Here is a 121,896-nt window from a genome sequence, read left to right as displayed (position 1 = left end):
TCCCTTTCACTCTTCTGATTATCTCCCCCATCCCATTGGGAGGGAGGGAGTGGCTGTGTGGGGCTTGGTTGCTGACTGGGGCTAAACCACGACACAGGAGAAACTTTAATTTCACATTTGCACATATGCAACACTTCCAATGCTACACTGGAACAGTCATGTAGGTCTTTTTGTTCCTCAGTTTTCCAATGACTGTATTTTTCTCATACAATGCTATTTCCACAGAACACACTGAATGCAGGAAGCATCAGGACAGACTATGAGAAGTAGAAACAAAAATTGTTTAAGTCAATTTGTTTCTTAAATTACTACATTCAAGTGAAATTACAATAGCATTACATTTTTATTGATCTTTCCTACAAGTGGCATTTTTGCTGTCATGACTCATTAGAATCCTAGCAAAGTTATTTTGAAACACTGAATTATTTAATTTATTTACTAATATTCCTCCTGTGTTTTTAAAACCTGCCATTTTAAAACAATTACATGACTAAGCCAAAGACACAAAAAATGTACCATGTATGTCAGGTTGTAGCTATGTAACAAGTTGCACAGACTGGGGGAAAAGTCAAAATAGTTTTTTTTGTGGCTGAACTTTTAAAATGCTGATTAGCATCAGCATACAATTGCCACTTGAAGGTTTTAATCTCTTCCTGACCAGTTTTCTACCTATAGCACCAGCTGACCTTCCTTCTATTCTTTCGAAGACAGTGGGGTTTAACGTGCCACATTTATGCCAGTGAATCAATCAGGCAAAAAACAGTGGTCTGGTCTGTGCAACTGTGTAAAAGGATAGCTGTTTGCAAGCAACAAGCAAATACAGTCAATCATCTGACACTGTAAAATTCCAGATATGTTTGCCAGTCCCTGTATATAGGAATTGTTAATTAACTCGGACTTGCACTTCTGCTGTCAGCATAACAGAGAATGAGCTGTTCAGAGGACAAGGAATCCTTCATTTCATCGAAAATAAACGGCCTGCAAAATCACCTGTGACTCAGCCAAAATGAAAACTGTGAGTATGGCTTCTATGTCAGAAAAATCTTTCTCCAGAATTGAAATTTTGGCTTGTGTGTGAGGATTTCTTCGGTGGGGTCAGGAAAACAGCAAAGCACGCGTGTCCCAAAACATTCTGTATTTTCACCAGCCTGACATCTCAGTTACTGTCCGAGTACAGCAAATACAGTCAGAAGGGTTCTACATACAGCTGTTTCTACCAGGGGCTGGGCTTTAATTATTTGACTTTCTATCACATTGACTGACTTACACGATTTTACCCACCCTGCTTGGTGCCGTCAAATCGTTCTTCATACACAGAGGGGGCATTTTTATTTTGCAATAGGATGAACGCCGACAAAGACGGCCATGGAATTGCCCCACAGGATTCTGTGCACGCAGAGCTGAGCAGAAGCCGGCTTCCCCAGCGGCACAGGTTGCTGGGGAGGAGCCCAAGGCACGAGAAAAGCACCTTTCCCCTTCCCGCTCCCACCGGCGCTGTGGCCGACCGCGAGCCCTGGGCCCGGCGGGAAGCCAGCCTCCCCGCCAGCTGCTCGCTCGCTTGGCACAAAGGTAGTGGGTCTGTCCCCTAGCCTCGGCCATTCCTTATTTCTCCAAGGCACAACCATGACTTCCCGACCTCGCGGAGGGATGGGGCAGCCTAAGTAATGATTTGCCGGGCGCTCAGACCAGTGCCAGCCCGGCCCGCCGGCCGGCGGTGCGCGCTTGGGCCCTGTTGCCCACCGCTGCGCCGAGGGCCGGCGCTGCCGGGGCAGGCGGCTAGTCGCCCGGCCCGCGGAGCGTCAAGCTCCGCTCAGGACAAGGGGCCGAGGCACACATCGGGGCAGCGCCCGCGGTCTGCTGGCGGCCGCTCGGCGGGGCGGCCCCGCGCCGCGTCCTGAGGAGACGAACGGCGGCGCCCTCCCTCCTCAGCCGCCCCGACCCCACGCCCCGAGCGGCACCGCTGTTTCGGGTCCCGGCGCCGCGCACCTGCCGGGGCCCGCCTCGCCGCCAGGCAGCGGGGCGAAGGGCTCCCCCCCCAGGCCCGGCCCGGCGTGGAGGAGGCCGCCGGCAGGGTACGGCTCGGCCCCCGCCCGCCCCGCGCTGCCTCCCCGTCGCACGGTGGAGCCGGCGGCCGCCCGCCCCCACCGCCGCCCGCGCACGTGTGCCAGGGAAGGCGTTCGGTGCCGCTCGCCGCCCGGGCGGCGCTTCCCCCGCCTCCCCCCTCCTCCGCAGCGGGAGCGGAGAGCAGCCTCCGCCCGAGGCGCCCGGCATCGCCGGGGCCGCTCGCCGAGGCGCTCCGCGCGCGGGCGGCCGCCCAGCCAGGACGTCGCCGCCGCCGATGGCCGCCCCGCTGCCCGATGTGGAGCGCGGCGCGGGGCGGGCGGCGGAGCCCGCGGGAGGCGGCGGCCCCCGCGGCGCGGCGGGCTCCCTCTGCCCGCTTCCCCGGCAACCCGGGGGCGACCCGCCGCCCTCGCCCCCCGACAGGTAAGGCCGGAGCCCGGGCGGGCGCCGCCAGCCCTGCCCGCTCCCTCGAGGGCCCGCCTGCTGCCGTCTAGGGGCCGGCCGGCGCCCTGCGGGCGGGAGCGCGGGGCCTGGGCGGGAGCGCTCTGCCCCGCGGCGGCAGCTCGGGGAGGGGGCGAAGCGGCAGGAGGGGGCGGCCGGGCCCGCCGCCGGGCCCGAGGCCGGCCCGCACCGCCCGGGAACTCCGAAGTTGTTTCCCGGCCGCGCAGACACTTCACTCCGCTGCGGATGCCTCTCTTCCCCCCTCCCTTTTTCTTTAGAGGTTTCCCAGTGTGAGGTGGAAAAGAGCCGCCGTTGCCGAGCCTGCCTTGCCAAAGCGAACCGAGCCACTACTTTCTCGTTGCAGTGCCTCTCTGTTCGTGAGATAAACCGCTGCTTCACCGCTAGCGATGCCGCTGTAATTGCTGTCAGCGATGTGCGCCCTGCATTTGTTACCTCTCGGGCTGTTCTTAAAGGCATTGGTCTCTATTCTTAGTAAAGGAAGCGGTGAGCTAGGTTTTTCTTGAAGCGTCTGAACAGTTTTGGTAGACCGAAGTTTAGAAAATCTGAAAATACTGCATACAGGGTTTTTCTCTCCTTCTTAATGCTAAATATCACTTTAATGCTCGGTGAGGATTTCCATCAAGTAGAGCACCTTTATTCTTCATTGTTACCTTACTATGATGGTTTTTGCCACTTTGTACCAATTAGTATGTGAAATCTGGAACGGTAATAATGAAGGTAATAAAGTTAAATATTAAGCTTGGAGCCATCAGCTCACACGCGTAGAATAATCTAATGATATGTTGGTAGACCCTAATAGTTGGGGTGCTCTGGGTACTGCTCTCCAAATGAAATCAAGCAGACAAACAAAGTGCTGTTCAATATTTTATGTGAGAAATCCATGGGCTGCAATGTCCTCAGCAGTCTAAACAGCCACTTCATTAATGTGATACTTTAAACCAGTGTGTAACTGAGCTCTACTGAGCAAGCACGGTAGTGGTTATCTTCCCTATTACAAATGCTGCTCGGTGATATTTGCGACACAATCAGATTTAAGTAGCCAGAAACGACCGAGACATTTATTTTGTGATGGAGCTATGGAGATTCAAGTACAAAAGTAACTGATAACTGAAATGAGTGTATTGCTTTGCACTATTCAGCCTTGTCAGTCACTTTGACTCCTGATTCTGGGGAAAAAAGTTTCCATTTGTTTAAAATACAGTTGTGGTGTACTCAGGAAGTGTTACTGAGAAGTTACATGCATCCACTGTTGTAATATGTGTACATAGGGAATGGCATGAACACAGGGACAACAAAATATTTACTGATGTCTTTAGGAGCCAATATAAATATATCTGTGTTCTTACTCTGCAAAGACACATATTCAAACAACTTTATATTCAGAGCTGAATACTTGGATTGCTTTCAAGTAGTGTTAAGCACTGTATGTTAATAGATTCAGCCTATCGATTAAAAAAATAACTGCACAAAAAAAGCTAATTGCTGCAACCAGGAAGTATCATGGTCTTAGTGCAGAATTATTTCATGCATTGTGGTTGGATATTGCAATTGTACCAGCATTTGTTACAGTTATTGCTTGATATTATGTATTTTGTTGAAATAGGAGAAAAAAGAAAGATGACAATATTTTGGAGATCCCATCAATTCCAAATCCTTTTCCCGAGCTGTGTTGCTCTCCGTTTACATCAGTTTTGTCAGCCAGTCTGTTGCCCAAGGCAACTTCAAGAAAAAAGCAGGTAAGATTTATAAATTATTATTTGACAAATTCTAAATTGGTTTCTTGAAAGCTTGAGGAAAAGCCCAGTTACCTATTAAGTTATTTTTCTAATAAAGGTGTTCCATATTTCTGTAATTTGGTGAAATTTTCTCTGTAGGTCATCGATGATTGTAGAAAATGAGGTTTCAGAATCTGTGACTTAAGACGTGACTGTTCTTTCACAGAGTCTACATGTGACTGTGCAGATTTTTCGTGTGAAGCAAAACCAGGGGCAGGCAGGCAGTACTTTCTGTCCTTAAATGAGAAGTTAATTTATTTCTTTCTTACCTTCCTTCCCACCTCCAATTACTGTCATCAGTGCTGTAACACGGAGGGTTTTAACAGTCACTGAGCAGCTTCTTTTGTCTGGAGGTCTGATTTTGCTGGGATAATTGAATGAAACTGAAATTGACGGGGAAGGAGCAAATGCTGTGTTCATGGCTATATTTTATAGGATGTTTGTTTATCTGTGTGTGGTTGATGTTACTATCGTAGAATGTTTTGGGTTGGAAGGGACCTTTAGAGGTCATCTAGTCCAACCCCCCTGCAGTGAGCGGGGACATCTTCAACTAGAGCACGTTGCTCAGAGCCCCGTCCAACCTGGCCTTGAATGTTTCTAGGGATGGGGAATCTACCCCCTCTCTGGGCAACTATCTTCCCATAAATACCTTAAACTGTTAAGCCAAGGGAAATTCTGAGTGGGCAGACAGACCTGGCAGTGCTCTGTCTTAGTACTCTATTTGTCATCCTGAGCAGGAGTAGAGGTGAGGTTAGAGAGGAAGAGTCTCCAATTAATGGAGGTCACTGGTGTCTAAGATCTGTTTCACTCTTTGAAAGCTTACCTGTCTCATTTCTCTTTTCATTTCCTGACACTGGAGAGAGCTCTGACAAGGAACACCTGTGGGATTAAGGGTGCTACTTCCTTCACATTCTCTTTTCTGGTGGTCTGTGAGATCCCTGTCTTAATAGTTTTAGGGGTGTTATTGGAGGTGTTAGAACTTACACTGCTGCTGCTTATGCAGTTTTTAACTTTGCACTAAGAAATTGTCTGAAAGTTGAAGTTTCTTGTATTAATTTTCTGAAGCTGGCCAGCCATGGCTGTTTCTGTGCATCTGTCAGAGAACTTCAGTAACGAAGTCTTGGCTGGCACCTTAAGGAGGAATGTTCTTCCCCCTTCTCCAGTGAAAAACACGTATGTGCCTGGGAAACTGCACTGATTCTATCTTGCCGCATTTTGCATGTTCTCTAAAAATAGCTATGGTGTCTTTCTGGACTACTTTTACTGCTTTTAGTTCTTTCCTACAACAGCAATACTAATCTGAGGCATTCTGGTCAGTGTTGATCTAAGTGCTGCTAATGCAGTGGGGTAAAATTGTGCTAGCTTTGTGCTTGGGCAAGGTGGAAGCATTGACTGTTTCTGGAGAGGCAGGAAAAACTCTGAACTGATAACATTACCTTTCAGAAATAAGGACTAGAAGTCACGTTTAGAAAAATTAGTTTAAATTACTCATGTTGCTGACTTAAATTGCACTCATTGTGGTAATCTGTGCTTGCAACTGGAAAGTAGATTTCCCAAGCATGATTTAACACACAAAGGTCAACTATCTGCTTTTGTGGCCTGTCATGTTTAAAATTACCGACTAGCTTGATCAGTTAAGCCAGCTAAGTGTTAGCTTCAGTCTCTCAGAAGCTGAAGTTCATAGCTTCACTGATTTCACTTCTGTTTCTTCTTAAAGGCTCTTCTACCTTTTGTGACACTTTCTGCTCACCAGTCCTTACATTTCTCATGGTTTTCCATTTAAGAATTTAATGCTTTCTCTGGTAAAAGCAGGATCAACAAGAACTGGTTTACTGACAGAAGTGAGCTAAAATAATAATAGTGTGAATGGAGGGCCTGATCCATTTTCCAGTTACCAGAAAAATTGAGAGGAGTCTTACTGTTATTTTCTGGAGGCATTTTAACAAGACCAGGGTTTCTGTCAAAAAGCCTTTCACCTACGTATCTGTTTACAGCCACTACAGGAGAAATGGTATTGGGCTAAGCAGACCTTTTGTCAGACTCAGCATGACTTGTTATGTTCTTCATCTCAGGTTATTAAAGGTTAAGGCCAAATGGCAATGGTTGAGTAAAAGTTTTATCTTTGAAATTCAGGTTGAAGTCTTCTAATATGTTTATAAAATTACTTGGGTTTAAAAAGGAGAGAGAGGGAATGCTGAGCAGGTGTGCAAAGAGAGGTGAACTGGCTGTGACCTGGACTTCCCACAAAGGCTGTGCTTGGAAATGTCATGTTTCCACCCCATGTTCTTATTTTGCCAACTTTGTAGCAGCTCTGTCTGCAAAGACCTAATCCATATACAAAGATCTCATTGAATATAGCCTCCAAGGTCATGAATAGTACTATTACAGTTTGATAGTTTCCTAAGACTTAAGAGAAACCAGCTACACTTAAGCGCTTTTTTTTTTTAGTGTTGACAGCTGCCAGAATTTTTTCTGTTGTTTCTCTGATGATCTACATATGTTTTTAGTGATTCTTCTTTTAGATTGCTTGCTTTCTGATTCAGTTTCTTTTTCTGCTGTGTTTTTAATTTCAGGCATAAAAAAGAAAAATTACAGAGTGACTTTCTACTTATGTCTAGTAGATAACTATTATCAAAATAGGTGTTTCTAAAAGAAAAAGTTATGCCTCTTCTGTCTTGTTTTTCTCTCCAGAAAAGATTTTTCTACTTCCAGGGAAAAAAAGAAGTTGTCACAAATAATCTATTTTCTTATTCATAGCACCTGTGACATTTGAAATCTTTCCTCTTCTGAATAGATTATTAACATTATTTTGAATTCTTGTTTTTCTAAGCTGAAGTTCTTACTGTCTTCTGATGATCTTTTATCATAAGCTTTTCAAAACATTGAACATGGTACTTGAACAGCATGTCTGTTTGTGGGGTTGACTTAGTGGAAATAAGTTTATAAAAGCAAATTGGTAAAAGCCACATAGCTTAACAGTGTGTTGCGTCTGTGCTTGGGAAGTAGGACATCTGTGTGTCTGAACATTTTTTGGTCTGCCTCATCAGCACAGCTGTCCATCTCCTTCCCCCCCCTGCAGTTTGGAAGAGTTTTCTGTTATATCCTCACAGACTCAATCACGACACTTTAACAATAACTAGAACAAACTTTCTTTAAGAGGCAACCTTGACTATTTTTTTCTCATTTAATTTAGAAAATGAAGGGAAGGGGAATGATGGGCATCAAAATACGGAGTAAAAGTATAGAGTCGGTATAGTGACAACTTCTGTTATCCTAGAGGGAGGACTGGGAGCTGGGAGAATGGAAGGAACAGGCCTGCATTGAGCTCCTGAGAACATGCAGCCTTGTGCCTCAGATGACCTGTTGTCGGTGGAGCATTTCATGGAGGTCATCCTGTGCAGCTGATGTTACGGTATCACACCTGTGTTTGGGGAAGGTGGAACTCTGAGATGTTTCACAAGTGGGAATGGGATTATGTATTTAACATCCTCATCCTCAAGGGAATAACATGGAGGTGAAATCAACAGCTGAACGTATGGATGGCAAGATGACTTTGTGGATTGCATAATGCGTTCTGTAAGAAATCATCAAGTTTGGTATCCTTGGAAGAAATGTAGGAGGGATTTGGGTGCTTTTGGCATGAATAGCGTTATATATACGTTTGGATAAGCTGAATTGTATGCTTCAGGGTGGAAGGCTTTTACCTGAAAAGGCAAAGAAACCCAGCTTTCCCCTCATGTCCAACACAGCATGGTCATACAGGTTCATGGTGGGAAATGTTGCCTTCTTCTGAGGAATCGATCATTTGCTGTTATGAGGTGGAGAATGTGAACTTGTGTGGAAAATCAAATCGTGTCTCCGAGTCTGTGTCCTCTAAGAAGTGACAAGGAACTGAATATATAAAACATTTTGTACTTTTGTCTCTAATTATGATCAAAATGGATATTAGTAGGGAAAAATCTTAACTGTAAGAAAACATGTTCTGTTCTTTAGTATGCTCTTGGTTTTCTTTGGTCAAATGAACTGAAAAGAGGTTACTATAGTTTTGTAAAAGCTTAGTTTTCAAGTATTTCTGAAAACAAAACCTGAATCATTTGCACTGAAGTGACAGTTCTTGCCCTGCTCAAGGATAAGCCAAAAAGTGTTTCATCACAAAAGTAGTTCAAGGTAATTAGTGCCTTGTTTCTTTAAATTAAATTAGAAGTGCAAAAATAAAACTCAAGTAAATCTCAAGGTGAAGAACACTCAAACCTTTGGAATTTTATCTTGCCTCTTTTGTCTTTCTTGATGTTCTAAACAAATAGATATTTTTATAATTTAGAATCCAAATATTCTCCCACAATGTTCTTTCCAGGAAATCAATAGTATAGAGGCACCTCAAACACACATTTGATAGTAGCGGAACGTCACTTACCTTTTTGCATTAACAAAGATTTTAATGTAAAGCTCTTTGGCAAAGAAGAATTGAGAGGAAGTTTATGACAGAGCAGATGTTTCTTTAAATGTGTGCTATTCTAAGTTAATGAATAACATTGAGCATTGACTGTTGTGATTGGAGTACTGTTTATTTTTTTTACAGCTATAGGTAAGGGTCTTTTAGTGTACCCACTTGAAACCTCTCTCTTCAAAATTTTGCGTGTAATTCTGTTAGCAGGCATAAATGGCTGAGTATCTGGTACTTTGACTTTTTCATGATGGATTTTTTTGCTGAAATACCTGTTTTCTCTTGACTTTTAAACACTGCAAAAATGAAAGGTTATTTTACTGAAATGTGATAATTCATCAATTTGCAAGCAGTTTCCAAGGGTTGAAATATCTTTTCCAACCAAAAGATAAATTAGTTAAATTTACTCTTTAATTCCGGTCTGTCTTTTCTTGCCAAATTTCTTTCCAGGTTGGAGAGCATTGCACGTAACCTCCTTTACCAGCTCTCAATCTTTTTTCCTTCCAGCTCCTAAACATATACTTGTTTGTCCCATGTCTTCCCCTTAAATTACACAAAAAAAGACTGAGAGTTTGAAAGGCAGAAGGGAAAGGAAAGTCTTTCCAACCGCTTTACAGATTAACAGAAAAAACATCCTATAAGAACCAATGTAGAGAGCTGAAGGTTTTTACATGAAGCCTCTAATATAAGACTTGATTCAGTGGGACTCCTTTTTGTGGTGTCCTATCTGGTGGTGTTCTGCTGCAGCTTCTGTGACCTGTTCTTCATTTAAGTGGCTGTACCCTCTCACCAAGGAAAGATTTTTGCTATTCCATTAGATTAAAATTATTTAGAGCCCTATTAAAACTTGCTGGTTTAATCCATGTAGCTTTGTGCTTTGGCCAGTCACCCTAACACTGTGGCAGAAAGTCACAGGTCTGTATAGGTAAAAATCAGGAGGCGGATTTGAACAATTTCTCATTTTGGCAATAAGGGATATCGCCTGGTTTATATTGAGGTGGCCTAGCACAAGCAGTCTGATACATAAACCTGGGGAGAGTTCAGAATAATCACCTGTTTGTGTCTTTTCTTTTTCTTTTTTATTTTACTTTATAATCTTTACAATGGTTTATTCATCAGTGTATCTTCAATATAGAAAAAAGAAATTGCTTTCTGTCAGCCCTCAATGTTATTATAAATTAACCTTGTACTTTGTTGCTGTCCACAAACAATCCAAGCAAAGACTCTGAACATTCTAACTTCACAAAAATAGCATGCATTTTGTTCTTCCTTTATAATGTGCAGAAGACAAGGTCACTCTAACTTTTCTAGTTACTAAGATATTGGCCCTGCAAGCTCGTTGTTTAATTCACTTACATCGGGCAAATGTTCGGCTTGAATTTTTACTGTTTGTAGTTGTATAAAATATTCATCAGTACTGTCAAAGATGCTGGTAGACATTTTGCCAATATTTGTCAAATTGGAATGATTTTCATTATACTTTTGATTGTTTTGATTTAACCATCAGCCTGAAAGTCAAAACTGATGTTTCTTATCTTTTCTGTTAGGACTGTTTTCTCAATTTAAGGAACTGCCACTTCTGTGCCGTTTGCAAAGTTATATTTGGAACAAGAAACCTCCGGTACATTGCAGTAGATCTAATTCTTTGTGTAGAAAACCTTCTCTGTAAATTAGGAAACGTTCGTTCTCCAAAAAGCAGTTCTTGAATATTCATCTCTTGAATTTTGAGTTGACTACCTGGTATTTTGATCCCATGACACCTCTATAGTGCTATGTAATTACGAGGTGGCTAGAGCAGACAGTTATAAAGACAGTCTCAATTTCTTTGAATATCCAAGAGACTTGACAGTTAAAGCCAGCTGAAACTGCAGGGAACTTCTGCTCTGATGTTGCCAAATCATTTTTGATAACTCAGTTTTGATGAGTTTGGCTTTAAAAGGTTAAATTCTGATGAATGGAGCTTGAATCCTCAAAGTTTTCAGAAGGGAATGAATTGTGATAGACACGAACACTGTCCTTATTCATAATTGTTCCCAGGGAGGGGTGTATTTGTTTAGGGTTAGACCGGAGAACTGAGTTTAGGCCATTTTGTAGCAGCTCCATACCTGATAGATGGATCCATGATTAAATATTTTATTGACAGATCTTTTTCCAGGTGGCTTCTCATTGGTGGCATTGTCAGTAAGTGATACAGTGATAAGTGGGGCATGCAAGACATACATCAGTATTATAACAACAGACAGCGGTCCATAAAGGGAAGATGTCAATAGTATTCTGAACTGTCTTTCGATCAAAACAGATAAACGTTCCCATCTGACTTCCAGGAACACACAGTCTAGCTTAATCAGAATAGTGTTTAGTAACATTCATAATTTGTATCATTTATACTAGATTAATGTAATGATTCATATGGGGGGAATTATGTGGATTGCTGTTTAAAGGCATTATTAAATTAGAAGACCCGAATTCTGTTGTTTTTGAAGCAGTACTCCTCCCAAAGCATTAACAGCTTTTCTATTCCCCAAAGGACAGTTTTTTACTGTCTTAAAAGAGTTAAATGATAGTGGTTTTAAGCATGTACATTTAGAATTAAAGTTCATGTCTGCATGTGTGTGAGAGCTCCATAGATCATTTTCTCTTTTTGTTGTCAGAGCAGTTTTCATTTTAAACCAGGTAAAAATGAGACCGAGCCTTACATATTTTTGTATTTCTTGTGGGTTTTCTCCATTTGGTTTTTCCTCAACTTTCTTTTCTGGTCTTATAAAACCTCAGTGGTCCTGTTCTGGTCTACTTTTGTCATGTCATTGACCAGTATTGTAAACGCCTGCTTTATTTAATGCTCTGCTGTGTTTTGTAATGTAAACAATTTAATAGTTGTGCAGTATTCAATGAGATGACAGTAGTCAATGATGAATGACAAATAATTGCCTGCACTGCTATGGGTTTTGTCAAGCTGGCAACTTAGACATTTCTTATTGAGGGTTTACAACTTTGACCTCCTTTGAATTAAAAGTTGTGCAGCAGATGGAGAAAATACCAAGGTAGTTTACCATACATTTTACAGTACTTAAACTAACATAAGATGATCAGAAATTTTATTATTTTATCATAGTAAAACTTTGTTATCTTAGTGTTGGGACATTAACTAAAGAATGGAGCTCAAACTCGGATCAATTTCTGTTAGGAGTTATGGTGCAGTTCTTAGCATATCCTTGGCTTCTTGCATTTCTGATGTTCTGAGACTTATTATCTATTCATATAGAATCATAGAATCATTAAGGTTGGAAAAGACCTCTAGGATCATCAAGTCCAACCGTCAACCCAACACTACCACGTCTCCTAAACCATGCCCAGAAGTGCCACGTTTACACATCTTTTAAATACCTGCAGGGATGGCGACTGTACCACCTCTCTGGGCAGCCTGTTCCAATGCCTGACCACTCTTTCAGTGAAGAAATTTTTTCTAATATCCAATCTAAACCTCCCCTGCTGCAGCTTGAAGCTGTTTCCTCTCGTTCTATTGCTAGGGTCCTGGGAGAACTTGAGAACTGTAGAAACAAGAAGAGGAATATAGCTGTCATACTTCTGTGTGTAAATGTTGCCACAATAAAAATAGTTTAGATTTTACATAAACAAAACATATTTCCACATAAACATCAACATTAAACTTGGTTAGTTTTCACCAGGTGGAATTAAGTTGATCATACATATAGAATAGTCTTAAATGTTTATGACTGGTAAAACAATTTTATATTCATGATAAATCTTCTTGTAAGTCATTTATAGTACATAGCTGAGGACTGACTTTTCTTTCACATGATAATTCCAGAGCCACTAATACAGGATTAGGTTGTTGGGATTTTTTCCCAATTTTTGCTTCATGATCTTTTTAACTTTTTGCATTAGTAATCTTTATGTTGTGCTAGCTTATTTAAGAGATCTAGCTGGAACTGTAATGGAAATTGGACCAAGCGGATATGGGACTATTAGGATAGAAAAAGGACTCATTTTTTAAGTTGCCTCTTACATCTTTTCCATGCTTTACTTGCCTTTGCTTTCAGGACCAAGTTTGCTTTGTGTAAGACAGAGTATAGAAATGGACAATAAACCTGAGCTGTCTCACCCTTCTCACCACCCTTTTCATACAGTATAGTAGTGGACAACTGATATCCGTGTCTTGACATCTGCAGATTACTTAAATGAGTGTCTTTAGGATAAAAGTAGTCTTCTGCTTGGTACTTGCATAGCAGGAAACATGCTGGCATGGCTGCGGAAGCGCATCAGAATCCTGTCACTGACAATTGGTGTTGATCTCTTTTGGTAGGGGGAGGTGAAGGGGTGGGAGGTGTGTGCAGAGGCAAGAACTGATAGAGCTGCCAGTTCAGGATTTCAGGGCTCAGGGATTCCAAACCTTTCTAGCATCTGATTATTTCTATTAACAAGATGGGATATATCTTTAGCAAGTGATGAGATTCTGCAGTGATAAGTGGGAGATGACAGTTGACCACTGGGCATATTCTTGTTTGTCTTCAACATGTTTAAAGCTGTTACTTTGGTGGAAATTCACACCTTTGTGACTGCCTTTAATTTGGGAATGTAGATAAAGGGAAATCTTCAAGACAGCATACTTAAGTGTGTGTCTCATGTTAAGAGTCCTGATGGGAGTCACCTCAAACGGGAAGATTGAACAAAAAATGCTAATCAGGCCAAAGAAAATTTTCGAAGAAGGGCAGTAGTGGGAGGAGGAATTAAGAGGGAGAAGAAATTAGACCTCTCTGCTCTAGTAACAGCGTGAACTTTCTTTTCTCCTGTTTCAGTCACAGAACATTCATTTGCAGCTAATCAGCTCATATCCTAGCCCAGTAGTGTACATTATATTTAATACTTAAGTCTCGAGAGACAAATATATATCAGTTATCTTAGAGATGTGCTTGTGCTTCTAATTAGGATACTGATGGATTGTTCCTGCCTATTTCTGGTACATATGCATATGCTGCATGCTGGTATGTCTGTCTGTTTGCTTCTTAACTTGGTATTGTATCAGCAGGAAAACAAGATACAGTAGATTGCCTTGTGATCAGAATTGGATTTTTCAATGAGTGCATTCTAGGCTATAAATAGCCTGTTTATATTAGTATTGTTTTGATAACTCCTGTTACTGATTACATTAAGACCTGGAGTTTATGAACAGCTGCAAGCACTTCATAATGGCACAGAAATGGCATCAACTGTTGAGAAACAGGCTGGGAGTTTGCAAGAATTTCTTCTCATAATCACTAGAATTTACTGCTATGTAGGGGGAGGTAAGCCCATGCAATGTGAAGGTTTTCTTATAACTCAATTGACAGAACTTTGGTATCAGTATGCTTTTCAGTCAGGCTTGAATCAGGCAATCAGTAGCAATTGCAAAAATAGGTGGCTGAAAAGCTTTGCTAGGAGCATGTGTAACAAGGCTTTAAGATCCCACAAGTTTGTGAGGAGAATTGACAAGGATGGAAAACTGCATTATGCTTTTTGATACTGTGAGATTTAGAGCTGTGTTCAGCTTTTAACCATTGTTCTTACAATATGAACCCCTCCATAATCATTCAAAGTGAGACAATCTGGTAAGAAAAGATTTTATTTTTTTTTTTTTTTTTACAGGCTGGTGTGATTTTCATTATTAGGCTTTTCTCTAACATCAGTCTCTCTCTGATCAGTGCATTGTAGCATTAGGATACAGGAGTAGTCTCTTCCATTTTGGTAAGCAGACAGGATCTGCCTAGTTTCTGTCTAGTACTCATTATGGCTAAAGGGAAAGTGTCCATATCCTGATTTTCATACTTTAACTTAGTTCCCATATCTGAAATTTTTCTTGTTGCACTTAATATTTATATCTGATTGTTCTCAATAAGTTATATTTTAAAGTTATTTTCTTCTTTGATATTTTCTCCAAGTATTGGGGGATGTGGGGGTGTGTGTGTGCAACTTGTTCAGGAGGTAACAGCTGTCTAATTTCAGATTGTCCTGAAAAGCTGTTTTACTTCTGCTGTAGCGTTGTATTAAGATTTGTGCTAAGATGTTAATTTTCTAGGGTTGATATGAATTGCTCAATTGGGATAGGCCTGGGAGAGAGCAAGGTCATTTAGACTTCTCAAAGAAGGAAAAAGAAGTGATTTAGAGAGTTGAAGATTGAGGGTCCTGCTTGTGATGCTGAAGATGAAGGTTTAAATAATTTCCTCAATTTGAAGTGATCTGGATAGCAAGTCACTGCTCTAAATTGAGCAAAGCTGGTTCTTCCAGCTGGTTGGTTCTTATAACCAATAATTCTGAAAAAAAAAAAAAAAAAAGACATATTTCACAGATAAATGTTTTCATTGGTGGTATTCTGATAGGCTCTAGTCCAAGATTAGTCACTTCTGTAATAGTAAATTATTTTAAGTTTATTGAATACAATAAACTTTGGAACATGGAGCTTTCAAAGGAAGTTTGCATGTTATATCCTCTGGGCAACTCACTGGGTAGTGAGATTCATTTTTACCCATGCCCACATAGCTACTCATTAGTATGATCTTAGGATAATATCCTCCTCATTCATGGAAATGAGGGGCAACCATGAAAAGGATATGCGGTGGGGTTTGGTGGTGTTTTTTTTTTTTTTTCCTTAACATAAGATCAAAGTGAGCTGAAAGAATTTTGCAAAAAGGTTCCTCTTCAGTTACTTCTTAGAAAGTTTTGTACTTTGTCCTTTGTACTTTTGACCATGAGACAAGGACCTTATTAAATAAAATTGAGGGTTAAGCATTAATAAATTTTTGAAGTAAGTTAAGTATCCGGTAGGAGTTTTGTAGCTTTGTTCTTTTTTAGGAAGCATTGGGCAAACAGGTAGAAGACTCATAGGTATGAAAGATAATGTCAGTCTTGTAATGCTCCTGTTAACACTTTGGCCATAGCTGGCAAAAACTTACACATTCCAATTTTCTATGAAGTCTATTCTTTACGTAACTGCTGTGTCAACCAAGCCATATAGAAGACATAAGGTATTCTAAAGTAAGAAGTCTTTGGAACAGCTGCATGATGAACTATCATGGTTGAGTGTTATTTTTCTTCTGGGATAGAGACTTCCCAAATCCTGAATGAGTTTATGAAACAGGAACTACTCGGCTTTTCAGGCCCAAAGGAGAGGTATTTGTAGGATAACTGCGAATAAGCAGTATGTAAGTTAGTGGAGAGGAAAGGACTGAGCAGGTCTAGGCCTTTCCTGTAGAGGAATTGTGGAGAAGTGATGAAAAAATACTCCCAATCTGTGTATTCAGGGCTTATAAATTGGTACAAACCTTAATCTCTTTTAATCTCTTCTAAACAATCCCAGCATTACAGTTTTGAAGTAGGGATTATACTCACCTAAATACAGAAATCATGACCTGGGAAATTATTCATATAAACTCCCCTAAATAAGATCTTAACAGAATATATACTGGTGTGACTCCGAGATAAAACATGTTACTGATTCTGTCCAAGCAGCCTCAATGTACAGTGAGGAAAATACATGGTTTGTGGAGCTTTCATACTTGCTTGACTGACTGCTGTTGGTTGATTTCTGCGTAACAGAAATACTAACATGAGAAAGGTTTCTCTTTCTCAAATGCAACTAGCTCCTTCAGAAGACAAACGTATGGAGAGAGCAAAACCGAAGCCAGTGATTCAGCCGTGGCACCAAGAAACCGCGTATGTGTCTTTGTCCACTCACTCTCTTCCTACAACCTGTGTTTCTCTTTGCTTTGGTTCTTTGTGTATTATTAAACACATTTTCCTGTGGAAGACTAACACTTGATAACAAATTGTTTTCTAATACAACCAGCCTGTAATCTTGACTGTCAGAAAGTACAGTTGCTGAGTATTTTTATCCAAGAATCTTAAATATGTTTAAGGGTCAGTTTGACCCAGCTATATCATAGCTATACCAGGGGGAAGAAGGAAGCTGACACATGGGTAAGTAATTCAAGGATAGCATTAAGAAGAAGGAGTTCAGTGTTCGCATGGTACGTGTTTCTTGGCCAGCAAAAGGACAGCGATCTGCTGAGAACTATGAAGTGACATATTTGAAGATGGCTTTTTAGTGCAGGGTTTGCTGTCTAGGGTTATCTTGCTTTGCCCTTAAACTGCACCAGCATGATGTGTTGTTTGTAATGCCTGGCTCATTCGTGGAAAGGCTGGAAGAGAAAGAGCTGAAACCGTGGATTGTGCTGGTTCTTTCTTGTGGTGCATTAATCTCTTAAAACAGAAGCATTTAGTAGGTGTATAACTGAATGAAGAGACAGAAGAAGAGAGATGATGATGGCTCAAACTTCATTGTAAAGTTCCTAGGTATGTTAAAACATATATGTGGCTTTACAGGTAATATAGGCTGTGCTAGCGCAACTGTTTCTGCATAGGAATTAATAATTATCAACCCTCTAAGAGGGTGTATGTTCTGTTTGAGTAATAAGACCTGTTACATTCCTTTGTATAAGGGACTATAGGAGTAGAAAGACAACTCCTCAGTCACTTTGAAACCTTTCTTTTGTGGGGCGGTTTTAAAGAAAATAGTTATTTGCCAAACATATGCAAATGGCCTTATGCAAAAAATAACCCTGTATATGTTTGCACTGTCAAATTGATCATATTAACTGACTCTTCTTCTAGTAAAGAGACAAAGTGACCATCTGTGCCAAGCGGACAGGAGCACTCTCTCAAGGAAATGCAGATAGTACCACAAATAACTTACCTGACTTTATGCTGGTCTTGTGTAATAATCTTCTGCCTTAGCTTAAAGAAAAAACAAGTACAAAAAATAGCAAAGTTTTTTATAAACGTTAATGAATTTACATTTTCTAGAATTTTTTTTATCTACAGAAGCAAAAGTTGAGTCTGATTTGCTCTTGTTACCTATAAATGCCCACATTCCTGCGTTATGTCTGGCAGAGCCAGGAATAGATCAGCTGTTGTGACTCCATATCCAGTGCCTTAAGTACATCACTGACCTCCCTCTACTAGCAGCATATCTCTGTTCCATATGTTGTTATAAAACCCTTACTTGGAGCTACTAACTCTTACTAAGAGCTTTTCAATTTTTGCCCACTCAATTTAGTCGTGCTTTCTTTAGTGGCAAGAAGTGGAAGTGGTTTATGTTTTGAAGTATCTAAAAAGTATCTGCACAACGTTTTCAGAACTGTATCTGGTAGCTTAGTGACAAAAATAGGAGCGAAAAGCTGCCTGAACATATTCATTTTACAGAGCTCTCAGGCAAGTGAGCTGGATCTGATTTCCTTCCTGTCCACCAGCACCAGCAAAATTCTTTGCAAACCTGCCACAGACAAGTCAAATCTTTTACCTGTAGAAAAAAAAGTAATTACATATGTTTCCCTGAAGGCATAATTGGCTTTCAAAGCCTTTCTATATCTCACACCTATGAATAGAAATCCTCTTGGATTTCAGATGGTAAAGTGATTCTGCAAGGCTTGCACTTAGCAGTTGAGATGTATTTTATTTTATTTTTTTAATGTTATTTTAATTTTATTTTTATTTATATTTTATTTTACCTTATTTTACCGTATTTTATTTTACTTTATTTTACCTTATTTTACTTTACCTTACCTTATTTTATTTTATTTTACTTTACTTTATTAAATTGGTGTTCATGAAATTTAAGAGATGAAGGTATTCTTCAGTGTCATTTTTAGTACTCTTGGGTGCAGCTGATGTGTACTTTCATTAGCATAAGTAAATTACTGCAATATTTTTGTTTAAAATCAAATCAGATCTGAATATTGGACTTTTATTACAAAGTCAAGCACAACACTTAAGTGTTTGCGTACTTTCTAAATAGGTCTGTTTTGTATATTGGACTGGAGAAAATAAAATACAGATAGTCTCCCTGAGGAAAATAATCCTCTGCTTCACCTTGCAGACAAAAAATAGGTCAGTATTATTCATAGGATAAAAAGCTGCACATGCTTGTCAAGAGTCAAGGACCTTCAGTACCCAGGGGTAAGGGAAAATTGCTTGGGTTATTTTTGTTTCTTTCCCAGTGAAGCCACTAATGCAATGCAGTGAGATGTACAGTTACTGTTTCCCAAACATTTTTCTGTAAGATCCAAGGGAAGTAGATTGTAGAGGGAGTTTTTTGTTCTGGTGCTGCAAACATATGTGTGTCTAATACCCCTGGGGGTAAAATGCCTACAGGATCAGGCTGTGGTACCACAAGTTGTTTTTTGAATCTTAAAGCAGAATTTTGAAGCTATATCATAGAATTTTGAGAACATGCTCCCATAGGAAATAAAAACTTTGTGCCTGAAAGGTAAAAACCTAATTGCAAACACTTGACATTTATCATAGCGATGTCTAGTAGAAAAGGATATTCATTCCAAATGTTACAGAATTAACACTTTAAACTTGATCTCTAGAATAGTTTTTTATTCTTCTGATTTCTCAAAACAGTCATAAGGATTTTGGACTGGAGCTTAAGAGAGAAAAAGAAAAGTAAATAAGTACAATACCTTAAACCTAGAAGATATGTTGCTAGGCATCTGTTGCTGCTATAGGCTCAATGTAAAATGAGTCAAAGTTAAAACTGAACCTTTATTATTGAGCCAAGGAAATGGCTAATATCTTCTGTATTTCAACTGGTTTTATGGCTTTATTAAAAGCTCTTGTTTTAAAGCTAACTGAACAAGGAACAAATGTCTGTCTCCAAATTCTCCTTGTGACTTGGCATCAGTTTCTTATCAGGCTTTTTCCACTGTGTATGTCTCAGTCAAGGACAACAGGTTTAGAAAGTTTAGGAAAATACTTGTCTTTACTTCCTATTCCTTGGAAGTGTTTTATTACTATTGGAGAGCTGCAGGTAAAATGTCATTGTGTTGAGCGCGTTAGTTTTTGGGAAGGAGCTGTGTTGCTTTTCTGTTTATGGTGTTCTTGCTCGTCAATTGAATTTACCAAAGCCCTACTGATATTAGTATTCAGGAAAGTAATTTAGCATGAAGATAGATGCTTTGAATCAATGGATTCTGAAGTATCTTACTGGTGGTGGTGACTTGTATGTCATTTTTGCCGCTTACAAAACTCTCAAGACAGAAAATTACATGAAATCACATTGTTTATCTCAGACTTGCCAGTGTATATTTTTTTACATCCTGGAGAGGAGATTCTTTTTCTAGACATTTTGGGATTACTGCAGAGTGTGCTGATCTCCAATTACTGAGGGAAAAACCACTATCAATATGAGCTAGTGAATTTTAGCATGGTTTAGCATGGTTTATTTGCCAAGTCAGTTCTGAATGCTTCTAGGACATATACATCAGATGTGTGCTAAATAATAGACTTCCAGTAACTTTCTATGAAACAAAATACAGTAGTCTGTATATCTGATACATTATTGTTTGAGATGTTAGGCATAAAACAAATAATATTTGCAGAATATCTGCAGTCTTCACCTATGGTGAGCAGTTTCTGATGCAAATTGCTTGTTCAAGAGTTATAAAGGCAATATCCAATATAACAATTTTAACATCTGTTTAATAATTTGGTTTACAATAGGATTATTGATTACTCATGCTGCATGAAAACAGGAAACTGTTTTTCTGCTGTTAAGCATGTTACAAGACCTAAAAAAAAAAAGAGTATAGCTTGCATTGTCATATAGGCAATGTAAATTCTTACCCTTTCTGACAAAGAAGGAAAGAAAAAACCCTGGCTTCCTTAGTAGAACCACATTAATGAAACTAGACTTGTTAGGCAGATATTTGATACATAAAGTGAATATGTGAGTGAGGGTGATCAGCAACTTGAGTTCATAAAACAGTATTAAATTTCACTCATTTGTAACATCATACGTGCCACATTTGCAGGCCGTTGTTGCATTGCAAAGGCAGAAATTGCATTACTTTAGGTAAAAGGGGAGTTTTGCTGCTGCTTTGAATAAAGGTAGTTAAGAATCATAGACTTAAACTCCATGCATTCAGTGCGTCTATTCTTATGCTCAGTTACTTTCCTGAAACCGTAAGATCAGAAGTACTGAAGAATATTTTCTTTTCTGGAAAAAGGCGGGGGGGAAGAAAACAACATCAACACTATAACCATTCAGTGTAAAGTGCTAGAATACAGTCTTTAATGATTTGCTGTTTTGTTTTTTGTTTTGACAGTGAAGACAGGGTTCTGAGTGATAGAAATGCATGTTGTTCTGCTTATTTTTATAGCCAGAGATATCGGTGTGGGCCTTTTCAAGGACAGAAGATGAGCGTTCAAGCTCATTGGTTGGTTTCTAGTTAGTCCTACCCGAGTGTCTGCAGAGTTATGCCCATAACTCTGCAGAAATGGGTATGGCGTTTAAGTCAGTCTTGTAATTCTGACTTTAGTATGGGTTGTTAATATATTTGCTTAATGTAAATAAACAATGTTTAAAATAAACAGGGCTATATTTAATTTTTCATTTATTTTATTTCTCTAGTGTAATAAGAATTTTTCTTTTCTGATAAATGTAGAATTTTTATTTTGTTATGTGAAATATATGTTTACATAATATATATAAGTATGTATATGTACGTAATTCTGTACCTTATGCAAGACATTGATTTTGCTTACAGATTAATGTAGTTTTTAAATATGAAGTGTCATAATTACATTTCCGAATATTAAAATATGCCTCTCTAGAAGGCTATGATACTGTTCCTAATGGAGGATTATTGGAGTCTGCTTCCACAGGCTTTGGATCAGCCGTAAACACGACGTGCTTTTTCCTCACCCTGTCTCTCTTGCTAACACCTTAGTAGTGGATGGTCCATCCTGTATTTTGTGAATCAGGGTAACACTGTACAGTGTTTCTCTGTAACTGCTGTAGCTTGCCTTTTCTGTTATCTCACTAAAAACTGGAAGCAATGCAAAATGATTACACCTATGTACTAGGATTGCCCAGTGTATCTTTATGCATTGGGGGTATCTATCAAGCTAAAAAGACACGTGGAAGTTAAGTATGGAAATATGACTCTCTGCTAAGCCAGATATATTAACTTCTAAGAAGTTAGTTCAAACAAAATGTAATTAATTCATTAGTTTGATTTATTTTGTAAATGTGTAGATATTTTTCAAAAATTCATTGCTGCATAATGTGCCTGAACCACTGTTAATAGACTCTTCTGTTACTCAGAGGCTTTTAATATACCAGGAGTGTGAAAAATGAAATTTCACTGAAATATTGCTACAGTATTAAATGGTTCTCATAAGCAATTTACACAGGACGCAGCATATACTTTTTATGGTATAAGTCCAGTGGGTCTGTAGTATATGAGCACATAGCTCTGACTGATTTGGGATGTATGGTATTCTTTTGGATTACTTCATTGTTTGAGTTGGAGGGGGAGCACAATGTTAGTGCGATTGGTACAGACTATATTATGTTACTCTCTTAATAACATCATATACTATTACTCTGGTATAGTAACTTGCCTTTCAGATTTAGATGTGTGCAATATGTACTCTTACATGGTCTTATCCTACCAATTTGGTATATCTCTGTTACACTCCTCAAAAATACTCTTCTAAAAATTGTGTTTTAAGTTTAACTTCTCAGCTCTCATTCCCTCAATCCTGTGGTTCCCCCCCTTCCTCTCTCCCTCCCCCCCAGTATCCCACCCAGTCTCAAATCGTCAGTTGTCATAGTTATTTTTTGGCTCTTTTTTGGTTATTTGTATGTTAGGAGATGGAGGTCTCTCGTCTTGCAGTGTGTAGTTGTATTGGAGTCCTTTGGTATGCACACAGCAGTACTTCATGCTGTGTGGGAGGGGAGAGATGTGTAACTTTGCTCAATGTAGCATTCAGAGGCTAGGAAACTCAATTTTAACTGTACTGTGTATTTTAATGGATTGCTTATCTTTTTTTGCTATTGAGAGGTGAGCATCATTCTCCAAGGAAACTTAAGGGTTTTTCTCTTTTGATAAATGCATGGTGAATAATTCTATCCTATTTTAAAACACAAATATTTTCACACCACTATTAAATTAGCAGTCAACAGTTACTGGCTTTACTTCTCTTTATCTGTGTACTTTATAAGCCCAAAATAAAAACCATGGAAGTAGAAGTAGAAGGAGGAAGCACAGGATGTTGCCGTAGGTAGGTATTGGGTTACACAGAGTTGCAAAAATCTCCAAAGGCATGTGTCTGCACTGAGGCTCACTGTATGCCAAATTTAATAGTCCTGTTTATGCTTGTGATGTTTGTATCTATGCATGTAGAATTCATCCTAAAAGTATCTCTTCTCTATATTCAGAAGGTGGTTTTGTTATTTCCGTAGCGATACCCTAATTTGTGGAACTGGACTACTGCAGGGAGGGAAGGCAGGAAGGCAAGCAGGAGGGAGCCTTGCTTGCAGGGGGTAACATTTGTGCATGCATATGCGTGTATAAATTTCTTTCTGTTTCTCATGTACATTAGAACGTTAGACATCATGATCTCTGACTTAAAGCAGTACAACTTCCATTTTTTGTAATGCAAGAAGGATCTGGAAATGTAAAAATCTTACGTTAGCACTGCATAGTCAAGAGAAACTTAAGCATTAGCTCATAAAATATTATTTTAGGCTATTGATCATCCCCAATGATTATTTCTTAAATTCATAGAATGGGTAATTGTGTAAGAAGTGAAGTTTAATTATGGTACTGCAAAAATTGCATGGTTTTTTTCTTTCTTTTTTTCCCCTCACAAAAGGTAGAATTTTGCATTATCAATATGCTAATCTGGCTGTCCTGCCACTTTCTTGAATACATGGGTTTTTCTCATTTTCATTCCAGATACCTAATATGCTGCATCCAAAGTTATTTCATACTTCTTTCTGTGTTAAAATCTGATATGAAGTACTTATCACAGTTGACGTGTTTCTATTCCTAAGTAATATATTTTTAACTAAAGCTACAGGGCCTCGTTTAGATTCCAAAGGGTCTTTTAGCGCAGGCAGAAAAAACTCGCTTAATAAGCATGGGGAGTTATGCATATTGAATACTATTAAAACCAGGTTTATAGTGTGTATCTAGACTAGACATATAATTAATCCAACATCATCTTTATCTTTTGTATGAATAACTTTGTTCTTCTCTAAAATGTTTTTAAGAAATTAGATTTTAGAGGTCATAATGCATTCAGAGCATTGTTTCACAGTCAGGTAAAGACCAATCACTTATTCAAGATAAACACCCACAAGTCTACTAGACTTCTTATGCGATAAGTAGTACTACTTCTGCACCTGATGTTGCATGCAAGGTGTAAGACCAGTGAGAGTTGTAGTTTTTTCCACAGCAGCTGGGAGCTTCATAGCATACTAGGTCACACAATGCCCTGTGTACATAGGTGGTATGTATTGCAGCTGAATAATTTCCAGTGATTCTTGAAGAGATTGCATAGTGTCTTTTAAATGGAAGAAATATTGATTAGAAAATGAGGATATGGTTTAGATTGCTCAAATCTAGGACTGGTATAAGCGTGAAAATTTTCAAGATTCTCTTTATTCCATCTATTCTTCTGGCCTGAAATCACATGCTGCTTTAATCAACACTTGCCCCCCCCCCGAAAAATGGTCACTTAAGCCAAGTTGTACTGAGAATTAGTAATGTATGTCTGCAAGGCTAAGAGCATGAAAGTAATTTTTCGGTGTTGCATTTGCGTTCCCTGAGATGAAAGGCCAATGTGCTAATCCAGGAATTTTACATAAGGCACTTTAAGTGACATGATAATGGTGTCATTAAATGGATACCTTTTATAAAATAACTGGAGGCAGACAATACATTCATGTATAAAACATTTCTCTAGAAACAGTTTGAAAAATAGTCATTTAAAGATGCATAAACCACACCCATGCCCTCTTTGTCTCTTCTACAGTAATAAAAATAAATACAATAATAAATAATATAATAATGAATAAAATAAGGTAAAAGAAAGGGTAAAATCCCACAAAGATTTGAAGACAGATGAGAGGTTTAAGTGGGGGATGGACTTGAGAGTGCTTTAAATACTTCAGGAGCAGTGGTCAGAAGACCTGTGGTGGATGAGGTGAGTTATTTGAACCACTGTAAGGTCTTACTCCTAATTGAATGTTTTGTTTCATGACTTATTGAGGGATCTGAGTGAGGATAGTGGGTATAACCACAGGTAAAGCAGTAAGATGGGCTTGACTGGAAATTAGATCTTAGAATAAATTAAGAGGAAAAAGCATCAGGATATGCTGCTACTGGATCTGCAGAGTCTGATGCAAATAGTAAAGGGTTTTGAGCCAGAACAAGAGTTGAGGAAGGTTGAGGAGGAGGAGTATATTTGGGAATGGGCAGAGTTCCACACTGACTTCAGGAGACTGGTAGTGTGTTTTTTGGAAGAAGTTCATGTTTAAAATTGCTAGAAGGCCAAGCTAGTATGTAGGCACAAGGAAAGGTCTTGCCACCTTCATGTATTTAACATGTGCCAAGATGGCTGTGTGTTGTTTGGGGAGATGTGGAACTTTTGCGTCCTCTTGATAATACATAAAAACTTGTGAAACCAGTTTTGTAAGTGTCTCCCTCAGATACTTGTTTGAGGGAGCATACAACTTTCATGTTAGCTATGAAAAGATTAATGAACTGCCTAGAATTCAGTCATCTGTCATACTGTACTTGCAGATACTAAATTACCTACTCATGATAGAAGCTGACACTAGATTCAGTTTGTGAGTGATGGGGAAGGAGGAGGGTGGCAGACTAACATTTTCTGTGATTGTGGAAGAGATCTGGTTAGGTCCAGGGACTTCTTAGGAGAGAGCTACTGACAGGGCCTCCTCAGGGGAAAGTATTGCAGGACTTTTCCTGTCCTTGATGATGTTGGCCAAATAAATCTAGATCTGATCCTATATTTAAGAAACATTCTGGGACCAATTTTTGCTTTGAATATGTACTCTTTATACTCAAGCAGGCACCTAAAAATGGATTCTGAAACAGCAGTCATATACCGGTTGGCCAGTCATGTTTCCTGCTTTGAATAACATGAAACCAGTAAAGCTTTCTACCATTTTTATTGTGTATAAAATTGATCCCATATGTATAAATGAAATCAAAATTGAATTAACTTCAGCAGTCCCTATGGTTCAGCTACTGGGGTGGAGAGGGAGTTTTTTTTCTATCCTGTGATATTCCAGTCTCTACAAGCAATCAAATTTTACACTATATTTTGTACACAAAATCGTCAGTGATACTGGAATTTAAAATGTATAGCACTATGCTTCATAGTTGCCATGAAAGGTAGATAGGGATGTATGTATGTGCGTGTGTGTGTAGGAGACAGTGAGTAATAAGTGCACAGAGCTTTTTAAAAAGTCTTTTAAAATCTCAGTGGTTTAATACACTTGGTCATTACTTGTCTCTTGTATAGTTTGACAAGGTTTAGTGACACAATTAACGTTGCACTCTGTTTCCTTTCTGTCTTCAGTTCTTGAACAAATCTTTGATATGTTTTTCAGTTTCTTCTTGCCTTCTTTGAACATCTAACATTCTTCATACAGTAACCAAGGAAATTGGCAGTGTTTAGTGCCCTACTCTGCTCATAATCCTTTTGTGTTGGCAGAAATCCTTTGGAAAAAAAAAATGGCTTTTTCATCAATTTAGGAAAGTGCTTGGCCATTTTCTAGCTCTAGTCTCTTGAATAAATTAGGCGTCAAGAAGTCAGAACTTGACCTTCAGACTGTGTTATCTAGCCTTGAAGTATATCAAGAGCTATTTCTGAATAGTTATTTCTACTGGTAGTAAACCCTGTACTGATTATGCTGCATTGCTGCAGGGAGGGAGAAACTCAACAAACTGCACACAAGATGTTGGCATCAGTCCTATGCAAAAAATCAAATTTCCCATACTTATATGCCTTCTGTGTGTGTTACTTTCAATGTGCTACAATACATGGCAAGTACCTGAAAAATTAGAATATTTTATTTACTTTTGATAAATTGAAGATACACTAATGTATACAAAGAAAATCCATTACCTTGCGCCAAGGAATTATTCATATTTAAGCTCTCTGTCTTCCTCATTTTCATGCTGTTGCTATGGTACTGGCCATGCCCTGCGCTCTCCCACTCCTTGTTTTTCTGCCCGTGGGTCAGGAACAGAGGCAGGACCAATCCAACAAAACACCAGCGGCCTTAAGGACCTTAAAAAAGAAGTTAGGACTGTATGATCAAAACTTCTGAACCAATATAATTCTATTGTGACACTGGAAATTTTACCCTGGTTCCAGTCCCTCTTAGTCTCTTACGCTTGGTAGTGACTTCCTAAAGTTTCTTTTTTGAAGTTGCCCTTATTCAGTTGCCTTCAACCCTTTTATTTATGATTACATTATGTCAAGGCAACCTGGTTTTCATAATTTAAAGTAGGTATATGAGAACAGATTTATTCTGGCACGGTATAGCACATAATGGGTGCCTAGGGAACAGTACAATACGAGGCAAGTCACTTCCTAAGTCACACTTTCCAAGAATACATGCCCAGTTTCTTGAGCCAGAGTTTATAGGCTCTCATCATATGTCTCGTATTTCATCATATTTCTCATAACATATTTCATCTCCTCTCTCTGGCAGGTCCTAATGGCTTTCTTGGACTGCTGACCTATATCTCTACCAATACACATGCTTGGGCATAAAAAATGTTAACTTTGGTTCATTTCTTTTCCATGCCTTGCACATCCCTGAGGTTACAACTTTCTGCTCTTTGTGTCTTTGCTGATACCTTTTCTGTTTGGCACCACTGAAATTGTTAGGAAGGACTGAGTCCGGGCAGGAAGTGTTCAGTTGACACCCTTAATGCTTTTCCTTTATTTCCTACTAGAGTCCTCTTTTTCCACTGTTCCTCAGCATGCTCTGATTTCTTCATAGTGCTTTTTCATCCCTCTTGTTGCATATTGTATCATTTCCACCTCTGACCTTTGCCCTAACATCATGCTTTTTTTTTCTTAGACCACTTAGGCTGCTTTTCTGAACTAGTTAATTCCCTCTCCCAGAGGTTAGCAATTAAATAGTATCTAGACTGAATAGCAATTGGAGCCTTCTGCCTCTCTTATATTAACTTGACAGCCAATCTTAACTAGCTCATGAAATTATTCACCAGCTGCCTATGCACCCCTCAGTGTTGTCATTTTTCGTTTGGTCCTATTGATTTTAACTTGTTGGATTGGTGTCTGTCACCATCCTTTCAGGTAACCTGTTTGACAAGGCTTTTAGGATGATCATAACACAGATAAAATACATACATTTATGATGATATGACCATGGATTTTGTGTGGGGAAGAGAAGCAGTAGCCAGACAGCCCAGAATACCTCTGAATGTAGGGTAGTACAGCACGTGTAGAGATGAGAAATGTGCTACTGATTTCTCAGTTTCCCTGTATGACTAGAGGATGTTCAGTCTATATACCTCATTTTCATTTTAGAACAAATGATTAGAGGTGAATATTGTCAAAATACACTGAATTTCTGAAATTATTAGTCTCTCCTTACTACTACATCGTCCACTTAACATTATTTTTTTGTTCCACTTTGTTTGCTTATTTTAGTGTCACCTGCATTAGATGACTATTACATTTTCGCCAACAATTACAGGGCCTGATTTCCATGCCCAGGTACCCCAGGTCATCTTTTCTGTTCCTGTAGAGGTTTGGGTTTGTTGGCAGAATTTGATGACAAACCTGTGATAATGCAACAATGTACAGTTGAAGGTTTTACATGGTTTGAGTAGACTTACTAGCTTTATTGCAGAATGTACTCTTTATTTGGATTTTATGCTGTGGCCAGAGGGAGCAATCCTATGTGAATAAAATGAAAGGCAAGTTGAAAAGTGCTGAGGGATAAAATGTTCTGTAAGAATAGCTATTCTACAGCAGTTAAACCTTGCTGTTATATACCACCAGTGACTAGAAACAGATACCCAGAGACAGTGCTGGGCTGGAGGGATGTTGTAGTCTGACCCAGCAAAGCAGGTTTTTTGGTCTCATACCAAATGGGAAAGTTCTTCAGCATTCTAAAACAACTATTTATTATAGTGGGTTAATAACATCCATAACCTTTGCCATATTTGCTCTGGACATTCCTTGTACCACTCCAGAAATTCTGAGGAAATTTCCATACTGTATCTTCTTTAGCTAAAAATGTAAACTTTGCTTAGTGTTACAGAGTCTACATTCTGTTTTCCTTTGGTGACCTCCATGGGAATACATAGGTGATAAAGATGATAACAAAGGCATTCTTTGCTTTGAAGCTGTGTTATAATTCAAGTCAGAACTTCTGTACAGAACTGTAGAAGTGAAAGAACGTTTTAAGAAAAAAGTATTTTTTTCTTTTATTTAATAAATTTATTTTAGGACTGCTGCAAAGGAAATGAGGAACTAACTGGTCTCTTAGTGGTGTTATTCAGAGACTTGGTCTTTCTCAGCTTCAGCATGAGATCTGGTCTACTGAGAAACCAGCACCGTAGCGCGAAAAACCTGGAAGAAACAATAGGTACTTCTTTTTATAGCTGGTATCTCTTCAGAAACATAGAGTGCAGCCAGAATGTGGCAGTAACAGATTTGCTTTCTCTTGTGCTGGAACACAGCATTCTATTTATCTTTGACAAGCGAAGGATATGTTGGACAAACTGCACTATTAAATACAGAAAGCCTCATTTAAATAATGTTAGTGATTTGACATAAATAGGGACAAGCTATTCAAACATGAGGCTGATAACATTCTGCCCTTAACTTTGTTGTACACAGAAAACAAAGCCACTAAAAGACACTGTTTTTCATACTGAACTTGCTTTCTCCCCCGATCTTCATACATGACTTCTTGGGAAAGTAGAGTTGTATGTGGATAATTTCTGCTAAATTTCTAGTTTGGGGGATAAAGAACACCGGTGCACTGGGAACTTCTTTCATTTTCTGTTCTATTTCCCAAACTCATTTTTTAAAAACTGAAACACTGAAGTTCCTCCTTCAAGTCAGATTCTTCCGATCTTCTAGTATGATTTTTCCATCCCATCCCTCTTTTTAAGTCCAGTTAGTCTAACTGGATATTTTTCCATCAGTATATGGTAAGTGCATTCTAAATGTTGCTATTATATATCATAAAATGTAAAGCTGTGTATTACTATTACATATATAAAAGCTATGTAAAGTTAAGACTTAGCAGGCGGTGTGGAAGCAAAGGACTGAAATACTAAATAACATAAGTTTACTAATAGGGCTAATAAGATGTTCACCTCCACTGAATTAACTTTTCATGAAGAAAAGTTCACGTGAAAGTACGCTCTTATTAACATTACTGCAGTAATCAAGTCTGGTCTCAGTATTGATCTCTTCAAATGAAACAATAAGGCTTTTGAACTTTTTTCATAAAAGACTTGGTTTGGGGTCAAAATATGACACTCTTAGCCACTACTGAGATGAATTTTGTACCTTGCTAGTTATTTTAGCAATTTTCTGTGGATTTCTGAATAAATATTAAGGTAGCTCCAAGTGAAGATAATGGGTCATAGAGCATGTACATTTGGCTTAAATAACTTAAGCTTTGTACTGTGAGTTGTATTGGTTGAACATACTAAACTATATGAAAGAGCATGGTGATTCTGAGAATAAGAGGGGGTAGTGCGTGGCTAGAAGGGAGAGAGTAGCTTCTGTACAAAGGTACTTTTTTGGAACTTGGATTATGTTACGTTTTCCACTGAGTTCTACAATTACTTTCCCTTGGTTAAAGAATTTTACCCAGGTTTCACTGTATTGTCATCATTATTGATTTATTTTTAGTGGGTAGGAAGATGTAAAACTCTGTCTTCCTAACTGAGAGCTACCTGTCTGTGTGCTGGGTTTAGATTAACCAGGGAGCAATGGGTGCTGCGTGATGAGGTTGAGAAGTGACCTACATTTGATTAACTGTCTGTAAGTAAGGAGTACATAGAAGACAGAAATAGGGAACCTTTTACCTTTCCCAGGGTCAAGAGTTTTTTCAAATACCTTTGTGTGAGATGTTAATGTACACACTTAGCATTACTCAATAATGTAATGAAAAATAACTAAGACTTATTTTTATCATGGCTTGTAAGACGTGGGTTCTCCACTCTGGTTTGAAGGTTAGTGTGAGTAAGACTCTGAAATTACTTGACTATGGCCAGATGTTCTAAAAATGAACCGTTCATTCCAAGTATATTTTGCAGTCTCTTCCTCCATGACTGTTTAATCTTCAAAATAGCTCTTCTTTTTGAAGGACTTGGGAAAAGTTATTGATACTAATCAGTGAACTGCATAACCCCACAGAGATTTTTCAGAAGGATGATGATTACTCTAAGCCAGTTTAGTAACTGCTATGAACAAGATGGTGAAAAGTTTTCATAAATTTAAGACTGGATTTTCTTCTAGGAAGACACAGATTCATGTGATGTTAGTAGATTCTTACCTATCTGCCTGGCAACAGTGGCTCACAAATTCACAATGCAACACCCCAAAATTAATCTGCCACAATAGCCCTTGCGCTTTTCCCCTTTCTTAGGACTGAGCAGAAGTTTATACCCTGTGCACACCCGATAAAGTAATAGATGGAGCCTAAGCCTCCATTTTTATTGATGTTAAGATAGACTGAGGTTTGCCATTTAAGTTTCTTTAAATTTTAGACTGTATAACCTTGTGTTAACTGTTTGGTTTTTGCCTTTTCATTTCCAGTGTCCCCTCTTTTTAAACTGGCAATCTTATTTCACCTCTAAAGGCTAGATTCTTCCATATCGGTTTTGAATAATTAATGCAAATAAATCATTTAGCTGCTCTGCAGTGTGTTTATTTTGTATAAGTGATCCTTTGACTGCTTAATCATCTAGCAAACATGTTAATTTTCTTTTATTTCTGCTATTCCATGGAATTGTGTTATTTGAAAATTTTGCTAATGATTAAATTTCCTCACAGCTTTCTAGTTATTCATACACATCTTACAAGTTGTACTTGAAATGCCTGTTTAGCTGTTTTTGTTTGGAATCTCCATAGTCTGAAAAAGATCTCTTTTAAGGCAGAATAATTTGGGACACTCTATTTAACTAAATTGTCCCGTCCACCTCCGCCTTTTCTTATAAATAACGTGCATTCTGTTTAAGGACTTTGTTGTGGTTTTTACTTCTATAGATCCCTTTGCATTTCTTACGCCTGGTTTGGTCTTTTGTTGTGGTAGTGGCTGTTGATGGTGATAAATCTTTCACTTTCTATTTTTAATATACATGTTATTTATTACTGCAATTCTTACAGTATGTTGAACTTCACAATGTAGCTGTTGTTATTTCATTCTCCAATTATAGTACCTTTTTGAGCAAAGTATCATACAATTATAGTTATCGTATAGATAACAATAGTCTCACTTTCGACTCTAAAAGTAGTACTACAAGCTAATTGTTCAAAGCGTGGAAATTGTTTTTTCTAGACCTTGCCTTTTGTTCAGTTTTATACTGAGAAATGAAATATTCTATTAATATTTTATTACTATTTATAAATGTTTTGCTTCTGTTGACCAATATTGAAAAAGTGAATATATCACATTCAGGATTAAATAATGATATTTATATTTTAACTTTCCTGTTGTCTTTCAAACCTTGTTCCTCTCCAGTTTTACTGACGTTGTCTTTGAGATGATTGCATGTCAGCATTGTCCTCATTCTGCCATTTTTTCTAACATCATAACGTGATTGTCCTAACCTTCGTTTGAAAGAACTTTGCTGGTATATTTTTGCGCATAGCTTATTATAATTTGGAGACCTGCATAATTTAACCTCCCTTTTTATAATACAACATATTTACACCTCTAAAGCAGTCTTCATATGAGCAAGTCTAAGTGCTTTACAAATCTTAATGAGTTCAATCTGTTACCTTTCTGTACAGAAACAGATTTCAGTTCCCCTGCCCTATTTTATGAAGAGGAAACTGAGGGACTAATACTGACTTGCCCAAAGTCAGATGGCACATATATATTTTAAAACTAAGAATTAGACCTTTTTTGCCTGTAGGTAATCTCAAATATTTTTTGTTACTTCTTCACATTGCTGCTTAGTTCCTTTTTTGTGTGTGTGATTTTTCCATTCATGGGATGGCCAATCTTGTGCTGGATTAGGTAGGACCATACTAAGAGTTGGGGAGAGGAGTGACTGTATGGGCTATACAATATAGACAGTTGCCATAGTGGCATGGTAAACTCTCAGAAGACTACTACAGAAAATAAATAGAAATTGTTTTAGTTGGTAGTGTGTGCACACTGCTACCACGAAATTAAACTAACAGAATATTTATGTCTAAAAAAATTCATTGTGTTTTGAGGCAACAAATTAATGAATTGCCAGAGAAATTGTTCTTGTCAGTGGTCCTATATTTGAATAGAGGCTGGAAATTGACATTAGTTTTGCTCTTTGAGCTGTCTTTTTAAAAATGGTTAGATTTTGGAAACAATATGAGGTTTTTCTAGGTTGTGGTAGGAATGGTAGGCAATTTTCCTAGACTGTGCTCTTCTCTTCTTGGGACTTTGGTTTTGTTGCAAGACAACTACAACTGGTTAGTGGTTTTATATCTTTTAGTGCTTGTGGGACCATACTTGGGCAACTACTTTGTTCTTTGATGTTTGCTGTCCTTGTAATCAGTGACTTGGCTTACCTGCAGTTTCTTTAAATTGATCTCCCAAGTCTTCAATATATGGCTTCACAAGCTATACGAGGTGCTTAACTTTTCCTTAATAGCCTTGATGGTTCTATTGAAGATGATGACGACAGTTTCATTTCGTGTCCAATCTCCCTATTTTGGCTGTTTTTGATAAATTTTCTGGTTTGTACCTTGAGAAGAAAGCAAGGTATTCTAGAACATTGGGATCATAGAATAGAAAATGTTGCTGGCAATAGGATCTTAAAATTTCCCTTCGTGAAGCTGATAGGAATACAGGGACTCTGTGCATGACAGAGATCTTAAGTCTAATGCTTGTGTCACCTAAGCTACTGTGTATATATCCTGTATATTTTTCTGCATGGGAGCAGTGTTCCTTCTGCCTCTTGAAGCTATGCTGTGTTTTAAATAAGAAGTCAGGATTCACTGGGACCTGTATTTTACATAATTTTTTTTTTATTGGATGCTGGAACACAGATTTGCCCTTTTGCCCCGTGGACAGGCTTCCAGGAATTCTACCTAATCACTGGGTGACAGTTCCTACCTGCCCAATTATACACGTTGACAAGTCTGTGCAGAAATCATGTGGTGTCTTGTGAACTGTTCTTCAGAAGAAAGGTTCACAGGCTTAAGGACAACCATTCTGGATTTCGGATTTAATGACACATGTAGATTTCTGCAGACTGTGAGAATCCTTTTGGCCTGGAAATCTTTCCTTTGGAGGAAGTATTGGGAGCTGGCCTTTTAACTGTAGACTGGGATATCTAAAAGGGAAGCCTTGCATTCACACCTAATAATGAAGATAGTAAACTTTCATAACACTTTTTTTTTTTAACTAGTCATGAGTTAACCTGCCCTTAAATATTTTTATGAAAGTACAGTTTTGCTGATTCTCTCTAAAACCAAGACAGACTAGTGCTAGAAGTCATAAAATAGTTCAAAATGCTAGAAATTTCCAAGTCGTTCCATTGTAGTTCAAATACACTCCAAATTTCCCTACCTCTGCCAATATCAATAAGCAAAAAACTTTGTCTAGCAGGGAGCAAGGTTGGAAGTTGGAGAACAAATGCTTCAGGCAAATAGCCTGTTAGTTAACACTAAAGACAAGGGTTAGCACAGTGCCCGGCAGGATCTCAGGGGAAGTATGGCACCCTGGAGTGTAAGACTTTTTAAGGCCTGGTTTTGCATATGATAACTGGGCATTTAACATAAATGTGACTGAAATTGTAATGTAAGTACAAAATATGCGATGTTTTATTCGTGGGGGAAAAATAATTGTAGAAGTGATAAGCTAAAGTTAGGTGCTTGTATCTCTAAAAATAAAAGTGGCCTGTGGTTTTGTGTGTGGTGTTTTGGGTTTTTTTTTAAGGTGCTGATGATCCATTGTCTTAATGACTATGCAGGAGCATTAAGAATAATGTAAATGTCAGATAATTTTGATGTAGGCACCTAAATATGGACTTCATGAGCTGAGTGGTTCTTTTTATGTTGCCTCTACCTGGCTTTTTTCACACGTCAGGACTTAGTTTGAAATTCGAAATTCCTTGGTGCAGGGTATGGTCTTTCCATATGTTTGTGTTGTTTCTGCAGATTGGAACTTCCAAAACAGATGGCTTGAATATTCTGAAGAATCAGACTTGGACACCCTCTCTCAAAAGTCTATGAAACACATTATTTAATTATTGTAGTGGAGATGACGGTTGAGTGTGGAAGAATACTCGGGGGAGTGGAGTCCAGCCTTCTCCTGCTTCTCCTTCCTCCCACACTGATTACCTTATGTGCTCTTTTACTTATTCTTTTACAGTTTCTGATTTTTTTGCTCCTTCTGATTATGTTTTTAGTATAAAAGCTATGTTGTCCTTTTTCCTTTTCTGTGTTAAATACTGGGGTATATTTGTCAACATTGATTTCACATTCTGAGTTCAGATGATTAGTGAAATATGAACAATAATGTATTTTACTTTGAAGCAACATTTCTTATCAAAATAATTTTTGGAGGGATAAAGATGCATTGCACATACTTTTGGGATCTTGGCTGAGTTTTAATATATTGAAAAATGGAGAGAGGACACATAGGAAAGCTGTACCTCCTTGCCTGCTCCCCTAGGCAATGAAAATGATGAATGTTTGTCATGCTCAGCTTGTGCTTTCCTCTTATAAGAAGATACTAAAACTGCTAATTTCTTACTTCCAGTGGCTTAAATGGAAGCTGTTGAGATGTTTATTTTTCTGACCTTGGGAAGAACTAAAATCTCCTTCTATTTATAAACTAGAAAGTAAAGAAGAAGATTCGAGCACTACTGAGGCAACTTTTTCTAACTGTCTACTAATAGGTATAGTCAAGGGAAGTTAAATAGCTTGCTTTAGAGCAAAGCTTGAGTGTGTATGGTAATGAAAAGTGTAATGACAGCTTGTTCTCAACTAGTAGCTCTTTTCTTGTGTGCTACTTCTCAGACAAATTTTCAGGGGTAAAAATGGAAGAGAGTGAGGATGACTGGCCAGCCCAAGGCATGATGAAAACTGCTAATAAAAATAAAGATGTGGTCACTCAAGCTTCCTCATCTCTATAGGAGGTCAGTATAACTGCATCTTTAGCATAATCCTGCCACCCCTTAATTTTTGGAGCATCCTCTACTTCTGGGAAGAGAAGTATTTATTGCAATAAATTTCCAAGGGAAAATGGGATTTTAAATTTATCCTTTTTCATGTGGTCCGTTCCCCTTGGAACAAATACATTCCCAGCAAATCCTACAATAGACTTTGCTTCAAACACAGCAGAAAGTGCACACTGAGCAACTTTTTCTAATTAAAAACCTCCTCAAAAGTCACTCTAACTGATGAGATTTACACCATCACATTCAATTCGTTAAACTAAAACTGTAATGGAAGTTCAGAAGGGTCCCTTAGGTGACTGCCTGCCTGGTGTCTCCTGCTGTATTTGAATCCCTTGCAAGGAAGAGGAAAAGGGCACAGCATTTGTGTTTTATAAGGTAGCATGTCATAGCTGTGAGCTGTGGTGATCCATTGTCCTAGACTTGTGCAGGATTTATTTCCCCGTACTTTGAAAGCCAATTGAGAATACTCACAGAGAGTATAAACTCAGGGTTGGTTTTTTTTTTTTTTTCTGTTGTTTTTTCTTGTTCTGTTGTTTTCTTTTGTTTTAGCTGTGCTCCCGTAGTCCAAGGCCACCTCCAAGGCTTCCCACTCCCTGGGTTGAATGGCCGCAGGCAGCTCATTAGCATGACTTGTGTTGCTTTCTTCAGCATTTTAAAAAGTCTTTTTCTGTTTCTTCAGCAATAAGAGTGTAGTCATCTGCACTGCGACTCTTAACCCTTTTAAAGAGAATTTCTGAAAAAATCATCCGTCAAGGGCCTCAGCATGGGCTGTACGTGCTCTTGCTGCAAAACAAGCACACCACCTAACTTGATGAGTACCTGGAGAAAACTGTAGTTGCTAATATGTGCTGGCAGGGTCCCAAGCCAGGGCGCTGGCATGGATTCTCACCCTGGTTTTACTGTGAGAATATTGAGAAATAGGATAGAATAGAATATTTCAGTTGGAAGGGACCTACAATAATCATCTAGTCCAATACTAGGACAGTCGCTTTAATTCTCCCCCTTCCTTTCACCTTCTGTACTGTCTTCTTTCTGGCACTTCAGCATGTAAAATCTCTTAGATTCAGCCTGACACAGACTTGCTAGAGAGGCTAATAAAGCTGTCCCTGACCTTCAGTGCTGCCCAGAGTCAGATATGTTTGAAGGCAACGGGATGTTGTTTTGTCTACTCACCTATACAGCCCTCCATCCCATTCACAGTGCATCTTGTCAGACGCCCCTTTTAATTTCATCTTCGAATCCCCTAGATTTGTGAGTGTCCAGGTAGAGCGGCAGGTCGTAAACTGCTTCCTTCTGGATTATGGGGGGCAGTTTATTCTGCTCTCCGTCCCTGCCTTCTAGCTCAGGGGGCTGAATACCCTGGGGATAACTGGCCTGACTAAAGACTGAGACAAAGAAGGCATTTAGTACCTCAGCCTTTCCCTCATCCTTGGTGGCAATGTTCCCCTCTGCATCCAATAGAGGATGGAGATTCTCTTTGATTCTCTTTCTGTTGTTAATGTTTTTGTGAAAACATTTCCTGTTATCCCTTACAACAGAGACCAGGTTGAGTTCTAGCTGGACTTTTGCCTTTCTAATTTTCTCTCTGCAAGACCTAACAAGATCTCTGTACTCTTCTTGAGTTGCCTGCCCTTCTTCCAAAAATGTAAGTACTGGGCTGTAGCTTAGGCCTGTGGAAACTTTGGATAGGCTTTCTCCAAGGTTTGACTGTTTTCCCTGGAAGACACTGCTTTTGAGGTGGTTGATTAATGAATAGAGATTTTCACTACTTTCGAAGCGTGATTTTAATGTTTGCAGTATCCTGGAGATTGGTGCTGTGGCAAGGATGGCTGAACCTCATGTGGAGCTCTTGAGCTGTCATCATTTGTTAGCTGAAATATTAAAGCAAATCATCATGGACTTCATGCTGATTTAATATGCTGGGCCAAAGTTTGTAACCAACTGCCGTATACATAGTTCCATAGAGAAAAGCAGTTTTTTGGAGAGGAGTAAGGCTAACAGTGTGCTACAATGTCGATGTGGTTTTCAAATTGAGTAATTTTCCCTTGTTCTGATATTTGGAAAGCATGGATGAGCTGACCTGATTTTTTTTCTTTTATTTTTCGATTTTTGCCATTAGTGGGAGAGAAGCAGGTGGCAAGAGATACAGTTGCAGCTCCTTGCACATTTCCCTGCCAACTTCGGCACAAAGCAGAGAAGGCGCTGCTCTAACAAGTTAGGGCAACAATACATTGCTGATTGTTCATTAGATGCTTGAAATGAGCTTGTGTTTAGTAAGGTAGTAATTAAGGACTGACTGACAATAGCATGCTTGTCTTTAAAGTAAGAACTTGTGTCTTGATGTTTAATGAAGGGTTTACAATGGTATTTAGATTTTGTGCATAAAGTTCAGGTGAGGTGTGTTCTGTATTCTGATGAGAATGGATCAATTGAATAAACTGAGAGGGTGGTTTTGAGATAAATTAAAAATGTCTTGGACGCCCTTTGTCGGTAAGATGTCTGTACTTTGGCCCAGATGGGGTAGGCAGGGTAGTGCAACCTGTGCCGTGTTTCTTGCTGTTGTGGCCAGAGCATCACTAGCAAGTGAGCTGCTTAGTGTTTCCATTGGCACAGTACACAGCAGGCACTGCCCTAGGGATGGGCATTCAGACTCCTACTGTTTTGACAGAGAGGGAGTGATGTTGTCCAGTGTTACTTCACACTACTGGAAAATGTAAATATTGGGGAATAAATCCCATTCTTAAAGATTAATTCATGTATTCACTTCCCAGTCTTTTGACATTGGGTGGCTTTTAGGTGAAAATCCTTGTCTGAAAATAAAAAGATTAAAAAGATGCATTCCAGACTTGATCACTTAGTGTATTTCTGAGTACCTGGAAGACTGTTATGGCGTGTTTAATGTTGCATAAAATCTTCTATACCTACTGCTCATGTTTACCTACTTGCTTGTGTTTATAATAAAAACTCAAACATCTGTTTTATTTTGGGAACTATGTTACTATTCCAACATAACAGTACTGCAGATGAGAGTTGATCGTTGTGTCAGGAGCCTTAGTATCTTTCCCTTTTTGTGCTTTGTCTAACTTTAAAAAATGAGAAATAGAGGAAATCTAACAGAGTACTGAGTTTCTTGACTACTGTGAGGAGTATGAAATTGTTTTCTACTTTTATAAAAAAAAAAAACACCAAACCAACCCTTGTATGTTGACTTTAATAAGCACTGTACAGAGGTTATGAAGACAGGGCACTAGTGATTTGCATCAATTTCATCCAATTCACTGATTCATCTGATTCATTTGACTCATTCTCTTTCAGAGAAAAAAAATACAGAAAAAAGTACCTAAATGGTTATGCCTTCTTTCAAACAGTTGGTATGCAATAAGACTTCCTCAGTGTCTTCATTTGAAACTTAAGTGTAAGCTGATTTAGCTTCACCTCTTCAGGAACTTAATGGACACTTGTACTTCTGGACTCTAAAATGTGTATCAGTGTTGAAAAATAAATACTTTAACTGAAATTTAAAAGTGAAAATGACAAGTATAAGTCACGAGATCTTGTATCGCCTCTTCCCCCCCTCCCCCCCCATACTTAATAGAATAAAGAAACTTGGAAAAACTAGTGAGATAAAACATGATAAAAAATTGTCTACTTTGTGATAAGTTTGTTGCATGTACATCTTCTAGAACATGTTATTTACTTTCCTGGTCCTCATATGATGTATGACGTTTTTGATTCTCTAAATATGTATATGTGCCGTTTTTTACGCATAGTTCCAGTTCTTGCTTGGCAAAATTTGAAGCACCACTGTAGCATCTCCTGTTCTTAATGTCTGTAGAATTGTGACCATCTCAAATCTGATTGCTTTTCTCTGAACTAACTCTAACTTTATCAAATCTTCCTACAGTTCTGCAGCAACAGTTCTTGAGTTTCACTGTTTATCCTCTGTGGTTTCTTCTTTGGCTTATATCAGAATGTACAGGTTCACTGGTTTTATTTACCTCTCCATTACCATTTGTTTTTTAAAGTGAATGCACCAATCTGTCAGTGTCCTGTGGCAAGGGATGTCCAGTAGCCAAATTTAAAAGGGGGATATGCTTTGCTCAGCTGTTTGTTTCTCAGTTATGCCATTGCACTAAAGAGAAATGGCTGTCTTTAGTATTGCATCCTATGTGTATACGTTCTTGTATCAGTCATGAAGCTGGGAGGGGAACATAGTTGGACTAACTGAATCAAAGATTAAACTTATGGATATTTCAGCTTTTTTATTTATTGCAGGTAATTAAAGTGTATAGTGAAGATGACACTAGCAGAGCTTTGGAAGTACCAAGTGATATAACAGCCAGGGATGTATGTCAGCTGTTGATATTGAAGAACCACTATATTGATGACCACAGCTGGACTCTGTTTGAACAACTTACCCACACAGGTTTAGGTAAGACTAATACTATACAATGGTATGGCAGTAAATAAGGTGTTTGGTTTTCATTTTCACATAGAAGTACAATTCTCATAGAAAAAGGCTTGGAGGCAAAATGATGGGGATGGCTTGTGTGAATTTGTTCTTTTGGTGGTTTGTTGCTTCTGTTTCTCTTTTTTTGAAAGCATAGCTATAAAGTACATTTTTTCATAGTGCATTTGCCTCACACGGCTTCATCTGCATCTGTAAGAGTGATTTGGAGGACACTGAACATTAAGGTTATCACTGCAAATTCTTCCCCGCTCTTCCATGTTTTCTTTGGCAGTTCTTCCTCTTTTAGTGGTATTTCCTGCTTATCTCTAGCAAGACTTGGATGCTCTTCATTGCAAATAAAATCTTTGTTGTTCCCAACACACCTGAGTGAAATCTGACATCAAGGACAGAAACCAGTTACACAGTGCTATTCTATCTCAACGATAGGACTCGGTCTTCAGAAACAACATCAGAGCAGGCTGTCAGTGTTTTCTTCAATACAATCAGCTGGGGTAGATTTATTGTGAACTCTGAGACAGGACTACTTAAAAAGCAAACCAAAACCAAACCATTCTTCTAAACTTCCAGTTATGGACCAATGAACTGTGTTGAAGTGACTTCATACTTAGCACTTTAAGTTGCTGGAAATTAAACAGTCTGAACTCCTTCTATATCATCAGTGTTCCTCTGGTGTAGTAAAAAACCTCTTTTTCTATTATACAGTTTAAAAGGTGTAACCTGTGATTTCAGATAAAGTTATAGCTGTAAACTTCTGGTCTCTGTTCCTTTTTTGCAGTGTATAGAGGTAATTTTGCATTATAAAACCACATTAAGACAAATTAAATAAGGGAGAGTTGTGGTTTAGCCCCAGTCGGCAACCAAGCACCACCCAGCTGCTCGATCACCTTCCTCCACAGTGGGACAAGGGAGAGAATTGGAAGAGCAAAAGGAAGAAAACTCATGGGTTGAGAAAAGAACAGTTTAATAATTGAAATAAAATAAAATAAATTCAAATTATAATAATAATAAATTGCAATGAAAAGGAAAACAATGAGAGAGAGAAAGAGAAAAGCCAGGCAAAATAATGTGATGCAACCGTTTACCACCCGTTGACCAATGCCCAGCTACTCCCTGAGCAGCCATCACTTCCTCCTCACCAACTCCCCCCAGTTTATATACTGAGCATAACATCATATGGTATGGAATATCCCTTTGGCCAGTTTGGGTCAGCTGTCCTGGTTGTGCTCCCTCCCAGCTTCTTGTGCACATGGCAGAGCATGGCAAGTTGAAAAAGTCCTTACTAGTTTAAGTACTGAAACATGGGTCTGTTACCAACATCATTCTCATACTAAATCCAAAACACAGCACTATACCAGCTACAAGGAAGAAAATTAACTCTATCCCAGCCAAAACCAGGACAGTATCCACCCCTTATTCTATACTACCTACGTCATGCCCAGGTTCTTCACTTTCTAATAAACTCTGATTAATCACCACCACTTTCCCTGTCTTTTGATATATGCATACAGATATCGTTCCCTTAGTCTGTGGGCCATCCCTCTAAAATGTGCATTGAGTTCATTTAGTCCATGACTTTGCCCTGCATCTGTCATAACATTCAAGGCAGGAGAGATAGTGTGTGGTGTTGGATTGTTGCATGCTGAAGCCAGTTCTGGTTCCAACACCACTGCACTTTGCTTGGTTTCATCAAAGTTCATTCTTCACTGCTCTGGGTGATTCTTACTGTAATATGATTGATATGGCACATAGCAAGCACAGAAGTGATGACATACAGTATTATATAGCAGTTAACGTCATACCATTCAGTTCATTGGCTATTTTCACCCAAAATCAAATCCCCTTGAGATACACTTTGGACTTCCTCATCCTTTTGCATTACCCTCTAAGTGCATCCAGGTCCTTGAGCAAAAGCAATCCCATGAATGGGTTTTCCTTTGTCTGAGGCAGGAGTAACCCAGACTGTCTTCCCCAGCATATTTTTTACATGCACTAGAGGAATTTTATCCCACTCTATATTACATAAAACTTTTGTCTGGCCAGGGCCAGCCTGATTGTTAGTGTTTACTAAGAAGGTGGCATTTGCTAAATGTGTATCCTGATATTTAAGTGTCCCATCCCTCGTTGCTCTCAGTGCAGTCTTTAATAGTCCGTTGTATTGTTTGATTTTCCTGGAGGCTGGTGCATGATAGGGGATGTGATACACCCACTTAATGCCAGGTTTGTTGGCCTGGGTATTTACAAGGTTTTTTTGGAAATGAGTCCAGTTGTCTGACTCAGTTCTTTCTGGGGTGCCATGCGCCATGCCTTGCTTTTCAAGGCCCAGGATAGTGTTCCAGTGGTGGCATGGAGCACGGGAATGCTTCCAGCCATCTGGTGGTTGCTTCCACCATTGTAAGCACATTGTCAGGTTTGTGGGAGTGTGATATAATCAGTCTGCTAGGCCTTATATTTATATTTCAGCCATTATCCTCCCTGCCAGAGAGGCTTTAACTACTTGGCTTGATTGATTGCAGTGCATTTTTCACATTCATGGATAACCTGTGCAACAGTGTCCATGGTCAAGTCCACCCTTCAGTCGTGAGCCCATGTGTATGTTGCATCTCCTCCTTGATGGCCTGAGGTGTCATGGGCCCACCAAGCAATAAATAATTCACCCTTATGCTGCCAGTCCAGACCCACTTCAATCTTAGCAGCCTGACCCATGGGCTGGTTGTTTTGATGTTCCTGAGCCGATTCCTAGGTACGTGAGCATCTATGTGACATACTTTTACAACCAGGTTCTCTACCCAGGCAGCAATGTCTTGTCATAATGCAGCAGCCCAGATGGGCTTGCCTCTGCGCTGCCAGTTGCTCTGTTTCCATTGCTGTAACCACCCCCACAGGGCATTTGCCACCATCCATGAGTCAGTATAGAGACAGAGCACAGGCCACTTTTTTTGGTCAGTAATGTCTAAAGCCAGCTGGATGGCCTTTACTTCTGCAAATTAGCTCGATTAATTTTTTCCACCTATACTTGTCATATAGGACTCCGTACAGCAGCTTTCCATCTCTGATGATTTTCTGCAATACAACAGGCCCCATCAGTGAACAGGAAATATTGCTTCTAATTTTCTGGCAGTTTGTTATAGAGTGGGGCTTCTTCAGCATGTGTCACCTCCTCCTCTAGTGATAGTCAGAAATCTTTGCCTTCTGGCCAGTCCATGATCACTTTCAAGATTCCTCAGTGACTGGGGTTTCCTGTTCAAGCCTGTTGTGTGATCAGTGCAACGCATTTACTCCATGTAGATCAGTTACATGGTGTGTAGAGGGGACCCTCCCTTTGAACCTCCAGCCCAGCACTGGCAGTCGGGGTGCCAAGAAGAGCTGTGCTTCAGTACCAATCACTTCCGAAGCAGCTCAGATCCCCTCATATGCTGTCAATATCTCTTTTTCAGTTGGCGTATAACAGGCCTCAGATTCTCTCTATCCCCAACTCCAAAACCCTAGGGGTCGAACTCAGGTGTCCCCTGGTGCTTTCTGTGAGAGGCTCCAGGTAGGACCATTCTCCCCATCTGCGGTGTAGAGAACATTTTTTTATACCTTGCCCTCCCGGACTAGCCAAAGGGCTACTGCATGAACTATCTCCTGTTTAATTTGTCAAAGTCTTGTCCTGGCTCAGGGCCCCATTTGAAATCATTCTTCTTCTGGGTCACTTGATGGAGAGGGCTTACAATCAGACTGTAATTTGGAATATGCATTCTCCCAAAACCCACAACACCTAAGAAAGATTGTGTTTCCTTTTTGCTAGTTGGTGGGGATATGGCTGTTATTTTGTTCATCACATCCGTTGGGATCTGACTACGTCTATCTTGGCGTTTTATTCCTAAAAACTGGATTTCCTGTGCAGGTCCCTTGACCTTACTTTGCTTTATGGCAAAACCAGCCTTCAAAAGGATTTGGACTATTTTATCTTCTTCTCAAAAACTTCTGCTGTATTGCCTCACTTGATGATGTAATCAGTATATTACAGATGTCTTGGAGCTACACCCTGTTCCAGTGCCATCTGGATCAGTCTGTGGCAAATGGTAGGACTGTGTTTCCACCCCTGGGGCAGTTGATTCCAGGTGTACTGGACACCCCTCCAAGTAAAAGCAAACCATGTCCTGCACTCTGCTGCCAGAGTGGTGGAGAAAAATGCATTGGCAATATCAGTTGTAGAAAACCATTTGTCTGCTTTTTACTCCGGTTTGTATTGAAGTTCTAGCATGTCTGGCACAGCAGCACTCAGCAGCGGAGTGACTTCGTTCAGGCCTTGATAGTCTACTGGTAGTCTCCACTCTTCATTAGACTTCCACACTGGCCATATGGGACTGTTAAAAGGTGAGTGAGTCTTGCTGATCGCTCCTTGGCTCTCCAGTCGGTGAATGAGCTCATGGATGGGAATCAGGGAGTCTTGGTTGGTGCGATATTGCCGCCGGTGCACTGTTGTGGTGGTAACCCCACAACAGAAGGGTCCTTTGAGAGGCCAGGCAAGGTAGAAAGCTACTTAATTTCCTCTTTCCCCAAGGCAGCTACACCAAAAGCCCACCTGTACCATTTTGGGTCTCTGAAATACCCTCTCCTGAGGCAGTCTATGCCAAGGATGCACAGAGCCTCTGGGCCAGTCACGATGGGGTGCTTTTGCCACTCATTCCCAGTTAGGCTCACTTCAGCCTCCAACACAGTTAGCTCTTGGGATCCCCCTGTCACTCCAGCAATGCTGATGGGTTTTGCCCCTATATAGCTTGATGGCATTAGGGTGCACTGTGCACTAGTGTCCACTAAAGCTTTATACTCCTGTGGGTCAGACATGCCAGGCCATCAGATCCACACAGTCCAGTAAGCCTGGTTATCCCTTTCCTCCACTCAGCTGGAGGCAGGGCCCCTCTAGTTCCAGTCAGAGTATTCGTTACTCACTTCTTGTAAATAGGAGTCAGGAGTTCCTTCATTAAAGTCAGGAGTAAGATCAGCGCTTCTACTCTGTCTGGGGACTTGCCTACTGGAAATTAGAGCAGCAATTTTCCTGGAAGAACTCCCTTGAGTGATTATTTTTCTTTGCAACTCATATACCCGTGCCTCTAAGGTTGAGGTAGATTTTTCCATCTCACTTCCCCATATCCTCTCTGAGATCACACAGGTAAAACCATAGGGTTCCCCGTTGTGTGTACCCTCTATATCCTCTCTCTTGAGCAGAAGAATGGAATAGCTGGGATACCGGTCCATACAGGTGGAGGGTAGGACTCTAAGTTGCTGGACTTGCTGGGATATTTTCTCCACAGCTGAGATGGGGGAGGAAGAGACACTTTCTTCATATTCCCAGAGTTGGCTAGCTACTTTATCCACCATTGGTGCCTCTTCATCTTTCCAGGTCAGCATTGCCAACTGAGTTGGCATACAGTGCTAGTGTGCTCTGTATCAATGTCTGCCACATGGGTCATGTGCACTGGACTACTTCTGGATCTTTGGATAACTGCTTATTGTTCAGGTCACCATAATCACCTCCAGCATGGCTAATTACCTCTCCATGGTGGTCCATTTGCCTGGATGATATATAGCATCGTCCTTGAAGGGATATCTTACCTTCATACCTGACAGGAGTCACTTCCAGAAGCTGAGGGCTTGTGCTCCTTTTCCAATTGCTTTGTCAATGCCCCCTTCCCTAGAAAGGGATCCCAGCTGTTTGGCTTCTTTACCCTCTAATTCCAGGCTACCGGCCCTGTTATCCCAGCATTGGAGCAGCCATGTGACAATGTGCTTGCCTGGACAATGGCTGAAATCTTTTAGCATATCTCACAGCTCACTCAAGGATAGGGATTGGATAGTTTCCAGCTTGTTGATGAGATCTTTCTCTTCTTCCTCCTCTCCTTGTGATGGCCCTGCTCTTTCACCATCCCTTTCTAAACAAGCTGACTTTCGCTTCCAAGGTTTCTTCTTGTGTATAGGGGCAACTGATACTGGCATGGGTTGGTTCCCTGGTTCAGCCACAGTGCCTATCGTGGGGGTTGGAGTAGCCACAGGGCCTGTCATTTTGTTGTCAGCTCTAGAGACCTTCCTTTCCCCTTGAAGGTTCTGAATAGTGTTGAACAGAGCTCGGTAGATATGGGCCAGGCCCCAGCACGTTGCAATGATTTGTGTCTCTCTGGAATTGCCAGGCATACTTTTTCCAAATATTCTACTAATTTTTCAGGATTCTGCACTTGTTCACAGGTAAAGTTTGAGGATACTGGAGGTGCCCACCATCCTAGGCATTTGCCCATGCTATCCCACGCACCCTGGCACTCAAAACTATCTAACCTTGGGGCAGATCTCTGGATGATATTCTTAAATTGCTTATTAACCTTAGACAAAACCGAAATGGTATTCCCAAGAAATACCAACAGAAGTACCTTAACTGTCCAAGAACGTTCAAGATACTGAAAAGTTACTGTAATGAAGGAGGAAATGTCATAGAAAAAGGTAGCAAAGATGCTGTTCTCTGTGTCCTCCATAAAAAAACCTCTCAGAGGAAGAAGTATAATTGCTAATTGTCTCCACAAGGTGGTACCCGAAGTACCCTAATGGCTTCAGTACAAAGCTAAAATTCAGATAAAGCTCAAGGCGGATGTTTTAATAACAAACCTCCTGGGCAAAACATCCCTAATCATTGCAGAGTTGCAGCAAACTGCAAAACCCAACACCAATCTTTCATGTACAGCAGAAAAAAAGGCATGGTGCCAATCAGATAAACTAATATCTCATGGTTTGAGAAAAGAACAGTTTAATAATTAAAATAAATTATAATAATAATAATAAATTGCAATGAAAAGGAAAACAACAAGAGAGAAAAACAAGTGATGCAACCGCTCACCACCCATTGACTGACACCCAACCAGTCCCTGAGCCACGATTGCTGCCCCCGGCCAACTCCTCACAGTTAATATACTGAGCACAACATGATAGGGTCTGGAATATCCTTTTGGCCGATTTGGGTCAGCTGTCTTAGCTGTGGCCCCTCCCCTCCCAGCTTCTTGTGCACCTGGCAGAGCATGGCAACTTGAAAAAGTCGTTCACTAGTGTAAGCACTAATTAGCAACAACTAAAACATTGGTCTGTTATCAACATTGTTCTCATACTAAATCCAAAACACAGCACTATACCAGCTACTAGGAAGAAAATTAGCTCTATCCCAGCTGAAACTAGGGCAAGGAGAAAGTGGAAGTCTGCAGAGATGTCAAAAATGTAGACCACAGGAAAGACTTCACGCAGCAAAAGATGAGTTTAGAAGCGTACTGCTAGGATGTAGTATTGAACTGATACTCTAGTCAGACAAACTTACTCCCTTTTACAGCACTACATTTCAGTACTGTATTTTGTCCAATTTTGACAGGGAATTATATCAGAAAAATCTACTAGAAGACAGATGCCATAACAAAATCTTGATTTAATTTCATGTCACTCAAAATTTCCATATTATTCTTGAACTTCAGCAATGTACTAGAGTTAACAAAGGTAGTACTTCTTCTGCAACTTCAAGGGTAGTTCCAGCTGCTAGCGCAAAGTGTGGCTTGAGAAAGAGGATTTTTGGGGGCCTTCTTGCATTCTATAAATACATAGAAAACTCCTTGGAGTCCTTAATTCTCAGAAGAGACTGTACTGGTACCTGGCAACTCCAGTACTGCAGATCTGGAAAAAAAACCAGCAACCCACACACCATCAACAAGAAACCAAACAGCCCCTGTAACACAAATCATGGATATTTATGTATGGCTAGAAGCTGTTGTTAAACTCCCTTTCTCTATGTATGCAGGGAATCTGGACTCATGCATTTGTGTAAAATAGACTTGACTGTGCACCTCTGACTGTATTACGTTTAATAGCCATATTTTAAAGATGAACTACAAAAGCTAAAACTGTTTTCTGCCCTTTTCTGCTCCTTTATCCTATGAAGGCAGCCACAAACGTTTTTCAATTTTTTTCCTTGCTTTGTAACATTTCAAAGATATTTATAACCTTTTGCACTGAATGTATCAGTTGTAAGATGCTTCCAGCTCAGAGTAAGGTCAGAGTTAAATCTGGGTTGAGGCTGTAAATGACTTACTGCTACAGAAAAGGAGGTATAAAAATGGCTTTGGACAACACTACTATATAAATAGTAGAAGTGTTTTCTGTATTTTATAGTGTGGCTGGTGTTTAAGTAGTGTAGTAACTACTGAAGAAGATACTTTTGACAAACCATGCCAGAACTATAGTGGCATTGTTTCTCTAGGTTTATTTATTTGTACAACACACTTTTTGTCAAATAATGCTTCATTCTGAAGGATTTCTTGGAAGATTTCAGTATCAAATAATTAGTGAAGTTGTTTTTCCTAAGATTCTGAAGTTCTCAAAATTGCTGGTGTGCAGGTCTGCAGACCTGTGTTTGCCATACAGTCTTCTGATTGCTCCAGCTGCTTTGGCCAGAATTTTAGAAAAAGGTGAATTGTTCATTTTTAGAACAAAACTATTTTGTAGATGGTGAGGATGGCAATTGAACATTACTAGCCAAGGAAAGGAATAACTTGAGATTATCTTTTTTTTTTTTTTTAATAACACTGAATAACAGTGGGTTTATTTTTATGATAATTAGATCTGGTTTTGTTTGAAAGGTTTGACATACTGATCTTGACTTGCATTAAATATTTTCTTAAGCCCTGGATGAGTAACATGAACAAATATTTTTGAAATTATTTAGTTTTGGACTATTTGCTATTTATTATTCTGTTGTGTGTTTTACCTGTGGAAAATTGTACAGTCTTTTTCTGTTCCCAGGTTAAATGAATGGGTATAGAAAGGACAAGTACTGTGAGTGTGTGCGTGTATGAATTCAGTATGATGGGGATTAATAATTCATTCATCAATTAGCAAAGATTTTCTTTAATACCTAACAGCTGTCTGAATACTCCTGAATTAGATATGATTGCATGAATCTTAGTGAGCTGAGCACATCATTCTGCTTTTAATCAAGACAGACATTAATTACATCACTGGAGTGTGCCTTCATTGCTGTGTGGAGGCATCTCCATGTGAAGGTTAAGAAAGAAAAACACTAAAAATCACACCCAAAAGAAAACATAAAGCCATGGTCTGTATATACCTGTTTTCACAAACGTATATGCCTTTTTGTGTGGAACTATATTGTTGAACATTAAGCATGGTCTTGTCCTCACTGCATTGCTTGGCAGGTGCTGACCAGGTGGTGTTGTCTCGGGGCGAGTGGGCAGGTGAGATGGTTCCTCCACCTGCGCCACTTCCCTGGGGCGCCGGCCAGTGCACCCCATCTGCCTGCTCTGGGGCACCCACACTGCGCACAGCCCACTGCTCTTGCCTCACCACCCAGGATGCTCAGCCTTCCTACTCATCTCTGAAGTTTTGCAGTAGCCTGGGTGGTGTTTCAAATATCTGAAGTACGATGATAATTACAGCACTATAAATCACAATATATTTCAGAACCATGTGCTTCTGGTATGTGTCATTTTTGTCCCAAGCTATTGAATTCAAAGAAATTCTTGGATGTTTTTCAGCTTGTCTAAGACTATTGAAGGCAGCTGAGGTATGCCTGGATTTGGATCATGCCATGTCATCCCTACCACCCGGTACCTTGGTGTTGGGAGTCCCATATTTCCACTGCAGTTCCCCTGTACAGGGCAGGCTGTGAAAAAAGATCAGTTTTACATAGCTGTTCTCCTTTTCAAGGAAAATATTGTCTTCATCCTGAAATTTTTCCTTCCCTAGTGAGAAATTTTTGTGTTGCCTGTAAAGAGTTTTCCATTTGCTTCTGCAGCTCAATAGATGTGTGTTCTAGCATTCCTCTTTGAGTGGGCAATAGTGCCTTGGCCAAGCACATCATTGTTGTGTTTCAGGCTCTCATTCTGATTTAACTTTCTGCATTCTTTTAGGTAGCCTGTGGGAAGGCTCACAGCACTATCTGTGCAATAGTACTGCGCAATGGCTTTTCTGTTTTTTGTTTAGTTTAAATTTTTTACCCTGCTGGGTGGCTAGAGAGGAGGCTATTTGAAATGTGTTCTGTCATGCGTTTCGATATTAAATCTTCTTTCATGTCCTTTAAGTTACTTTCCATAGTTAAGGAGACTTTGTTTTGGACTGTAGCAGGTGCTCCTCATGTTAGAGATAGTAGTGATAAAGAGATGGTAGAGAGAAAGGTAGAAACTCTCCAGTCTAGCTAGAACAGAAAAAACGATCTAACTAAACCAAAGTGCCACTTTTTCATGACAACATTTAGGGATTTGATTACAGGGTTGTGCTTTGGAGGGCACTAACTCAATGTTTCAGTTCCTTCAAGGAAGTTGAATCAATTGTAAAATGCTCTGTGATGTGACACCTTAAGAGGAAAGAATTACCAGCATCCTTACCCATCCATTGGGGTGATGCAGGATGTGTTATCTTTGTACCAAGAAGTAAGTCTTGAGGAAATGGTATTTTCTTAAATGTCACAATGCCAAGCATTTAAGAGTTTTAAATGTCATCCCAGAGGAGCACTTTCTCTCTATAAAACTGAAAGGAGAAAAAACACTGGTTTTGAGCAAGAGCTTGAGTTCTTCAGCGTCTTTTTACTCCTGCATCTGAGGAATGTGTTTTGGAGTAGAGCGGCCTGTACAAGGTTTTAAAATGCTCACTTTTCTTTCAATATTTTTTGGGTATTTTTTGTTTTCTGAATTGCTTTACGTTTTTATTTGATCTGGTTACAAAACATGAGTTTCACATAGCATCCTTAATCTCTTTATTTATAGGCTAAAGAATGAGTTAAATTCAATGAAGAATGAGTTAAATTCAATGGAAGTTTAACTTTTCCCTACTTGATCTGTAGATCATGAGAGTGCTTTGTCTTCTGCTAGTCATGAGCTTAATATTTTCCTACTGAGGTGAGATTTAGCTCTGTGAGTGTATTGTCTCTAAACTTGCTAGCTGGAAACTTCCTGAAAAAGCTTATAGATTTGCAGGCTACAATAAGGCTGTTACTCACCAGACTGGACAATGGAAACATGAAGCAGTGACTGGTGAAAGAGGTCGCAAGAGAAGATCAATAAAAAGATGCGGTCATTCTAAAGAGGCTTTAATAATTTCAAATTTGTGGTTTGATTTTTATCCATTAGAAGGTTGTGCATGTTACACTTTATGAAAGTTAGGCTCTTTGTTTAGCCAGGACCACTTGCAAAGATTTACTGTTTATATTAATTTAATGTTATACCTAATTAAGTTTTTTTAAAAAAATCTATACTATTCTATTATCTGTTATGATTTTTAAAAAAGTTTCTAACAACAGGCTGTTGATGAGAGCATCAACATTCATTTAAAGTATGTCATAAGATCCTTTTTCATAATGCAATGAAGGGTAGAACGTGATAAGAAAATAGTGAGTTATATGGTTTTTATAATATATTTTTAATTGCCTTCCCCTTTGAAACTAGGATCAGAATTGGATGTTAAAACCCCGTAATTGGCAGGGAGACATGAGTTTAGATCTCTAACCTATTCTTAACCTGTAACTCATTGTTGGAGTGTCATTTAAATTTGGAGGTGCCAACGATCGTTTAAATCAAATATACAACTTTTTTCCACTCTGTCTTGTTCTCATTAGTTTGAGCCCACAACAAAGTACAAGTGGCCACAAAAACTGTATACTCCTTTGGAAGCATGTTCATCCCTTTTTTGTAACAAGGTTTCATAAGCTGCTGAAATTTATTTTAAAAAAAGAGGGCAGTATAAATAATATTGTACAGAAATTACCCATAGTCTTTCAGGATTTATGCATAACTTCCTGCACTATAAGTAGTCCCACTGCATTACTCAGAGCATGGAACACGGAAACATACATAACACACCTACAAGAAAGTTCTTAAATTCTGTATCTTTCATGTAAGTGAATTTCATATCGCTGTAAAATCGAAAAATTCACTCAAGAATCTGAGCAGCAGGAACAGTCTAAAGCAGTGAGAATACCGATTCTCAATGCCAGTGCTGTGATACAAATAACTAAATTCTTTGCCTTTTCTTCCCCTTGCCCCACTGCAAAACCAAACTATGCATTAGGATTCACTTTGTAGTTTTTTTGTTTTGTTTTCTTTTTTAGGTTTTTTTTTTCATCGTTTCCTTTTACCGTTTCTTTGGCATAGACTAGTTCTGCGGCTGCTGAAATTCTCATTATCCCTGGAATGTGCAAAAACATTAAAACACTGAAATGCCCTAAGTTCATTTGCAGTTTTAGAAATGCTTCAGGACATAGTAGGGACTTGGGGAGAAGACAAATTAACACTTTTCTGTATTGCAGATAAATTTTAACTTTACAAATAATGCATTAGAGAAAGGAGTGTTAGAAGGACGTTCCTGACACCCCAGACAGGCTGAGTGAAAGGTTGAAGCGGTCTGCTGCCCCATGCGGCACAAAGCCGTTCCTGGCTTCTGCAGAGAGAACGTGGATTTGGCCATGAAATCAAATAAAGCCCTCAGCTGCCCCTGTAAAGGAAACAGCAACAACAGAACACAAACAGAAAACCCCACGTGTGACCTACCTCAGAAGCTGGGCCCTACTGAGGCGGAACGGTAACTTGGTGTAACATGGACCTCATTAATGGACTGTGTTCAGATTGCTTGTTTCATGTTTTGTATTCATTTAAATTAATTATTTTAAATAATATTTTTATTATCTGACCTTTGTGTTTTCACATCCTACTCCTAGGCTCTTAGGTGCAGGTTATATGTTGGTTTTTTTTTAATTTGTTTCTTTTTTTTACAGGAAGAGGTATAGAGGACCATGAATTAGTGATGGAAGTCCAGTCAAATTGGGTAGTGGAAGAGGAAAACAAACTGTATTTTAGAAAAAATTATGCCAAGTATGAGTTTTTTAAAAACCCACTGGTAAGTCCTAACATTATATCTGTGAAGTGGTGCAATTGCTGTTGCTGCAAAATAGTCTTTTCTGTTACACACAGATAGGCAGAGTGTAAAGCTATTAGTGTAACATGAGTCAAAAGGAATAATTAGGAGGGAATATATGGGATATAGGAGTATGTTGTAGTGCGTGTAACTCTTGGCCATTCCCTTTGTGGCAATCGTTAAACATCTGTGTTCATACTTTTTTTTTGGGTGTGTGGGGCAGACACGGTTTTAACTTTATTGAAATTTGCACACGGACCTACAACAAAATAAAAGTTTTGAAACTGAGTGGGATTCCATCAAGTGACAGCAAAACATAAAATGAATCCGTGTGAGAAGGGGCATCTGTAGCAAAGATGATTTTATTATTAAAGTGAAAATTGAATGTTATGGCCCAGCCCTGCCCAATGGCAGCTTCTAACAGCTGCAGCTAAATGGCAACTGACACAAAAGGCCATGAACAGCCATAACCTATTAGGAGTAAGTGACAGTGAAGCCAAAGTTAGTGTATGTAAGGAATGGAAAGAGAACAGGGATGACTCGTAACTCTAGGATGTTGCTAAAGGTTAATGCTGCTGATTCAGACCTTGGCTGATGGCAAAGGCTATGGTTAAGCAGGAGAAACTCACTATCTGCTTGCTCAAATACACAGTGTATTTGGATCACTCCTAATGCTGTCTCTTACAAAGTCAGCTTGTTTCAGATGTCAGAGGGAGAAATAGCAGAAAGGTATGAGGACTTGAAAGGTGAAAAGTGGAAGAGAAATTAAATTATCTACCTGTGAAAAGGATTAAAAGGTAAATATTAAGATACCAAAAGATATAAGAAGTCTGAGGTTTTTTCCCTTGCTTGACTTGTGTTTCTCTGGGCAAATCATGTATTCCCCAACATGGAGATGTCACTGCACTAGTGAAAAATTCTAAGCTTGAGATGGTCTACAGTTAGGGCAAGCTTTCAAAGAGTAAGTATGTTTGTGTATTGGTTAACCAGTGAGTGGAACCAGCTGTGGCATGTGGCACACATGCAGTGATGACTAGCATCAGCAGCTGTGGCTAATAAGAGTCCTTACTGTTCCTGTTGAGTCATTCTTCTGGGTACTCTGGTCCCAGGTGCAGCAAGAATGCTTTATCAGAAATGAGTTGATAGTAATTAACCCTACCAGTAGTTCAGTTTTATTAAAACTGAAAGTCAGTGGACACTGGATGGTCAAGGTAATATTAGCTTTGAACTTGTCCAAGCCTTGAGAAAACTGTATTAGTAATGGTTAAACTCTTGGCTGGTTCATACCTGTGTGACTATATTGAACTCCACAGCTGCAGGTCTGTCCCATAAATTACCCCTTGATCTTTTCTTGATAAAGAAATTGGCACTTGAAAGGTGGACTTTAACCACACTGTATTGATGTAGTCAGATTTTGATGTTCGTTCATATATCATACAAAATGGACAATTAAAAAAAACAAACCTGAGAGGACTCGTTCTCTATCGATGGAAGTTATTCCAAAATATTTGCTGGGTTTCTAATGTAATGAAAATAATAGAAAACAATATGTTTTTCAAGCATGTTGGTGTATATCCTCCCTACTTTGTAGAATATTGAAGCCCCAGGCAAGTCTTACATGTCAACAGGAACAGAAATTACTGCTAGAAAAACAACACTGAGGGCCAAGTACTGCAATATGACTTGCACTGGTGTATAAAGCCCTCTTGCTTCTAGAGACCATTGATGTTTTCTCAAAATTCTAAGTTTTTCAGCAAATAATATATAGGACGTCACAAATTTAGGAATGGTACTAGGGTAAGCTTAAATTATTGGATCAGAGAATCTGCAGTGTTTTGCACTGCATTGAGAACTTCAATTATACATCTAAATGAGATTGGAAGTTTAATACTTATTTTTGCGTAACTTTGATACAAATTATTATTGTTACAGGGCTTTTTTCCAGATCATATGATATCATTTCCAACTGAGGCCAATGCAGCTGTAAGCCACTCTGGGATATTACAGGTATGCAATCTTTGAATGAAGACAAGCCAGTATAGCTCACAATTTCCCATTGTCTGTGTTGTGAGCGCATAGCTCTTTGTTGCTGTTGGATCTGTTACTAGGTTTTGAATAACTCAAATCATGGTTAATAACTTCTCTTCCTTATGAGATATGAAGCGATGTGTTCCTTCCAGACAGTTATTATATGACCACACTTGGAAACGTGCATATTCTTTCAGAGTCAAGGAGTGCTAAAACAGACAAAACGCAGTAAAAATGATTAATACCTTTATTGGGTATTTCAGGTGAAAGACCCTGTTTCCTTAAAAAGGTGGAGTGCTGCAGACTCAGCACATACTTAACAGCAGGCCTTGGTAGAATACTGAGGAACCGGTAACGTGATACAAATGGATATAAAAAAAAGAGTTAAATGGTTAAACTTAATGAGTAGAAAATTTAGACCGACTAGTATGATTTGTTAGCTTCAAGGCTACTGTAGCCTCAAAAAAAAGAGTGGTAGGTCATTCAGTGTTAGTCATCTTTTAAGTGGACACAAGATTTTAATTTACAGTGGGAATAATTTCACAGAATGATCGTATCAGGGATCATCGTCTTACTTCTCAAAGAGGGGAAAAATGAGTAATAAAGGTGGAAACGTATACATCACTCTTGTTTGCTTGTCACTAGAAAAATTAATTAATAGAAGAACTTTCACTGGTCTTAAGACAACAATCCTATGTGTGAGTTTTGGGGATAAAGAATGATTGGAAAGACAACATAACACAAGGTATTTAAGGTAGAACTAAAAGAAATATAGAAATTAAAACTTTTTTTTTTCATCTATATAATAAATTCTACCTTAGCATCCATCAGTAAATGAAAAACATTAAATAACTAATTGTCAAAGCATTCTTCTGTATTAAAGAGTTACAGATGTTAGTCAGGAGGTTAAGATTATTCCAAATATAGTTAAAAATGTTTCAAATTAATTCTAATTGACACATGCTAGATTCTGTAAACCGTTTTTACAAACCTAAATAAAAACTTTATAATTTCAAAAGATGCTGCATATCTAATGAAAATTGGTTCACTTTTGCTACCTAAGTAGCAGATAGATTTTGTAGTCTAACATAAACATTTAGTTTAGAAAATCTTGTCCTCTGCATTAGTAGAACTTAATATTTTTTGCTTGCAGATGTAATTTGGTAGTTTGAAAAAAAAAAAAAAAAGATTTATAATGGAACTGTTTGCCGTATACTCTTGCACAGAACCTCCTTAAGCCCATATTGTCATATGTAGAAGGTGTGCTGAGCTTGTGGGTAAGATTAAGATTCATGCTAAATACAGATCCCATTTTGACAGCTTGAAAAATATCTTACAAACTCTCCTCTGTTGCTATTTTATGTTGTATTATCTGTTTAATTGTATTTTGTCAAATACAACTTGCTAGGCACAAAGTAGAGATTACCTTTGTGGATTGTACAGCTGTTATGCATGTTTTGGCTGAAGCTGATGGGTAAATTGTTTGCAGTGTGTCACTATTTCCTTGGAAACTTTCATTAAGACAAGTTAACGGGCTTGTGTTATTATTTGTGATGTGCTTGGTCAGGTATCAAGAGAGACATTAGTTTTAACAACTCAATGCTTACAAGTGATTAAAAAATCAATTCTCATACTTTTATAGCTTTTTGTGGATTAAGCTGTAAGCAAGAAAAATGTTTTTCAAGTATGTTTTTCTTGACTTTCATTGAAAGTGAATGAGTGAGTGTTTTGGCTGATGACTTGAAATCAGAGCATCATTATAGCCTCAAAAACAACAAAAAAGTTTAGCAGTCTCATATCCATTTAGCATGTGCTAAGTAAAATTACTAGGTCTGACATATACCGAACGCCTGTGTATACGAGAGAGAGTGGTTTAATCTCTGCCATGAAGATCTTTAGCCTAAAAAAAGAAAAGTGTGTCACTATATTGATGAGATTATGGCTTCTCTGAAACACAACATGGTATGTACATGCCTAGCATCGGCAGTATGGATCATTTGGAACTTGTTCTAGGTTATTTTTGCAAATTGGATTCTTTAAAACATGTCACAAATGAATGCAGTATGAAGATTTTAGTCTGAGGCCTCTCCTCATAGTAATGAAATAGTGTGTCATTTTTAGATTTTGGGGTGTGTTCTTTCTTTGTTTTTTGAGAATTTGCAGCTTTCACAGGTGGGTAACATTAATCCACTTGGTCTGATTAGATGTGAAACTGTTGTTGAATATAATTTTAAATGGGGCTTGTGACTTGTTTAAAACATTGTCTGCTTATTGGAGCAACTGTTATTTTAGATAAATTCATGTATGTACTAGATACTTGTATTCTTATTCAAGACAACATTTCCAATGAATAGACTGCACAGCATAGTTTTGATGGAATTGAGTCCTTCTGGGTTAGTACATGAAATCCTAGCCTCACTGAGGGTTTTTTAAAAATTTTTTTAAAGTTACTTTGAAAGGTCAAAATTTTATCCTTTGTTTCTTTAATTTTCTTTTTGTCTGTGAATAACATTTCTCCAATTCTGTAATTCTGGTTTTTTAATCTTTAATTGTATTCATAGGAGATTTTTTTCCCCGCTATGGAGTATGTTAGTCAGTGTTTTAAATTTAACAGTGACATCTTTTTTCTGGTTTTGCTTTAAGAATAGACCTATTGCCCCCACTATTCCTCATTGTTTAATAGATGGAGTTGATACTCAGGTTCTGTAGGTAGACTTGAAGTTCGGTGTTCAAGTCTTACATTGACCAGTTTGGCTGCTTCTTTCTAACAGCTTTTTACGTATAAATTGAATACATTAAAAAAGCTTTTTTAGATAGCACGTGTCCAAGCCACCTTCCAGAGCAATGAAAAAAACCTTGCACTTTTTAGGTAGACTATATTAAAGAAGGGAGCAGATGTCTTTCCTAAATAAACATAAAAAAATTAATGTTATATATGCAAAAATTAAGTTAAAGACAGAGCAGGATTACCAAGACACACACTCATAATTTTGTGAAAGGTAGAATTACTGATAAGTGTCTTTTCCTTTTGCCCTTTCCCCATTGCCATCTCTTGTCCTGTGTTTTTTGTTTTTCCCATTCTCTGCCTTCACAGATTTAAGATTCAAGCTTCATTTCTTTAATCTCTCTGCCACAAAAAGTCCCTCTTTCACTGACCAGTTTCTCATCTGACTCCTTTCCAGTCTTCAGGCTGAAATAGCCATGCACCGAATTTCAGCCTCTTGTCAATCTCCTACATGTGTTCTAGCCTGCCTGTTGCCTTTCCCCATCTTCCTCTCTAGGTTTTGCTGACCTTCCTCTGAGTCTAAACCCCTCAGGTTGACTGAAGTCTATAGGAGACAATGCTGAGAATCAGTTATCAGTTTTTCACTGGAATTACTTGGTGCCCCCAAATTTATTATGTTCAGGGGAAAATCCTGCTTGTTTCCAGGAGCACTAGCCTGGGACAGTCATGGCTGGCTGTCATCACATCTTTCAGGAAATCAGTCATCAATTCAAAGTTGATTCACAGAGTCTTAGGAAAATGATAGCTTCTTTCACTCTCCAAAATAGCATGTAAGTGCTCGAGAAGCATCCACCTTAGCAAATGTTGTTGTCTCTGCTACTGCAGCCGTTCTTTCACTGAAAATGTGGAAGTAAGTTAGGACTGCAGCCCTCAATCTTTATTGCTTTCAGTGACATACAGTAGTTGTGCGTTTTTAATTACTATATTCATCTGAGACAGTGCAATGTTTTTTCACGTGTTGAATTTTTCCTTCCCCCAACAAAAGGCATTTATTTGCTTTGGTTTTTGTTCAGATTGGTTTTAAATTTGTTGGTTTTACAGCCAACCAAATTGTAATCGAGTCCTTGGTGCTGTCATATATTAGTATCTGGAAGACATGGTGACATTTGAAACCATCCTACATATCATGTTATATATTTCACTGCATGGGGGAGAGGGTGCAAACTTATTTCTGCATGTTGTGTGACCAATAATCCCTGTCTGCAGCATATCATCATTTAACTCTCCCCACTTTTTATATTAAGGACTTTTCTCATTTTTCTTATTTTTATCCTATTTTGATTACTTCTTATCTGCACAAACAGGGATCCATTCTCCCCTATAATAAACTTGCATGTACCTCCCTTTAAAAAAAACAACCAAAACCAACCCACAACGAAAACCCATGGAAGTTCTCTTTTCTATTATCTTTAGTTTTAGGTGTTTATTACAGATATTGAGTTCTCACTTTGAAATATTTTTACTGCTTATTCTTCGTGACAGTTAATGGTTTTGACTGCAGCATGTTCATGTTATATTTTCTCACACAGTCCTCAGCTGTCCTAGAAAGAAAAGATGGGTCTAGGATTGCCTTTTTCCTAGCATTATTGCTACTTTATTTTAATTGATAGCACAGGTACAACAGTGACTGTTGACACTGAGCTTTGTATTGCTTCTCCGGTTTGGTCTGCTGAGTAAGAAAAGTGTTTTTCATGGCAATGCTTCTGGTTTGAAGCTCTTATGGGAGAAATCCTGGGGAAAACACTTGTGCAGGCTGGGAGCCAGCCACTCCTTTCATCTTTAGCAGAGATAGTACAGCCTAAAAAGATGCTTTTTTGTTTTTACATACATTGACTCTTTGAGATTTTCCTAAAGCTTCCGTCTGACTTTATTTATGGAGATAAAATACTTTTTCAGTTCAGCCTTTATATTCACCATCAGCAAGCCAGTTAATACGTGGCAAATGGGAAGATTAACAGGCTGGAACACCTACCAGGACCTACCCGTCTGCTTCAATGTGGCTGAAAAAGCTTAAACTGCATTTTCACACAGCTGTGTGCCAGCAGCATATGTAGATAGATGTAGCTAGTCTTACTGTAATTTAACTGTCCAGGTGACTAGCGGTGAAGCTATTCCTAATGCATTCCTAGTACGGTAAGGCACTCTTCTGTCAAATGAAGTCTGCCCATGTTACTGCATTCACACCAGCTGGATTTAATTAGCTCAGGTTGGTCTGCAGATGGTACAGTCATGCATCTGGCTGCAAGGTAGGAAAACAATAAAAGTGAAAGAAACCTTGTGTTTCATGGTTGGACTGCATTATTTAGTGGCCAAAGAATTCTAAAATCATGTTCACTTCATCATTTTGCTGCAGTCTGGTAGTGGCCAGTCTATTTCTTGCCTGGTGATCCGTTGCTTTGTGTCCTCAAATCAGATATTCTGGAAGTGGCAGTGAACAGGAGGAAAATGGAGCAATGAAAGCTGCAGATATCAACCAGAAAATTCTTTGTTCCCTAACGCTGTATAAGCCTAGATAGTATTTATGATTTTGCAGGCCTTTCTGAGGCAAGGTTCCTTGAAGAGCTTAGTAACAACACAGATTCCTTTGAACGTATGGAAATTGAAGAATTCTAGGTTAGTCTGTTCAGATGTGAGTCATAGTTCTGAGTAGTTTTATTGGAAGAAGAGTAATAAAAATGAATGGAATTAGAATAAAGTTAACATGGTTGCCAGCTTTTAATGGGTACTTTTGCAGACTGAATAAAACTCTGTACTTGGTCTTAGCAAGATAACAGCTGTGTTGCACTCTGGAAATGTCTGGTTGAAATGGCTGAAGAGAAGCTATTGAATACCTTGTGTAAAGGCAGTGCATCAGTTAGCTTCTCTCAGTGCATTAGTTAACATCTCTGTCTGTCCATATCATTCTGCCTTTTCTGTGGCTTGTGAGGGTGTGCACCTTTTTCTTGCAGTTCTGAAGGCAAAATGGCTGATCTCTGAGACTTCTAAGCCCTCTTTCCTTCCTCCTGATGCAGCTGTTTTCAATACTCTCTGCCACATGGTCTTGAGCACAGATAGGAGCTGTCTTTGTGACTGGCCCAGCCTCTCCTGTTTTTGGTTCAGCTAAAGTTCCTACTTAAGCACCACTGCAGGTCCTGAGACCTTTGGTTCCTCCTTTTGAAAATGGTAATATCTGCCTGACCTGCATGGTTTTGTGATTCAGATTTTGTGATTTGTTTGCTGAATTAATTTTAACTCAGATTGGTTCCCTTATCTGGTTTGTAACACAGGAGGAGGGGAGGGATGGCTTTTTTTTATTCTTTTGGTAGCATTGATTTGCAGTTTTATATAAATAGGGTGTAAGGCACGGGATCAGAACTTCTTACACTGGTTTTGTTGCCGAAATCAACGTATTGCATAACTAATGCTCTCATTTCAAACCATATGTTCCATATAAATATGTAACTTGCTTAGCATACTTTGGAGTTGTGTAACATTCTACATGCTTTAAATCAGAGGTACTCTTAATGGGATTAGATGCAATCATAACTGAGTGACTGTGGTGTGATAGTGGATTTTAGGGGTTTATTCCCCTTAGTCCTGTCTGAGTATGTTAATGAAACAGAAAGCTCATTTCCGATGAAAAGAAAAATGCACGTCTGATGCTTTCTTTCAGATGTTCCTAAGCTCCAGCACGTATCCTGAGATTCATGGTTATTTGCATGCAAAGGAGCAGGGGAAAAAATCGTGGAAAAAATTGTACTTTCTTTTGAGAAGATCTGGCCTTTATTTTTCCACTAAAGGAACATCTAAGGTAAGGGAAAGCGGGGCAGGAGGGAAGGAGAAAGAACTATGAAGTCAGTGCAACTGTATGTATGTATTTATCATTTGTTGTAATAATAACCAAAATTTGAATTTCAACTTACAGTGGTAGAAAGGGAAAAAATCTATTTATTATGGATAAAATCTAGAGAGATACTGACATATAAAATTGGTACGTATTGTCTTAGAAGCAGTGGTTTCTTTTTGCCTAATAACTTAGTTTCAATCTGGTTAATATTTTTCCAGGCAATTAACAGAGTGCCCTTTAAAAATGAATTGTCAAATAGTAGGTAAAATACTGAAGTGTAAGTAGATGCTCTGAAAGGTGGACATAATACTTCATTATCTAAAATAAACAAGAACCTATGTATAAAAGGATTTTGCAGAAAGATTTTGAGAAAGCTCAAATTTTATCACTGGACAGTTCTTCATTTTACTAGTTCCACTTTTTGATGGCAGTAATTTAAACCTGATTATGTTAAACAGGATACACTGGAGTTGAGACACCTTCTACATAAATGACTTAAACCAGTGTTTTTTCTTGGTCTGAATTTTCTGTGTTAACTGCCAGAGTATTCATTGAGCTGGTTTTATATCCTTCAGCAAATTTCTTTTGTTTTCTTCCTTGACTTAATTAACCTTAGAGGATGGAGATAATAGTTAGAAATAATACTGGACAGAAATAATTAGTGTATGTTGTTTCTCAGATTATGAAATTATATTTTATTTTAAAGATTGAAATGCATACTGCTCTCAAAACTTGACTCCTACTCTAATATTATTATGGCTTGAATTCAGTGGATGTTTTCCCAGAAATGACATCACTTGTTCTTTGGTTTTTTTCCCTCTGTAGAAGAATGAACTCTCTGACTAGTTTGAGGTGTTTTTTCTCTGCATTAAAAAAATTAATGTTCACTCTTTCTAGATTTCATGATGTCACAGTTAAAACTGGAGTATGTAAGACTATTTTGGAACAGGACATACTCTTCTGAGTTTCTTATCTGGAAAGGTTGGCTAAAAATAGTCTAATTGTGTTACATTACTCTTCTTTTTAGGAGCCAAGGCATCTGCAGTTTTTCTGTGAATTCAGCAATAGTGATATGTACATGTCTTTGACAGGCAAAAAGATTTCTGGAGCACCAACAAACTATGGATTCTGCTTTAAGGTACAAGCTTATTATTCTGATACATATTAAAGCAAGCCACAGTTTTTAGGTAAGCTTAAGTTTCTTTAAGGTTTTTGAAAACAATATTCAGCTGTCTGTTATAAAATAGGAGAATTAGTGGCTTTTATTTCAACAGGTATTATCTTCAAGATATGCATTAATGCTAAAAAAAATGTGCTGTGGCCTTCTAGCCTAACAAATCAGGAGGAACCAGAGACCTGAAACAGCTCTGTGCGGATGATGAACAAAGTAGGACCTGTTGGATGACAGCAATTAGGTTGCTTAAGGTAATTTTTCTGCGTGGAATTAACTTCTTGCCTAAGTCTACTATGTGAAATTTTGATACTCTGCGGTAGAGAATAAACATAATTCTAGGTTCCCATGCAATAGCAATATCAATTTTGTACTTTGAAAAGTTATTTTTCCTTCATCCTAAAAAACAGAGAGGGACCAAAGTACAGGAATCATTGTAGGGGATGGGATGATGTTTTGGAGCCTCAGTCTGCAAATACTTAACATTAAGCATATGCTTATATGTAACCATGTTGAATTCAATGAGGTTGTTGAGTAATGTTGAACAAAAATACAAGAATACACAAGAAGGCAACTTATGTTTTTAAAATGTGTCAGTTTGTGGCAAAATAGGAATAGGTGAGTTCGTGTATTAAATGGGTAGTATTTAATGCAGAGTGTGCATTTATAAAGGCAGCAGCAGCAACGATGATGATGTGCATTTCCTTATCCTAACAGAATTTGTCCCTGGTTTTTAATGGTAGAGAAAAGTGCATGTTTTCTTTCACACCTGGACAAAAAATTTACTTAGTTTAGGTTTACTATTTACAATGCTAACCATGTTGTTTTCTGGTTTTAGTATGGGATGCAGCTGTATCAGAATTACATGCAACCATATCAAGGTAGAAGTGGCTGCAGCCCTTTGAATATAACACCTATGGTATGTCCCACAGTAGCTCCCTGAATAAATACATTGTTTCTGCCATCACGCTATTTTTAAGTAACTTGTGTCTGTTATACTACTGACCCGATCCTGCAAATCTTTGCGTGTGTGAATGCTTGCTAAAAACTTTAGGGCTGTCAGGGTTGACTAGAGAGTTAATTAATTCATTTACTTAGTACAAATTGGATCGTTCAGACCAGTTAACGGGCTTTTTGCATTTGTCAAACCTCCAGTATTTGGGAGTTCATTGGCTTATTATCACTGTCAAAAAGAATGGAAAGAGGTTTTTGAAAACAGAGAAGCAAAACTATAAGTGCATTAAAAAAGAAGCAAAGTGTTTAAGGTTGCACATGCTGAAAATGATGAATAAGAAAGCTGTAACAAATCCTTTTTGGTATACAGTAATATTTCCCTTTTATTTTTTTAATATAAAATATTAAGTACTTAAGATCACTTTCAGCTGTTGTAATACTGACTGGACCTCAGAGGAACAACATAATTTGGCAGAACTGGGTTTTGGAGCAACAACAGTCTATACCAGATACTGTGTCCATCTCAGTCTGACAGTTGGGATTGGATCAGGTTGCCCTTTTCTTTAATATCTTAAGTTATCCAAGTTCTTTATGAGTCATATGATTTCAGACTTTTTCATGGATGATTTATACCACTTTTGTGGTTTTTGTTGGCCAAACTGGATAAAAATTACTTGTTGCTGGGACTTGTGACAGTGATTTTATGGTGGATTTTTTCAGCTTTTATTATGGTTCTTGCTGTTAAAATGCCTAAAATATGCATTTGCTATTATAGGTATTCATAAAAGTAGCTTTCAGTGATATTGCTAATAAGCATGGCTTCAAAACTGTGCTTCATACACTGACATGTCTTTACTTTGTGTTATGTGAAGCTGTTAAAATAGCCAGCTGCTGCTTCTATAATGGATCTGGGAGCCATTACTGATTCTCTCTCCTCTTACACTATTGCGTGTGTTTTAGCTCATGTGGTTTCTAACACAGGCAGAATCTATAAGCATCATTAAGTGCAGCACTGTTTTTCTACTTGGGTATAATCAATGAATTAAAGAGCAAATTGGATAAACCTGGGAATTAAGTGCACAAGCTAATGAACATGCTTCATAGGGGAACCACTTCCGTGTTTCATGTTCCTCACAGCCATGGCAGCTACAAGGAGTTCTCTCCACTCTCCAGAGGCAAACATTTTCTCTTATTTTGCCTTTTTTTTACTTTTGCAAAGTTCTTTATAGGTTACGGTTACTCAGGTAGACGTTAGACTACTAGTACACTAGTACTAGTACTAGACTAGTACACTTCTAGTTGTACTCATGCTTGTAAACAAACATGAACAGAACAGAGCTGCTTTGGTTTTGGACTGGGAAGCTTTGCTAACGCTGCAGAAATCTGGGCCTCTTGTGTTACTTTAACTTATAGAATGCTAGAACGTTCTCTTAATTATTTGATATTCCAGTGCCTGCCAACATTTGAGCCATTACGATCTGTACTAAACTTGATTTTGTAAACCTTGGTTTCTGAGAAGTATTTTGGTGAGTTTTAAGACTTTTGTCAAACTTTAGTGATTTTTGTTCTATTGTTACAAGCTTGATCTTCACTGGCAGAAAAAAAAGCAAGCATTTTTTTGTAACAGATCCTACAGTTGTTGTCTGTGGTAAGAGTTAGAAGGGATGTGTTAAAGTAGAAGTTAAACTCCATAGAAATTATTGTTTTCAATGCTTAAATCAGGTAAACTTTGAGTGAAAGTTTATGTAGAAAATATATAAATTTATGGCATATTTATAGCAAAATATTCCAAATATTTGTTAATTTTATGGTTATGTGTAAGAATTATGTATATTATCTTTTTTCTCTTACGTGGACAACTTAGTAACAGTATCTTGACTTGGCTTGATATGCAAAGGGCTAGTTATAGTTAAAAACATAAATGGAGTTTATGGTAAAGCAATATATTTATCATCCATTGCAGTAATGCAAAAAGATGATCTGTCCTGCCAGACTGTAAAACTGAGCTTTGCAGCAGCAAACTGGAATTACAAATGCTCCCTAGGGTAAAATGAGTTTGGCTCTGATGGGAAACACTGCCAATACTTGAAATACCACTTACAAAACATAATGTTTTCTCAGAAGCTTATTTTAAAAAATGAGCAAACCGAATTTATTATTCTTTGTTGCAGAGAAGCATTTCAGAAAATTCTTTAGTAGCAATGGATTTCTCAGGACACAGAAGCAGAATTATAGAAAATCCAACGGAAGCCCTTTCAGTTGCAGTTGAAGAAGGATTAGCATGGCGGGTATAAACATGTTTGCTTTATCAGAATAGTATTTTCTGATTTCTTTTTTAAACAAACAAAGCTTTCAAATCATGTTTTTATTTCTCTCTCATACAGAGGAGAGGGTGTCTACGGCTCAACTCACATGGTAGTCCTGTTGCCATGTCTAACATGGGTATGCGTGAGTTAATTCATTGCCAGAGAAATGCAATTGCTGGTTCTTTCAATAAAGGCAAAATGTTTTTTAAAAATATCTTTATTTCTACAGCTATACACAGATCTCAGTCATGGTTTCATCATAAAATCTCTAGAGAAGAAGCTCAGAGACTTATTTTGCAGCATGGACTTGTAGATGGGTAAGTTAATTCTTTACATAACTCTTCTGAGACACATTTTTTGTCAACAACTGCTATTTTCATGTATTTCTTACTAGGGTAGCGATGGAGGAAGGAAGATTTTGCTCTTAGCTAATAGAAATAAAAATTCTTTTATATGGCGCTATCTGGGGATCAGTTGGTTTCTATTTTATATCTTTTGGAAGCAATAAAGTGGTGATCTAACACTTCGATTCTGTCACTGACAGATTACTTATGTCTGCTCAGAGCCAGGCACTTGAGGTCTGTATTTGCACAATATTCTCTGGGAACTGTCAACTTTGGCACCAGTGTCTTTTGTATCTCTTTTTAGTGATGAAAGAATGAAAGAAAGCCTGAAAACATTGACTAACCTTATTCTAAGATGAACAGTGCAGAGGCAGCTGTTGAAAAAAAAAAAAGTATGCTTTTCCTCATGAAATTATGAAAAATTATATTATCCCGTAATGGTAAACAATAAACATTAGGATAAGACCAATCACTTTTGGTTTTGTCTCATATAAATATTAATTTAAAAAATGGCAAAGCATATAGGTATTTTATGTTCAAATCCTCCCGTTTTTCATTTCTGTATTTTTATCCTTACTTCTGTATTAAATGTAAACTTGAGCCTCCTTCATTCAACAAGTAATTCCATAAAACTCTAAGTTTCTCTGACTCTGTTTCCGGTTAGTTACCTGTAATATCAGATTACTGGTTAAATTCCTTCTGTTTTAGATTATGTTGTATTACTGTTTTCTACATCTGCAGAAAGGGCTGTAGGAAAAAAAAAAAAGAGATGGGAAGGTAAGGGAGACAAAAATAGTCATACTCAGCAAGGTTGGCTAATTGGACTTCCCCTTTTGTATTTTTTCTTTTTTTTTTAATTTCAGGGGTCCTATTTTTAAGCCTGGCTAGTCATCCTGAAACTGCTTCTGTACTCTACATCCATTTTTGCATTTGTTACATGAGAGGGATGGGACATGGGGCTGAATCCAACATGTATTTCTGAGCAGTGTGTCATTCTTGGGCTGATCAGTCTTCCAGTGTATTTCAGTGGGTACACACACATACTGTTAAATGATACCCAGTAGATTTGACGAGTAGGTAGCAATGAGAAAGTTAATACCCTGCTAACATTAGTTTAGTACAGTGTTGTTATATTCTTGGATATATTCATAGGTATGCATTGTGGTTTTGGTGAGGATGATAGTCTTGCGTGGACTGTCTGGAATCAATTCGAACATGGTAGTATGAGCGCTCATATGCTGTCAGATACATACATATTCAGGAGTTACAGTGAAGTCATTGAATACATTACAGCATGTGACAAATGCTGTGCTTTTTGATGGGCTGAAAGAATGAATTATCACCAGAAATACAGAAGTTTTTCATGGGATTGATAGGATTTGTTTCTGGGGTTAGGGAGGTAAGTAGAGAAAATAATGTGTGTTGTGCCTTTTAGGATGATCCCAAGCAGGGAGATCTCCTGCCTATATAAGAGAGGTGGTTGGACCTCTGAAATACCGTATGTACTAACAAATACACTGTTCATGATGGCTTATAGAAGATAAAGGGACTATTATATAAAGGATCTACAGTAGTCTCAGTATTTTAATAAACCAGTAACATAATAGGCACAGCAACAATCTTAAGGTGTGCTATGAAGGAATCAAATTTTTGGATCTACTGTTCTGGTGTAAAACCATCTTTCTTAAAGACATTTATGTAGCAATGCTGTAGATTTCATTCTACACTTCCTAAAGGACATTTGAAGACTTTCCAGTGATAAGTGGTTGGCAGGATTGCAAACTAATCCGTGTCTGATTGATGAATGGGATAATACCAAAAGGCCCATTACAAAATGCAACTGGTCATTCAGAGGATTCATAGAATCATGGAATCATTAAGGTTGGAACAGACCTCTAAGATCATCATGTCCAACAGTCAACCCAAAACCACCATGCCTCCTAAACCATGCCCTGAAGTGCCATGGCTATATGTTTTTTGAACACTTCCAGGGACAGTGACTCCACCACCTCTCTGGGCAGCCCATTCCAATGCCTGACCACTCTTTCAGTAAAGACATTTTTCCTAATATCCAAACTAAACCTCCCCTGGCACAACTTGAGGCCATTTCTGCTTGTCTTATGTCTAGTTACTGGGGAGAAGAGACCAACACCCACCTTGCTACAACCTACTTTCAGGTAGTTGTAGAGGACAATAAGGTCTCCCCTCAGCCTCCTCTTCTCCAGACTAAACAACCCCAGTTCCTTCAGCTGCTCCTCATAAGACTTGTTCTCCAGACCCTTCACCAGCTTTTTTGCCCTTCTCTGGACACACTGCAGCACCTCAATGTCCTCTAAGGGGCCCAAAACTGACCACAGTATTCAAGGTGTGGCCTCATCAGTGCTGAGTACAGGGGCACTATCACCTCCCTGCTCCTGCTGGCCACACTATTGCTGATACAAGCCCGGATGCTGTTGGCCTTCTTGGCCACCTGGCCACACTGCTCATGGTCAGGCGGCTGTCAACCAGCATCCCCAGGTCCTTCTCTGCCAGGCAGCTCTCCAGCCACTCTTCCCCAGGCCTGTAGCGTTGCATGGGGTTGTTGTGACCAAAGTGCAGGACCCGGCACTTGGCCTTGTTAAAGCTCATACAATTGGCCTCGGCCCAACGATCCAGCCTGTCCAGGTCCCTCTGCAGAGCCTTCCAACCCTCAAGCAGATCAACACTCCCCCCCAATTTGGAGTCACCTGCAAACTTACTGAGGGTGCACTTGATCCTTTCATCTAGGTTATTGATAAAGATACTAAACAAGACTGGCCCCAAAACTGAGCCCTGGGGAACCCTGCTTGTGACCGGCCGCCAACTGGATTTAGCTCCGTTCACCACAACTCTCTGGGCTCAGCCAGCCAGCCAGTTTTTTACCCAGGGAAGAGTGCACATTTCTAAACCATGAACCTCCAGCTTCTCTAGGAGCATGTGTGGGAGACAATGTCCTTATAAGTTTATGAAGGAGCAGTTGTTTGGAGTCATCCAGCATGTCTAAAAAGCTCCCTTGTAACTAGCATTTCTAAGATTCTATGAACTACAACCTTTTCTTAATAATAAAGTGATCTTTTTAAAGGTTCTTTGTCAGCTAAAGTAGGTCTGTTGTGATAAGGTTAGAAAAGAGTAAAGATCTTTTTATGTGTCGGAGGACAAATGTTGCTTATCTTTGTTAAAACAAGGAAAAAAATTTAAGAAAATTTACTTTAAACAGACTGATGAATGGCAACAAATCCTAATCAGCCTGTATTTTCTTTCCTACCCAATGTGATTACTTTTTGTATTGTTTAATACAGATCCAAGTATTCGAGTGTAGAGGTCCCATTTTGATTATCTGCAAAGTGGCAAATTCTTATAGTGTCATTTTTCTGAGTAAAATAAAATGGCACTGCTTAATGACAAACGTATAAAAGATTTAAGTTTATGCAAAGGATCTAACTGTGCTCTGAAAAATTTCATTCAAGTCCTGGAGAGGGTGAAAGGCCACTAGGTGGTGAGAGAGAGCTTGTTAGGAGAGCCCGAGTCTACTGAGAACTCTTATTTGTCCTTATACTTACCTTCTGCTCTTACAAGCTGGATGCTGAGCTGGCAATGATCCCTCTTTAATAACTGAATTAGTATCAGACCTCTCAGTTATGATGGGGATGGGGATTTTGATAGAAATATTGATGATTATGGACTCCAAATTTCTTAGTTCGAGGTGTTTTCTTACTTTGTAAAAATAGGACTCTTAAAAACTTTGAGGATTAAATTAGTAGTTTGGATCCATGTCATTAGTGAAAATCCACTGTAAGCCTCAGTCTGCTTTCTTCTCCTGAAATCCTTTCTCTTCATATAGTAGTTGTACTCTAATACCTGGTATGTGGTTGAGCAGAAGTAGGTGGCCACTAGTGCTCACTTGGTTGATACTTGCAGGTTCATTTTACCCGTTTCTTTTGTGTCCTGAAAGAGGAGCATGCCTGCCAATGGCTGTCCCTCCATTTCCCTTCTTTGGTACATTGGTTAGCTATACCTGTTCCAGACCTGCACAGTGCAAACACTTCAGACTCTCTCCACTATAAAGCTGTGAATCAGATACTTCCCTCTGTCCTACCAAACTGTTCTCTGCTGATACCCAGTGATTCAGTGAAAGCTATCTCTTATTGGTAATCATCCTTTGCCTGTTCCAGATTATCCTACCAGGATTATGCCAAAAATATCTCTGTCCAAAACCTGGCTGGAATAATTTATCAGTGAACTAGTTGCAGGGACACTGTTGGCCATTGAGGATGTTGTGATTTGAATAATGATGCCATAAAGTGAGCAGAGTGTAGCTCTGTTTCAGTGTTGCCAATGTGCAGAAGTGAGTGTGCATTTATGAAGACTGGCCAGATGTGAAAATCATTCTGGTATGTCTTGCATTACCTTTTCTGTAAACTTCCTGTTGAACTACCTTTCATATTTTCCCTCTAACACTTGTGATTTAGGGAACTGTCAGAGTCCAAAGAAAATTTTGTTCAAAGCACAAACTTTGAGGGTGCTTTTCTGTCTAAAGAGATGCGTTGTAATTCTATGCAGTGTAAAAACCAATGCCTACAGGTCATTCATTCTGAGAATGCGTATTTTTTCACATAATAGACAAGGTGAAGAAGAATTTAAGAAAAAGTATTTCCAGTGACACATTTGCAAAGAAATACTGATTAAAAGCATAACTTACATAATTAGTGTTATTTTTGCTTTTCACTAATACTTCTGTAATGAATTTACAACAGTCTTAACTGGACGTTTATAAAAGCCTCTCCAGAGTGATCTTACTGTGAAAATTTTCAATCTCTTTTAGGGTATTCCTGGTACGTGATAGCCAAAGTAACCCCAAAACATTTGTATTGTCACTGAGTCACGGATTAAAAATAAAGCATTTTCAAATTGTACCAGTAAGTAAATTTTTCAGTTTATATCTATATAGTTATAAAAACAAAACAGTTGAATAATTGTGACAGAATATTGCTGGATTTTTTTCTTTTAATGTTACATGGAAGATGTAAACCTAATACCTGTATCACTAAAAATAATTAGTGTTCTTATGTAGAGTTGAACATTTTTGAGCTTTGCTGTTTGATTTGTGATGAAGCTCAACTAGTATTATGAAATCCTAAAAAGTGTCTTGAAAAAATAGACAAAACTATTTAAACTGGAATAGAAGCAACCCTGGTGGCATGAAAATAATGTATTAATAAAGGTCATATTGCCTTTTCATTTTTCAGCATGTGCACAATTTCTTTTTAGTCATCTGTTTAGGTGGACTGCCTACGATGTGTGTGTCTTTGTCTCATTGACTCATCTGTTGAGGATAGTTTCTCTCAATATTTAAGGCCAAACATTTTTTGCTGACTTCTCTTCTTGATTCATGTTATTGTGGTATATTCATGTCCAGGTCTTCTTCAAGGGGACAATTTTAGCAAAAAAATCATATCCGTATTTAGTCCAGCTACTTATAGGTAAGCTGAAATTTCCTAAATTGAAATCGTATTTCCATCAGTTTTCACTGAAGATATGATCCAATTCTCCTGCCAGAATGGCCAGCTCTCCCCATCTCTTCCACTCCCACTAGAGGTGGTTTATACCGTTTTCTTTACAGGCTGCTTCTGTTGAGAAGCACTTCAGCATTCTGTGTTTTAGCCACAGGTGCTTGACATAACTGAGCAGACCTATAGCTTGTTCTTATGTCTTCACAAGAATCTTTCTTCCAGAGCACATAATACTCTAGCCTCTGTGTTTCTTCCTGCTGAAGTTTGTAGGAGATTCTGCTGTTTCTCAGTAGAAAGAAGTGTAGTGGCATTTTGTTTTATTTGTTTCTGGTTGATCCCCGATGATTGTTCACCATATTTCCGTATGCCTTACCTAGGGCTCGTAGTTGATATCGTCCCCTAAAAAAGTTCCTGTAGAATGAAACAGAAGCATTATTTGGGAGGAGGAAAGGAGTGAATCAATGCTTGTTAAAAGAATTGCCCAGGATTTTTGTTGTATTAGGTACAAACAATGGGGGAGTCCTTCATCCAAAAGTCATAGCTATGCCCTAGATCCCATGCAAGCATGAGTATATGCTCTGTGACCAGAATCCCAGGGCTAAGATCTCTGTACTTCTATTGACTGTGGTTGCTTCTAGTATTTACTTTGGGATAACTGTTGTGTGGTTTAGAAAACCTTCTGAACTCCGTACAAATACTGTATGATTCTACTTCCTTGGGATGTCATTTAACTCTCAACTCTCACTGTCAGGAAACAGACTGTCTCTTCTCAACGAGGAGATGTAGCAGGAAGCTGCAGTTAACTTCTGTTTCCTCTGAGCTGGATGATTCTCCTCTTCCCTTCAAAAAAATTATCGAGTCAACTCTAATGTTCTTCTGCAGATCTAAGCAGCCCATTTGAGGAATTAATCATATACAGGCATGCTAAAACCTTGCTCTCTTGTTGTAGAATCTTTGGAGGAACCAGGAATTCTTTATTTTGGCATAAATATTCTACAGACCTGGGTCCATTTTTCCATGCTGATGATCTAGAAGTCCTGTACTGCCTCAGTGCAAAACCTGTCTTACTTGAAGGAAATTTTTTGTTGTTTTTGAAATAAAGCAATTTATCCTATGCTAATTATCAGAAATAATAAATCTGTAATGAGAAAAACTTAATCCAGAGAGGGAACATGGAAACTGTTAGTTCCCCAAACACAGGCATGTTTCATTTCCTTTCTGTCATTTAATTTCCAGTCGTATTCAGTACCCCCTCATGCCATTCTCAGTACCCTGACTTACCGCATGCTCTGGTTTTGCTAGAGCAATACACTTTAAAGAGATCAGAAAAGTATTTTTTGAGGGGGAAAGGTTTTACTTCCACTTGCTGCTGGTCTTCTAAGTGAAGTTATTTTCTAATAAACAAGGCATTTTTTGTTACTACAGGAAGTTGGTAGCTTATTAGTTGGAGATCAAGGTTACCTTTTTGAACTTCAAATCCTACTGTTCTTCTAAACTCTTGCCATTTCCAGTCATTGGGAAGAGAAGATAAACTTTCCTAGTAAATAAAGAAATGGCATTTAGAAGGCCTTTTTAGAAGTAAAAGACCATTCAGTCTCTAAATGAATTATTTTTCTCTTATATTTCAGGTTGCTTGAGGTTATACTGTATTTTAAAATGTCTCCTCTCAGGTAGGGCATGCAGTCTGCCAATTCAAGCTTCCCCCACATTAACAGGTGCATCATGTTAACATTGGTAAGGTGCTACAGGTATTGCAGGTGGGTGGCAGGGAATTGATTTTAAAAAGTTAAACAGAAAACGTTTGGGATACATTTAGGATCCCATACTGTGAAATCTGGAGAGCTTGATAGCTTAAATGTATTTTTCAGCCTTACTACTCTGAGCTGATCTAAGTTCACTTCAGTGTAGTCTGTCTTGAAATTAGCTGTTCTGTATTCATTTGAAAGAAGAAGAATTGATATACATTTCTGGGACTGTTTTTCCAATAAATGTTCTCTCATAACAACCTTCTTAGCTTGCAGAAGATGTTAGGTTCCTGGGCAGCATACCTTCAATGTGAGTTTTTCCTTTGCAAAATATGGATTGCTTTGGAATTAGCAATCTGTCTGGTGTTCACTTCAAGGTTTTGGATTAACTTGGAGGGGGGGAAAAAGGCTAAAAATGAAATCCTGGTCAACAGACATATGAATTGTCAACTCTTCCTTGTCTTCAGTGTGTTGGCAGGAAAATTGCGTGCATAAGGAAAGTCCGATGGATGATAATCCATTTTCAGGTTCTTGGCTGGGGCACAGGAATTTACACACATTACAAGTGCACACATTGGTAATTCCATAACTAGCAGTGTTTGACCTGGATTGATCAAAGTCTGAGAATAAAGAAATTACAAATGGCTTCCAGACATGGTAGAAAGGGGTAGAATAACCAGGAGTCATAAGCAGTTCAACAGCTGCTTCAGATGAGAAATCTTAATTACAGGTAAGAGAGCTAATTATGTCTTCTCCCTTCCCCTGTACTCAAGTAGGATAGTTGCATCTTTCCCTAGCACACCATCTGCTACTTTGTTAGCCCTGCTTCAGGATCTTCTGTTCACTACTCTCTCAATCTTGTAAATGATCTTTTTTCCCCTTTTCTTTTTTAAAATAATTTAAATAGTTATTTTTTACCCTCTATTTACATTAATACTAATTAGTCACTGTTGAACTAAAGCTTCTTGATATTAGACATATCAGCCGTAGAAGAAATAAATTGAGGAAGTATATGGTCACCAATGCAATACAAATAATGCAATACAAATTATGCAAGAGCTAATTTCCGTAACCTAGAATAGGGAAATACTGACTGTAAATTTGTAAGGGTCTAAAAGTTAAAAGTAATCTTTCAAGGCATGTGTTGCAGTTTCTTCTCTCTCTCCTGTATCTGTGCTAATACACGTGTTTGGGGCTGCAGCAGTTCTTTGTCTTACAGCAAAGAACACGTTGCTACATCAAGCATGTTACATTTGAAATGGGCAGTTTCATGCAGTGTCATGCAAGTGTCATCCAGTACACCAATACCCTAGTGTGTAGCCTCATTGCACCTTAAGTGATACAAAATGTAGCAGTTACATAGAATATGAATGGAGCAAAGGTTGAAATCTATGAGTAAGTTGAAACTTGGTTGTTGTCACTCTGTAAAAACTCAGTTCATGTTAACTCCAGCTATCGTTCCAACGCAAAGGCATAAAGTAATATTGTTAGTGCAGAAAGAATATTCCTATACTTATTAAGCTTTTCTTTCCGTTTAGGCATGTACCAAACTTAAAGGGGAAGTTAAAGAATGCATTATTTTCTGTTTATTTTTTATCTTGCTGTGAATGATCACTGTATTTTTCTTTCTTTCAGTAGTCATAAGATTATATCTTATATCTTGGTCTACAAGAAGGCTTCTCAAGTATTTCAATCAGGAAGAAATACCATAGCAAAAGAGGATTTTATTCTATCTTGGTTTTCCTTTTTTACAGTTGGAAGATGATGGGAAGCTATTCTATACCCTTGATGATGGTCATACCAGATTTACTGATCTCATCCAGCTAGTGGAATTCTACCAACTTAATAAAGGAGTACTGCCTTGCAAGTTAAAGCACTATTGTGCACGAATTGCTCTTTAACCAAAGCATCTGTTGTTTTATCAGAGGGAAAGGAAGATACTAGAATACTTTTTCCCCTGAAGGCAATTTGTAGAGTAAGAAGGGAAAAAGCATTACATTGTAAAGATTCTATGTTTTAGCTGCAAAAAAAACTTTATATAGGTAAGAACTTTGCATTGTGATTGGCACAGCAAAATTAACTTTATGGTTTTAAAAAAACATTCTTTCCTTTGTAATTCTTTAGTGTTGTCTTGGACTTCGGGTTTTTTTCAGCTGAAAACAATTTTTAAAAAACTAATATTGTGTAACTTCTACAAAAATGTAACTGAAGGGAAGATCTTTGTTAGTTTTAAAATGAACTTCTTGTCTCTTCAAATGTCTCTCATGATTTCTGTTCATCACATAGAACAATAACATTTACTGTGGTGAGGATAAGAAGCTGAATTGCACATTTTATTTGTAAATAAAATGAATAAATATTTTGCACTATATTTTTGAATGCTACTTTGCGGATTATCATACAAAAAGTGAAAAATCATTAAAACTACTTATAACTGATCAGTTGTATTGAGTTGTGCTATTACTGTTCTAGTATTTTAAAGGATTTTTTCCTCTAATGACTAAATCTACATCTTTATACAGAGCTGGAGTGTCACTTACTGGTCTGTGATATGTATAAACATGCATAAAATACGTAGTACATAGAGTGGTTTAGTGCATACCTATAGTCTCTAACACAGAGAGAGGGAGAGAGAGACCTGTTAAATACTGTGGGTTGTTGCAGGGTTGGGGAGGGAATCAGCTTCAATTGCCCTTAAAAAATAAAGGTAATGCAATAGTATGTACAAATTTACAATATTTACAGATATTTACAATACTTAAATAAAGCTAAATCCAGTGAACTTTACTCTTTGCTGAAAACCTGGTGAGAGTGTATTTGCAGACAGTTCCTAGCTTATTTTATTATATATCACAGAACAAAAATTTCAATATAGCTACCAGTCAAGCAGTCTTTAGAGATTACCAAACATCTAACATGCCAACTAAAAAGAGCTGTTAGGGTGGACTGAGTCAAACTTTGGACTATAGCATTAGAAATACTTTTGGTGTCTGTTTTGAAAGAGATATGAGACTGCTGCATCCTTGAACCAAGACTCGAGTGGAGTGGGGCTCTGACTGAAAGAGGCGTCCCTGTCCAGATGCTTTGCTGCCTGACAGGTTTGATCTTGTTATGAGGGTTCAGGACCTAACCCTGGGTATCTTTACTTGGGGTAAGTGCTGGAGTGCAAGGTAGTGCTTGGAGATGGGCCATTACACTGAATCCAGCCCCTCCTTCCTGTGCTTGCTTTGATTCTCTGTGAGACATACCAGCTGCTCTGCTGTAGGAGTTGGTGGGGAGAGAAAGTGAAGGAGGCCTGGGCGAGGGATGGAGTAAGACAAGTCCCAGTGCACAGCAGCACCGGTGTGCATAAGCTGACAAGGTCATGTAGATGGAAGCATTAGAATAGGATGGTAACTATAGCTGATGGTTTTGTTATTGTGTCTGTGGAAGGCAATCATAATAACATAATACTGTGATACTTAATTTACTGACTTGATCCACACATCACTGACCTTTTCCTCTGGTATGCAAATACACTTTTTAAAGCTCATTAAAAAAGCAACTCTTCATAACGTGTACCAAAGATGCAACATATGTGGTGCCTAAGCTCATTACATTAGGAATGCCTTGTAAAACTCTTCACAGTCTAATAAATTTAACTCTTAAACCTTGACTATAATTTCAAATTGTAATTACAAAAAAATAGTTTTAATTAAAACCTCTTCAAGATTTAGTTTAATAATGTGATTACTTCTCAGGACTAGTATTATTTCAGAGATTGGTACAGAATAAGGAGAAACGTTCTGCTCTGCGTCCCTGTTTTTTGATCACCTTCTGACACACTAAATTAATTGTCTACTGTAGTCCGTTTCTAGTTGGCCGTGTGAAAGCTTTGCCATAATTTTTATTTGTATTTATGTATTTGCTAGCATGCTTGGTAGAGAAGCTAACTGCTCGGTGAGTGAGTACCTGCCACCTATGGGCCTATCAGAAAAAAAAAGAGAATGTGGGGGTTATGTCATGTGGTGAACAGACATCAACCATCAAGAATATTTGCCTGTTTTTTCAGGTTTTTTTCACAAGTGAAATTGGAAAGAAAAAAAAAAACACCACAACAAACCCTTCAACATCAAAAAACCCCAAGTAAAATGAAGTATTGCTTAATAAGCATGAGTCTTGGACATTTGGAAGTTTGTAACTGGTAAGTATTCAAGGCATTCCTACTCTGTAAAGTGTTGTCTCCTGCATTTTGGCAGCTCTCACTTGAAATCTAAACTGAAATCTTGCTGAGAGTACAAAATATCTTTTCTACAGATATGCATATCTTTCCTGAACTGTATGGTTGCTTGCGACTACGCCATAAAAACTAAACCAGTAAAACTAATAAAAATCTAGTTTGGTATTTAAATGACTTAACCGGCTACCTCCTTGTTTAAATATTACTGAAGGAAGAAGCATGAAAGAGGTAGTCTTATTGTGTAAAAACAACAGCAACAAAAAACCCCCAAAACAACAACAACAAAAACCCAAAACAAAACAAACACACACCTCCCCCCAAAAAAACCCAAACAAGAAAAATCCAAAACTATTTGATATTGGAGACTATGTTAGAACATGCTAAATGGTACATGTGGTTGATAGATGACTTGTAAGACCCTTGCTAGCAACCAGTATTTTCTTGTCAGAAAAATGGCAAGGTTTTTTATGATGCCACCCAGGATATGTCTGCCCATAAAGTTCTTTGAGGGTGTAGGCACTGCTGTTTAAACAGAATTTCAGTGTGTTAACTGTGGCTTCTAATTAGGAATACTACACTTCTTTGGTGCCCACCTTCACAAAGAAAATTGGCTAATCAGGAGTTGTTAACAGCTCAGGGAGAAATCAGTACTATTTTGGGCAAACAAGTCTATCTGTCTCCAACAGTCTGCTTCTCTACAAAATGTGGACAATTTTATATTTATCTTATAGAGAATTTAAGGACTTTTTTAAAAAAAAAATTACAACTGAAATTGGTATTTTTTTGCAGATGGCTTTTTTTAATGCATTAAGGAAGTGATACGTTTTTACCTTTACTTTGCGGGGGTCAGAATCTACAGTCTTAAACTTCTTGATGGAAAATCAACATCAAAGCACCTAGGTGTGTAGAACAACATTTGAAAAAACTTTTCCTACTTTCTTCAGATGTAAAATTTTATACTTCTGTGAGTGTATCTGTGCAGTGCAGTGCAGTGCCAGGAAGAGAGAACTAAGCTTGCCACGTGGGGGTACCAGAAGCAGTATAACTGTACAAGCCCATCTTCCTACCTGGGGTAATTAGCCCTGTAGGGGTATGCTGTGCAAGCTGTGAGCTAGTTCAGAGACTGCTCTAAAGCTCAGCATTGTATTTGTTGGCATGTCCTTTGTGCCTTAATTTCCAATCTTAAAATCTTTTTGGCTCAAAGGAGATTAAAAGTTAATTCAGTAGTGTTTCATAATGCATATACATACATGGCCAGAATTAAGGTTGCATGGGCAGCATTAAATGACATTTTTTAACTTCTGAGTGTTTTGACTTAACAATCTTATTAAGTGACTTAATGAAATTTTTGACATGTAGCAAGTCTTCAGTTCATCAAACTAAATGTTTGAGAGAGGGGTTTAACCCATTAAATAAAAGAGGATTATGTATGTAACTAACTACAAGTGGGATCTTTCAATGATAATTGAATTTCTGTCAAATGTTGTCTGTTACATCCTGGTTTAAGAATTGTAGCATTTTGTGGTTTCCTGGTGGTAGAATTATTCTGTAGTGTAAGTAAGTTTGGGTGTCTAATTTTAAGACATAAATCAGCTTATTTCAAGAGAATAACGTTTTTTTGTTGTTACTTTGTTTAAAGCTAGTCATCATCGTCGAAATGGAAGCCACTCAGCCACCAATTAATTTACTTTAACTGTTTAAACCTATTTAATAGATGTAGCTTGCAAATCAGTCTAGCATTTGTCAGTGAAAAAACTTATACGTAATTTCTGTTACCTTTATTTAGTTTAGAAAAATAAAAAGCAACTTACAGCTTACATCAGTGTTTCAGTTTGATTAGTAAAATAATTATTTTTATTACTGTTCTGATATTTAAAAATACTGTTCCTTAGCACTGTAATGCATTCCATTTCTAATTTCAACTTTACAGCTGAAGCTTTCACTGCAATCATGGAAGATGGGACATACCCCATTACTTGAATATACTTGCAAGCTTTCAGAGGTTAAACACTTATGGTCTATGCATAATCAATGTGTGTGGTAGTGCAATTAATGTTAACTTTAATGAAATGCATGAATATTTAAAACTTAATGAATCTAGCTTTACAGCGCGCTTTACAGCCTGGTTCACATATGTGAACAGTATTGACTGTTGGCCTCTGGATGTCAGCAGCGTATCACAAAATTCCTGTAATCAGCCGCTGTTTTCCTGCTTCCTCCCAGAAATATCTGTGACTTGTGGTCTCTGCACACCTCCAGAACACCCAGTGCTTTTTCCTCTTATAAATTATTCACTTACTCTGTACCAATTAGTTCTACCAGTTGCTAGGTTTGTTATCAAGTTAAGCTTCAAGACAAGAACCTGAACTCAATGAGTGATTAAAAATTTATTAGCAGAGATGATTAAATATGCAGATAGTCTGTGAAGCTTGTTCTTGAAACCATTATATTACCTTTTTAATACTAATGATTTGTATAATTAATTTTAAAAAAGCCTGAAAGTCTTTTTAAAAAAATCAGAGTAGGACATAAAAGAGAAGAGATTAAATGCAGAGGAGACAGTGAACCTGAGTATTAAAACAGCTCATGCACATGTATAGGCAATAAAGTGATTTCCTTACAGGAATAGTTTGTGGTTTTTTTTCCCCTCTGCTAAGTTGATTATTTTATTAATCTTTTAAGCAATTTGGGAAAACTCTATCCACTAGTGAGTCATATTTTCAAAACAGAACTTTATGTGATTAACGCTGATAATACAGAAAATTCCCCTAAACCTTATGGTCTAAACCATATCAAGATGCAGTTTCAACAACACTTAAGCACGTGCTGGATTTTAGGCATGTGAGCAACCCCAGGTTTTTCATGTGAACTGCTCAGGTACATTAATGCCTCCAGGGAACTGCTGGGCAGTATAGCAAAGTTTCCAAAAGAGTGAGTGCCCCCAAACCAGCTTTTCAAGGTGGGGGGTGTGGGGGTGTGTATGAGGTGAGAAGAGCCCATGTCCTCACAGCTGTGCCCAATACAGCAATTGGGAAGGTTTGGGGATGGGGGCAGGTGGGACCCTCAGGAGAGTAGGGGCAGCCCCATGCTGTTGAACCTGCAGGGTTAGCTCTGGAGGAGACGGACCCGTCTTGTCCTCTCATGGAGGAAAGTAAGTAAATTACTTTATTGCTCATTAAGAGAGTAGGTGGATCAGAGAGGTGACCTCAGGGCCTGGCTTTTTGCTTTCCGCCTCCCTGAGCGAAGCAAACCCTCATGCAGCATCGAAGCAGCCCGCAGAGCAAAGGTGGCGGGCACCAGCTCTGGTGTGGAGTAGGCCTGCAAGACTGGTGCTAGCCAAAGCAGGTGGCACGGTGCAGCCTTTGGCACCTGCTTGTATGCGGGCACGTGTGATGCATTATGTGTTTTGTAATGCCTCTGTGAGAGGGTACAGGAGGTGACAAGACCTGGCTACGAGCTGGGAGCTGGAACAGGCTGGGTTGTGGTGGAGGCTCAGGGGTGAGTGGGGTGCTGCCATTCCTCTGCGCCGCTGCGCGGCAGGGAAGGTGGTAGGCAGCACCACTCGGGTGCTGCGCTTTGCAGCAGGGAGGCGCAAGGGTCACTTTTCTCTCCCTCTTCTTCCAGCTCTGCCCCTGGCCTGCCTGGCACAGTGCCACCGCACACCATGGATGATGGCCCTGGGCAGCTGATGGGAGTGAGTTGCTGTGGGCAAGGCTTGAAGGAAGGTGAGGGCCTGCCCCAGTTTCTCCTGGGGGCCCTGTGCAAAGGGGGGTGCAAGTAGCCCAGGAGCTGCTACTGTGCCCTTTGCCTCCTAGAAAGGGAGGTGTCACCCCTCAGGTGAGGCCAATGGGCCTCATCAGTCAGAGATTGTCAGAGTTAATAAGTTGCCCATAATAAATATGTGTGCTCTAGGTTTGACTAGTAGGTGTGTACTTAGAGGAGGCCTGTTATGTATCAAACTGAGGTTAGCATGAATAGTTAGTGAAATTGTTTATTTTTTAAGATTGGGGAAGCAAAAGTGTGGGGGGAGGTTGTTATGTACCTGTTGCATTGCCTTTTTTTGTTTCCCTGATCTGTTTATAAATTAGAGTGCCTTTATTTTCAAATGCTAAACTCTGTGTAGTATTCTTTAGGTGTTAGTTATGTGAAGTAGAGTTTGTAGTGCATGTTTGTAGCCCTGGACATAGTAGGCAGCAGAATGGGAGCATGATCTTTTCTAGAGTGGGAGCCAAAGAAGGTGTTTGTATCGCTGCTGAACTTGCATGGCTCAGATCTCACTGTGGAGGATAAGTCTAAGTAAAACTGGTTGTTCTTTATCCAAAATAGCAGGTATGCTGCTTTGGTGGTGTGAAATTAGACTGTGACCTAGGAACTTTCTTAGCAGAATGCAGTCCTAGAAGTATTTCTCTAGTTCTCTGGGAGATGCATTGACTCAACTTCCTATTCTTGATTTCTTTTTGTTTTGGGCTAAGTCAAAACACCACTTTTCACGAATGTATTTCAGCTTGCCATTCTATTATGCTAGCTACCTGCTTGGGGAATGAGAAGGAGCAGAGGAAAGAGTGTTAACTAGGGTAAGCATATTGGTAGAAAAGATTGAGAGGACATTAAATGAGGTGCTTCCTGCTTTCCTCCTTGTAGCTGAAACTGAAGAAAAGAATGAGTCTTCAATCTTGTATTCCTAAATGTGCGGTGGCTGACGTGGTCCCAAGTGGGGTCATAAGTTTAGATTGTATTTTATTATCAGCAAAATCTTTCTAATATGAAGAAAAACCCTTAAACTGAGGGAAAGGAAATACATAACTTCAAATCTCTTTACAGTGCAAGAGGATGCAGATGGGAAAAAAACCCATGAAGTTTGCACAGGTAGGGGTTTTTTTGTTTGTTTATTTGTAGTTTGTTGTAGTATTTTTTAATAAAAAAAAAACTTATTCTGTTAAATTGTGTGGAACTCTGTAATTGCTAAATCTATTGCCTATGTTAAGCATTTAAATTCTGGGAAATAACTCATTGAAAGATCTCATCTGATGATGGATGTGAGGTCAGCTATTCAAACTAAAATACTTTCTCCCCAGTTACATGGTATAGGGCTGTGGTGCTCAGACCATATGCATAGCTAGTTATTTTTAGGCATTTAAAGAGAATGTAAAGGAGGTGATACGTGTAGGAGGGTGGAAGGGTAAGGAAGGAATTTTAAAAGAGATACTAAACTTGGAACAACAATAGATAAGCTATTGGAATGATTTTTTTTTTCCCTAGCCTGAATGCATCACATCTGAAGGGGTTTGCTTCTGTACTGAACAATTAATTAAGTCCTTATTTCTGAAATGATGCATGTGCTTGTTTGTGTGCTGTGCATAACACTATGGATTTCAATATGCTTAAGTTAATGTGTGTAAGTGTTGGCAGGATCAGAGTCAAAGACGTCAAAAATAACTTGGAGGGCTTGTGGAAATTCACAAAGTGTAATAAGGTGATACTTCAATTGGTGCTGAAGTGGAAATTGTAGCTGATATTATATTTAATGATGGGCTGTGGTCACTGGGTTCACTGTGACTGAACAATATCCATCTTTATTTTTGAGGTAAATGAAGAACAGTATATGAAGATGAACTAGAAATTAGGAATGTTTTGCCTCTTTAGTACTTGTACACTGATAATGCTATTTGCACTTATTATCCTGTATTGTGTGTTTAAGAAAAAGCACACAAAAAATCCAACCAAAAAAAAAAAACCACCCCGAAAGCCATCTTTACAAGAAAGGATTTGCAGTAGGAATCTATATTTGAAGTGGCCTTGGCCTTGTGAAAGTGTAAGATGTATGATACTTTTGAAGAAAGAGTTCCTCATTTCTCAGCTCTGTAGAGTTAGGAACTAAAAAGCATTATGGGAATGATCTAATTGTTTCTATTTCTTTGCTAGAAATAAAACTAACACACTAATTCAAAGAGTACCAGTAGTACAGGTGGCCCTTAAAAGGGCCTCCCCATGGCAAAGTACAGCTGAATTGTATTAGCCCTTTGCTTAAAGTAATGGGGGTTTGCAACAAATGAATTCTAGGTTGTTCTGTGATGAAGTGAAATGCTCCTTTGTCTGCAGGAATATGTGTTCCACTTCTGCTCCTACTTCCACTTGAAATAAGGCCATATCACTCAGCATGAATTTAGAGACACAGGGAATAATGAACATTCTTTTGCAATCATGTTGATCCAAGGAGCTGCATGAATTTTAACTATTGACATTCTTCTAGGCTTTCAACTTTTATTTCCCTTTGTATGTAATTCTTTCTAGATTATCTTTTTATTGCTTGCAGAAATTCATCTCCTTTTTCTTTGAAAATTTTTTTGTCAGTTATTTATCTTCCTAGAATTTATTCTGTCGAAAATAAGAAAATATCCTCCATTGTTGGTTTGCAGTTCTTTTTTACAAGTTTTTGATGTAATCTGGAAGCAGCAGTGGTTCTGTGTCTATGGTTGATGAATCTAGTGCTGAAAGCATGAGACTGAGTGCATTATTGAACAGGTACCGTTCAGGATGCTTTCAAAGTCATAACAGTAGGAGAAAAATGTATTTGATGTTATGCAGACTCCCCACAAAGATATGTGGTGGTAGAGAAATTCTGCTATATTAGGTGGTACAGACAAAGAAATTGGGCTTCAGGTAATTGAACATCTTTATAGTGGGGTGATTTGCCTTTTGCCTTTATAGCACATCAGACTCGTGGGTAGCTCAAGACCAAAAAACAAAAAAAACCCAAACCAAAAGGAACCAACAAAAAAACCCCCAAAACCAACCCTGAAACTAATGAGAGCTCCTGAAGAAGAGGACTGTAATAAAGAGGTTGGAGGAAACGAGCTCCAAGTAAAAGCTGAAGAGCTCCGGCAGTTTAGCTAAGTAGGCTGTGCCAGTCTCAACCCTGAAAACCACTAAGTGGAAGAGTGAATGAGAAGATGAAATGGAAGGGAGGAAGTTAGAGAAGAACAACTACTTCAGCTGCTTGGGGTGGGGGAAGTCTTAATCTGTTTGACCTGTGATTATGAGCTATCGTTGCAGGGATGTGTATGCATTTGAAAATTGTTGCCAACTCTGTCAGTCACCTGTGGAGTCTCATGGAGCAATTATGAGCTAGTGCAACACAAGTATTTTTTACCAAGTAACTCTGAACTTGTCGCCCAGTAGCCTGATACTGCAGGGGAAGTTTTATTCTGAGGGGGGTGTGTGTTTGTTTTCTGAATCTAATCTTATACTCTACCTGACAGAAACAACAGCATAAACTGGAGGCAGGTGGAGAGATGGTAAGACAGAAAGAAGTGGGGTAGACACATGGCATGTGCTATACTTATGATGCATAACAGAAGATGGAGAGACTAGTAAGGAGTCTTACTAAACAGAAATAATGTGGCACCATTTGCTGATGCCATATAGTTGTAACTGAAATGCAATTGTCTTGTGACTTTTTTCTGGCTTGGGTTTCTTATTCTGACAATATGGAGCTATACTTTTCAAGGGTTAGCTATAACAATTGTTACTTGAAAGTTTCATTGGAAGCTGCCTGACTTTGAAGTGTTGAAGTAGTTGAATGCACTGTAAAGTTTTAAAGTAAACTTTGCTGTGATCTCTGTGCTCAAGAGTAGTGTAGATATTTAAAAAAAAATGTAGAAAGGTGGAAACCAGATATGTAAGCATGTTAACATTTTATTAAAAGAAATCATTCCAGGAGACCTCATTAAGCCAGGACGGTATTCTAAAAGTGAATATACATGTTGACAGCTACACCCATAAATTTGAAAACTGCAAACATGTTCAGCATAAAAGCCATTTTTGAAAAAAGCTGTTGCTCTGCCCTTGTACTAATTTAAGAATTGTTCTTTCATTCTGATTTTTTATAGTTTCTTTTCACATATATAACTGGGACAGTTTAAAAAGTACTTTAAAGAATCTTTCATGATGTCACAAACTTCATAATGCAGATGATTATTTTTAAAAACGCGCACATTACATAATGACTGAAAGTGTCAGATAAGCTCAATAATGACGTTCTTTTCCTTTTTAAAGAACAAAAATGACCTGTCCATAGACTGTACATCTGTACAGTATTCTTGCAAAGAACCTCTGTTTCCAGGAAGTAGTGATGTGAGTTAAATCTCTTGGCTCCAGCATTAATGTTGGTGAAGAGGTTCTCTTGTTCTATTCATACTGTATCTGGACACATAGTAAAGTCTCCACAGTGAGCACAAGATGATCATGGACAATCTCTTCTTTCAGTACCTTTCTGTCAGAGTACATTCAAGGTACGTGCATGTTTGGTTTCAGTAAAGTAGGGACTCAATATTAACCCAGTTTGGAGAAGTGTGATTGGTATAGAGAGACTTGAGTCTTCTGCCTGTGAATGCGGACTCTGAGGAACAAGAAACACCAGTCATGACCTCAGGTTTGTTTTGTCGTCAGTGTGGGAGGAAGGAGGAGGAACGATTCACTTGGTCTGCTCTGTGTGGGTGGAAGTAAGATGGTATTCAGAAGAGAGAATAATTTTAAATGAAGATCAGTAATGAGAAATCCAGCCACAAGGAGCATGGGAACATGGCAAAAAGTCATCAGGTGACTGAGAGGAGCTGAGCAAGAGACAAGACCTTGGTTTGGAATGGTTCTTGGGCATTAAGAAACAGTGTGATGCGTTTGTTTTATTTTTGGGGGGGTGGGGGTGGCGGGGTGGTGCTACCTTTTTTAGCGTAGGTAGGGATATTTGTGGCTACTGTTCATATCCAAAATGTATCTGTACAATCTGATTACTTGTATTTTGTCATATTTAGTAAATAGCTTCTAGGTTTTATGTGATGATACTTTCATATTGCTTGGGAAAGGACTGCATTTCATGCTTAAACGTATATGTAGCCTTTGTTATTCTGAAAAACGGCCAGTTCTATATTTTTCCTCTTACTTGAGTTAAAATATTTTTCATAGAAGATCTATTCCTCTGACTTCCTGTCTGAGTGGTGATGTAATAAGGAACAAGAAAGACAATGAACTCTTACAGAAAATAGCTTGATGAGCTTTGGCACTTGATGAATCAGTACCTTGCCAACATAACAGTATTTATGGTATAGATTTTGGTATGTTGACTGAACTTCATAGTATAGTTGTTCAAAACTTTTGATAGGTAGATAATGTGTTTACTTTCATAATAAATGGAAGACCAAGGTAGAACTATGAGGTGAATCTCAAGTATTCACATTAATATGTGCATGTTCAAATATTGATAAGAGTCCATTTAAGACTCTGTCTTAACAGCCAAAACCCACAGTTTTTCTACAGAAAGGTGGTCAGGTACGTTGTACTGCAGAAGTGGAATCTGCACAGAGTAAAGGAAGTTGTAAAATCTACAGCATTCCCAGGCAGAACTGACACAGAATCTTTCTGATGAAATTAATTGCTGACATAGTTGTGCTGTTTCTTTTTTTTTTTCCAATCTAACTGAACATAAGCTCCTCAAACAGGCTTTTTATTAGAGAATATTAGTGGAAACCATCTGGTAAAGGAGAATCTGTTTGTGCAAAGTACTTCTTTTTCTAATTAGTGGTCTCAAACAGATTTTCATCTCTCTGATAATGTATGTGTATGTTGTTTGTGGGTAGTGGGAGGAGTAAGAGTAAATTTCTTATCTAAATCAAGTGTGCCAGCAGAAGTTCACTGTCAGTTCCAGGGCATTACTACTTTCCTGTGTATTGAACTAAACTCCTGCCTCAGTTGTACGTTTTGTAACACATTCTGGTATCTTTGGCATAAGCAGGGACATGGAAACAACCCTTAATATGAGTGTATAAAAATATCTTTTAGGTGATGAATAATATTTAAAAAACCCACTTTGTGCATCCAAACCAAAGGATTCATACATGCATAGGAGATGCGTTACATAGTAGAAGCCCAAGAAAAAGTGAGGCTTCAAGGATTAGTGGCTTTGGTACATTCTCTACAGTTGACACTTCCAAAATCATATAGTGATTACACCATGGACTTCAAATAGTAAATCTTGACTGTAACTCTTCAAGGTTTTTGAACTTGGGATAGAGCCAATAACAGACCCAGACAAGGGCAACTGACAGTTTAGGAGAAGTGGTTGTGGCAGAGAAAGGACTAGAGTGATGCTACATGAGGATAAACAATGCTGGCACTGAAGAAGAGAAAGAAAGCAATGTAGATTACAGTCAGTAACACATTAGTCTGGCATAAACACTTGTACATTGCCCAGTGTTTGTGCTGGAAAAAACATCTTTAGAAGGAATGATAAAGGTTCATTATATGAAGCTGCTTAACGTGGAGCAAATACAGTGACTGTGTCTTACTCGTGTAAGATTTTCAGTTTTCTTCTGCTGACTGAAGAATATTAGAGTTTTCTGCAGAGGTAATAGCAAGAGTACATGAAACTGGAAGAGAGTACCAAAGAACTAGGTGCCTGACATCAAAAGTGTCTTCTACTTTGTAATTGAGATATCTGTCAATGTATTCAGTGTTGATCCTGGTGAGAGAAGGAAATGAAATGTGCTGGTGTGATAAACTGGGGTCAGATAAGGAGGTGTGTTTTCAGTTGTTTGCTTTTCATTGAACATTAGCTAAACTGTTTTTAAGATGGCAGACTCAAAATAATTGCATAGAACTTGTTCAAGTGTTATACTACTGGTACCCAGCAGGAAATATTGTCAAGCATAACCTATGTACTGTGTACATAGAATCATAGAACGGTTTGGGTTGGAAGGGACCTTTAGAGGTCATCTAGTCCCAACCCCCCTGCAGTGAGCAGGGACAGCTTCAACTCGATCAGGTTGCTCAGAGCCCCGTCCAACCTGGCCTTGAACGTTTCTAGGGATGGGGCCTCCTCTACCTCTCTGGTCAACCTGTTCCAGTGTTTCACTACCCTCATTGTAAAACATTTTTCCTTATATCCAGTCTAAATCTACCCTCCTTTAGTTTAAAACCATTACCTCTTGTCCTGTCACAACAGGCTTTGCTAAAGAGATTGCCCCCAGCCTTCCTATAGCCCCCCTCTAAGTACTAAAAAGCTGCAATAAGGCCTCCCCACAGCCTTCTCTTCTGCAGGCTGAACAACCCAACTCTCTCAGCCGGTCCTTGTAGAAGAGGTGCTCCAGCCCTTGGATAATTTTTGTGGCCCTCCTCTGGACCCGCTCCAACAGCTCCATGTCCTCCTTGTGCTGAGGGCTCCAGAGCAGGACGCAGGATTCCAGGTGGGGTCTTACCAGAGTGGAGTAGAGGGGCAGAATCACCTCCCCCAACCTGCTGGCCACACTTCTTTTGATGCAGCCCAGGATATGGTTGGCCTTCTGAGCTGCAAGCACACATTGTTGGCTCATGTCCAGCTTTTTGTCCACCAGTACCCCCAAATCCTGTCCGTGGGGCCACTCTCAATCCCTTCATTCCCCAGCCTGTATCAATACTGGGGGTTGCCCAGATGCAGGTGCAGGACCTTGCACATTGCCTTGAACCTCATAAGGTTCGCATGGGCCCACCTCTCTAGCTTGTCTAGGTCGCTTTGGATGACATCCCATCCTTCTGGCGTGTCAGATGCACCGCTCAGCTTGGTGTCATCTGCAAACTTGCTGAGGGTGCACTCAATGCCACTCTCTGTCATTGGTGAAGATATTAAATAGTACTGGTCCCAGTATGGACCAGTGAGGAATGCCACTCGTCACCGGTCTCCATCTGGACATTGAGCCATTGACCATTACCACTATGTACTAACAGTGAACAGCAGTGTACCAAATAGATCAATGTGCTATTGGTACTTTTAATGGCATTCAGCTGTGACTATCATTGCATACAGACTTTATTTTTTTTGTAATGCAAAACATATGTCTTTGGGTAAGTGTTCACATTCTGGTTTTATGCCAGGTGAAGGAGTTATCAGTCAAAAAAGTAAATGGTGATATAAATATCTGGGCTAACAGGTTTTTAAATTATGCATTTTACCTAGAATACCTTTCTATTTAATATGTTGGTTTGTTGTGGTTCAGCCCCAGTTGGCAGCTAAACACCACGCAGCCGCTCGCTCACTCCCCCCACCCCTGTGGGATGGGGGAGAGAATCAGAAGAGCAAAAGCAAAAAAAACCCGAACTTGTGGGTTGAGATAAAAACAGTTTAATAATTAAAATAAAATAATAACTATAATAATGATTATGATAATAATAGTAATATAATAAAAAGGAAAAGGGAGAAAGGGAAAAAAACAGAAACACAAATGATACAACTGCTGACTGACGCTGCTGGTCCCCGAGCTGCGATTGCCGCCAGTTTTGCTTGGCCAGCTCTTCCTAGTTAACAAGCTGGGCATGACGTTACATGATATGGAATATCCCTTTGGCCAGTTTGAATCAGCTCTCTCAGCTGTGCCCCCTCCCCTCCCGGGTTCTTGTGCACCCGGCAGAGCATGGGAAGCTAGAAAAGTCCTTGACTAGTACAAGCACTACCCAGCAACAACCAAAACATCGGTGTGTTATCAACATTGTTTTCATACTAAGTCCAAAGCACAGCACTATGCCAGCTGCAGTGAAGAAAATTAACTCTAACCCAGCTAAAAACCACGACATGGGGTTTTTTTTGTTGTGTTGTTTTTTTTTTTTTTTACAACACAAGCTGCTCTTGTATTGGAGAAGAAAATAGATGGAGCTGGGCAACTGAGCAAATATGACCATATGGCAGCATATCCTAGCGCATCCTTCCAGATTCTGCTGTGGCAGCAGTAGCAGTAAGACTCCCATGTTATAAAATAGTTTCTATATCCAGGCCTTTTTCTTAAGTACAGTTTAACAAAACAAACCTCAGTATTAATGTCATAGTCTAGTCAAAACTACCTATGTGTGTATGTTTCCTTGTTAAACCTCTTTCTCCAGTCAACTAACTTTCATTCTTCAATTCCTGAATGCTTTGGCTTGTAACTGGAGGTATGGGCTCATGCAGATTAGTTGAAGCCTATAATTTCCTTTGGGTCAAGGAATAATTTTGATGCATCCTCTCTCCTGTGAAACGTTCTGCCCCAAATTCCTGCACCTGGAAAATGGCTAATGATTGCCAGAGATGGAAATGCAGGCTGACTTGTTCTGTATGAGAGACAGAGAAAGCAAAATGGAGCACTGAAGAAATGAGATTAAACAATTTGAAAAGACAAGTACCTTTTGCCTCTAGGAACAGCTACTTTGAGAGTAAGGATTTCTCCTCCCATCATCCCCAAAATGCTGGCTAGAGTGGGGAAATGCTCATTACGATTTTCTGGTAATATCTTCAAATTAAAGTCAAATAGACTCAATATTCTCTTCCTACCAGTGGTCAATTGTAACTGCTGGTAGCAGGAATACGAGGCAGGAGCTATATGAAGGGACACTCCCTGTGGCGCATCCTTTTGCAACCAGTCTGTCATTAGAGAACTTTCTAACAGTAGGCTGTATCTTGTCTGTTCTTAATTAGTCATTACTGGACCATGAACTATATTCAGCTCTTTGCGGTCCCATTTGTACTCTTGACTTCCACCACCTCTCAGGCAAAGGTTTGCACTTCTTGTTATGTGGAAGGAGTTCTTTCAGTTTTTAAACCTGTTGCTTGATATGTTTACCAGATGTTTATCAGTGACAAGTAGTGCGCAGGTGACTCATGATCCTCTTTACCTCACCATTTGTTACTTTATAGATGGGGGCGTAACTCTTCTTTGCTGGGAAAGAGACTAGTTGAAGAGTTGAACTCACTCCTGTTAGGACATTTTCTATATTTCTGATGATCGTTCTTGTGCTTTTCTGAACTCTCTGCTTTCCTTTAATGAGGTTGTCAGAGCTGCACTTACAGTGGAAGATCTGTGTGTATGTGGGTTTATGAAGTCACATAATGTTTTGAGATTATTTGGTTTTGTTTTGTTTTTTTTTTTCTCATTTTCCTTCTTTACAGTTTTTAATACTCTCTTTTTCTGACCTCTGAGTATTGAACTGACATTTTTGGAGTGGTAGTATCTAAATTGTGGCCAATCATTGCATTTGTGTGCTTCAGGTTATTCTTTCTCATTACTTTGAATTTAATGCCACTTTTTTTTTTTAAATTAGTAACTGTGAAAGTAGCATGTGGGTATACATGAGAGAGGCAATGTTGTCCTGCCTGGTGTGTTGTCTGATGTTGTCCTTGGTGTTGTCTGACGTACCTTCTCTTCTAAAATATTCAAGTTATAAAATTTGGGATTTCAGTGTTCTGAAAATTCCAGTGAGCCAGCAAAGATAAGAGGCTGCTGGACAACAAAGGAAAGGGAAATTAAAGAGGATTTCTTGGAGACAGCTGACTGGGCTGGCTTTCTAAGTGATCCTGAAAAGAGAGGCTGACAAATCTAAGACTCTAATGAAGAAGGCAAGAGTGGTGTGAATGAAATGGTATGATGTTTGGCTTGGAGGAAAGTGGAGCAAGAGATAACTTGGTTACAGAAAGTTTGAAAGTAGAATTTTTTTTTTCTAATTTGTTCATAAAATAATTTGTGTACACTTGTACAGATGACCAGTAAACTAAACTTCTGAAAATTGCCATTTGTAACTATTCCAAACTGCCAGTCTGAATGGACTGCAAAGATATCTTTCCATCCACTCCACTTCCCCTGCCACTTTCAGTTAAGATTGGATCCTGATGGATAACATCATTTTGTCACATTGTGGCACTTTATAAATAACATAATGCAGTGATGTACAGTGCACTGACAATTGTAGTTTTAGTGGCTATTGGGAAAGCTAAAATTGATCATTTTCCATAATCTAGATGGTTTACTTTCTGCACATCTCCCATATGTATTCCCATAAGATATTAAAAAAGATGTATATGTTTTTATTATATTGTGTATACACTTTGGTTGGTGTAAAATAAGTTTACATTTTAAATGCCTTTGTGCTGCTATCAGAGAAAAGCAAAACAAAATAAATTGATGCCAGGGGAAATGTCAGGCATGCAACACAGATTTGTTAAATAAACATTACTGTGTGGCATTAGCTAATGTTATTACTTTGCTTCCCTAGTGGCTCTTTTTTTGATTATCTGCATTTCTAAAGACTCTGCACATTTCATACACACTAAGAACAGAGCACAAGGATTCTGCTTACGTGAAGGGCCTTGCAAAAAATACAGAATATGATAGCATTTTTTATTTACAGCTCTGCTAAAAACATGCTTATATTTTTGTTGTGGAAGAGATAATGTGAAGAAATTTAGCTACTGAACTTTTTTTGAAACTATGGGAACTATATGTAGAAAAACTTAAAAAGCAAAATAGAATCTCAGGGATTTAAAGAAGGGTCAAAAGAATATCGTGGTTTTCCTGAGTATCTTCTAGAATGGAAACCAAAATAAAAGTCTAATTTAGAATTTGTTTAAAGCACTAGACAAAGGATGGCATACATAGGCTCATAACTGTGGAAGGTGATTTCATAACTTCCACTCAACCTTTCACATGTAAATGCTTCTTATTCACAGAACAGGGCTGTTGAAGCCAGTATGCAGTGTAGATAATGTTCATACATAGTGTAAATTTGGGAATCCCTCCCTCTGTGGCCAATTCATATCCAAGAGCAGGGACTGAAGTACCTGCGGTGCCACTGCATGACTTATTTAAACAAACTGGGCTTATTAGCAAGGATTCAGAGCAATACCAGCTAGGAGTTGGTCTATTTATACAATTGATGCTGCATTATTAGATTGGATAACATATGTATATTTGAAGAGTATAAAGCTCATTTTCAGGGTTTGCATAATCAGCATATTTCAGGCAAGTCTGATACAGAGAAGTGACTGGGGTAAAAAAGAATATCAAAGCTCTACGTTACCATCAGTTCAATTTATTTAATGTACCATGTTGCTGCTCTTAGTCTAAGTCCAAATAGACTTGTATCCATACCACAGCTGACATCAGCTGGCCTGCCTTTTGGCTTTGGTGGGGAGAGGGAAGGCCAAGGTAAGAGAACTGATCTCGAGCATGGCTGAAACACATTGACTAGAGTATTTAGAGGGGAAAGCTTACACTGACATTACCTTTCTCAGGAGGACAGCTTCATTTGAACTCAGACAGTAGGTTTAACAGGTGTAATTGTCCATGTTTGTTTAATGTACTGTTTCTTCCCTGTTGAATGTTGACTTTGCAGCCTACATACTATTTCAGTATAATTAGCTGGTTTTGATTATGAAGTAGGGACAAGAGAAAACTTGTATGTTAGGAACAATATTGAATTCTCTCTTGGCCAGTCCATCTAGTATATCCTACAGTATGAATCTTTACTTCACTTGACTTAATGGAGCACCTTGTAGAAGTGGCAAAAAGAAGTAACTTAGAAGGTAAATACTATTAATATCTGATGAACAAGAACGTAGAACCTCAGTTTTGAATATTTTTTTTTTTATTCAGATTTTTGATGTGTGATGTATTCATGGTCTGACTTTCTGTCCCTTCAACTTTCCTCTGTCAGACTCATCTTCTGGCTGCTGTTGCTTTCTCTTTATGGAAGAGGGCTAACAAGGCATTAGTTTCTCCTCTTACTAACTCTTGATTTGACTTTCTGATCATTGCACTGTTCCCTTCCCTAATATACGTGGGGGTAAAAACAAAGAGCATTCTTCCTGGTTTCCTTTCTAGTGCCTGCCACACCTTAGGGATTTCTTGCTGTCAAGAAAACAGTGTGGCTTGGGGTCTGACTTCTCCAGATCCTGGTATGTTCAGAGCACTTTCTGAGGGCTTTGCCAAAATATGGCAATGATCATTTCAGTATGTGCAAACTAAATATAATCAAAAGCCTTGTAACTTTGCCGGAGCAAGTGGAATTCCCCTGTAGGTAAGGGCAACTCACTTTCCTAAATTTCATATTTCTCATGAGAAAACATGTTCTTTGAGATTGAAGTTGGTTGGTTGTGGAATTTTTTTTTTTTCTTTCCATGAGTTAAGATATTCGAGCAAGAAATGATCACTCTGGGGAAAAATTTTGATTTCAGGAAAGTTATGATCTGGTGAGGATATGATTTTATGATGGAGAATGAGACATGTTTATCTACAAATACTCTCTGTCTTTATTAACTATGTTGTAGAGTGTGTATGTGCTGGAGATCTGCTGAAGAGAAACCCTCTTTTTTGGGGGAAATGTGGCATGCCTGGATGGAAAGCTATGTCAGAGCTTCATTTTACATTACACAATGAAAACTTCAAAACGCTCCTGAGCCTGGTCAGCTGAAGGTGATAGTTGGTATACCATTCACAAATTTAGAAGCTCGATCAGCTCCTGAATTATTTTTCCTTGGTTGCATAAAACTGAAAGAGAAGAAATTCAACAAGTTTTGCTGTAGGTATAAAACTAATCGCCACAACTCTAATTTCTGGGCTGGTTTTCAACTCGCTTAAAAAATGAACTATAAAAATAACCCTTCTTTTTTGTTTTTTGTCAACCCTATTAATGGATTCTCTCATCTAGTGGTAGGGCTTTAATCCCAGCACCCACTCTTTCCCATAATTTTCCTGAAATCTATCGTTTGCAGCATGTGGCAATGGAGACTCTGAAATAGTGACATATATTTATCCTTAAGAAACAGGTTTTGCTGGGGCTCATGCTTGAGTCCGTTTTTCTTATCTTTCTCAAATGGCCCAAGTTAACTGATTTGAAAGGGCCTCATTTTAAATTACATTCATTCAGTGAAAACAGAAATTAACACTTAGAGACATCTATATGCTAATGATTGTAGCTCAGGGAATACCCTTCTAACCTTTTCAAAAGGAGTTGGTAAAAAGCCATTTCACTTGAAAGCAACTTAGTAAAAATGGTAGATTAATTAAATACAATAAAATTTCCCTAAAATCTCTATCCCATTTATCACTTATCACTATTTTTCCTTTTCACATATTGTACCTTAGCTCCAAACTGAATGTTCCATGATGCATTTATTAAAACTGTTTTTCTAGTGACATCTATTAGATGCTGAAAACAGAGGTTAATAATGTCATGAGTTTTAGGCATGGCATGCAAACAGAGGTGAAAAAGCAGCTTCATCTATCACAGTACATAAGATACTAAGTGTATGAATTTTGGCAAAAGGGTCAAAAATGTGTGGGGGAAAGATTTCCAATAGCCCTTCCAGATGCTAAGCAATGAACTGAAAAAGAAGATCCCAAGCTTTCAGACCTTTTAAGTGCTGTGTATCTGCATCCATTAGAGAGTTTACTGTAAATGCAAAATATGACTATTGCAGCTTATTGGCACATTTATTATAGGTGCAGTCTGTGTTTGTTCTTGACTCTGCTTGTAGGAGGTCAGAATTCCTGAATAGGATAAATTGAGTATTGCACGTATTAAACTGCTTGTGCACATTGGTATTCTACCTCATAGTACCTGTGTTACTGCCTTATGTCTAACATTTCTTAGATAAGGTCACTGCTGTATATAGAGAACTTGCAGGTCCTTGAATCTTGCATTCCTATTTAGAACAAAAGGAAAAGCTTGTGGAAACAGTTGCCCTGTTGTTCTTACAGTGACTCTTCTTTGAGTTGTGGTTGTTCTTAGAGTTTCTAAGGAATGGGCCCAAAAAGCTAATGCCTGAAGCTTCTTTGAAGCTACCTGCTTGATTAGTATTGTAGATCCTGATATGAAGGCAAACTAGGGTCAAATAAAGTATTAAGCCCTGGAGTAAGATGTGTCTGCCCTAGGCTAGAAACAATTTGCAACCTATACTTGGTTTAAATTTAATAGCAGTAAAAATCCTATTGCAACAAAATGTGGCAATTATTGCACTTGAAATTCCAGTGCAGGAGAGACTGGAGGAAGGTCACAGGTCTGTACTTGGTTTACTGATGAAAATCTGTAAAAGCGATGTGAAGATCCAAAAGAATCATAAGCTTTAGTAATACTTACTTGAGCAGGTGTTGTGGAACATCTTCCTTTCCACCAAGTGGAAGAGAAGCCTAGAAACCTTCCCAATTGGCTGAGCAGTGTGTCTGCAAGCCCTAAGGAGGCAGGCGTAAAAGATACTGTACAGCTCTACCTCAAGAAAGAGAGCATCAAATATGCTGGGCACCCAGACAAGAGAAGATAGGTGGTGACGGTCCCTGAGCAGAAAGGGGCACTTGTGACTTGAGGATTGGAGGGTGAGATTTTTCTGCAGGAATTGAGGGAGAAAGCTAAAAGACTGGGTGATAGCTACCTTCTACACAGCAAAGGAAGAGAGGCTGGGAATCTTTTGACGAAGAGTTGCTAACAGGTAATATATGATTAAAAAGGAATAACTGTGCCTTGAAGAAACACCAGAAGAGTATGTGGGGTGTGAGAAAATGGCTTTTGCTGGCTTTATTAGCAGCTCAACTGTACCCTAGGTTTTTTAGCGTTATCAGAAAAGTAATGATCTACACTGCTGTGTTTTTGTCCCCTGGACTGCAGAAAGACAGTTTTTAAGCAGCCGTTGCCTAATGCCACAAAAAGTTAACATGACCTGGGATCGGAGCAGTTACGAATAACAGGATCTTTGTTTTTCACTGTTCTGAGCAGGAGCTGTTCCCTCTGCTCTTACGTCGTCAACTTTCCTCTGAGTTTTAATCAAAATGGTGTCTCTTTCAAAATCCTTCAGAAAGGGGAAAACATCCCATTTGAGCTGGCAGCTTTTAGCGTGTGTGTAGTAAGACACATATTTACAATGTGAAAATGTCTCTCGGTCTGTTGTTTCTCCCTCCCACTCCAAGACAGGACAACTGTTAAAATTGAAATCCTTTACCTAATCAATTGTGGAAGCAGCACTTATTTCCTCCTGACAGCCACTGAATTCCTGTTCTGCACTGCTTTGGCTCTGGATAAAACATGATAGTTCAATTCATTTTCTTAGTTAATATGTGAGATGGTATCCCCTTTTTTTTTTTTTTTTGGACAGTTTGTACTCTAGGTTCTAGGTTGGTCTAGCTAAATAAAAGCCCTGCTGTCTTGGCTGTTGTATGAGGCACTCCAGAACTGTTAGAGCTAGAAAGACAAAGCTTTGTCCTTGCTCTCTTACACTTCTCACATCAGTGTGTTGAGCACAGCAGGGAACTGTAACATACTCTGCTGCTGGTCTGCAGTCTGCAGTCTGAGACTGGTTACAGGCTTTCAGCACTTCTCTTGCAAAGGCAGGACTGAGAAACCAAACATCTGTAACCTAAATTATTTGTTATAAAGTAACAACAAAATGCTTGTGGAGTCCATGACTAAGCAATAGCCACAAATTCAGAGGTCAGTGTACTTTTACAATCATTGCACTGATTTTTGTAGTAATGGTTAATATTCTCAGTATTCTGTGTATATTTATAATTTATCATGCGCCTTAAACTAAAGCTTTGAGTGCTAAACTGTATGCAACAGCTTGGACGTTGCAATCACAGTACTTGTACAAATGTATGGACTGGAAAAAATATAAATTCTATAAGCAAAGGAAAATGAATTATTTTCAGTGCATTCGAGTTTTAGTTAACATAACCTTAGTTTAACTGCTCTTTCCTATGGCTTTAAATGAGAACCTGCCATGCAGGTTTTGTTGGTCCAAGAACACTTTGTAATGAAGGGTATGTGGCCCCAAAGATGGTGAGTTGGTGTGTGTGCATGACTACTCTGAATTTAAAAAAAAAAACAACCAACCAACAAAAAAACCACCTCCCCCCGCAAAAAAAAAAACCACCCAAAACCAAAACAACCCACCAAAAAAACCCCAAAACTAACCAATTAAAAACCCCTCCCAAAACCCCACAAACAGAACTCATTCATTGATTCTGTGCAAAAAGGAATAGTGGCAGGGCTCATAAAATATTGCAGGGAGGGAAAAATATTTTCAGCAGAGAGAGAGCAAATAAAAGCTGTGGCTTTCACTGTGCCTTCCATGAAATGATATATCATACCTACACCATGTTGGCTGGATTCTATATATGCATCATCTTGCTTCCCATGGAGGCAAATGCCATGCTTTGGGCATGCTATCAGACTAGAGCTTAGTTCTCAGTTTGTACACTTGTATGATTTCTATAAAGAGGTAAGAACTTTTTTGTGTGTGTGTATGCATGTACATCAAGTTTTCTGTTCATTTTAAGAAGAAAAACTTTCTTAAATCTTGTGCGCTAGATGCTACAGTTAGTTACTGTACAGTTGGTGGATTTATTGCTTAATTAGCAAAGCACTGAAATGAGTGTACTTAGTATTATTTGTTTCTGGACTTACCTCTGTGCATTTGATTTGGTTTTTATTATTTTTATTTACTTATTTGTTTCCACCTGTTTCTTCTACTAAAAGAACCTAACTAAAATTGGCTATTTGGAGAAAGCTTACTGCAGTGATGCTTGGTACCTTCACAAAATCCATGTGATGCTAGCAGCTTATGTTTCCTGCTCATGAATAACACAGGTAAATGGGAGCTGACTGTCGGCTAAGGACCATTGACTCTTCTCTGCTGAGAAAGGAGAAAAAAAAACCCAGAGGAATGGGAGCATGTGGGATAGAGGACTTCACAGTACTTTGATCTAAGACCCAAGAGACTCCTTTTTGCACTTTAGTAATGATTTGGAGAGGGACCTGATATCCTGATACATGTTCTTGGTGGAGTTGAGCAGAGTTCCTTGCACAGTGGTAGTGGGAAGTCAGGGAGCTGATGGAAGTCAGGAGCTTCCAGAGCTGCTTTTTGGGTTGAGAGGTTTGACTTGTCCCTGTCCCAGGGCATGTGAGTGCTGTGGGACTGGTGTTGTGGAGCTTTGAGTTACCTGGAGGTGGTGGGGTGGGTGACTGACTGTAGCTCCACATACCCTGAGAAGGCTCCCCATGTCTGTCAGTAAATCTGCCCACTTCTGACTCACAGTCATCAGTGTGCCAGACTGGGTTGCTTTCTCAGAGGTGTCAAATGCTGCTTGTCTTCAGCCTGTGGTTTATAAAAGCAAAAACCGCATATAAATCCCTCTGGCACTGTAATAGAACTGGATTTGCAGGAGTTTAGCAAGCTAACGCAGATCCTGCAAGTTGAGCGGGTATAGATTTAAAGCAATGGAAAAACCTGACTGAGGGAATTTCATAAATCCTGTTTGCTGAATGCATCAGTGAACCAATTGTTTGGTTTGCTATGGCATGAAAATTTAGTTAGCTGAGATAGTTATCAATCTTTTGAAGGTTGTACTCCCTGCAGCAAGATCAAAACTGACTGAACTTGATACTGTTTATGTTAATGAAGATATTTTTAAATGGATAGCTATATTATAGTTAGCAATTGTCATGGTTACAACAACAGAAAGGAAAAGCCTAGCAGAAACTTTCTGGGTGAAGGTAACAGTGTAAAATCTCAATTATTTCATACTTCATTATAAAACTAAAGCAAGCGTCTTTTAATGAAGTCTTATTTTCAGTTGGTGATACTCTGCTTTACTGTATTTGTACAGGTTGTGACTTAGGCTTCTAAATCTAGAGCACATACAGCCTCTAGCTTGATTGGGGAAAATTGTTCTGTGGTGGCTCGTTACAGTTATCAGCTGAAGCTACTAGTTTTTAGCAAAATAATCAGTTTAATTAGAATGCTATTCTTCAGGCTTATTTGAAAGGTGTCTGTTGAATAAGATTGTATCATGTCTGTCTGTGTCACTGGCACTGCTTAGAAAAAATTTTTCAAGGTACTCCACCTTTCCCCTTTATCTTTTTGGGACAATATTTAAACCAGTACTTCAGTTGCAATGTTGTGGATTTGTTATGTCTTGGTAGTTCAGTGACTGAAAAATATACTAATGGCTAAAAACACGCCTTCCAAATGCAGTACCTAGGCACTTGTGCATCCTTGTGTAAATGAAGCATTAGTCACCATGTGATAGATTGTTTCATTACCTGTATTAATGTAGATATGAATGAAAAATTACAATGGTAATGTTTAACAGTATATGATAATAGTACAAGTGTCACTAGCATCAGATGTCATCTGCATCGAGAAGAAAAAAAAAAGGCATGGTAGGGCTTTTGCTGTGGGGTTTTTTTTTGGGATATTCTCTTGGATCTCTGAGAATCTAGTTAGAGTTGAAAGTAAATACCCTGCTTTTACACATTTTTTTCTCTATGAAATGTAATGTAGAATTTTCCATTGTAAATGATTCTGTATTGGTTTTTAAAAGTTTTCTTTAAAAAATAAAACTAGGTTTTTGTAGTCAGTACAAGTAGACTTCTAATACTGCTTCTAAGCAAGTTTAAGAATCAAATTTGTTCCTCTACATCTTGGTTAAAGAAACATCCATGTTAAATTACACATGATTTCAGCTGATTCACTTGAAAAATAAAACAATGAGCTCTCTTTGCTGTCTCATTGTATGTAAAACTATTAAATCCAAGATGTCACTTACTATAAGCTTGTAATTTAGAATATTAGTGGAATGGAAATCGGCTTGGGCAGGGAGATGCACGTAAGACCCAAGACTGAGCATGCGGTTGCCTAAAAAAGGAGAGGAAAAAGGGTTTCCTTCATGCATAAACAATGCATGTACATTACATAAGGTAAGTGCAGGAAGATGCGAGTTTAACATTAATGGGCTTCTGGAAAAAAAATGTTAACTGATTTAGTTCATTTCTACTCTGTCCTTGCTGATAGAGATTTATTTGTCTTTGCACTAGATTTTAGGTATTCTGTTGCTATAATAAGAGCACAGCAGAGCCATGTAAGGACAAGGAGAAACCCTCTCAGGAGGGAAGAAGGACACAAGGCCAGCTTTGAAGGTTTGGATCTCCCATGTTGTAACCAGGCACAGAGCCAAACATTCAACTGATATCCAGCGTACCACATGTAGGGGTGACAATGGGTTTGTAATCCAGCCACAACAACATTAGTTAATGACATACTGAATTAGACCAATCTGTAATTTTAATAAGTGTCTTATGGAAATAGATTCTTTGGTGAAGTTCAAGGTATTTAGTGTTTCCATACAGGAGAATGTGCTAAGTTACTTAAGAAAAGGAAAGCACAAGCATGCACAGGGTTTTGATTTTCACGTGCTGTGTATATAATTATGTGATTGTATGGATATTTGTACTAGTTTTGTGTGAATGCATATCATGGATCTTGAGGCCCTTATGCCAAGCTGTGTCTGTACCTTTTGGGAGCATTCACCCCCTACCCCACCCCCCAAGATCTTCTCCCAGAGCAAACCTTAGAGTTACAATCTTTACATCTAGACATCTGAAAAGATGCTTCACGGTGGCACTGCTTATGGTAGAGCTTGCTTACCAGGAATTCAATGCCCTTAAAGGAAAGGGCATATGTAAATTGCCTTTTCCCCCATCTTCTTTGTCTCAGCTTTTAGGCTCTGTGGACCATACTAGGATTATTATATAGAGAGAGCTTTTGAGGCTTGGTTCCATCTGGCCCTTTCCTGCTTCCCTCCACCTCCTACCTCCCAATACTTGTAGCTGTGGGACTGTTTGGAGATTACCAAATGTAGTCTTTAAAGTCTTTTGTCTCTTGCGATAATGTAAATAAAAGAATGGATCCTTAAAGCATATTTCTCTTGTCCTACAGACATGGGATCACTCTGTCACCAGATATTGACAGCTCTGTATTTTGCCTTTTACTAATACACTTTAGCTGATAGGGGTTTGTAGGTGCACTGACGTTAGAGAGCTTTGTTTATTTGGCTATAGCTCTGTGATTAAAACTGTGCTTTAATGCCCCTCTTGCATAATTCTTGTAGCATTAGACTAGGGTTGTGGTGTAATACACCTGTAAGCACTAATGCAAAGGGAGCAATAATTCTTAGGAAGACTGTTTCTGGATAAGCCACTCTGGATACAGTAATAAATATGAACATATTTTAAACTTTATAAAATAATACAGTATATATTTTACAGTTAATATACTTGATGTTCTTCATTTGCTAGTAGTTACATGGACGAAACCTGGTACTAATTTATGTGTTGGAGCAAACTCTGCTAAGGCTTTGGGATTTCCCTCCATGGAGTATTTTGAAAGTATTATTGACATTACGTCCCAGGGTGTTACTGGTGAATGATGTATCAATGCCTGCTGTTAATTATTCTCAATCTGCCTTTGCATTGTGCTGAGAGGATGCAACCTATGCTGACATATACATACAGTAAGTAACATTCCTGTGCTTCGGGAGGAGGTGAAAAGAATTGTCTTGGGCAAGAACTGAATAGAAGAAAACAACCTGGAATAGCCAGGAGAATGTGTTTATAAATACTTCAGGGCTTGTGGACTGTGCTGCTGGCATAGTTCACAGAGATTTGATGCCAATATTACCATTTGGTTAGAAAGATCACACGATATGATGGCAAAAAGAGCACACTTCCGACTCTCAATTACAATGGGAAAATTGTTCTTCAACATCTCTACAGTACATTTTGGAAACTATTTTGTGCTTTTCAGGATAAGCAATGTAGGTGGTAGTTATCTCACTAGAGAAAATACATCGATAGAGTCACGCAAGTGATGTCTTTGGCAAAGAAACTACTATTAAATATATAGGATGAAAAGAAGACTTTTCAGGCTGATTGAAGCTCCACTACTGTGTAACAGTCTTGGACGTTTGATGGTACTGAATAATTTTTGCAAAGTGTGGGAACTAACAGCATAATGCAGACAGGTCCAGAAAGGTGGTATTCTTTATAACTTTACAATTTTGTATCGAATATATTTTTTTCAATTTTTCTTGTGTTCTGCCTGTGGTAATAATATTAGGACCTAAAATGTTGTTGGTAGTCTCAACAGAAAACCCAAAGAATTACTTCTCTTGTGTAAACCCTCAGCCCTTTGGGATTGTACTTAAGAGGTTATCTTTAAATTGGTTCTCCTTCCTTACAGTCTAGGATGAGTGGAGGTATGAGGTCTGTTAACTTCCCTTTATTCAGCTGTAAGACTTTCTTAAGGGGAAGATGGTAGTCTTCATACTCATCCCAGACATGTTTCTGTATTACTGCAGGTAGGTAGTCCGGCACTGAATTTCAAAAGGTGAAAATAGCCCTGCATTTGGCAGGGGGTGGGGGAGGGGATGATCCAATGTATTGCATAATAGGTACTTGTAACACAAACAATACATGTTTGTGTGTTTTTTTTCCTAACCTCAACAGAAATTGATTGGAAAATACCCTATGCATTCTGCCTATGATAGTTTGGACTGAAAACTTTAATTAGTTTGTAGGGTGCTTTATTATTATTTTATCTTTATTCATTATTTTTTGCTCAGCGTCTGTGGATGTTCTATATTTTCATCATCAAATAACTTGCTGACTATTTTTGTCAAACAAGAACCCTGAAACCATCACACTGGAGTGCTGAGCCTATCTGCCCATTCTGTCAACAGGATGAAAGTGAATCTCAAGCTTTTTTAATTACAAGGATAACATGTTCGCTCATCTAATAATGAAGATGGTTAGCAATTTTAAATTTTAATAATCAATTACTGAAAGTAATTCTCCATTAAACCACAAGAGAGCCATTAAATCTCAAAAGATGGAACATGCTGTATGTAACAGTAGCAAAATTTCTATTTTTAAATATCATTAGGGAATATCTGATTTTCATTTCTCTGCTTTTCTTTTACCTTTTTCCTCATGCAGACCATCTCATTTTCAGCAGGAAGACAGCACATGATCTTATAAATAATAAAAGAAAACCCTTGCAAGGCTTGATCCAATGTGTGAAATATGTGCTAAAAATCTAATTTGTTTCAATCCAGAATATTTTGACTGAATAATAAGGAAGGTGACTAATTAATATCTTAATATGCTGAGGGCTAGGTGGCATGGTGAGCTTGATACACTCTCCTTTCACCTCAGGAGACCTGAATTCAGATCTTATTGGTATTGTAGGTGCTGAAGAGAGTTTGGTGGTTTCTCTCCTGCTGCTGGTGTAGCTGCCATCAAAAAACAGTATAATTCAGTACTATTGGCAGCTTCAATTATAAGCATGTTGAGAGCTGGAAAGCAGGGATGCTACAGCTCTCAGATAGCTTGGTGTGCTTATGTGAGGATGCCTATTCAGTGACAAGCAAGTTGGCAAACATAAATCGATAGTTGCTTCCAGCAGAAATAAAATAACCTCGAAGTATTGAGGAGGGAGGGAAGCAATAGATTAGTCTTGCCTCAGCTGCAAAATAGCTATTTTTCTTTCCAGGGCATTTGAAATTGAAAGCTGCAGAAATGTTTTGGAGTGGTTTGTTGATAATGTTGGTCTATCTATTAAAATGTATACTGGTTAAGTCTATAATGGCAAAGTATAACAAATGTATAACTTGAGTTACTTTGTATGGGGATAGGCACTGAAACATCAGTGCCAATTTGAAGGGGAAAAAAAAAACCTTCGAATGAAAAGCTGATACAATGATTAACTTCAAAATTATGCTTAAAGTCTTCAGTGGTTTTTATTACCAAGGAGCCACTGATATTAAAGAGCACATGCACCTTTCCAGCAGACGGTAGTATGTATTAGGACGTGCAAAGTTAAGCTTGATTCTTTGGACCCCATCACTGAATTATCCTGTCCCAGTGTGCCTGATGGCCCAACACTGGAACAACATGCAGCTAAGGGACTCTTAAGGTTAGTTTGCATCAGTTCTCTGTACTCAGAGGGAAGGTCTGTGTCTCTGATGGCTTGGCTTAAAGCAATGTCTGATGACATCAACAGAAACTTTACCAATCTTTTCAAAGGAGCTGAGATACCATAGAAGCGCAAGTCTTGTTGGAAATAAGGTGAAAGAAGGTTTAAGTTGTGTGTGTGTATTTCTGTTGTTTTGTTTCTGTGAGTGTTTTTTAAAAACCATAGCTGTGTACCACTGACACTTTAAAAATTGCATTATTTGCTTGACGTAAAGCCGACTGCTGCAGCCTTAAGTTTGTTTAAGAGATTGAGGGAGAGGGAATTGTCTTAACATGGCACTCTGCATCATATTAGGGCTATTATCATTGCTTTAGATATAACTTGTTCTTAGCTTGTGTTTTTACTGATCTAGAAAAAAATAACTGCAGAAACTATGTGGTGCTCTCCTGTCTCTTCTTTCAGAACTTCAGGTTACAGATATAAATTGACTCTTCAGGTAAAGCTTCCACATACCTGAAGGCTTAAGTAAGGTAGTAATGGTATGGTTTTCAGCTTTTTGGTTAGTTTGGATGAATTTTATTCCCTATCTCACGCTCTTTGATAAGACTGATAAGAAAACATCTGATATAGGTGCAAGGTTGGAGGGGAGGGACAAACAAGCTTTTGAATAGAAAGCCATTCTTAGTGTCTGAAATAGAAGGGGAAAACCTTCAAAATTAAATATAGGTTGAGAACAATTGCTCTGAGCTTAAACTTGATTATGTTCATCAATTAGGCAATTTTAAAGAAAAGGTGATTGGACCCATGGAGCAAAGGGGAAGTATTAACAAGAGGAGGGGTGATAAGGTCACTAACATCTGTGGCACAGAGAAAGAGACAGATAATTATCATTTATGGAACATTAAGGCAATATTTGGGGGTAGAAGGTTGGTGAATAAACTGTAATATTCCAAAAACACATTGTCACTTGTTTTGTCACTAGAGTTGTCACTGTAGAGCTCTGAATGTTAGATGCAGTCTTGTCTCTTGTTTCTTCAGCTCTTCCTCACTTCAGGGATGAGAAGTTAGATATGGAATGGTTCTTTTGTGAACAATATTCTGCAGTAATAATTAGTATTTCTTGCTCCTTTTGTCAGTTCTGTATTCACATTTGGGTTCACAGTGTGTGTTAGGAATTTATTAGCTGAAATCAGGGATAGCTTTGTAAGAAGCATAAGTAATTTTAGCAAGGTGTATTTATGGCAATTAATGGCCATCTTTTGTCTTGACTGCTTTGTGATTGCTTCCATTAGGTAAAGGATGGCTTGTGGGGTGTTTGATTCCAGTGATGGGTTTTGCTTTAGACTAATGGGGTTGGAAGACTAAAAGCAGAATCTTCTACTGTGAGGGAATTTCTTCTGAGGTGTGATCTTCTCCTAGTATAAATTGTAATGGCTTAATGAGGTTTCAAGAAAGGCTGGTAGATGACAGTCTAGGATATAGATGTATTGGGCGCTTCTTTATCTTCAGTATGTACATAGTACATCTTTGAAGGAGCCACACATCTTTTAGAGGAGTTAGGAAAGTCCCAAGAGTCTGGGTTAAAGGAATATCTGTAAGGTGTCCTTGGGTTGCTCAAGGTGTTTTGAGAGCAAGTGAGGCAGTGTTTGAGAGCCTGTCTTCATCCTCTGGCAATTTTTGATTTGTTTGGAGGCCTAGGGCTTTTGTGGAATAGGTCTGCAGGTTTTTTTATGTTTTTGCAGCTTGGGTAGACTGTGCTTTTGAAGCTGTTGTTTGGGAAACTGTTAGAGGGATTGGATCATCTCCTCTTCCAAATTAATAAAATGAAATTTAGAGTGCTCTCAATTTAGAGACAAGTCAAAACACCTGAAGAAGGGATCTGGTGCTTGGAAACTTGTCTGTCTTCTCACAGTTGTTAAAATATTATGTAGTTAAATAAAAGCTAAGTTTCCAAGGAAGGGTCATTTCTTCTAATTACAACTAGAACATAGTGAATGCAACAGCACCACTGTTAGTGAACAGAGGTGCATAAATATATTTTGAGGACTCGGGTCCTCTCCTGAGTATTTAGTCTTCTGCATGAGCTCAGGGAAATTTTGCATCTGTAACTGGTAATATTGTGATGCTATTAGCAAGCCTGGAGAAATACTGCATGCTGTTCTTTGTTTCTTTATTCACCACAATCTTCATTGTTTAACTCTTTCTATTTTCTTCTTCTGAAAGACGTGTCCCTCCTCTCTGTGGTGTATTTGGAGGTTTTTTTTAGTTTTGCTCAAACTGTACTATTTCTGTCTGATTTTAGAATTTTTATAGCACTTTTCAAAATTTGAAATTCATTACATCTAATGTCCTCTATCCTCTGTGCAGCTTCCCTGCTGGCTCTGATAACCTGGCTGGTGACACAACTGTTGCTTCTTTGATGTCCCCAGCCCTGTCCTGCTGTGCTTTCAGTGCTTTTGGCTGTTTCCTGCTCATTGTAGAGTGAACATAATTTTTCAGAGTACAGAGAAAAGCTTTTAAGTGTAGTCCTACATGTTGCAATGGCAGGAACCGTAGAAATACTTAGATATGACATAGATAAGGAGAAACACCACAAAGTTTAACACAGTTTCACATCAGTAAGTGTTGCCCAACCCTTGGCAGTACAATCACATGTCTGCATCGTTATTAGTTGCGAAAGAACCTAGGAATTATCTAATTACTCAGGCCAAAGTAGGGATAAAATCTAGCCATTCTTGCTATCCAATCCTAGTCACTTAGAGTAACAAATCAACAGAATTTTGGATAAAAGAAAAAAAATCTTGTTGGGGGTACATGTGTGGGAGTAACTGACTTTTGAAGTTGTTTTAAAAAAACTACATAGTTTGGCTATGCAAATGAAATATTAGACATAGCAAGGGCTTAAAAGCAAGCAGCAAGAGGGAAGGGGTGTCTTCAATATTAGCAAAAGGCTGAAATTAGGTAAATGGAGAATTGCAGCAAATGTTTCTGAAAGTGTTCAGCAATAAAGCTGAAGTTGCATGTGTATTTAATTGCACACATTTTTTTAAGTCCTGCTATAGACTGATGGTACTAGATGTTCAGCTGGCATAAGACTTGTTTGTGGTATAAGCAGAATCTAAATAATTTTGGTGATGGTAGGGACAAGTTTTGAGGAAGTGCCAGGGAGAAGGTCTAGTTTTGAGGTCCTGAGATGGATCCAGTTGTTGGGGGAACAGGTTTGTTTCTTCTTTACTTTCATCCTCCAAGGGTATCTGAATCCATCTCTCACCGTTTCTTCAAAACGTCTGTTAATTATTTTTCCATGAGGCACTTGCTTACTTTCACTCCTGCATTCTCTTTGTAAACATGAGCTCTGGCACCTTCCAGTACTGCTGAGAAGATGGACAGTGCTGGCTCTTATTACAGGGAGAGGAAGAGCTGATCCCAAAGGGAGCTGTGGGGTAGAAGACTTTCTTGTCCCTACTGCTGCCAGAGTTTGAGGGCAGGAATTGCCTTGGGTGTGTCAGCTTCCTCTTGAGGTGAAGACTCCAGTGAATGTTCAGTCCTCTCCTTTGGTGAGAACAAGAGAAGATTACTGCCATGGAGTAACCTGGAACTGCTGACTGTTGTCTTCTCCAGCTCAAATAGCATAGGAGTGGCTTGTGGTGACAAACTACTTTATACATGTAATGCTTTCAGGCACTTCTGGTGTGACAGAACCCTTGCTAAAGTCTGAATGCTAGTTACTGATCCAGTGGCCTTTTTTGGGCTCAGGAGTCTGGTGTACTAGAAAATAAGGAATATCTGTGAATATGTCTTCCAGGTGAGGCAGGAAAAAATGGCTAAAGATCAGTCTTCTTGTTTCAAAATCTATCTGTTTTCAAGAGTTTGAGTCCCTTCTAACCCCGAGGCAAGTGCCTGTTGGTCAGCAGGCTAGATTGGTTTATTGTTTAGAGGTTGACTAATGCAATGATGTCTTATGCTCAGTTACACCTTGTGATTTTGTTGAATAAAGCAACTGAAAAATCCCACAGGTTCTCCCTCCCTTCTGCCTCCAAGAGAGTGGCTCTGAATATAAAAATAAATTATCAGTATGATCAACTGCCTTCCTTTTTGGACCTTCTTCTGAATAAAAGAAGCAAGAACACCAGCAATTTTTAAAATCCACAGTCTTGGTGGGGGTGTGGGGGATGGAGAGATAAATAACACTGCAACACTTGAGCAATACTATGAGGGCCAATCTGCAGTGAAGGCATGCAAAATTTCTGGGACATAAAACTAAAACTTCAAAAACTTGTTTTTGTTTATTCCTGAGTTTAGGGGTCCAGGGATCAGATTATGTTAGACCTTAAGTTTTTTTTAACATTTAAATTTAACTAGAAGTATTACCCTTTTGACAGCTCAAGACTTTCTTTTTTTCCATGCAGGCTTGCATCAGACACTTCAGGTCTTTGCGACAAGATGCAAATTCAAGGTCCTGACTACCTGTGGTCATTAAAGACTTTGTGGCAGTCTCTCTTTTTTTTTTTCCTCCAAGAAGAAAAAATTAACAGAAATGACCAAATTTCTGGCCAAATTCCAGCTTCAGTAATTACATTCTGCCTTCCTAAAAATGTCATTTTCAAATGGAAAATCTACTTTTCATTTTCTTCCCAAAAATACTGCCCGGTGATACTGAGTGCTATAAAGACCTCCAGCGTGGACCAGACAGGTTTAAGCATAGACTCAGGCAGTCACCATTTCCTTAGCTCTCTAGAGCTGTCGACCTTCTGCTAAACACTTGCATGCACGCAAATAGCTAAAAGTTGTGCTGCGTAATTAATAGCTGAAGTTTGAATCTCAGCATGTAATAGCTGCTTTCATGATGAAAGCATTTCATACCTCAGAGGATTTTTTACTATTTGTCTCTCATTTCTTTATAAAGAGCTCAAAGTACTTTTAAGAATGTTTGCTACTCTTCTCTGTAAGGTATTTGTTTCTTTCTTCCTTTTTCTTTTGGCCAGAAAAGGAAGAAAAGAATATTTAGAAAATACTTAGAAATTTAATACTGCTACTTTGTTTGTTTCCTCCAGTTCTTGGTGATGTGAACAACCATCAAAATACAATCATGAAGCACTAAACGCTGGTTTTGTATGGTCCTTGTATTCACCAATGCTAAAATAAAAATTGTTGTTTTTCAGTGTTTCTCACCAACGTACTACCTCCCACCAGCCTGTTGTTATTTAGCATGCATGTATTTTGATAAGGCATTTCTGGAGTCTTGCTTTTGTAGGTAGGGAATGAATAAGAGTGTAAGGGAGGTGACAAAATTGCTTCATTTAGTTCAGCTTTGCATTTAAAGGCAGGCCTAAGTAAACAGCAGAAAGGTATTTTAATTTAAAATTAAATTAATTTATATATTGAATATCTTTTGAGCTATGTAGCTAATGATTAGGCACTGAAACATTTGCACAGGAGTATAGTTGTGTAGCTCTCATGAGCAGAGAGGTGGGGAGAAGTCCACATGGTGTGCTGGAATGTGCCAAGGGGAGTACAGTTCATCTGAAAAACTTGATAAATGTTTTAGAACTCCTCTAACCCAGTTGGTCTAGTTTGTCTTGCCGTTTTGCTAATGAATTCCCTGTACACTGTAGCCTTATAAATAAAACCAGATTCAACATAAGCTGAAACTAGCTCTCTCCTTAAAACCACATGCTATAATAAAAATTGAAAGTAATACACCAGGAATAATCTCCAAGTTTGTACCCCACGTGTGTAATCAGTGGAACCTACTGGAATGTTTGAAGACATTTCACTGTATTTAAAAAAAAAAATGAAACAAATCCTAAATCCAAACCAAACTAAAAGGTAAGAAAACAAGAAGCAAATTGTCAAATTCTGCAATGCTGGTTCAATGATTACTGGACACATGTATTCAAAAATACACATACTATTTCTTAGCGTGGTCATGGGAAGACATAATTTCTTAGTGCCACTACTGCAGTTTTGTTAAGTAAAACTTGCAAAACACAACATCACACACTTTGGAAATGCAGCTTTAGCATGTTTTGTGTTCAATAATTAAATACAAAATGCAAGAAGCTGCCTTCTTGACTTTCAAATCATACTTTTGCACATCCCTAATGAAACACAACTGCAGGGTACTAATAAAAGTAGGCATGACTAGGCAAGGTAATTTCCTTCTGCATTAATCTTAAATTCTTTAAGAGTCATCAGAGTTTTATTTCACTGGTTCTGGTTTAAATGGCCGAGTTGAACAACACATTAAAACTTGCACTGGGGAGATCAGTTTCAAACATGTGCTCCCTTTGCAGTTGTGCCTGTATGAAGAAGAAAACCAATCTTCTGTTGATCAGAAATTCATTTACAATATACTTTAAATAGCATATGAAGGAGCTAAGTGACTCGTGTGCATGTATTAATAGGATTGGGTGCTTTATGTCCACCAATTTTTTAAAGAACAGTTTAATTTTAACATTAAGTGTTCAGGACAGCATTTCCTTCTGCTCTGAGACTCACAGGGCACAGAATGGATGAATAGCTGTCAGAGAGCAGGTTGCAAGTAACCACAACCAAAGTCCTGCTGTGCAGTAGATCACTCGTAAGCAATTTTTTTTTTTCTTCTAAGTGACAGTGTCTAGCTCAGATCCCTAAGAAATCAAACACATGTTTAATCTGATTTGCAAGTTTACCATTTTCCCTTCTGGGCTCCCTTTTGCTGGAGAGCAGTAGGATAGAAAGGGCCCCCATTTAATTTCCTGAATTAGAGAAAACTCTTAAATGAGCTGTTCCTCCATGCTCAGTCTCTGTGTTACAGAGGGGATGACCTTATTTATGCTACAGTTGAAAAAAAAAAAAAAAAGAAAAGGTAGGATTATGTCATGGAACCCTTGTTCATTTCTGTAATCCTAATATAGATAAATGCGTATCCTAGTCAATGGAAAGGAGGGCAAGACAACCTTGTTGTATCACTGTGGGTATTGTCTTACGCCTTGGTATTTGGAGATTATTTAGGTAGTGAAAGCGACAGCTAAGAACAAATTATTGTAACAGCAATCCTTTTAAGTAGTCCTAGTGAAATTTTGCAACTATTTATATGGGGTAAGTATAATCCCAATCTAAACTTCCTGATTTCTGAATTGTGTTATCTGATGTCTGGAAGCAATATTTGAATGAAGCAGCCCAAACATAATTAAACTTGACTTCTGGTGCTTAGTAGGATGTATATAATTACACGCTTATGTTTAATTTTCAGTGATTTTTAGCTGACATCAATGCTGAAGTACTCAAGTATTTTGGGGGGAGATTAAAATAGCCCTTGCTGAGTTTTTTGTTGCCTTTTGGCCTTGACCAATGTGACGACAATGTAAATACACCATCACCAGAGCCGCTTTTCATCAAAAGGCACAGGATAAAATTTATACAGCTCTTATCTGTGGGAGGAGCTTGCAGTCTGGTTTGGGAGGCTTTTTTCTTTTTTTTTCTTCAGGTTTGTATTCATGGATTAGTCTCTCTGCTCCAGGGCTTCTAAGTGTTGTATGTTTTATCAATCTTGGGCACCCCTGCTCACCTCGCGCATTCAGCTGGCTATGGGCAAAGTCTGTTTACTTTGACTAGTTTCTCATAGGTTTGTAAAAGGTCAGTTCTGTGAGCAACAATCAGGTGGCCTTATATTTCTCTTCTGGATTCCCCACCATGTTAGACATACTTGGCTTTTTCTTTCTACTTTGGAAGTAGCAGAATTATTAGAAGAAGAGAAAGTTCTTCAGAGTCTACCAGCTACTATTCCTAGCTGTTATCCACCATCAGCACTATTTACCCACCATTTACACCAGATACCTTAGCAATCATCCTACCTTAGTCAACCAAAACATGTCTACATTCCCACCAGCTTCTCCCTTTGTTCTGACAGCAGCAAGCATTGCCTCTGCCAGCATCTAGCGCCCTTCACAGTTGGAGCTGCTAATTTCTTAGTAACTATAATAAGTTGTCAGTGATAATTTTCAGACAACTTTCAAATATGCATATTAGGTAATTAAAATTGCAGTAAGTGTCACTCTGTTATGCTAATGTGAAACATGCAACACTTTCCTTGTCCTTCTGTATTAAGCCTTTTCTAAACTGATATGTCAATAACTAATTTTTTCCAGCTGTTCTAGATCAACTGTTATTTTCTGAGCTGCGATGTAAAAAAGAAAATGCACTCACCTCATTTATACTCTATACAAATGAAATGTAGCACCTTCAGAAGTCACTTTACTGCATTCAGGTGTTGTAGTCTAGCTTCTAAAATTAGTCTTCTCCTTTAGTACCACATAACATTTAAAGATATAAGATATATGCTGTATTGCTTCTATTTTGGGCCTTCTGAATCTGTCAAGGTGCAAGACCAACAAATGTTTAATGTAGAAAAGAATCTTAGATTATTAAGAGATTGTCTTGTACCTAGAAAATCTACTAATTGCAAATAATGAAGTTTCAAAAAACCAAAAATCTTGCCTTTTAACTGTCACTTTGTTCTCTTCAAATAGTTTCCTGAGAAAGAAATTGTTCTTACTGGGGTTGGGGACGATCAGAGCTCAATCCTTTCCATAGGCTGTTTCTGAGGTGTTTTGCTCTTTAGATTTCCTGGTATAGGACTCTAAGGTTTTTCTTATTTTTACTTAATTCTCAGGTCTTCTCTCCCAAATGTGAAACTTAAACAGTTGTCCAGGCACAGACTATTTATATATCACTGTTTTAGTGGTGGAATTTATAGTGTTAGTTTAACAATTGGACTTGATGGTCTTAAGGGTCTTTTCCAACCAAAATGTTTTTTTGATTCACCAGAATTCTTGCAAGTTGCCCTGCCTGCTTCTGCCATTCACGCTTAAGTTTCATAGTAGAAGCAGTAACACAACATTGTTAAAAAAATTTGTTCCTTTAGTCTTTCTTAGTACAGATTTTTACAGAACAGATAAAATTCTGAGTCATGATAATCAGAACTGAGGAAGCTTTCCTTGATGAGAAAGAGAAGGTGGGGTGTACTAGGGAGTCAAGCTCTACCCCTGCCTAAATAATCTTCAGAGAGTTTTCTATGTATCACACATTCTTCTTGTCCCAAAACCAGAAAGCAAAGCAATAATTGTTATCCCTCTTGACTATGACTATTTGTGAAAAGCAAACTTAATCTGTTTTTCCTCTACCCCATAGTTCCTAAACCAGTACCTACTAACACATGCTTGGTGAAACTTGGGATGATCCTAGTAACGTTTTCAGCAGTGGAAGTGGTATGCCCTAAAGATTCAAGTCTGTCTTTCTACCCTGTGGAAAGCTTATGGACTTAAGTAGCAACCATAGTACAAATTTATTGTCAGCCATCAGTGAGGACTCCCTTAGGTGCAACAAAAAAGGTGGGAGCAGGTAACCAGGCATTTGGCAGAATGAAAGCATAGAACAGTTGTTTGCACTTGGTTTGCTATATTCTGGAATGATATTTCTTATTGTATGTGTACATTGTGGATGTTCTAGAAGACTTTTCTCTTCCTGGTATGTAAGATGCTACAGGTGTTTACCTATAGAAAGTAAGTATTATGACCGAAGAAGAAAGTGACCATATATTTCAAGTGTGTATGTATGTATTGTAATACATACATATCAGGGAGCAGAGCTAATGCAGTGTGTGCAGTCTCAAGCCTTCTGAGTTCTTCCCAGCACAGCCTTAGTGGCAAGCACTGCATCTCTGCCAGATTTTAACTTGCTCACCCAAATGTGCTCAGACTTCTTTCATGTGGCCCCCTTGATGTAATCACACATAAGGTGATCCCGATGTTTAAAACAAAATGACTTTGTAATGAATGTTGCAACAGAGCCAATTTCTATCAACAAACTTGACTTGGGGAGTGAAATGTTTGCTGTCAAATGACTAAGCCCCACTTTTGGGAGTTTACAACACCAGTGCTGACCACACTTAAAATGGAACAGTGACAAGGTGATTACATGCAGTCTTGATGTCTTCCTCGGGATGGGAAATGGAACATAATAGGTTTTTGTGCAGAAAAGTGTTGAATGCCCTAGTTTTTCCATGTTAATACGATTTAAAGATAGGTATGTGCAGAGAACTGTTCCAAAGGAAAAATTCTTATGAAGATAGTTTGCTATGTTGTATGTGTTTACTATGCAGAGGAAGAAATTCCTTTTCCTCTTCTTCACCTGCCAGCTAAAACACAAGAATACAAAACTCTAGAGTGACATTTTTTTAAATAGTGCAGTTACTAGGTTTACCCAACCTTAAAAGATGAGCTAACAAAGAGTGCATAGTTAACAGTGCCATAGAACTTTATTAATCATGAAAAAAAGCAACCAAACAAAACTTTTACTTTTCTTGTTGCTATATCTGTTTTGTGATTGTCTTGCTTTGAAGTATTTTGAAAATTCCCATAATGGCATAAGACCTCGTTTCCAAAGGAAACTCTATGACATAACAGAATTAACATGAAGTTAGTCAGCCATGAGAGATTCAAGGTGAGGTTTAAAGTGCTTCCAAGTCCCCTGTATAGCCTACACAGTTGTGTGTTTGGACCTGCAGGTATACTTGCCCTTAAAGGGTCACATTACAGCTGTTATGATACTGGATGTAGCAATATTTGACATTTATGGGCCTCATTTGTGACATGAAACCTCTAGTTTGGCTTCTCTGACTGAGAGACTTACTGATAGCATAAACCATCAGATTTACTGATCTCTTCTATTTGCAGACACTTATAAGGCGACCAGCTAAATTAGTCAATAAGAAATCACGATTGCAAGTGGTATTGAAGCACTGCATTAATTTTTCAGAGCTTGAACAGCTTCCTCTATGTGATATTTATAACCTTAAGTTATCTCTTGGTGTTTGATCCTTGGTGCTGTTTCTTTAACAAAACACAAACCAGAATATTCCTTTCCTGAAAAGAATTTCTGTTCACTGGTATGAGGCGTTCAGCAGAAGGAACATCGGTCAGACTGGTGGAGACTTGAACCTATATCAGGTTCAAATCCATATCTCTTTTTCAGCGAGAGGTCTCACTATCTTATACCACATCTAGGCTGCTCTTCCTGTCCTTCTTTGCAGAAAAGATGTATTGTGAAGGAATCAAGCAGGACTCCTGGCTGGGGCACTCTGATAGGAATGGGAAATCTGTGATCTGCTACTTGCTCCAGTGGCTATTTGTGTTTTACCCATTAATTGTTTCATACAAAGTGCATGAAAACGCATTCATAAAAGCAGCTTCCCAGTGGTCTATATGAGTATATGGTTGTTCAGTGCTCAAGAATAAGATGCTTCTGGGCATATTTAGAAGCAGAACAAGAGGGTAAGTCTCCATAGTCCAATGGGTCTTGTGAAGAGATACCTGAACTACAGGCTAAAAGAATTAAACCATATAAACTGTGGCTACTCTGGCTGTGCTAATCATCATATCTCAAGAAAGCTAATATGGTTAGACTGTTTCTGGTATTTGCAATGCCCTGTCAGCCTTATGGACTATTGCCGTTTAAATGTAGGCTATGTCAAAATATAGATACTTTGTGCTGTTTCAGGCAGTCTTGGATCATTCAATGTGGCCAGAAGATGTACTATGGGAAATCTGCATGTTTCTGAACTGGCAGCTGGAGACCAGACAAAATACTCTAGGATTCCTACAGAAGTAGTTGTAATGGGATGAGACTGAATCTGATTCCTGGGCATGGCTTTGGACATCTATGGAATTAGGCAGGCATCTAGAGACTGGTACTGTTGGACTTCTGAATGGAAATTTGCCCAGTCCCACATTAGCCTATCAAGTATGTGTGCATACTTGGAACATACAGGGAAGGGAAAGCATAGGCTGGGGTTCCTGGCAGATGGCTGATCTGATCCCTGGGGAGGTAGGAGGTATGCATTTGAACCTCGTCAGTCAGCATAGGAAAATTGATACCCTACCACAATTTAATAACACACTTGAGCATCCGCTCAAAAGTGCCTATTGGGAGTGTCTGAGTTGCAGAACAGATGCTCTCCATGGTGCAACTTGCAGTCTGACTCCCTGATTGTCTAAACCAAATCCTTCTGGACTGACTGTGAACTTAAACGTTCTCTCCAAGGGGACCCTGCTGAAGACCTCACTCCAACCTGCAGTCTGGACACAGCCACACGTGTATGGGTGTCAGCTGGCACAGGGGAGTGTTGTCTTGTAGTGCATGTGCAGCTGAAATGCTTGAATTATGGTACCCATGGAGTCCTGCTGTGCTGCACCCTAATATTTTCTTGTCTGTGAATATGCATACCCAGATGATTTATAGACAGATCAGGCACTCTATTTTTTTTTAACCTAGTCTATGCTCAACTTACATTGCAATGTCTTTGTGCACAGAGCATGCTGATTCTCCTTCTTCTATACTTTAGTGTAACAGAATCGTAATGTAGTTTGAAGTTCAGTTTATAGAGCAAAAATTTTATTTTCAACATGTTGTGTGTTTTGCTCCAAACTACTCGGCTTTGAGCTCTTTGGAGCACAGTCAAATCTTTGCTACGTGTATGGAAAGGACTTCACATGACAAAGACTCCTTTACCCCTGGTGTTTGGGTGCTATTTTGAAATAGAAAGTAATGATATTGTAGTTACAGTATTTCAGTAAGAATGGGAGGGAGTAATAAAGCTGTGTAGTAGATTTATGGTAAGATTAACCATAAAGATTTAACTCTAAGAAATGTAAGCTTTCTATTATGCTTTTGTACTGCAGTGACACATACGAATACAGTTTTCTCAAGCTGAAATAATATAATTTGTATATATTCACAAAAATATCCCTTTTTGTATTTTTTTGTTAAATCAAAGGCAGAAATTATGATGAAGTAAGCTTCAAACGTCTTTTTTTTATCTCTCACAGTACTGTATGAACCACTTGTTCAGGCAATAGCTATAAATACATAGTGGCAGACAAACTGTACAAATGAACTCAGATATATATATGAGAATGAAAGAGGTTTTTTGCACTGGTTAAAGTGGAAAAAGGAACATTTTCCTGTGATATCAAAATACAGCTTGATTGAAGATATGCACAGGCATAGAAGCACACACAATTACTGCTTGAGCTTATGAAAATGTAGCTCTTAATATCTGTTCTAACCTTCATTAGGAACATTATAGAGCTGCAGTCTGCATCTATATTGGTTATTTAACAGTGATAGTGCATATTGTAATTGATCTAGATAAAGATGTTTGCATAAAGTATGGCAGATGTGCTTAAACCTTATGTCCCTATGTAGTCATATTGGCCAATGATGGCTTAATTTTTCTTTGAGATAAAATGTGCAGTGCCACGTTGTATCTTGGTGTATCTTTTAAAAGGAGAATTCCTGTGCATCTTTATTTAAAGTGACAGAGTTTTTATCAAAGAATACAGATAATTAAGTGCTGAAACTGAAAACCATCTCTGAGTGAAGAATTCTGCTGATTTTGTGTGCGTGATTGTTTACAGATTTCATTCTCCGTTTGCTCCCAAAGAATACACTTAAACACTCAATCAATGAATAACCTACAGCAGTTTGTTGTAGATTCAATAATGGGGAATGGTGCATTGTACCAGGATAGTCAGATATACCCATAGGGAGTGTCAGTGGTCAAAATGCTTCCATTGCCAGAAGGTAGTCTGAAAATGGTCTAGAAATTCAATACAGCATTGACCCTACATTGTATACATGATCTGCAGTCAGTTTCTCAAGCTTACTTGAAGTTTAAAAAACAGGCATTTTAATTCTAGGATTCAAAATATATATATAAAAATATATATTCTAGATTAAAACTGTTTTTCCTTCTCTAAAGTTGTAAGTTTAAAAGGTGTTTATTTGTTGTTGTTTTCTGGTGGTTTTTTTTTCCTCCCCCCTCTTTCTGTGTATGTATCTTCATGTTTTGTTTTAGCACAAACATATTCTAAGACAGTGAGGTTTCTGAAGATACAGTCTTAGAAAATTTACACACAGCCCCCTGCTCTCCATTGTCAGATACCTCTACCTGGTCTGACACCAAATGTTTTTGAAATGCGTAGTGATACCAAATTACAGACAAAATGTATGTTGATAGACTTAAGGAAAAGCTTTAGCTCCTGTTGATATGAGAAACTGTCTTGAGTTATGAAGTTCACAATTCTGTCCTTTGATGGAGAAGTTTATTTAAATATTTCAAACTGAAACAAAAAATATGAATGACGTTCTTTAATATAAATTGAAGACTATATTTCTTAATTGGCTTACCACAGTATACCAAATTATAAATGTTTTTTTTATTGTGTAAAAGAAAACTAAATCTATTTTCCATTATTGCATATTTTTATTCTGTTTTTGTTTTTTAATCTTTTTTTAGACTAAGAATAATAAGTTTCTGAGCAATCCTACACGGTACCCTGCTTACTCCCAATGCCCAAATGGATCCTATGCTGCGACTTCTTGTATGGAGCAAAAACTTCCTGCTAATCAACACCTCTCTGCCTTGCTTCAGCCTACTGACCGTTCTTGGTAGGTCAGACACTTTCATTCTGCAGTGTGTTTCTTATTTTCTAAATTGCTAGTGAAAGTCTTGCAAAACTAAAGCAAAAAGTGTGTGTTGCATTGCCCTGTGCTTCAGACTGATGCATATTAAAGTGAATATTACTACTAAATACTTAGAAAAACAGTCATTAGACTGAGTGCCTTGAGTTATGCGTATGACCATAAAGTGAGATTACCCCACTTGCAGTTTTTAATGTTAGGATTCATATGGTGTCACAGGCTGGTTTTCAGAAAAGAGTGCACAACTCTAGTGTTTGTTTCCCAAATGGAAGTCTAATTGTTCTATTGAAATAGCAGCCATCAAGTTTTTAGTTTAATTCAAGTTTTTAAAAAGACCTTTCTCCCTTTAGATTGTTTGCCATGATGAGATACTTCAGCTGTATCTTATTTAACAGATGCAAATGTTTCATAAAAGCAAGAAAGCAAAATAACATTTCAGCTTTTTCTGAAGCCTAGGAGTGTTTTGTTTTGCCAGCTGTCTATGAAAGTTCAGTGCATAAAAGGTTAGGAGCCTGACTTTTTTCTGTCTTGTATATCTTTGAAAAATTGGTTTATGGCGAGTCATACATCATGTAGCTAAGACGTATGGGAATAGTTAAAGATTAAGGTAAATAGACAAATTGAACGGCTTTAAATCATTTTTCCCTGTTTCACTTTTATAAAAGAGCTTATGAACAAAAGTTGACATTAAACAATCACGATGGGCTATTCTATATATTTTAGACAGTAGTAAAGACTTTAGTGTCAGAAAGTGTTGCATCACTGATGCTTATATCAATTTGATTGGTGTCCAAGTTTTAAAAATGTTACTTTGTCAAGTCATAACCTTTTCTGAGTCTTTCATTTGTCATTGTTTTGATGATTATATCTTTTTTTTAAAAAAAAAAAAAAGGAAAAAAAGAAAAATGTTCTGTGCATCAGGAATCATATTGTAGTTCATAAGACTTTTCTTATCAATTGTTTGGATAAAATTAGCGCTTTTGTCATTCTTATGTAATATGATTGCTTAGATGTTTTGGTGTAGGTGTCTAATTTTAAACACAAAGATTAGCAATTTTTCTCAAGAAAATCATGTTAGAAATACGTTTTCATGAAATGTCAGAACACAATTTGGCTTGCAAAGTCATAAATGAGAAGATTTTAGTCACACATAGTCACCATACTCTGGCTGTTATTGACAATAATGTTACCGTGAGCTGGGGCCTTCCAGACCAAAAGAAAGTGTCAACTGACAAAGCAAGGTAATTCAGAGTATGAACTTGATATAAGCAGACAAGTATTTTTGTTCTTGTCTTAACTGGTCCAACAAAATGTGGCTATTCTGTAGACACCAAATAACTAAGAGGGAATGGATCTGTTTTGCCTATTTCTGTTCTTTGAGTCTTTGGCAGGAACTTAAGAAATGAGAAACAATAGGAGTTTGCACTAAAAATGTCATCCGTGATTTAAAGTGTTGTTTCCTTTACTTTGTGATT

At 38.5% G+C, this 121,896-nt stretch overlaps 1 protein-coding gene across 1 annotated transcript; it reads left to right on the top strand.

The window, feature by feature from the left end:
• The first annotated feature begins 2,194 nt into the window (after window positions 1-2,194).
• Window positions 2,195-76,537, top strand: GRB14 (growth factor receptor bound protein 14). Its single transcript, XM_064451482.1, has 14 exons — window positions 2,195-2,484; window positions 4,127-4,259; window positions 40,296-40,452; window positions 53,279-53,400; window positions 55,351-55,425; window positions 61,884-62,021; window positions 63,085-63,195; window positions 63,387-63,482; window positions 64,067-64,147; window positions 66,354-66,470; window positions 66,567-66,624; window positions 66,718-66,805; window positions 71,673-71,766; window positions 75,860-76,537. Exons 1-14 carry the CDS (start codon window positions 2,339-2,341, stop codon window positions 76,004-76,006), a joined length of 1,563 nt encoding a protein of 520 aa, XP_064307552.1. The 5' UTR covers window positions 2,195-2,338; the 3' UTR covers window positions 76,007-76,537.
• The last annotated feature ends 45,359 nt before the right edge of the window (window positions 76,538-121,896 follow it).

This window comes from Phalacrocorax carbo, chromosome 5 (genome assembly GCF_963921805.1).
Source record: "Phalacrocorax carbo chromosome 5, bPhaCar2.1, whole genome shotgun sequence".
In the NCBI taxonomy this organism is placed as follows: Eukaryota; Metazoa; Chordata; class Aves; order Suliformes; family Phalacrocoracidae; genus Phalacrocorax; species Phalacrocorax carbo.
The sequence above is the reverse complement of the archived record's forward strand: the minus strand, read 5'-3'. Positions and strand labels throughout refer to the sequence as shown.

What these genes read in the sequence shown, in the direction of transcription:
- GRB14 (XM_064451482.1), top strand. Translation starts at nt 2,339, where the DNA reads ATGGCCGCCCCGCTGCCCGATGTGGAGCGCGGCGCGGGGCGGGCGGCG. An exon ending in GCCACTCTGGGATATTACAG is followed by an intron (nt 55,426 to 61,883) that starts GTATGCAATCTT and finishes GCTTTCTTTCAG; the next exon opens with ATGTTCCTAAGCTCCAGCAC. An exon ending in CAGCAATTAGGTTGCTTAAG is followed by an intron (nt 63,483 to 64,066) that starts GTAATTTTTCTG and finishes TTCTGGTTTTAG; the next exon opens with TATGGGATGCAGCTGTATCA.